The sequence below is a fragment of the Lipophrys pholis genome, assembly GCF_963383615.2.
Source record: "Lipophrys pholis genome assembly, chromosome: 1".
NCBI lineage: Eukaryota > Metazoa > Chordata > Actinopteri > Blenniiformes > Blenniidae > Lipophrys > Lipophrys pholis.
The window spans coordinates 38,099,366-38,234,220 of record NC_137635.1 but is presented as its reverse complement, the minus strand read 5'-3'; the positions used below and the strand labels follow the sequence as shown (position 1 = coordinate 38,234,220).

The following is a 134,855-nucleotide window of genomic DNA, read 5'->3' as shown; positions in this document are numbered from 1 at the left end:
CTGATACATTTTCTGTTGGACCATGACTTCTACTACTGCTCAGACTTTTTTGAACATTTTAGTCGGACTAGCTTGAAACTTGAAATAAACATTCATAATGGTCAGAAAATGAATATCACCGACCTTGGTGACAGACAAGTCATCAAGAAACAGTTTGTGTTGTATAACAGAGGATAATGAGAAAGTCGGCCCACAGCAGAGACACGTGAAAAGTCTCAAAACTTGTAGAAACTGAGGAGCTCTTTGTTGTGTTCGTGGTCATTTTGTATTTTGCATTTTGTTCCTATTCCCTTTTCACACTGGGAACTCCTCGAGGTCTGGAGCTCTTCTTCTTCTTTTTTTGCCATTTTGTGTCTCATTTGTGCCATTTTTTGTTTGCTAAATTTTACATTTATCTTCCTTTGTCTTTTGTCCTGCAGTCCTGTGTGTATCTATGGCTTCATTTTGTGATGTTTCTATGGTGATTTGGCTTCTGTCTGTGATGGGGTTTTTCTTTTCCCCATAGAAGTAATTCTTTGGCTTTTTGTGAGTATTTTCTTGTGATTGGGATTGAGGTCTGTGACCTGGTCAATTTTTTTGCAAGATGTCAGATTACAAATATTAATGATTAAAAGAATTATAAGAATCTTTGTCTTTTGACTCCTCCCATCGTGGATTGCCACAGCAGATCAAATTGCCTCTATCTCTCCTCTGCCTCCTCCACTGTTCCAACACCTTCTCCCTGTCCTCTTTCATCACATCCATGAATCTTCTCTGGAGTCTTCCTCTTCTCCTCCTGCTCCATCTCCAACATCCTGGCCTAATACATTCACTATATTTCCTTAACACATGTTCAAACCATCTACACCTGGCTTCTTTAGCTTCAGCTGTCCCTCTGATCGATTCCTGTTTAGTCCGGTACATCCTGGCCACTCCCACTGAAAATATCAGCATCTTCATCTCTGTCACCTCCAGCTCAGCCTCCTGTCTTTTTAAAACATTTCTCAGTGTGTGTTGTGAACCTCCCCTGTCAGTTTTTCACCTCTAGTTTATGCACTTTCCATTGCTTTGAATGGTTGAACTGAAGTGCTTGAACTCATTCACCTTTATGACATCTGCTCACTGCATCTTCACCTTCCTCTCTAACTATTATTACTACTGGAACTACTACCACTGTGGTGACTATTATGTTTACGACAACTGTTACCAGAGTCAGCTCATGTTGCAATATGTACAATACATGTGGAGGATTTCAATTCTATTAGACCTTTTTCAGTTTTAAGTCCTGGCAAATGTTAACAGTGCAACTGAATAATCAGTGATGCACATGGATAAAAACAGGGGTGCAACTGGCATGAGCTCCCTGCCTGGTGAGAGTCTTCAGTGTGTGTTCGGTTCCTGAAGGTGTCAGAGTTCAGCTTCCACTACTACTAACAGTGATGACAATCTATCTAATTGTTTATCCAGCAGAGGGTTGCAGGGAACTGGAGACAATGTCGTTCTTTTATACTGGTGTTTTTGTACCTGTGTGTGTTAATTTAGAATATATTCACAATATTGTTGTATGATTTGTGTCTCATTTGTGTAATTTCCTATCTATTTTTGTAGCTTTGTGTCTGTGTGGGTTGGTTTTTGTTTTGTTATTGTTTTTAGCTTTGTCTGGTAGCGTTGAGGCCTTGTGCATTTTGTGTCCATTAAGCATGTTTCATTGTTGTTTCGTGGTCAGTTTGTGTCTTTTTCTTATGATTACTTTGCGTCTTCTTGTGATGATTTACTGTTTTTTGGATTGTCATTGAGGTCTGTGCCCTCAATGTCAAGATTGTTATGACAATGATGCTGAGCAGCATTTCAGCAGCATTTAAAATAATTCTGTGCAATAGCTCAGGAACATGTGGAACAGACATGTTTAATTTGTGCATTGAAAATGAATGTCTTGGTCATTGGACATCAGTGTCATTGAAAATATCAATGTCACCACGGTAACTACAGAATCATTGGTACCTACATGGGTGGTATTAATATTTAAGCTCAGTCTGAAGAGATGTTGTGTCATGGCAGGTCGGTAGGTCAACCTGAGGCTCGGAGCTCGTTATGATACAGCTGATCCGAGCACGTTCAGCCTGGTTTCCTCGATCGCAAAGAAAAACGCACACAGATGTCCCCAACTGCTGCAAGCAGCCCATTAGCCGTGTTTAATTATTGATCTCTGTAGAGTCCAACAGCAGGCAGGCACACACACACACACACACACACACACACACACACACACACACACACACACACACACACCATAGTTGTACCATACACTTCTGGGATGTGACCAACCTCTTGGTGAGAGGACTGACCGTAAAGAGATATGAATACTGTCTGATATTTATGACCGACTACCCCAATCAAAAAGTTACAGCAGGGGAAAAACATGTATGCCAACAATAAATGGTTTTGTTTAAAGAAATACCTTCAAATTGAGCTTGTTATTTAGAGCTGTCAATCAACTTTACACTCTTTAATCCCATAGCTTGGATTAAAAGGAAGGTATGGTTTCATTTTGCTAGGCCCTCAAAACAATTTAATTACATTGATAAAATATTATCTTAATTTGTGTTTTTGTAATTAATTACAAGTTATATATTATCATGTTTATGATGATATGCCGAACCGAGCCGAGCCGAGCCGAGATACGATACGATACGATGATAATCTTTTATTTGTCTCACAATGGGGAAATTTTCATTTCTGCAGCAGTGAGTGGACAGTAATAGCAGCAAAAGAAATCGAACAATAATAATAGATATTAAAAACAATAACAACAGTAACAATGATAGAAAAACAAGATCATATTTGTGACAATGTTCTTATGGTAATGCTGATAGTGATAGTGGACTGAATACCTCAGATTGTAATGATTGCACCGAATAATGTGGATTATTGTGAAAACTGCCACTGTGGAGAAACATGTGTACATTTACATCTATTTTACACATTTATCTTTATTGTATTGTTGTCATTTAAAATGAAAACCTTCTCAGTTTTATTCAGAGCCACTTGCACAGAGTTTCTCTTGTCTCCTCCTTCAGTCTGAAAACATGTAATTGTCAATGTGAGTGTGTTGTCTGTCTGGACTGACCTGTCCAGGATGTATCTTGCGTTAACGCAGTCAGTCACCACTCGGGCTTGTACGTACAACCTGTATGTTTCAGCGCAGTCTCTCAGACGCGGTAAGTTTAAATGTCAGTCATTTGTGAGTCTCTGGCTCCATCTGCTGGCAGCACACATGCTGACAGCTCACTGAGGGAACAGCTGGCCAGCAGCTGTCCTGAGACATTCATTTATTATGCTCAAGTGTCCCCCATCTGGTTGAGCATTACTCTTTACTGATCACTTCAGTCACTTCACTGAAGACAGAAGACTGATCACTTTTTAAAAGCAGAATCAGTCATAGTATCTTTTGACGGTAAAAGGAAACCCCTAAACCATACGAACCTGTTTCACCACTGGAACACACATAATCAGATAATGATGTGAACTTATGTATAATCATTTTGAAAAAATCACGTTACTTTTTTTTTTGTTGTGCATTTTTACAGGGCAGCACTGTCTGTGTTTAGTTTGTCATTTCATCAATTAATGAAGCAACAAAACACTTCTGATATATACTTTTCATGAGGTTAACACAATGCAAATGAAACTGAGAAATACAGGACAAGAAAACATTAAACATTTATTCTAATGATGATTATTGGAATGAAATGAAATTAAATGCATCGTAAAACGGAATTAAGATATCTTTAGCAAGACAAAGGAAAACATAAAAAAAGACCATTTAAAGCTGACATAAGAACAGATACAACTGCACTTTAAACACAATAAGTAATAATCAAAAACTAAGAAAAAAACAGCAGAAGTTTTAAAAAGGAATAAGACAGATGAATAACTATTTTAAAAGAGAATGTACAATTTTTCCTCACCACACACACACACACACACACACACACACACACACACACACACACACACACACACACACACACACACACACACACACACACACACACACACACACAAATAATGTGTTCCATCTTTATCTGAATTTAAAGATGTTTTCAGCCGACTTAACTCTTAAACGATCATTTTAAGGACAAAATAGAGAACCTTACATGAGCCAATACATTTTACATTTTATAATGATGTGATGAGGATTTAATGATCTCATGTAGTAAAAGTATCAGTGCAGAGGGATTTCTTTGACTTCTTTCAGCGTGGTTTCTAGTTACTCTAGTGCCCTCTGGTGGTCAATCGCAGATTATCACTATTATTACTATTACAATGCTATAAACCACTGGTACACTGTACGTAATCGTGTTTGTACTAATCGTTGTTATGAAAGTGACTGGATCAATTGATGATTTGTGAAGAGGATAATCTCATTTATTCAATCTGCTCTCTATTTTGCTATATATTGGTGTTATGTTCAATTTATCTAATTTGACTTGTGCGTCTAATTTGTGTAATAAATTGTAGTAATTGTCTGTAAGTCACAGCATGTTAGGAATCTATTCGGCTGTTTTTAGAAAACAGAAATTTCATTTCATTTCCACCCATCCAGTAATCTCAAAATGGTAGTTCACTGTTCACATTCATGCACAAAGTAACTCGGCCTCCATTAGGATGTTCAGAGTCCGAACGGGGCTGCACAGGGGATTGAACCAACAACCTTTGGATTGGAAGGAAATCTCCTTTCTCGGGATATTGTCATTGTGAAAAGATTAAATTCAAGTACGGATGCTGTTGAGCACCTGCAAGCTGTTTTTTCAAAGAACTAGAACCCCAGCTTTTCTCTTTGAGACTCACATACTAAATGTAGATATATTAAAAATGATGATCTTTACTAAATCCAGAGGCACAACTGTATGTTCTTTACAAGGAACTCCAATTGAGATTGTTTCTCCCTCCAAATGCCTCGATATCACGCTCGGTGACAATTTGTCTTTTAAACACCAGATTGAAAACCTGCAAAGAAATTTAAAATGAGATTGGGCTTCTATTTCTATAACACATCTTGTTTTTCTTTTATTTCAAAGAAGACCTTTATTGCTGCTACATTTAGGCTAATAATAGATCATACTGAATGCCTGCTTAAGGTTCATTATCAGCTATAAGTCACTCACTCATCACTGCACTGTGTATACCAAGGTAAGTTGCTTGTCTTTGTCCTCTGGTGGGCTCCTGCACTGCCACACCTTCACTAATAAAGCAATTACTGGGCTGCTCCCATGATACCTCTATATATATACCTCACTTAAGATCAAATCCAACATGCAGGCTGTGCTCCTGGATCTTTGTATCTGCCTCGATCCCCAGAACCCGCAGTTTAGAAAAAGGTATTCATGTATTAATGATTTTAATATGTTACAGGCTTTTATTATGGCCAGTGTGTCGATGTGATATTGTATAGTACCTTCATCATGTGTGTTTTTGGTATTTTTGTGTGTGTTGTGGTCTTTCTTTCCCTCCTCAAGATTCTTCTCTGCTCCTTCCAGCCTGACTATGTAACACAACATATTTCTTCTTCTTGTAATTCCTGACTGTCCACAAAACCAGTGGACAATAATGTTTTTACTTTGAGACGTTCTTACTACTCAGGAAACATCGACTACAAGACGGATGGTCTATTCATCGTCTGAGGCAAGGCCATCAGAACGCAGGCTGAAAAGACCCCTGACATGAATTTATGACATCTATAAATAGAACTGACCGGACTTCGACTTCATGTTACACAGAAGTCACTAATCTCAAATTAAGCTTCCTCCAGGGCTCACCGAATTAAATTTTTAATACCATGTGAATCAAATTTATTGCTTTCGATATGGTCACAGTGTCTGCAAACGTGTAGGGACTAATGGGATAATGAAATTAAATTCCTATTATGCATGACCTTATGGTCTTTTATTTGTCACTTTAATCCTCAAAAAAATGTTTCACCAAGTATATAAAATGGAAAATGCCACGGCGAGTTCTTACAATGGGACATTGTGGATGATATCTAGTACAAATGTTCATGATCTGCAGAGGAGGGATTTCAATTTGCATTTCTTCATTTAAGAAACCCCAAAGTTCTGTGAAAATGTTCATGATCCACAAACCGTTAACTCTGATTTTATGAAGACCTGACTTTCCTCTGGCTTCATCTTAAAAAAAACAAAACAGATTACAACAATTACCTTTTGAAGCATATTTACGTGGGATTGCTTGGTGGTGCAGTTGGTTGGTGCACCCACCACACAGAGAGATTCTCCCCGGGGCCAAGTCAGGGCTTCAGGCCTACCTGTGTAGAGTTTGCATGTTCTCTTGGAGTATGTGTGGGTTTACTCAGGGTACTCAGAGTAAAAAAAAACAACCAAACATGCACTTTGGCCTAATTGGTGTATCTATCTGTGTGTGATTGTCTGTTTGTGTGTGTTAAACCTGTGCACCTTGCAGGGTGTGGATCGTGCCTTTGCTTAATGCAGCGCAGCAAAAAGATGAATAAAGAGTATATAACTTAGATAAATGGACCATCTCAGAATTCGTTCAGACAGCCACACACCAGCTGGGTAAAGTTTAACAATGAATTTAAGTCTGATGAGTATTTTAACTGGTTATATTTACACTGTGTGATTCAATGGTTTTGGTGTCTGAACCGTCAACTAAATATGTCCTAATGAGTTGATTACTACAGTGTTGGTACTGTTGTACAGTGTTGACCGCAGCCTCTTCAACTCACCACAAAGTGTTGTTTGGACCAACTAACCCGTCTCTCCGAGACGAACACAGAACCACTATATAGTTGTACTGATGCCACGTGGGTGTTCAGTCAAATGAACAGTGTTGTGAATTATATGTTACAGAGTGGAAAAGCTACTCCAAAGTAGTACTGTGAGGCCACTTCTTTTGGTAGTAGTGAGTTCGTAATCTTATAGGTTTTATAATTGGTCCCCTTACATCTGTCTTTCTTAAACAGTGTGTGTGTGTGTGTGTGTGTGTGTGTGTGTGTGTGTGTGTGTGTGTGTGTGTGTGTGTGTGTGTGTGTGTGTGTGTGTGTGTGTGTGTGTGTGTGTGTGTGTGTGTGGGCTGCATAGACCAGCGACACCAGTGTTTTCAGCAGGGTTTAGCTTAGAGCCGTCCGAGTGACCCACAGACGACTGACAGCTCAAATAATACGCCACAACTCCACAATAATACAACTATGTGGAGATAAATAGGACAAGAATAATTAAGGGAGGCAAGTAGGCAGTAAACCTTAATTTTTGGTCAATATAAAAATTCAATGCTTCCTTGAAAGAACCACTTCCAATCAATTATTTATTATGAGTAACAAACCTGTTAATGAGTAGTTCCTGGTGAACTGTAAAGTGTAAACAATGCAAACAAAAGCCTGAACCTCATAAACTGTGACGCACATAACAACTAAAAGACAAAGTCAAGATGTTTGACCCGAGTCTTTACAAAGGTCCTGTAAGCCAACTTATATTAATTATAAGCGGTCACACGTTCTGTAATTCTACACGATGTAACAGTGTAAGTAAAGATATATAAATCAAAATACTGATGACGGCGTCCCATCAAGCACTTCGACATCAAGCCTAAACCTGAACCAAACTCACAGTAATTATCACCCACCCTTAAAATATTTCCACTTCCATTATCAGCTCTAATTTAAGGTGAAAATTATGCATAAAAAACAACAACGTGCTAAAGCAAGTAACATCTGAAACAAAAAGAAAAAAAAGAAAAACTAAAACACTAAGAAATAAGGTTGTCTTCCTATCTGTCCTGAACTTTTACAGGATAAAATTAAGAGAAAACTTCAGACCCTCTTTATTAACTTAAGTCACAAATAAGCTGGTAAAAAGAAAAGATAGACCGTTTAGATCTTGAAGAATTTTTTTATTTAAGCTCTGTGATTTTTCTAAACGTTTCTTGAGAAAACTGAATGGAGCTTTATGTTTTGTTTTCTGATATCACGTTTTAATATCACAAATGTAAATACAGTAAGAGAAAAAGGAATGATGAGATGCGTCAACTATGATTACACAAACAAGCACTCACTTGATAAATCTTAAGTCCATGTATGATCAATGGCTGTAAGGATATCATAACAATAATCACTTTACAGTGAGACTATTTCTTCAAAGTTCACAGACCATGGCAGTGCCTTACCTGACCTGATGGAAGCCTCCAGTCTGAACAAACTGTGGAACGCTTCCCGTTAAACAGTTGACATTGTTGATTCATGCGCATAAACATGTTTGACCCCAAAATGACTTTTTTCCTCACGACAGGATGAATCCTGGATCAAGCTCTACTGTTGAAGCCATTCAACTCTTCTACGTTCAGAATCATTTCTGCATCTTTTACCAGTATTTACTGAAGGTATTTTAAGCCTTTTTAATTTATTGGTTGGTCAAAGAACTGCCTCAGCTTTGTTGTAAAGATAATTGGAGTCGAGCAGGGAGACTTCTGTTCCCGGTAAGAAAGGCGGGTGCTCCCAAAATCCCAGGGAATAGCTTTAATCTGGAAATACAACCTTTCCTCTGAATTGATTCTTATGCCCTCATGCCACCATTTTCTTATGACACCATTGAGTATATATACTATATACTATATAATACATACACTTTTTTTTTTTTAACATTTAGAAAGGCCTATTATTAGTTGTTTCTTTCACTTTTAGCACATTGAGGATTTTTGAATGTAAAGTGTATAATAAATAAAATGCATTATTATTATTATTATTATTATTATTATTCATCTTGTTAAGTCCTTCATTCTTTCAGCCATCAGGCTGTTGAATCTTGGGAGCTCTGCAGGAACAGATGAGATATATTTTGACCCCATGTGGTCTTGTGATATCATATCTTGGAAGCACTTTGATTGTTGATGGTATGTTGTCGTTTGCGGTAGACTGCTGAACCGAACTGCCCTGATTGGGATAAATATAACTGTCTGAGGTGTTGAATGAAGGTGCAGTGATTTGCCGTGGTGAGCCCAGTAATATGGAGCATCCTATTAAACAGTAGATAGCACGTTAATATCATAATGATGGAAGAATCATCTGTGTCTACATTATTTTAATAGGTTAATATGCCACTGCAGTCCCAGTTACTTACTCTATATAAAGACAAATAGAATGATTATGTAACTCATGAATTAAAAATCGAACCTTGCTGTTATTCCTGTTTAAGTCATTCTTTTAGCTGAAATGGATGTCTGGGCACTATTTAATTACACATGTTTGCATTTCTTTAAAAAACAATAAACCACACAGGGACAGGTTGTAGTTGTTAACTGACATTTAAAGCAGCAAATTGTGCAAATTCTTTGCGTTAAACCCCTCTTCTGTTCTTCATAAATGTTTTTATATTTGTCACCCTCAGATTATTTTGGTGAAATTTAGGAGCGTTGACTCCAACTTGTTGTGTGACACTTTATCTTAGTTGAGAACCTGGGATCCACTGAGTGCAAGTTCCAAAGTTCATACAGAAAGGGAATAAATCAAAGTAAAGAATACACGTCTCCTGGATTCTTCTTACCAGGGATTTTACTCAATCACAATATAGTCATACATGATTGAAATGAAGGAAATCTATTGATTATTTTTTTGGCTATTTGATTATGTATTTAATTAAATGGTGTGTGTGTTAAAGAGCAAACCAGTTACTGATAAGGTGCATCTTGTGCCTTCTGATTACTCCTTTATTAGTTTTAGGCTCCGAGACCTACATGTGCAGGTGGAGGAAAGAAACGGATTAGAGTGAAAGTACGCTCATGCTGCTCCCTGTGTTTGTTGAGACACTAACAATAATATAACATGTGATGAATGCAGGGACATGGTTGGGTTTTTTGTTTTGTTTTGTTTTGTTGTTAATTCAAGGATTTTTCAAACATAAAAAAGACTTTTACTGAACCCAAACAGCTGTAAAGCAGTTTACATGCTGGTAAAACTGCACACCAGTCTTCTGAGTGAAAGTGTTGGTATTTAAGATTATTATTATTATTATTATTATTATTATTTAAGATTCAGATTCTCCACAAAAAGTTAGTTGTCAATATGTTCACGAGGACTTAGAAGGAACAGTGGGATGTAGAGAGATGCTGGTTAATGTTAATAATATGATTTTAAACTGTAGTTCGTCGAGAGGTTGAAAACAAGAAGGCCTTTTTTGTTATTTGGGACTTTTAATGTAGCTTGAAGTTTGAAACAGACTGATAACCTTTGGTTCTTAACAATTTGGGGCTAAAAAAGGTTTATTGTAGTCTGCTGCTGTTTGCATGTTCCACATTTCTCCCAATGTCCAAACTGATGTTGATATAATCTGACTGCTGGTTTGATTGTGTGTTTGTCTCTAAATCTGCAGCATGATGAGTTGTTTTTCACTTGATGCCATCCTGTATAGATTCAAGCTTCTCTAATTATCCCTCAACATCAAGATCTAAATGTTTTTTATAAACAACAAAATGTCAGCTTGTTAGAATAGAGTGGCTTCAGGGTGCGATTTGCATCAGTGAAAACTGACAACGACCATCAACAATGTTTTTCTTGTTAAATTCATCCATTTGAAAATGTAGAGAAAGACTCCATTTGTTCCACGGCTTTGTAGAGGAGCTGACGCTCCACCACTGCTATTTCCTCTCATAATTTAGGACATCCACATCTGGTAATGTCACATCTGAAGAGGCTGCGGAGGATCATCTTGTCTGCTGACTTCTGTTCTGCACAAGCTGATTGGCTGAGGCGTCCGTCGGTGACATGAGAGGTCGAGGCGAGTCAAGGCAGCTTCATTTGTATCGCACATGTAAGCAGTAGTGTGCTGGAAATATATATGTGTTGCACATTTATGTTTTAATAATTTTTTTTATGCTCACCTATCTTACCTGCAGTTTTTTTTGTTTTCCTGTTTTCTAATTGACGTGTTATTGTTGTTTCTGTCGGTGTTGCGTTGCCTCTTGGAACCACAATTTCCCTGATGTATCCTACCAATGGGATTAACCCCTTGAGGATCGTCCTCCCTGAGGACGGTGTTGCTGAACCAGTGAGATTTATTTATATTTTTCACTATATACACTATAAAGCTTGTTAGGTTTTACTCACACACTTCTAATACACACCACCACAAACTAGAAGAGCTTAGCTTTATTTTCATCATGTATAGGACAGAGATGTAGGTGTTAAGCTCTGTACACAATAAGCTTTGGCAGTTGGGTTTGAATAGTGAACTCAAATAGTTGGTCCTTAAGAGGTTTGATCTAAAAGTCAAAGTACTTAGTTCAAGCAAACAAAAAAAAAAAACATTGTGACAAAGTACAAAAAAAGTTTTAGGTCCTGGATAAAACAGGATTCCAACAATAAGAACAGGAATAGGAGCTAAAAAGTGCTATAATAAAAGCAAAAGTAAAAGTTACTGTGGAACAAAAAAGTCGCTTTCTTTACTGAAATGCAAAAGGAAAAATAATGTAAATCAATTCACACAAAATATTTTAATAATGAAATCAGTTTATAAGAGACATCAAGTAAACTGTGACCTCCTCGAGATGCTTGGGGAATAAATAATCTGCTCTGTAATAAATGCATCGGCCTGCAGATGTCGCCAGCAGGACAGTAGTGTTTCTGTCTTTTGTTACGCACTCTTGACTGCATGTGTGGGTTAAAGTACACTGTCACCATTGAGCCTAATTCACCAGTGTAGGTTTGGTATTACTGCTGTTTACCATAAGCGTCCTCCTCCTCCTCTTCCTCCTCCTCCTCCTCTTCCTCCTCCTCCTCCTCATCTGTGTCCCCTCCCAACAACCCAACCCCCCCAAAACAACCACCACCATCACCAAACTGGCCCACACAGGCCCACTTCAAACACTCCTTTGATATGGGATGGCCTCTGTGTGTGTGTGTGTGTGTGTGTGTGTGTGTGTGTGTGTGTGTGTCTCTGTGTGTGTGTGTGTCTCTGTGTGTGTGTGTGTGTCTCTGTGTGTGTGTGTGTGTGTGTGTGTGTGTGTGTGTGTGTGTGTGTGTGTGTGTGTGTGTGTGTGTGTGTGTGTATTTCCATATCATAAAAGTAAATACCCTTTTCATGTTTTATTCCGGTGTGTACGTGTGATTTAGGTTGAGAAGTAGATTTGACATAAGCGACGGCTCCATGTTGCAGGGGTGAAAAAGGCCCAGATGGACTCTAAAGGAGTGTTGAGAAAGAAAAGAAAATTTTAAACGTCTGTGTCAATCTAAAGATTAACAGAAGCAATAATATTATTGCTGAAACACAATATCATTCACAGGACTTCCTGTAGTAATGTGTGACATTATTTGATGAGGAAAAGCAGAATTAGAAGTCCGGTCACATAACTGTATGGTAATCAGATGTTTTATGAAATTATGGAAGTATTGTTTTTTTTAAATGAAAGTCTACTAAAAAAAAAATGTTAAGATGTGACGCAGATGGGAAAAAGTGGGAAGACAAACATGTAAAACACACCTTCATTGTGTTTGTGTGTGTTTCCAGCTGACCTTTCCAGGACACATGATTCAGGTTTTTCTTTTTTCTTTTTTTTTTAATAATTTAGAAAGTGTGTCGCTGCTCAGCTGCTGCGCCTCTCTGGCTCCGTTACAGTTTGCAGATCAGGTGAGAAAGCAGTAAAACGTATACGCTGCATGTGAATGTGAGACTGCAGACAAAGACAGAGCTGCTTTTGTTCTTCCATGACAGAAAAGGCCTCTGCAGCTCCTGAAATGGCGGCCAGCTCCCAAACAGGCTGAGAAGACGGAGCGGAGTGACGGAAAGCCCGGAAAGGAATTCCAGCTCCGGCTGGATCTGGACTCAGATCTGCTCACTGGGTTTGTTTAACTGGGTTTAATGGCATCGTGCAATCCTTGAGAGGATGATAAATACATGTTGCACAAATTAATCTAATACGACCTATTTAAGCAGCTATAAAGGAGCAGTATGTAAATATTACTTCAGTGTTCAGTCACACTCAGATGACCCCACAATGAGGACACAACAAATATCTGCATGAAGTCAAACAGACGCATACACTCGGTTAACTATAGGGTAATAAGTTAGTATTTATAATCAATTTGATGTCACTTTAAATTGCCATCTTTTCAGCATTTACCTAAAACTAACAACCAAAACCATGTTTATTGTTACTTTCATGTTTCAGGGAGAGAATGAAGCCTTTTAATAGCAGTTCCAACTCACCACATGTTCCTTAATGTCACATTTACTCTCTTTTTACCTTTGAATTACTATGTACAGGCTAAAGGCTCCTGCTGGTGAAGGATTTGTATTATTTTAAGGGAATAGTTAATTTAGTGAGCTGGTTGTCAGTGAAATGGGCAGCGCTCTTGCCTCACAGCCTGAATATACCTGCTGTGCTTCCAAGCTTTTCTGTGAGGAGTTTGTATGTTCACTGGCTTTTCCTTTAAAGTCAATATGTGTCTCTGAATTTGGCATGTGGCCATAGCACTGCCCTGCAGGCTGATGAGGCCCGTCTGTGTCGACCTTGTACGTTTTCACTCTGCCTGTTTTCTATGAGTGTTCTATTTTCCTCCGATAATTAAAAACATGCTCACTTATCTCATTGGAGTCTCTAAGTTTGCATAAGTAAATAACTGTTGGTCCCGTGTATAGAGATCGGTCCATGTTATACATTGAAACTATTTCATCTGTTTGCCCATCCTTAGTCACTATAGAAAGTTTCATAATTGCTGAACACACAGCTCACCATCAGGGTGGAAATCAACCCATTCACACAGAAATACAGCAGAAAAGGTACAACATAAGGTGCATGCCAACTTCAATGAAAAGATTCAGTCAAGACTGAACCAACCAATTAGAGGAAAATCTTTTCTAGCACTTGAGTCCCCACCACTTGTTAATGTCTTGTCTTTAAACCCTCATTTAATCTGCTCCTCTACCACAGCAATCCTTTCAACACATTGTATTTTTCCTACAAACTAAACAATAGGAATGCATTCATCTACTTCTGCACATATACAGAGCCTTCGGAGGCACAGGTCGTGTATTACTGGTAATTTTCCAGCCTTTTAAAAAAAAAATGTAGTGGTATTGTGATGTTTCACTGACATACAGTTGATGAAAGAAAGTCAGAAAGAGTAAAAGTTCACAGAAAGAAGTTATCTGGAAAATATGCTGCTGCTTGATGTATATATATTTTCTGTATGTCGGTGAAAAAGACTTTCAAAGTTGAAAAACAATCTCCTGTTTGTGTGTGATATTGTGTTCTCATTGGATAAACAGATGAGCATTAATAATGCTATTCCTGCGATTTGTGACTTATAGACATGTTCTGGACAAATTCAAATTTTCTGAATCAAGAAACATCGAGCTGGATATCTTGTTTCTGAGGTATTCACGTCTGAGTGACCACAAAACAAAATGTGATTATTTTTCAGCAGGTTGGTTGATTTAACAGTGAAAAGGGGCTCTGTGGACAGGAAACAAAGCTGAAAATGTTCCACTGTTAGTTTTATATTATGATCTAAAGTGTTGACTTTGTGAAATTTGACAATTTGAATTTGTGTGTCATAGCGTGTAACAAACAAGCTATATGATCTTGTCTCACTGTGTGTGTTTAGAAAACATTCTCTTATTGATCCTGCAGTTGTTTTTGTGATGTTTCTGTCAAAATCTTGAATTTCCACGCTACAGTAACTATTATCAAGTAATTGTGTTGCATTTTAATTTGCTGGCAAATGACAGTCGTTTGCTTCGAAGTGAAAACGGCACAAACAGCTTTTGGTTCACGAGAATGTTGTTTAAATTGGAAATGGACACAAGATCACAAGTTTCCATTACAAGAGAAATTTTCCTTCAAAGAGACCACAGTAGTTGTGTTGGGTCTACTCAGCGGGCTTCGTAGGGCGGGATCAGAGGCTACCTCTACTTTAATTATCATTTTCTGTCATATCTGCAGGTATTTTAATAACTGTAATCCAAATGTTTGCCAGCTGTAGATCTAACGACAGCAAAGTAAGAGTCAACAAAAATAATAATGGTCGTTTTATGCGCATGAAACTACTCAAGGTGCACCAAATAGTGAAAAGCCAACGCCACCCAGTGTGTTGGACTATAGAGTGATGCAAACATGAACTTGTGGATTCTGCATCCATACAAGCGCTGGTGTTCTTAGACAGAAGCATGAACTTAACACAAATCAAAAGCATCTTGACCGACGAAACACTGAATATGAACGACGTCAGAAAAGTTGCTGCCACTGGTTTCTCTCCTGTAAAACCTTTTTGAACTTTTTATTTCTCTGTTAATAAAGAAAAAAAACCACCACCGTCGTTATCTCCAAGGGTGGATTAAATCAAAAAGCGTTTTAGAGGTTACGAAAGCTCGACAGCACTATGTATTTTGTAATGTAGTGTAGTTTTTTTTCTTTCTGCTTTGGTAAAGCAAACCGAGCCGAGGTATAGGACTCAAACAAAGAAAGTCAAAAACACACTAATAATCCCAGAAAAGAAAAAGAACATGTTAAAAAGCAGAACAAGACAGAGGTTTGGCATTTATGGTGAAGTTTCTGCTTGTATAAAAGATTCATAGAAATAAATCACAATAACAAAGCTACAAAACATTCTCATGCCTGTTCTGAACCAAGATAAACTGACATCCTGGACTCCGGACATTATTATATCCTCTTCTGTGGGTAAATATTTTTCTTATTGTTCTGTTCATTTGGCCTTTTTCTACCTTTTTCTGTTTAAAGGCTTCACCAAGGCTTCCTGAGTAACATCAACATTACCTTGCAGATAAGTGCAGCCAAAACATCCTTCGGTTGTCTCTGTTTTCTCTGTCTTTAGACTTTAATACACATCTTTATGTGCAGAGCTCATCTGCTAGTAGTTTTTTTTTTTTAATGTGGAAATGAAAGCAACATTTAAAAAACCCGCAGTGGCTAAAACATGTTTCACACTAATTTGCCAAATGACTGAACAACTAGTGGAAGAAGTTCTTTTATCCTTTGTTAAAGCTTGAGTATTTCATTACACACAGTCTGAGTTCACTTTTGATCACATGACTGTCTCCAGGAAAGCGCTCATACTTTCACAGGGCCTTTGTTTGCCTCCTATGTACTAGACTATACTATTGTTGGTCCCAGGGAAAACCTCATATCGCAAGCGTTGGGAATTTCCCTGCTGCTATATCAGTGAAAGACGACACGAGATGTTAAAGGGGAGAGAAAGGGATCACACCGAGTGTCAGCTACCATTGTTGAAATCTATAAAGTAAATGTTAGATTCAATGATCTGATGGGGAAAAGGACAAGATTTTAATGAGAATGAGTGCAGTAATGGCAGAAAAGGCTGTACTATCTCCTGACAGGATTTGTGTTACTTCCGGAGTCTGTTGGGAAAAGAAGAGTTTCTATGCCGTTTCCCTCAGTTTCAGCAGCTGATTCAGCCAACAACTGAAGCTCCAATGGACATGAAGAGACATGATGATCCATCTATCACTGTCAGGTTTTCCTCCCAGAGAGGGAAAAACACACACATACACACACACACGTACACACACATTCAGAAACACACACGCCCTCTTTTATAATAGCCAGTAAGTCGGCGCTTCTAAAAATACAGGACTCGCCCTCTGAGACCCTGGGGAAGCAGAGTCACTCCCCACTGGAGGCTTTTTGGTGGCTGGAGGTTTGAAAAGTTTCCCCTCAGACCATACATGGAGTCCTGACTGCAGGAGGAGGAGAAGCAGGAAGGGAGGAGGTGATGAAGGGCGAGGGAAGGGCCACAATCCTGAGAAACATGAATGCAAACATGAACACAACTCCATTAAAAAAATAAATTACATTTTATTACAACAACTGAAAAAATATTGGACGATGTTTACTTAGATTTTTATCCAACGTCTGTCCCAGCTCATTTCCTTTCAGCTGCTTTCCATTCATTCAACCATTAGCTGCTTTGCCTATCCCTAAGGGCTGGCGGGGCGGGGGGGGGGGGGGGGGGGGGGGGGGGGGCTGAAGTGCCTGCCATCTAATTAAAGAAAAACAACATGCTCCAAATATATAGTCTCACAAACATCAGACTCATTGGACAGCAACCAGTCCCCACGATATAAACCATTCTGGTAAGACCAAGCCACTGAAATGAAGGTGCTTTTAAAGCCGTACTTCACTTATGATATATTATATTACTGCTTGAGCAGTCGGAAAGCACTATACAGTCACATTCACACTCACACACCGGTTGTGACAGTGCTACCATGCAAGGTGTCCACCCTCCTCTGAGAGACACCTCAGCGTCCTGCCCACAGACACATGACGGCTAATGTTGCATCAAGGAGCCTACTGGCTCTCCCAGCTGCCTCCAGCATGAGCCAGTGGGCATGATGTGCTTGTAGGTGGTACCAGTCCCTTAGCTATGGTGTAGGAGGGCCCAACACCACAGTCTTGTGTTGGTTTTAAATCTTACTTTCTTTAAAACCCTCTTAGTTGGACTGCAATTCATAAGAATCAGCTGAATGCCAGTTGATTTTCCTGCTCAGATATGAATGCCTGTCTGCATTTATAAATCTGATGATTGTGTCAATAACACGTTATTATTGGGCCCTTCTGCCTTTTTTACTTGAAGATATTTCTAATAGAAACACAATGTTGAAGGTTTTCTGTGCTTTTGTTTTGTTGTTGTTTGTTTGTTTTTCTCTTAATCTTTATACTCAGGTATTGGCCCATGTGCCGGAGGAATAGCACTCACTAAAGAAATGTGCACATAAAGTTCAGAAACACTCTACTATTGCTTGCACAGTCACGTTAACACACTGTGAGCGTGAATCTGTAAAAACCATGCATACTGAAGGCTGCAGAAATTGTTGGTCAGGCTTTTGTCAACATTGACCTGAAGTGAAATCCAGTTGCAGAGAGGGTGTCAGATCTTTCAGCAGACTTGGTTTGCCAAAACCAATGACGGATGACAAATTCATGTGGTTTATTGCAACTTAAGTCGAAACTAAATCTGAAGAGAAAACACACACTGTGAGCAGGGCACATGGTTTCTGGTTGTTTGAGAGCATGTTGCACCAGGAGTAATTGTTCAGAATGGGATGATGTAGAAATTGTACTTATTTTTTGTAATGGATGTCAACTTTTTCAGGTCTTGTTTAAAGATGTAGTAAACGTTCATGGGCCTATTTGCATCGCTACTATAAGAGGAAGCAGGTTGTTTATCGCTCATTATGTGGCTGTTTTACTGATTTGGCCCACTCAAGATCCAGTTGAGTTGTATGTGGCCTCTGAATTATTGTCTTTAAAAAGTGAAGAAAATGATTCACTTGCTGTAATATAAAATAGGAAAGTTATTAATCATGAAATTTGACCATACCAAACATATATATGCTTTTGTTAAATATGCTCTCTCTTTAGAGGTTGATGGAGCAAAGTGTGAAGGAGAATTCATTTCCGTATTGTTCATATGTCATGTTGTGAGGATAGTGTTGATAGCTATCAGCTGCCGTTCATTAAGTCTCTGTTTCTGTGCAGGATATCTGCTTTTCAAAATAGAAAAGTACAAGAAGCTGTTTACCTTGAATAAGTAGCTGAAGCACGATGGATACCAGGATGTATTATGAAAATATTTGAACAAACAAAGAAAAAAAAAGAGTCAACGGTAACTGAACAAGTATCATAATTGTTCAGCATGATATTTTCAAAGGAGGCATCTGACTCATTGGTGCACTTGTTGTGAATTTCTTCCAAACCAGAAAGTTGGAGCCACCCTGTCCTCCAGCAGAAGCTATGCAGATGGTTTTCTGTAAGTGAACATACATGTTGTGGCTGCAGCAGCATTCAAGCCGCGCTCAGCGTCTCTATACTCAGGATGAAAACAAATATTTGCCATTCGCTGGCTCTGAGGCGGAAATGTGAAGAATGAGGAAGTGTGCGAGTGTGTTTGTGTGGAGCGAGGTGAGCTGCAGGAGACGGCCTGCAGGCTCTGAGACATGTCGGCTGGCTGAAATCACTCTGCACACTTCCTGTTTTTCTCTGCAGCTCCACATCAACTCCGAATACATGAAAATATGGTCTGTGACTGTAAATCAGTCCAGGGGAAAGTGGCATGGACCAGATCCAAAGATATCAGGATATTCATCATTACACATTTACATGACGTGAAAAATAGCCGCAACCTCAACAAGTGACACACATGGGTCTCAAACCAGCAGCTTAACATGCCCAGACAGATCGTGGATCAGCACGCAGGTTTTTCTTTCTCTTGTTTTTTTTAACTAAACATGGTATTCATACTGTTTCATGTTTCAGATGCTGTAGCTGTCTTTTTGTGAGTCCTCTCATTCAGCACATGGCTTATCCTCTGAGCATGATGGTTTTCATCTACGGACAGGTTTATGGTGGGTTTCATGTCTCCTCTATTAAACTTCTACCCTACAACTCCTTAAAAAAAAAAAACAACAACCTGAATTTACAAGACAAACGTATGAGTCAGAATAATTTCAACATAAATGAACAGATAACATTCATCTTCATCAAGTTAGTATTTGAAGCTTGAAGTTGTCTGACTACAGAGCAAAAACATGCTATTTCCATCTGTGATGGACTGGTGATGGGTCCAGGGTGTACTTTGCCTTCACCCATAGTTGGATATAGAAGATGGATATTTTGTTGTCAGGGTGTACTAATTGAACCAAATGGACAGAGTGTACTAAAACATTCTCATCGTTGCTTGAGTTAATCATCTTGGCCCATGTGGTCGCTTTCACGAGACTCCGTCCAATTCAAAAAGATTCATCCTCTGGTGAACATGAATACCAGGAGTCAGACCAAACTACATAAAAGGAGAATAGAAAGCACTGATCTGAAACCTTGCGGACGAAACTCAAGTGAAGTCATTTGAGTTTATCCTCTGAAGATTTTGAAATTTTGGCAGAGTTGTTGTGGGGATGCTTTCACACAGGACAGGGAGGTCCATTGCGGCTGCTTTTTCTCATGTTTCCATCAAGCTGTTAAAGACTGGAAGGTTTTTTTTTGGCTTCATCTGACTCAACAGCAACAACAACATCTGGGAGGTTGTAGTGATGAGGATGAACTGGGACATTGGAGGCTGTGTGGTGTGTCACAGTGTGTGAAGAAGCCCTTCTCCATGAAGCGCTTACCAAACATGGCTTACATGGCACAATTGTGTTGTGGACAGCTGCATAAATCATCTGCATTGTTTATTAGACTACGAGAGCCTTCCAAGCTCAAACGTATAGCAATCATTTCACATCCTGTTTAGGTTGCGCCATACTCAGACCAAAAACTAGTGAACCTCGATGCAGCTGGTGTCACACCACCCTCAGCTGAATGTAACAGACATTATGTTTCACAACTAAATGAAGAGATGTGTGGAGCATGAGTACAATCCAAACAATTTAAACAAATAATTGATGACTTAATATGAGTGAAAAATAGCATTTACAACTGTACCACACATATTAAGGTTTGTGCTGATGGCCCGAATTGACTGAAATCACTAAGTATTCATCCTCTGGAGAACAGAGGCCTTTGTACACAATTTCATGACAAACCATTCAATTGCTGCTGAACTACTTAAGTCTGAACCGAAGAGGTGGACTGACAGACCGGTGTTACCGTTACCCCAGTCCCATGTAAAGGTGCTAAAGGAAAGGTCACAGAGTCATCCTCTGGAGAGCAGGAATGAGATCAGGGCATTAAGTGACCAGCTCGATCAATAAAGTGACGTATTTAATTAAGTGCACAGGAACAAACTGCTGCTGCAGCTCGACCTCGCAAAGACTCAGCTTATCAATCGATTCGACCTCCCCTCCTCCACGTCTGACACGCAAGCACACACACACACGTTCATCTGTGTACTTCTATCTTTGTGAGGGCACGACACCGACTGAGGGTTTTTATCTGAATACTAGTCATCAGTGCATGGGTCAAAACGTAACTTCAGTTTCCGTGTAAACGAATAGTAGAGCGTCAAACTGGAGCAAACCTTCTTCTCACGCATCAAACTCAAGTTGGCCTTCACAAAGCCAGACATGCACGTGCACACACACAGTCCGGGTAATGGAGGGGGGTGGTCAAGAGGGGAAGAGAGGTAATTTGAGATGCATTTCCTGAGTCTCACAAAGCAGCAGACTAAGAACCAATGATTGTTTCTGCTGGGTCCTAATGTCCATTACAAACACAAGGGTGAAAAAGGTCCAAGTCTCACCTATGATAGCACACTACTGGAGTGTGAACTGCTGTGAACATCTTTGCTGGGGAGCAATGTATGCACACCACCATCCACTGTGAGCGTACGGACATCATGTTTACATGGCTGTAATTGTATTCACTATTTCTGCAAAGGAAGGGACTTTGGCAACATACATCAGCAACCAAAATCCAAAAATGTGTGGTCGGGGTCGGACAAATAGCATAAACTAATGTGGTGGGTTTATTTTAAATTTGACAAGTGAAGAGGCAAACAGCTCTGTGGTTTGGAAATAAGTCACATTGACACTACATGATTTCTGGTTGCATGACGTCCATCAGCAAGACAAGGCCACGAGATTGAGGACCTGTCAGTCTTGATTCAGCTCAGTGGCACAAACGTCAATAAGAGCAGCTCAGCTCAGCAACTCAGTTTTTTTCAACAAAGCAGGGTTTGCAACATGTGTAGCGGTCAGACACACACACACACACACACACACACACACACACACACACACACACACACACACACACACACACACACACACACACACACACACACACCACCACCACTCAAGCCTCACATGATTCCTCTCACATTAAGCAGTAACATTTTGTTGAATGCCAGACATTCTAATTTTATTACATATTATAATGTATTATTGTTTACAGCTGTTGAGATGCTTTGGCAATGAAAGAAAACTATCTAAGTTCTTGTGTAATGTCTGCAAGTGCTGTCACGTTTATATTTTTACCCTAAAGCCTGTTTTAAGATTTCATTTAGTCTTCATCACACTTACCTAATGTAAAGCCTGCTTCATCAAAGTCAGGGTGGCAGGTTCATCACAGAGCAATCAGAGAGGGTCAGACAATCAGGTACAATCACACCTATGTCCAATTCACAATCACCAACCCGTTCACTATCCAGGGTTCACGGGAACCAATCACAGTCATCTGATGAAGGCAGATTACTGGACAGGTCGCTGGGCAAACACTCAGAGGGAGACAGTCACGCGCACCCACACTCACAAGATAAGGGCCACCAATGAACCTCACATGCATGTTTTTGGACTGTAGGAAGAAGCACTGTGGAGACCCATTAAAAATATACTGCATTAACTATAATGTTAGGGTCAACACCAACCCGTCAAAAATTTTAAATGCATGAAAGTACTACACAAACTTTGTCAGGAACTTCTATTTAAACAACATTACATTTCAAAAAAATTTATTTTACTAAATTATGAAATACTATAATACTTTATATAGATTTCCATCTTCTCTGATATCTGATCAAATTATGCCTAAAGTGTGACTGTGTTTAGCATGTTGTTTATGGTCAGGGGAAGTCCACAATGGCGGGCCCAGTAGTACCGCTAGACCGCTGACATCATGTGAAAAGCCTCAATATAAGGCCAACCGAACCGTTTAGAGTTGGTGACCTGCAGAGTTTGTAGCATGCAGCAATGAGAAGAAGATTTACTGTAAGCCAAGCTTTGGATCATATCTTTGCTGACAATGAGGCAGGGGACACAAAGCAACATGATGATAAGGATGAGCAGGTTTCTGAGGAAGAAGAGGATGTGAAGTATCGACTGGAAGACACAGACACATCTGATCAGTCTGATGAGGAGGTCACCGGTGCTGAAGATGCTCCTGCTGATATATTCAAATCCAAAAGTGGCAACATTTGCTGTGACGAGATTAAGTGCCATCAAGACAAGAAGGACAAAAAGCAAAAAGTCCATGGCAACATGTTGAATGACATTGATGAAGAATACCTGGATGTTCTTCTTCTTGCTGGAGCGTACACATCCACTGACAGTCTCTGTGATGCGTCAAGAGGCAGGACTAGTTTCTGGGCAGCGCTGTCACTTCAGACCTTTCAAATGATGTCTTGGTGAGATGGATGCAGCGCCTTCCACTGACGTTCAACCCAGAGCCGGAGGTGACAGTAGAGGAACGTTTTCTTCCTTTCCGTGGAAAGTGCCCCCTCCAACAATACTTGCCCAGTAAGCCAGGCAAATGTGGCGTAAGAATCTGGGCAGCCTTCGATGCAAAAACCAGCTATGCATGGAATCTACAAATATACACAGACAAATCTGCAAGCATCCCGGAAAAAAGAAAACAAACAAAAAAACAAGGGAAATGTGTAGCATAGCCGGATATGACTACTGGACTGCAGGGTCGCAACATCACTTGTGACATTTCTACCGGCTATGACTTTGAAGAAGAACTTCTCAAGAGGAAACTCACCATGGTGGGCACAGTTAAAAAACAAACAAAGAAAAACCTGAGCTGCTCGCTGAATTATTGCAGGTGAAGGACAGGGCTCCACTTTCCCCAAGGTTTGTTTATACAGACACCACCGCTGCTGTTTCACTGCTGTGGTAGCGATGTCCACTCGCCACAAAGATGCAGCCGTGTCATGAGGAAGTGACAAGAAGCCCATAATGCTCCTGGACAATAACAAAAACAAAGATGGAGTGGACAACCTGGACAAGCTGACTGCCCTCTACACTTGCCAGCAAATGACCAGCAGATGACCAATGGTTGTGGTTTACATCCTCAATGTGTCTGCATACAAAACATTTGTGTTGTGGACCGACAGTTACCAAGGGTGGAACTCAACCCCCCCAAAAAACAAGAGGACAATGTTTCTTGAGGAGCGAGGAAGTTCCTCTGTCAAGGCACACATGGGGGTAAAGGAAACGGGTGCAGCGACACCCAGCCACCTTGGTCAGACAACTGCAGAGCTCACCAAGCACTCCGTCCAGCCCACAGCAACACAAAGAGCTTTAGCGCCGGCATCCTCCACAGCCAGGCCCGGCTTAACATCAACCACAACAGCCATAACCCTGGGTAGACCTTCTGATTCTACAAAAAGGTGGTGTCAAGTCTGCCCTGGCATTAAGGACAGAAAGACAAACACATTGTGCTTCACTTGACAAAAAATATCTCTGCAAAGAACACACTGAAAGTCTCACTTTTTGCCCCACATATATATAAACGCACACACACAAACTACAGGTAGGACTCTGTGTCTTCTTCTGCGTTTTTCGTGTATTTGGTGAGTCACAGCACCCCTAAAGGCCTGGCATATGTACTACTGCCCTTAGGCATCGTGTTGAGGCGCGTTCGTAGTGACGTATGGAGGGAATTTTCTTTGAGAACGCCAGGGAGAAAAAAGATTGTTTTGGCTCATGTGGACGGGGGCAAAAGCTGACCGCACAACTTGACCTGGGTTCTCAAGTGGGGGAACTGGGGAGGGGGATTCGTGAGCATGTCATGATGGTCTTTGAGGCCAACCAGGGTCCTTTCGCTTGATCCATATCCACCGGCTCCTTCTTTCTGCCACTTCAGAGGCTGATTTAATTGTCGGTCGCAGAGCCTGTGTGTTGGGGAAGTGGGATTACTTTGAAAACAGAGAACAAATAGGTACACTTGACTCTCAGAGAGAAGCAGTCTCTCTCTCTCCCTCTCTCTCTCTCTCTCTCTCTCTCTCTCTCTCTCTCTCTCTCTCTCTAGTAATTTGCTTGTGGGATTATTCTGAATCAGATGTAAAAAAGCTGCAGAATTTTAGTTTGTAAAGTTGGCGAAAAAAGGAAAAAGAAAAAGAACGTGGCTTAGGTCATGATCTATTTTCAGAGAGGAAATGCAGTGAGAGCATTCAGACGGAAAACCACTGAACCCACCCTGAAGCTTCCTGCTGGTTCCTGTCGCATCTGAAACTGTCGTCCCCAGCTCTCACCTGCTAACGGCCTCCGTCTCCACTCACAGGTGGAAATTACAATGGGAGAAAAACAAAAGCTACTACACCTCCATCTGACAAAGAGGGGAGAAGCATCAGGTTTTGCTGGTGGGGGTGAAGCTGGAGGGGATGGTTCCCACACTGACAGCGCTCTGAAAGTCTGAGTGCAACATGAAACCTCACAATGCTGAGATGTTTTGTGTTTCCAGAACAGCAGAAGGATTGTGTGTTCATGTGTGGATTCTCACCACACCACACCATGTGCTGACTTATCCACAACTGACTTAACAAACAGGAGCAAGGTCTGCATAAGCAGTTGAACACAGTGACAACTTAGGGCCTCACGACATCAGGCGTCTTGAATTAGAAAAGTGACAAATATTTACGAGTTAAAAAACTAAATGAATGTTTGTCACGCTAACTTTTCAGAAAAAGGTAGAAAATGTCCTAAATGTGATTTAAAATAGATTTAACACAATCAAATTGTGCCTAGAATGACTAAATTAGATGATAATATGTACTAAAAGCAAAATAAGATATGATTGAGCCACAAAAATTATATTTAAAACATAGATCATTTTCACAAAACTACCAAAACAATAGCTATAAACCAAAAAGAGACATAAAGAACCCTGGATATTTTAAATAAAAAGAATCAAATTAATGGGCTTGGGGCCTTGAGGCATCTTGAAGTGGCGGTCTTAGATTAGAGAAGTGATCAATATTTAAAAGAAAAATAAATCCACTTCAAGGTGACATACACACTTTACTAAAAGGTATAAAATGTTACCAAATTTGATGTGAAATTTTTACTCATTAATGCATAGAATCCCCAAATAACTACAAAGCATACAAATAAGACATTAAATAGGCAATAGGGCTACTCAGCATGTAAAAGGACTCCAATTAAACATAAAGTGGACAAAAAAGAACATCAAACCCAATAGTTAATGACTAAAAAAATGCAAATGGAAAGTAAAGGTTCTAAAAATAAAAAAAAAGTGACACAAAATATGCAGACACAAACCTCTCATGTCAGACACAAACAAGCTTGAACAAGCTGCTTCCTGTGGTGGACATGATGGCTTCGAGAATATCTCATCAGCAGCGTAGTTTCCCTCATGGCCTTTTTATTTTTCACACAGAGGAGCAAACCAAACCCAGAAAGGTCACAGGTTTAGCTGCAGCCACGTCAGTTTGCAGGTTGCTCTGTCAGCTAAAAAAAAACAAAACCTCCAAAACAAATGAAAAGTGAATTTGAGGCTCATCAGTTTCAGTTTGCAGAGTGCACAGACTCCCTGCTGATCAGAGATCAGATTCCCTCGCTTCCTGTCTGATATGACGGAGCTTCAGGGGCTAAATGTGAAGCTGCTTTCAGCTTCTCACACCTCATCTGCAACTTCACAAAAGAGAAAAAAACATTGAGTCAACACGTTCATAACATCGCCATTAGAGGTTGTTTTATGAAGATTTTTACAGAAATCTGTTTAACAGCAACTAATCACCAAGAAATATTGAGATCAGGCGCCGCCGCCACACACAGTTACTCGAGCGAGTTAACCCCGAAGGTTCGTCTCACTTTTTCATTTTGCTTTTGTTTGTGATAGCTTTGTACTGATCATTGCTGATTTGTTGATCTAAATTTTTAGTGGATTTAATCCATTTAGTTTTGTGTCTTTGTGAGTCATATATATTTCATTTTTCCCCCACAACATCTCACTTTGAGGTTGTTATACATTTTTCTTGTTGGCTGTCTTTTTATGTCTACCTTCCTTTGTGGTGTTTTGTGTTCTTCTTGGGACTGGTCTGAATGTTCTTTGGAATCTGATTAATTTGACTCAACTGTAATGGTGCTTTTAGATTTTTTTCTGTAAATTTCTTCACAATAATTTTGTGGATATTTTGTGTATTTGAAGTTTTTAATTTTTGATGATTTTCATTGTCATTTAGAGGTTGTCTTATATAATTATGTATTGTGTTTTTTTTTTTTATAATCCTTTGGTGTTGTTTTATAATGAATTAGTGTATTTTTGTACCTTGTGTTAGTGCTTCCACACCAGCCATATTTAGGTAAACGTGTTTCACTTCACAGTGTTTTTGTTTCTAATGAGATTTATGTATTACTCACTTGGCCTCTTTTTAAAATAATTCAGTTTTTTGTTTTTTTTGAAGGGGGCAATATGACACTTCACTACTTTCTAAAAGAACTTTCATTTGAGATTGTTTTGAGTAATTTTCCACCTCTTTAAAATTATTTAGTTTTTGTGTCTTTTGTCTGCAACTGTTTTTGTGATTATTATTTTTTTAAACTCACATTGGAAGGTTCTTGCACCACTTTGAGATTTAATTTTGCATTTTGTTCAGTTTTGTCGAAATCTGTAGTACATTTTTAAAATTGTTGCCATTTTGAGTCTCTCTATGTTCAACTGAATATAATGTGTTGATCAAACCCGCATAAAACCAGACTGACATCAGTTGTCTATTGTAAGCAGGTACTACTTTTAATGGGTGATGGAGGCATCAGACAAAGATCTAAAACAAACCCATCAGTGAGGCAATGCTGTGTGAGTAAAAGTCAACCACAGGGCTTGTTCAAGTGTCAAACGGACATAAATTCAGGGATCAAAATGGGGAGTCGACATATGTGATGAAGGCTGGTGTCCCTGAACTGGGACACCATCTCCTAATCGTCCCAGCTGACCTTCACTGCATGAGGGAGCAGGAGGAAGAAGCAGGTTAATTAGCTCGATCAGATCAGCAAATGAACAGCGGAGCTCCGATTCAACAGGAGGAGGGCAGATTGAAGCCGAGAGAGACACAGGAGGACAGAATGGGACTGACACAGCCTGATTGTGGTGAGTTTCAGGTCCCAGCAGGAGGTACAGAAGATATCGTCAGGGTGTGGTGACCTTTGACCCAACAACCAACCTCTTTATAGTTAAGTGCAATTTATATTAATAATTCTCATTTATTGTATTATTTGTTAGTAGAGACACTGTACGATTATTGGGCCACTTTTATCTCACAACTGGTGGTTTTATTGTTTGAACACATCTGACACTAGACTTCCAGATATGATGTCTTCATATACTTAATCTTTGTTAAGACTGGGTCAGGTTAGTTATCCGATATCTTTAATCACACACAGTATCAATGAGTCAAAATAGTCCATCAATACACTTTTTTCTATTTAAAAAAAAAGGGCGGGGAAACAAGGGGCTGGAAACCGCAAAGGCCTCTGGGAAGCTGGATCTCCTTCACGCTCAACAAACATCGCTGTCACCAGCACAATACATCCCGGCAGTTCATTGGGATATTTCCCCTGCGTTGCACATTAATCTGACTCAGTGAAGTGAAGAACTGGTTTTATTTGCTTACTCTTCCCAAGAAACATGCAAAATACCTTGAATGCAAAACGGTCACAGGGTTCTGTGGGAGTGAGAAAATTCACTCAGTTTGAGGTCAACACATACTATAGAGATTTTCAGTTTGGACTTGTTTTTTTTTTTTTTAATTTAAGGTAAGTAAGGTTTAGTCTCATTCACATATAAGGAAACAAAAAGAGCTTGATTACAGGTCGGTGCTGTTTCAGCTCATTCTACTTCCTCTAATGTCGCTCTGATGCTGATTCTGATTTGACCTTCTACATTTTGTCTGTCTTTGTTCAGTTGGTGAAGTTGTTGGCGGTAGAACACTTTTTCCGTCAGCAGGACTGCTTGCTTTAGCAAAGGCTTTGAAGAAAATAGTGAGCCTCTAAATGTTTTCTATCAGACATGTCATGGTATACATCCAATCAATTCTTGGCTTTAAGGCAACTGAACATTTATGTAATGTCTCCAATGCTCTACTTGAGTCAAGTTGCCTTAAAGGGAAGAACTGGATATTACTGCAGAGTGTGCAGATGGAGGCAGGTAGATTGGTAACAAAACTTTCAATAACCTTGTATTGCCAGAAGAATGTATCTGACTGATTGTGTTTACTATATAATGGCATTATCAAAAAATGAAAACATACTGTTGGATTGGTGCAGGGATACAAGCATGGGTCACAAATAGCCTTAGTTTAAAGTGTGTGTGTGTGTGTGTGTGTGTGTGTGTGTGTGTGTGTGTGTGTGTGTGTGTGTGTGTGTGTGTAGTGTGTGTGTGTGTGTGTGTGTGTGTGTGTGTGTGTGTGTGTGTGTGTGTGTGTGTGTGTGTGTGGTAACAGCATCGTGTCTCCAGAAGCCGATGCATTTATGATAAAGACAGAGTATCAAAGTGCAGGTTTGATACAAGTGTTGTTGGTCTTTTATGTCTCTTAAGAATAATTGAATGATAATAGTGATTTGAAGCCATCATTCCAATCTAAAAAATAATAGACGGTCTGTGTAGTGAAAAACTCTTCACTTGTAACACGTCAGAAACGTTCATGGCTGCCATTAATCTCCCCTCTCTGGAGTGGGCGCCCTCTGCTGGTTGTGGCGCTTTACTTCAGTCTGCTTACAGCACTGCAGAGAAAAGTGCAGCTCTCCTCTCCTCTCCTCTCCTCTCCTCTCCTCTCCTCTCCTCTCCGCCACCCAGCGGACCTGCTGTCTCCACCCAGCAGCGGCGCAGCACCGGCAGCGGGTCGTCATGGCGACCGGTCACCACAGTGTGAGGTCAGTGTTTCCATGGTGACGGAGCAGATGAACGGTAATCCGTCCTTGTTTTTGCACCGTGGAAACAGGATGGGTGGAGGGAGGAGGATGAGGAGAGAGAGAGAGAGAGAGAGAGAGGGAGAGGGAGAGAGAGAGAAGGGGGGGGGGGGGGGGGTTGGGGGGTCGTGAGCATGTGTTAGCATGTGTGTGTGATCTCTCTCGCTATAAAGCTGCAGCCTCACCCTCCCACTTCCCAAACTTCCCCCAACACCCCCACCCTACTAATAGCGAATTTGCAATCATGCACTGCAGATCAGGCAGGAGCCAGCGGAAGATTAAAAGGCGCTGATGATGATCTGGCACTAAAGAAAAAAGAAAGGAGGTCACTGCAAATATTAGCAGTGCTGCTGCAGGAGGGAGAGTAAGAGCTGCTGCCGCGCAGGACATGAAGGACACGAGAGGATACACAGTCGGTATATACACACTATAATACACTGTTCCTTCAGTTTAACAACCTGGACTTAACGTGTTTTTCTGGGGTTGTAAGTTAAATTGTCAATCAGATATTCCATTAAAATGAGCTTTTCAAATCAATAAAACTGCGAATGTCATGCAGAGGAAGTTGCAGTTCCCCACATTCTCCACTAGGTGTTACGAAAGGGTCATGTTTCCCGATACTTCCTTTAATTGATGACGCGATTGATGAGAAAATGTCCTAATCAGGTTGCAGGATGTATTCACAGCTCTTATAAATCAGGGCAACGGTCTGCGAAGATCAGCTGCAGTTCGATAACAAAAACAAAACAAAAAAAAAAAAAACGCCTTGAAGGTCATCTTAAAGTCAACAACTTGCAGCGAGCTGCAGCAGAGCTGGACATGAAAAAATAAAAAGCCTGATTAATCTGCTGCAGTGAGGTCATGCCTGGAAAGAGTGGACCATATGGCGGACACGGGAGCCAAATCTCTGCAGCATCCTCAAGGAGCCGCTTCGACAGGTTTTCCTGCATGAAAATAAACAAATTTACTATTTGTCTTGTTTCAAACTGCAGTCGCTGCACATCGACTCCGGCAGTACATTCATCATCTTCTCCGAACCCCCCTGTTTAAAAGTACCCTCATCTTCCTCCTCTTCATCTCTGTTCCTCTGGAGCATCTTTCAAATGCTGCACAGGCTGGTGATTGGCTGGCTGACAGGCTTGCTGTGAGGTGTGAGGGGGCGGGGAGCTGCAGCCAATCCCATCCTGCATCCATCTCCCAGCCCCTTCTTTTTTTTTTTTTTTTTCAAACCTGCATGAATATTCACCCATCTATAACACAACCTCCTCCTCCTTCTCCCTCCTCCCATGCTCACCAAATTAAAAAAAAAAAAAAAAAAAAAAAAAATCCCCTGTGAGATTTAAATCTGCGCCCTGCTTCCCTCTCCACCTCCTCCTTCCTCTTTCTTATGTAGAAGAACAGCAGCCTCTCACAACATGGAGGGACGGCAGCTTGCTTTGTGTCACTCACACACAATGGACTCCCAACACCCCCCCCGCAAACACACACACACCTCCTCCTCGTCCCTCCCCCCTCTGCAGAGTTTGGGTTGCAGTGCAGCAGTTGGACCTGAACTGCAGCCTCTCTTGCTCACAGTTTGGGCTATAAATAACTCGGCAGCCATCTTATCTCTTCTTTTCTGTTCAGTGTTTGTAGTGTGGCGACATAGAGGGAAAAAGAGGAGGGGAGGCACTGTGGGGATAGATATGATGCAGGCCGAGGGCCTCAAATCTTTACAGGCATTATTCCATTAAGAGGGTGAATGTTGGTTATTGAGTCAGTGTTGGTTGACGTTATTACAGACATGGTGATGATCCATTAAATCCACCACACCGGGTGCTACAGTCCGAGGCCTCTTGTGAATCGCTGGCCTCCATTTCACACCCTCCTCCAACACCTCTGCGGTCTGAGCTCTAGAGTTTTCATTCAAGAATTTGCAACACTCTCCACCTCAAGGCTGAGTTGATATTTTGTTCCTGCATCTGTGACCCTGGAATCGATCCCGGATCCTGCAGTCATTCACCACAGCGTTGGGGGACATTTGCATAAATTGGGGAGTCTTTCTCAACTTTCCCGCTGTAGTGCAGATGGTCAGGCTCGGCAGCCTCTTTCACAATGAGCAGCAGCTGTCGTTCTTCCAGCTTCAGAGTCTGGAAAGACGGTCAGCAATCAGAGGGCCACTTTTGAAAAGGCACCTTGTTTGTCCACTGCAGCCTTCTGTCCACATTCAGCTTCCAATTCTGTCAACACGACCCCCGGGCCTTTACAGTAAACATGAGCGCTTTTGTGTTTGTGTAGAAACTAAGCTCTATTAAATCCTCAAAAACATGAACAGGGGGAAAAAATAAACCAAAAGAAAAGAATGAGAGTTAAAGAGGGAGTTGGGATGAGACATGAATGTCTGGGAGTGAGGAGAACTGGTTGTACCGACTATCTGTTGCATCCAATACGACCTCAGGTCTCAAGGACTGTTTGCCCTCTGTAATGTACAAACATTAAGACCCTTAGATGTATTTTGAGTGAACTCTGTTGTCCCTGATCTAAAAAAAACCCCAAAAAGTAGCCAGTAAGTACATCAACTTTAATATTCAAAGGTTCAGAGACCTGCTTGTTTTTACTCAAATCTTTAACGCTTCAACCAATGCTGCACTGTTGCAGCACAGCAGTGTGTGGAAGCAGCAGCGTTGCTTCTCACGAGTCAGACATGTTCGTATGAATATTAATAAGGTGTCGTGTAGACTTCCAGATCAACCGGAAAATGTAGTCACACATTTATACGCAAGAACTGTCAAGGTCATGTGTAAAATGCAAATAATAAATTCAACATGTGGATGAATCCGACTATAATAGGACGGCACAATATTTACCCCGATATAAACAAGAAGCTGCACCCTGAAGATCACCGCCTCAATTCCTCACTTTGTTCCTTTTTTTTTTTCCCTAGCCGTTAAAAATAGTCAAATAACTTGAACACAGATAAATGAGCTATTCACTGATCAGGAAACGTGACGTTGAGACTCTGGGTTTACTGCTCCGCTTTGTTTTGTAGCCTGACTGCTAGTTTGGAAACTAGTTTAACAACGACCAGTGTCGTGTTTATAGAATTCACAAACCCCAGGACGAGGATCATACGGATACAGACATTCCTCAGGTACGGTCTTCAGGCCATCAAAATTTGTAGTTTAGAAGAAAATTGAGTTCAGACGCCGTTTCTCTCGGGTTTAACCAACATTAACTTTGCTGCGGCTTTTCAAGGTCGTCAGATAAACTCCACTGACTTCACTGGTTACAGTCACTTCCTCCCCTCAGCCAACTGAAGAGCGTGACCCATTTTAAAATGGGTCTTTTGCAGTAAAGCGAAATACAAATGACCAAATCAGTCAAGGGTGTTAGTTTATGAGTCTGCTCGTGTGAGTTTAAATAATTGTTTGGAGGTTCACATAGTATCACTGATCCGGTAAACGTTTTGATTAAGCGCCAACTCTTGAGGCGTAACTCCTGAAGTTAGTTTAGATTTAATGACGGGTTGCATACAGCAAACTTGTGTTGGCACATTAAGAAATCACATTTGGCACTTATCAAGTTTACTTTTCATTTGTCTGAAGCTGAAGGACAAAGTAAAAAAATGACAGACTTCAGGAATGAAACCCTTCATGTGTCCTGTTGCTTCCCACAAAATTCCAGGTTTGTATTTGATGTAACTTGTATTTTGCTCAGCGTCACACCAACATCCAAGCCGGTCATTTGCAATCAGCTGGGACTACAAAAAAAAAAAAACCCTAGTGGACCATAATGTGTTGTACAAAGAAATACTGACACACATACTAGCAGGCATTAACAAAAGGTGGCTCAAGGTTTTAAGGCTTTACTCCATGAAACGCTTACTGAAGAGTTACAGAACACAAAAGCTCTGCAACCTGCCGACAAGCCTGAACTCACTCAGGTCTTTGAACTCTGTGACCCAGACTCCCCAGAACTGACCTGTTCCGCCTCGAACGGGGCAAAGTGGAGTTACTCCAACTTCCCACGTTGATGGAGATAAACTTCAATCACTTCGGGGAGAAGGACTCAAACCAGGTTGACTGCCGACCTTGAAACTAGTTAATGACATTTCAACTTCAGCCAGTTAAGGCTTTTGAAAAATGGATTTAGGTAATTCCGACGAGCCAGCAAATAGTTTTTCAGCAGATAACATGCCAGATGAGACAGAACAAAGTCGTACAACAATGTGAGGAAATGTTTAATTCATTGATCTCATCCTTCATACAGTTTCTAGCCAGTCTTGCCTCAGATTCCTTCTTTAAATAGTTTTTACCATTTGAATTGGGGAAAGAAAATCTCAGTATATTGTAATCATGAACATATTTAAATCACATTCTTGTTCTGCTTAGAAAACGGCGACATGCTCTGTAAAATAAGATTCACAAACCAACATTTATAATGTATTCATAAAGTGTGATGCTGAGTTTAATACATGTGAACACAAAAAAGAAAAAAATCAAACATTGTCACGTCACTCGGCAGCTCCAACAAAGTTTATTTAGTTTGAGAAGCTACAGGCAGTGAACACGGTTCGTATTAATGTGAGCTTTGTGGATGTTTTGGAGGCGGATGACGGCAAATATTTCTTTGCTGTAAAGATGGCCACAATTCTGAAGAGTTTAACATTTTTGCAGCAGTAATGACTCATTGATAGAGTGAAACATCATCCCATTAGAATAAGCGGCCAGTGGCACAGACGGATGTCTCGGAGCAGGTCTGTAGCGTCTAATCCCACGTTAGGCACTGAAACATTGTCTAACAGAGTTTGACCTTTACCGCTCATTCAGATGGGAGGACGTTTAAACTGCGGTCAGATTATTGAAACGGTTAAATTTAATGGAAGTTATCTCAGAGGACCTACTTCATCACCACAATTTAAAAATCGAAGTAAAAAGGAAAAAGCTGCGGGTGTCCCCACAGCCGACGACTAAATTGCAGATTCAGACCGTCTTCCTATTCTACCAATTGCTCTGGAATCAGCTCGACGTTAAATGAACATTTTGAAGTCATTTTGGGTGGATTGTCAACTCTACTGATCCACACATGAACCTGGTGTGCGGAGCCGGTCGAAAGTTGAACAATGATCAGAGGAGGGTTTCTTTCTGCAGAAGGAATGACAACAGCTGGAAGGGGGGCAACTTCTTACTTCTTGAACGACATACTGAAAGGAAAACATTGAAGTATTACATAACTGCATTTAAGAGAGCGAGCTGCATTAAATCACCAAACTTTAACATGAGAGCGAGAGAGGGACAGACGGACTGACAAGCGAGAAGGAGACAAGCGGGCGAGAGAGAGAGAGAGAGAGACATCTAGTCCAGCTCCATCAAGAGGAATAACGTTTTTCAGTAACTGCTAATCATGAGGCGCAGATCAAGGAAAATGGAACCAAAATATTTCCTAAAATATCCCATCTGACCCCGTCAAGTTATTTCAGCTTTGCTTCACAGCAAAAACGACAGATGCCTCCAGCAAAAGGGAAACTTTGCCGAATAGAATACCTGCAATGTGCTGTACCAGTCTGAACATAACAGGTTTATTTTCCTGGAACTAGGTCTGGAGAAAAGTGGGTCGTCTTATCTTTGTCTAACATTCAGCTCCTGGCATTATGCCAAGTTCTACATATCAAGAGTATGGGGACCTGAGACGCCTCGCTGAGCAGATAACGGTGAGTAGGTGAACACGCCATGTGGTGACAAGTGGAGCTGGACGTTGTTGTTAAGCTGTTCAGAGGCTTTAAAATGCTGCATCTCAAATGCTCATGATGGCAGCGAGGACGATGTGTCTGGGAGGAAGCAGAACACTGGGGACTGTTTATAAAACTGCATGTAACAAGAAAAAAACCTCAGCAGACTATAATGGCGAAACATGCTCACGTGTATTTCCATGTTCAATTTTAATTACTTTATTTAAAATAAAAAATTCATGCATCATTTTTAAACCTACAGTATTTAGAGTTTAATTTCTATGCGTTGGACTAATCAAGGAGAGCCCTTTGAATCTGACCAAAAAAAAACAAGTCACCAAATTGTGTTCATCTTTTGGAGGCAAACAAAACCTCCGTTTGCTTTTCTTAAATATATACAATCGAATCAGCACCAACAGTTTGTATTCCATTTTCCAAAATTCCAAGACAATATATTTAGACTATTCCGAGCTCCTGTAAAATTGATGACGTCCGGGTTATCTGCACTGTTCATGTGATCATGCTTAATGTATTCTAAAGTCGATTGTTTTATATGACTAGAGTTTAATGTTTCATTACAGTAATTTATTAGTTACCGTTATCAACTGTGCTCTTGCTGCAGCTATCTTGGTCAGGCCTCCCGATGAGCGCAATGGGATTAACCTGATTAAATAATGGCTTTAAAAAAACAACCTAAGTGATCTGCAGCTACTGAGGCCTTGACGAGGCATTACAAGTATTTGCAGTTTCAGTAACAGCATCACTGATGTCAAACGGGAGAAAGCGGCTCAACCTTAAATCAAATTTATGTTTGCTTTTCCCGTCCATATCAAGTCAAGCGAGTAAGCGTAAATATCAGAACGAAGTATTCTTCCATATGTGTTCCTTGAGCAGGTAGTTTCTGCTCAAATTCAATAGCCTGACAGTTGTAAAATCCATTTGTGCAGGATTATCCTTACAGGCAGCACAGCGGCAGATTAATTATTTTCTGTACGTCCAATTAAATCATTAACTCATCATCTTGGATGAAATGTAATAGTCCAGATGAAACCCATGCTCTTAGAGAGATGGTAGTTCACTGGAAAACAAACAAACACAGAAATTAAGTAAACGAAAATATAACTAAGTTCCATAAGTCAGACCCTGGCTGAGGGATGATTGAGAGTGGGAGACGACTGTTTAATGGAAGCTATTTGTCTGTATTCTTGTCTGTCAGTGTTGTAAATAGGGAAATGAGGCTTCCTTTCCAGGTCCCAGCTCAGTTCTCAGCTGTATGAACACACGGCTACTTCTGGAGCTTGAAGTTTTAATAGAAAAGCTTTTTTTAAATGTCATGTTATTGTAATCTGTACAACGAAATTAGGTGAGCTTGCACTTGAGCTGCTGCGTCCGTGTTGCCACACCAATATGACGTTGCACACACGTGTTTTTGGACTTTGTCTTGTGACCTAGTTTAACACTGAACAAGGCGTGTTTTACTTTACAAGTGCAGGGAAATATTTCAGGGGGGGGGGGGGGGGGAGTCTCAACCCATTTGTCAGAAGTGACATAAATACTGCGTATGACTCACTTGAAGTTTTCACTGTCCTGCAGGTTGAGCATCAGGCTGTCGGCATTCAGGTAAACTTTGTTTTGGGACTGCGCCACCTGCAGGTCAAACGGAGACATTAAGTGGAGAGAAAACACAGGTGGAAAGTTTCTCGGCCTGCAGGGAGCCGTTGCCGCCGCCGCCGCCGTCGAGCACAATGAGGACATTGTCAGAGCTTCAACACTGAGCTGATTCACTGCGGGGCGAGAGCTGCTGAGGCCCGGTCAGCGTCCATGTAGGAAACGCACATCACCAGCAGAGCGCCTGGTTCCGATGACGTGACTGCAGCGTGAGGACAGAGAGCGCTGCACTCAGCTGCGAGGTCACGGCGTCATAAAGAAGGTGCTCAGAGCCCGTTAGTGAATGAATGTAATCAGTGATACTCCACTGCTGCCTGAAAACAAATGCATACATTCACATGGGCTCTTAGCTCAACCCCGTCTCAACAAACACTTACTGATGAGAATTACGATGAATTCAGTCCATTCCTACCTCTTTCTGCAAAGATTACCTATTTGAATGAGACACTTTGTTTTGTAAACATTTAAGATCTATACAGTTAATCTACACACAAGCAAACTGAGCAGGAACTGATCAATTTCATGGGGTCTCAAAGTTTTCAGGTGTGGATGGATTTCAACAAACTGCTGCAATACAATCAATGGAGTCATTCACTCAACTGGAATGTTGCATTCCAGTCGATCACATGACAGAGCTTTGAGCATGTCAAATTGAAGCAAGGGAATATGAGCTTCTTAGTGCCATAAAACCATTAAATAATAATTATACTAATGTGTCACAATGTACCCTGAAGTGTGCAACAGCTTCCACTTAAAATAACTATGCCGAATTCGTCGCCCGAACTGGACTGGGTTGTTTAGATCCATTGCTCCATTTGAATTTGACCAAAACACGTGAAACCTGTTTGTTGTGGATTGATTCATGAGATAAGGACATAAAAGATTTGCCCTCAAACAGTGTCCAGCGGTGGGTTAGCAGAGCAGAATCTGTTTTAGCCAGAGGAGAGAGACTCCAATGATGCTCCTGATGTGATTACAGAATAATATTGAGTGATGGCTGCAGCTTGCTGGTGACTCTTTAAAGGCAGCTTCAACCTTTTGGCTGCCTTTGTACAGAGTTTCTAGTGAGTGAGGTCTTGCACCACCAGCTTTAGAGCTCGGTTAAGCAATCATTGATAAATTTCGGGTTGTGCAATATTTAAACAGTGATAATATTCAGTAAAAGTTAGGTTGATGCAAATTTATAACGGTAAGGGTTTCTGCAGTGATAAACTTCTTCAGCAAATGTTTGTAACCATTCATGAGCAAACTTTGACACATAAGATGTTTTCTACAGCAGCTGTAGAAATGTTATTCTGACTTCAGATAAATTCAGCTTTGATATCTTCTAGTCCAGGGGTCTCCCACCTCCACCTCGGTCCTGGAGGGCCCCTGTCCTGCATGCTTTAGTTCTCTCCCGGTTGCAACACCCGGCTTTTTCACACATTAGATTAAAAAGCCCTGTAGAATATAAATTTTAGTTGGACTTTTTTCTCCAAATAGATTACATTTTGTGGAATCTCAAAGAACATTATGACTTTCATGAAATGTTTAACCAAGAAGGAAAACGGAGGGTGGATAACTCCTTTGATTCGACGCTATACAGTAATTCATGTTCCTTTGGCGCCATCAAGTGGACAGTCGTATTGTTTTTCTGTTGTCATGCAGGATTCACTTTCAAGAGTTTAAAATGGAGCATTGAAGATATTCTTGGACTTTCAGGCTAACGCTCAGTGTCGGATATTGTTAATGCCGTGCTTATGATTGATGTAGGGGTATAATCTCACCGATGACTCCTCAACATTTGAATCAACTAAGCTATAAATGTTTGATTCACATTTTACTCTTTGCCAAGTTTGTTCTTGATACAATCTGGCAGCACCTTTAGATTACATAACTGCACGACTGTGTGTGTTGAGGTTCCCAAATGATCAAAATTACAATTAATACGAGTAAAAGTAAATTGGATCACAAAGCACCATCATACAAGTGCTTGTATTCATGATTTGTTCTCAACTTTCCAAAGTTGCTTCAGTTTTTATGCAAAAAACATCAGCACCCAATTAAAAGGAATGTATCTTTGTAAGTTAATACAGGGTAATTGTATTTAGTAGATAATCAAGTTTATGTCCTGATCACAGGTAAGCCTATAAAGATGAACGCTTCTGCCAGGTCTTTCCTATCATGGCGTCACACTGATATTTCTATGAACTGAAGGAAAGTATTTGCTCACAACACACCCATCCTTCATGATTCATGTAGCACTATCTTTTGTGGCTCAGCCCCACCCCTCTTGGTTACTGTTGCCGACTCACAAGCCATCGCAGCTGACTGCATGTTACGTGGCAGCTGTCAGTGTAGAAATGACACCGCAATGGGCGATAGACAGCGCTTAGGGTTTAGCCACCTATGTTACTTGATTAGCCAGCATTGTTGACATTGTTTGACTAATTTTACGTCTTAAATGGCTTAAATACCCCAGAAAATAACAAAAGTGTCACCAACTCTAATGCATCTTTGAGCGGCAATGTTTGACCTTGTCCGGGGAGTTGGTAGTTGAATGCCATTGGTTCATTGGCCTTCAGGGGCGGGGCTTAGGGTCACATTTAGAATAAATCGAAAATTAAAATACAATGCTGAATATTTTGTTTCAAATTACTTTGAGCTCAGGACATGCTTGTAATCAACAGCAGCTCTTGTTGCCCTCATTTTGTGTCTGTCCTGCCCCAGTACTGGATAAAGGACAGCAACCTTTTATACATCCATTTCATAATTCCATGCTGAGCAGGTGCACTCATCTGTCATAGCTGCAAATGTAGGAAAACTAAGCCAATTCTTAACATCCCCAATTAATGTTTAAAAAAAACAAAAACATTAACAGAGTGTTCATGTTGGCGAGTCTTACACTCTTGGCGATGTTCTGAGCTGCTCGGATCTTCCTGAGTTTCAGGTAGCCTGGATTCTTCGTCACGGCCTCGCCCAACTGAAATAGACAGACACACAGTTAGTGTATTCACAGGAGAATACAGTTACACACCTGCAAAAGAGGAGAGTAAGTTGTTGGCCTGAGGCTGATGAGCAGCAGGCCGAGCCGGTCTCTCAAAAGAAGAAACAAAACTGATAGTCAGGAGGATCAAGGCTGCAGGCGTGTCACAGCCCAGCTCCGGCATTTCTCACACACATTGACATGCAGACAAAAATAATTACTGCATACTTGGATGAAGTGTTTGTTTAAGTAGTGTTTGTTTCTTGCCGCAATCATGAGGCAAGGCTGGGATAGCTCACATGTTGGGACAGGAATTTATCTGAGCGAATGCTCTGGGGTGGTTTTAAAGGTTAATTAAATTGATAACCAGATAGATCACAGCACCACCTTTAGGAAAAACAACATCCAAAAATATGTGATGAGTGCTCGGATCAGAAACGTCCAGTTTCAGGTTTGTCCTCGACAGAAAAGCTTCAGCAGGCTGATTATCAGAAATGTAAACTCTTGCTAAACAGGTGCAGCAACCCAGCAGGGATTACTACTTTGAAGCCGTCTCCACAGGCATCCACACCCAATACTTAAAAGTAAAGATAATGTTCTCCTTCACTTCACCTCCATTTAGAGTAGGTTTTTTTTTTTTTTTTAATCCGAAGGTGTTGTCTCAGGTCCACTTCTGTAAGGCAGGGGTTCTCTACTGGGCTCACTCTGGGATCCACATTTTCCCATGGTCATTAAGTCACGACTCACTTTTTTTTTTTTTTTTTTAGAAATCAACCAACAAAATACATTTTTCAAGAACATATGTTAAAAACACATCTTTTATAAATTTTTCTGTGCACCATGCCTTTCAGAGTAAAGTAAACTGACGACTACTACAACGGTATGTCCGTAAGTGAAATAAATAAAGTGTATAAGATGAGGCAAAACCCCCCCGAAATATTCACTGTGTTCTGAACACTGCACATTAATAAGAAACTAAGGAGGACCATGACAACTGCATGTACAAAAGTGATTAAAACAAATGTCAGACCTGCTCAAAATAAAGTTTTCACCTAACCAGATCATTTGTGGAAGTTAATGAGACAGTTGGACACGTGCTTCACTCTCGATAAAGTTTCAGAGTCTGGGGTGACAGTAGACAGCTACTCTCAGATCATGCTCAGTTTGAATAGTTCCACGCTCCAGCACTTCACTACAGACCACGCACTGGGGTTTCCTGTCCTTTTTTATCTTCAATTTACAAAAATCCACATTTTAAATACTCTGGGTCTTATTTATGTTTCGCAATCTTGCATCCAAATATCAACCGAATCTTGAGTTTATCAAATGGGTACCGCAAAAAACGTTTGGCATGCGTCAGATGTGCAGTAGTGACATCTCTGACGCATGCGTGTCAATAAAATAAAAAGTCCATCATAAGACACACATTACCGCTTTATTATATTTTTGACCAGCTATCCACGACCCACCCAGAACCGGCCCACCAGCTGAGAATCACTGCTGAAGGCGAGCATTCAGTTTCAAGACTGGCAAAATGGTTTCATTCATTACTAACCCTAACCCAGGAAGCGTTGTGTTAGAGTGACAGGAGCGATCCAAGATAATAGTTAGCCTTTCCTGTAATTGCTGGCATTGTGAAACTTTATGATTAGTTATTTACATTGAGCCACGTATGACAACATCTGGGGAAAACGGCTAAAAAGAACTGCTGACATCTAATGGCCCACTAGTTTACCGTTTTTATAACCTATTGAAGCGTTTAGAAAATCATTTATTTAAATATGACTATTTACCATTATGTATGTTTTTTTTTTGTTTTTTTTTTTTGAATTTTTAAATAAGGAAACCTCAACATTAAAACAAAAACAAAAAACCCAGAGCGTCAAATGTGAGCTGCCAGCATTGGTCTAGGAAGCAGAATAATACTGAGGATCCATCAGCTCACCATTTTTGCAGCCTCAGCTTCTCCTTCAGCCTGGATGATCTTCTGTCTCTGATCCTGTTTGGCTTTCTCCACATAAAACTGGGCTCGTTGCGCCTCCTGCTGGGCTGGAGAAACACAAACACAGAAAACACTGAAACAATGCCAATCTCTACACTCCCTATTATTCAATAAGATCTGACAGACTTTCAATATTGGTTTCTACGTGTTAGACATCGACACTAAAGAAAATGAGTGGTACCTTTAATTATTCACAGAAAAATCTTTTCATTTTCCTTTCTTTCCATTATTTTAACTGGTCAACGTGCCAGGGTGGCAACCATTTTAATTCTAACAAGATTATGTCACCATTTAAAGAACTGAATCAGATACAGAGCTCGACCAATCGATGGCTTAAAACATACACCTCAAATAGAAGTTAAATGTAAAGTTCCTAGAATTAGTAGAATTTAGATGATTCTAGAATTTTCTAGAAAGAAAACTAAATACTTTTTCAATGAAACTCTTCGGAACAAAATGATAGGGTGAATCTTATGAACAACATATCCATATTTTAACTTTCAAGAATAATGGGCTTGGCCTTCTACTCAACGGATAAGATATTCACCTGTAGAGCTCAACACAAGCAAAAGACACATTATACACAAGTTGTGATAAATATTCTGTCTTAATGGGTTTAATTATGGCCACAAAAGTATCGTGTACTGAGCTACTTTCAAGGCTCCTCCTGAATCTGTCACATGCTTAGTGCATTTATTGATTCTTGGCCAACATTCACACTTGAATTGGTTGAGATTTTTACGTAAATAAAAGGAGTCCTGCTTTTTAATATGGACAGTGTTAACATACACACACACACACCTATTGGACTACCGGGGTTGATAAATTCAGACCGAACAAATGTTAACATTGTTGTGAAATGAGCACCTTCATTATCAATGTATTATTTAAGTTACCCTAAATATGACACACTAGTTCATTGTTGCCATCAAAAATAACTCAAACTCTTAGAGAATAGAAAACACCTAAAAATAGTACATAACATCTTAAGTATTTCATACTTTATTCTAACCTTTCACAATGTGCTATTGGTGAAAAGTAAATTAAGTTTATGTCAACTAGTGAGAAGCTTTCTACATTGTAGATGCTTTGAGCAATAGTCCATTCAACGGAATTCTGCCCCCCCCAAACATTCATTTAACAATTGAGTCAAAGAACTGTAATCAGTCAAGTTTAATCCAATCTAGGAGGAACACATGCTTAATATTCATAATTTTCATTTTAACTAGCAGAATCAGCACGAGCATGCGCGTGTCTGGCTGAAGACTTCCATCAATTATTCAGTGTATTCTCTTATTTGAAATCTTCTTGAATATAGTTGATCATATGTGTAAAAGTTTGTGTATGATTATCTCTCTGCTATGTTTTGAGTAAAATTTTAAGCATTTATTTACTGGGTGTGAGCAAACATCCCCATTCATAACCAGTATTCAACTATAAATAATCTGAAGCACAACTCAGAAGCTCTGATATCCTCAAAATGCAGCATATTGATGCATTTAACTTTAAATCTATGTAATTAAATGTGTTTAATTCGTGGAGAGGCTGGGGAAGGTGCACTGAGATTTTGCTCAAGTTCCAACATCTTCGTCATCTGCTTCGTTTACATCAGACTAGATAGTCAAATTATTTTTGACTTCAGTGGACCAGTCAATGCACATTCATTAAATGTCTTAAAATCACAGCAATCACATCTCCCACACTTGGAGTGAAACTTAACACTGAACCCACACTCAAGCTGCAGTCGCACTCTTTGACTCAACAAGAAGTCTGTGTGGAATGTCTGATTTTCTGTATTTTCACAATAGAAGATCTATCTTAACGGTCGATAAAAGACAAAGCATGGTTTGTTTATGTGTACTAGTTGGAGGCAGTGATGTAGAAAGCAAAACCTCTAACCTGTGAACATAACATTTCAAATGGTATCTTCTAGCTTATTGCAAACAACCTTCATTTTTTATAATGATCCACTGTCAAGGTCACATATTACCAAGGTCTGGAGGTCTGATAAGTCGTTGACTGCAGGACCAGCAGCCTCACTTTGACGTACTCACCAACTTGTTTGGCCTCCACAGCGGCCGTGTACTCTCTGCTGAAGCTGAGCTCTGTGATAGCTACGTCGTCCAGGATGATGTTGAAGTCTTTGGCTCGCTCGAACAGCTCTCTGCGGATCAGCAGAGAAACCTGCAAACATATTCATGTCAGAGACTCCTCTTCAGGTGACTTTAAAGTATGCAGGTTTGTTTGTCCAGCGAGAGCCAGAGTTTGTACCTGTGCTCTCTGCGTGATGAGCTGCGAGGCGTTGAACTTGGCCACCACACTCTTCAGCACCTCGTTGACAATGGAGGGCAGCACACGCTCATCGTAGTCCTGTCCCAGCTGCTGGTAGAGGATGGGCAGGTTGGAGGCCAGGGGCCGAGAAAGAACTCGCAGCGTCAGGCTCACCATCTGAAGGTCTGTGCATGTTCATTTGATAAGTTAGAATTGCTCTCGTGACAAAACCCCTCCAATCTGCTGCATTGTGCCACTTAACCGACAGCATTAAACAAGCATCATTCATGCATGTACAGTGCATACATTTGGCAAAAAACATTTCTGCATGGAAGAGCTAGTTGGATTCAAGTCATGTAACAAATAGTATGTGCACAAACTTTGGTGTATGGGTTAAAAGGATTCTACTTAAAACCCTTAAAGGGTGTGTTCTTTGACAGTTTTTTGCTAAACTCAGCATCTACCTTTTCTGTTTAAGAGACAGCTGTATACCAATGCTCCTGACCACTCCACACTTTAGACCAACAGCTCAAGGCTGCGTAAATAAACACCAACACACTCATGGTAACAGTCCAAGACTAATCGGGTCAATTGTACTGCTGAACTTGGAAAAGCTTTGCAGAACATATAAGATAAACAGAAACAAAAATTAACGATTCACTGATGAAAGTGAGTGAAGAGCCTACAAATACTTAAAGAAAAGAAAAAGTCCCCTGAAAGCTTCTGGTTTTCTATTGATGGCGACTCAAAACAAAGAACCAAATGTTACGAGGGGTAAACAATGTTGAGAGATTCAAGGGGCATTGAGCAAGTGAGAAAGACATTCAGTAAAAGAAATGCAATTTTAGCATTTTCAGTAGAAGTAATGGAATTCCCATAGTCCTGAAAAAGATCCGATCTTCCAAATCAAATAACAGGTATAAAAGGTCTGGGATTGCAGGGCTTAAAATTAAAATGTTTTTATATGATCTGATGAAGTGTTTGATAAGTTAACTTTGAAAACAAAACCACTAATTAGCATAAACCATCTTCATTATTTTGCACTTTTTATCTTACTAAAACCTAAAATGAATGTCACACATATGCACACTCCATCAGGTTAACTTGTTTTGTTGTTGAATGGAAAATGATGTCTGACCCTTGCTTCCAGTCAGTGAGGAGATTTTCCGGGGTCTGGCTCGGATGTCGTAGATGACGGGATACTGGAACCACGGCATCCTAAAGCACAATACGCAGTTAGATAATCTGTAAAGTTCATCCAGTCACGGAAAATAATGAACTTGTGCTTTTACAATGTAGATGGAGAGGTGTGTAACCTCTTCAGTGTTGTGCAATAGAATACATACAAAATTAATATTTATAAATAAAAACAGTGTTCAAAAAGTTTAAAATATAAATATATACATAAAAAAAAATTTGCAGCCCACCACCGTGCAACATTCTGTTTTTAAAACTTAGGTAATGCAGAGGAGCCAACATGCATGCAGAGTAAAAACTCATTGAATATATCCAAAGAGCATGTGGAAGTTTGTACTAATAATGAAAAGCAACTCTCACCTGAAGTGGAGTCCCTCAGAGAGCACCGTGTCCATCTGCATCCCTCCGATCCTGTTGAAAATGATCGCTCTCTGTCCTCCTTCAACTGCACACAGGGGAGACGAGACAATATTAACGCCTACAAATATTTGACATTCAAACAGGAGACGAGACATTAAAGACCAGATATTTAATTATGGCTTACTCTTTTATAGCCACAACAGAAAACTGTTATAAAATGCTTTAAAATGTATTAGATTAAAGCAAAACAACCACAAACTTATTTATTCCACTTTTACAGACACAAAAATATGTCCATCAACTTCACTGTGCAACAGCAACATGTGAATATGAAGTTCCTCTTTGTACCCGTGCAGAAAGTGTCTTCTAAATGAGCACGTCGGAAATATGAAAGTACAGGTAGTGGATCACAGATGTGTCAAAGACCTCCACCCCAGATTCAAAGAAGAAAATATGAAAAGCATGAAGACATGTTTTGAGGTTATTTCATATCTCCATCCTGTTTGCATTGGATAATTTCGACACTAACAGTTTGTCACTGACCGTCTGGTACTGAGCTGAAGAACATCAAAAGAACTGAAATGACCCGTGAAAAGGGTGAAATTTAGAAATCAAGAAGGCCTACGAATACTTGAAGATGCCACTATGGTTACCAAACTCTGAAGAAAAACTAAGTTATGGTTTGTGTGATCAACCAAGTTCACAGTTCCAACTTCATTGAATCAGTTTAGGGAGATTGCAAAAATATGAAAATATTACTGTTGATCATTACTGATTAAATATAAGTCATAAAGGTTAATAAGTTCCCATAGCACTGGGACACCTGATTGAAGATGTGAAAGCTTATAACGGGTTGCTTCCTATAAAAGGACGGAACAGGATTATATCAAATAAAAGCCATCAATAGAAACAACCTACATCTTTTTGCAACAGTTCTACTGTTCCATCTGAAATTAATTACAAAGAGCGACTTTGACACACTTTTACATTTAGCGGCTGTGTGTTCCTACTCAAAACAGTCAACAGTTGCACACAATGAGCTTTATTTTAAGTTAATCCACAACTGATATGGGATAATTTCTTCAAGATTGTAAGACAAAAGGCAAAATGGAGCAAATTTAAAGGCCACAGAGCAAGCGCTCCAAGATGGAGAGCTTAACACTTGGTGTTGGTGAAATTTTATGCAGCGTTTAAGCATAATGCTCGTGTTACATCCTCTACAAGTTATGATGTTACAATGCTTAAACTGCACAATCTTTAGCTTTTGTTTTTTGCAAATCGACAATGGATTTTCTCTTATTGAGATACGACAAAGATCAACCCTGGGCTTTCTGTACGACGACGCTCATTCAATTACCAGGATCAATCACCCCGGTAACTTATGAGAAATATCTGACCTGCTCCTGAGCAGGTTATGTTCTCTATAAGCTCTGAGTCTAACAGCTCTGTCTGCTGACCAATCAGATCTCTTGGAAAATCACCTGCCCATTCTTGAATGATGGCGATTGCGCAGGTTCAGCACTGAGCTGGGAAAGTAATTTGGAGCAATCTTTTTGACATAACATAAATCCTCGTCACTGAGGCTTTGAATTAGGTTTTTGTTCTTGACTTGGTCCAAGCTCCATGAGGGTTGATCTGTAATGAGGTTAATAATAATGATAATGTCACGCCGACAGAACTGCAGAAACATGAATTTATAGAATGCAGAACTACTCCTGCCATCGTGGCAATGAATTGCTATTCCAACACAAAACACACACACTGGGGAAACAGCCTTAAAACAACGGATGTAAAATCTAAACTACAAGAAGCGTAGTGAGGAAGTTCTGCCAAACACGTTTCTGCTGTAATAAAGTGAAGTTGGGTGGTCACAGTGCCGTCAGTTTATAATGCCCAATGAATTAATGTACAGGGTTCCTCTACAATCATTTAGGAGAGGCGGGCCGCCATTCCTAAATCCTCGCCGCCACTCCTTCAAATTTCTCCTCTTTTTATTTTCATTTAATTGACAAGTACAGCACCGTCGCAAGTCTGCACCTTTACAGCAGAGTCCTGGACTGGGTCAGACACTCACAATCACGTCCTGCGATAGGGGGTCAGGGCGCTCGGTGGAACAGACTGAACACAGGCAGTATTTTGGCTGCTAAAGCCAGTTTAAAGGCCCCTGCATACTCCCTTTTTGAACCCATAAGAACAAGAAGAAAATTCGGCAGTGACGACAGCCAGTTGCCGAAAAAATAGCTTTTTCGGCAGGACTGTTCATACTCCGATAAGAAGCTGCCGAACTCACAGGCCACGCCCCCTCGCAGCAGCCACACGTCTGATGCGGCGTTTAAACTTTTCAACTGCACAGTTTATTTCTGGCCTCCAGTGCTTTCAGAAATACATTTCTCTGAACTGTTTCACTAATAAGAGAGTTTCTGTCCGAGCGCCATGTTGGTCCGGTTTTAACTGCAGGAGCTGACAGCTGTTCGTGTTGCGTTCAGGTGCATCATGTTAAAGCCTGCACTCCGACATTTTAACGAGCTGCGGCGCTCGTACAGTAGCGATGTTACAAGCTAAATATGATTAAAATATGACTGATAGCCATGAGCGAACTGGAACACGCATGCGCAGCACACGGCAGTGCAGAAGTTTCGGCAGTGTGGCACCCACATAGTTCGGCCAGGGCGGTTGGCACAGCCGAAACAAATGTCATTTTGTTCGGCAGGGACCTGCACTGCCGAACTTTCTTCTTGTTCTTATGGAGTATGAAGGGGCCGTTAGTGGTGGCAGCTACATTTCAGAGCACTGTTTAAGGCAGCGAGCCGTCCAGCCGTGATTTGGATAGTCAATTTTCGAAGAAGACAGCCGAAATAATAGTGCAAGGTTTGCTCAAAGCCGTCTAAAATGTGCACGGTCGAACCTCGGATGAGGCGACACGGTGAGAGCGGCTGGACATGTCGTGCATGGAGAGGTTTTAACCGTTAACACACCTCAACGAGCGGACAGCCTGCCCGCAGCGCGGAGCTGCGCTGTGAAGTTTATTTCAGTCAGACATCAGGCCCGTGGACCAAAACCGGCCACTGAAGACTCCAATCCGGCTCCACAAAGCACCAACCAAGGTGGTTATATAGGATTTAGAGGTGAGTTTTTTTTACATTTCACTGTATTTTGCAGCAGAATGTTTCAGTAAAATTGACTGTTGAGATTGTAGTAATTTTCTGATCTTGCAAAATTATAGTTTTATCAAGTACACTGTGCGCCAAAACAAAGCAAAACTTTGAAGTGAAAATTCAAAAGGTTAATATAGCAATACTTAGCATACCTCTTTGTGTGTATATATATATATATATATATATATATATATAAAATGCATTAGAATGCACCATTTAAGGTCTCTTTCCCAAATTTCTGGGTGGTTGCGGGGGGGCTAAAGCCATGTTTTGCTCCATTTATTTATTTTTAATTTAAATTTACAGGTGAAAGTAACACATTAAGACGGGAATGGTCTGGCTTTGGACACGGCAACAGTGTAGCTTTTCGCCTGGTGGATGCGTTTTAATTCTTCATATTCTCAGAGAATAACTGTTCCTTCAGTAATCTAGATTGCTCTGCAGGGTTTCTCAAAACTAGTAACTTTCCTCCATTTTTTGATTGATGCAATTTAGCACTTAGCACATGCGTACTTGAGATATGGTTGGTTAGTTAGAAGTTGTGCGAAAAGTCAACAGCAGTCTCAAAACCTGCTATAATTCAACTACTCAGTACAATTTTCAATCATTAATCCACACAAAAGGAGTAAACATGTCCTCTGTTAACTGTAATGGAATCTTACCCGATTAGCTACAGTGTGTCCAGGTCTGTCAAGGTGGTGATACTTTGAGGGCTCAATATTTTCTCAAGTGTTACTATGAAAAGTTTAAGAACCACTGCAAACTTTTTAACATGAACTATTTCATGTTGGTCTTTTCTTCGTGTTTTAGGAAGTGCCTGTGTTGCTTCACAGAATACTTTGAATGCCATTGAAATAAACAAACATTTAAAAGGTTTTACTTAATTACTGGTGCTTTCCTTTATATAGAAATGTCCACATCTTCCAAATTCTCCAAGGGTATATAAACTTGGGTATGTACTTGAAGGCTTTTAGTAATATTGAGTCTGATTTGTTGTTTTGTATCCAAGATAATTTTACCTCATTGGATTTGGCCCATAACTATTAATACATTCCAGTGATACGATTGACATCACACATAGAATACGTGTGCAACAACTGTGTCATATATGTGAATGAACAAACGGGAGTAAAAAACTAAACCTAAAAATGCTACCAGTTATCACCTCGACATGGTTTCTGGTTCATTTATATTGTCTTCGGTCTTGGCGTTTGTCCTCTGAATGACCAACACATCCGTGTAGGGAGAGGGGTTACATACATGGCTAACTGTACTCAGGTGACATTGACTTGAGCAGATTTGCAAATCATGCATAGTAGCATTCATAAAGCAAGCCATTGCCTTCAAGATGATTTGTCTTGTCATGCCGTTTTAACATATGCAAAGCAAATGCACTGCAAATACTGTCAAAGATGTGATTCCACATTTCTATTTGCAAAAGATTCCAACAAATACCCCTTTGAGGAAAAACTGTGGACTTGACCAACCTGTGTATGTTGCCTCCTTTACACCATAAGCCAAAGCTCCAGCACCAATCAGCAGTTTGAGACCAACACCAGCACCTCGGGGTCCTGATGACATCCGGCCAGCTATCTGGCGCAGCTGCTGCAGAAATCCCTGAAATACAAATAAGTTTTGATTGTTAATAGTGTTTAGATAACCATAACGTGACCTTCATGGTGGCAGGATGAAGGTTTCCAACAGCTTCATGTTAACAGTGTCCAGGTACAGGCATACCATATGTATAGAAAAGACTAGTAGCTCATTACATGTAATTGGCTGGATGTGTACATTACATCTGACATGATGCTGAAAGTTGTTTAATTTCAAATGAAAGAAAACTAACAAAGAATTTCAATTTATTGCAATTCCAGCATTGTGTCATTACAGGTCTTTTGTTCGTCTCATCCACGGTTTATTTGCACTTTGCCAGGACATAGCGAGGTGTTTTGTGAAAACCTGAAGGTGCTCAGTGTAACCAGACAATGCCAAATTGAAGAGAATATTCTGGAAGTCTATTTTCTTTCTGAATTAACGGAGGAGTGGATGTATTAGCAAATAGCTCATGACAGGGTCAATTAGAAGACGATATCTGATATGCTAGCGCAACACAGCAAGTTTATCTTTTAAGCAACGTTGTTGGTTAAATGTTTTTATACGTACACTTGCACAGCTAAATAACACCAAACATGCAGCTATGAGAGCCATCAATGACTTAAAGTTTATAAACTATGACTTTTGGGTGACATTCGTTACCTAGCCAACATCCCTCTACCGGCCTCACGTGCTAAACTTAACGCCTTATTAAACGTCACCCAGCGACGCTCGCGCGACATGAAACTCCGAGGCGAATAAACGAAACGGAGGACAGACAATGTCAAACACACTGAAACCACAGTCTGAAATGAGACGGTAAAGCCCTCACTTACTCCGGGATCTTTATTCGCCATGCTTGTCCTCAGCCGGGTTAGGAAAGCAAGTGAAGAAGAGACAAGGTCACGGGTGATGACGCACGTCCGTTTTCAAGGGGCATCATGGGAAATGTAGTTCAATTGTGGAACGTTCTGGTAACTGCATTTATGTCGTTTTAATGTAGATTGTTAAACATTAACAAAAATAGTATCAAGCTTGAATATTAGCAGAGGAGAAAAGTTACGTGTCAAGCAACGTTCTTCTGCTCCTTTCGTGGCTTTGCTCCTTTATACTTTTTGTCCCCTTTATCCCACTCTCCCTTTTTTTTTTTTTTTTTTTTCCACACAGACACTTTTCCACATATTGTCTTTTAATTCTGCTCCACTTTGCGTCCCGTCTTTTACTTCTGTGCCCGATATGAATCACTTCTATTACCATCATTTTTCTCTACCATACTCATCTTTGCTTTGAGCACCAGTTTTCAAGTCTTTAAACCAGTCTCCTTCCCCATGTTTGCTTCATCCTTTCATTGCTTCTATTGTTTGCCACACTTATTTCAGTTGTTTTCCTTTCTTAACCTACTTGCCAAGTTGCAAGGTCTTCCTCTTATCCACACTTTTCCTTCCCCATGTTTTCGTTTTTATTCCATCCATTTTCCATTTTATTCTTTAGCTTCTTAAAGAAACAGACCAATTCACCTCCTCCATTGCGGTTATTATCCTTACTACATTTTACTACTTTTTTCAGGATGTTTTCCTACTTGCTGGAGTCCATTTATTTCAGTTTTGTCTTTTTCCCTTCCAGGCCATTTGTCTTCTTCTTTCACCACCACCACCCCTGCCCATTAATTGCAGCTCTCTTGACCTCTTCAAAGTTCAAAGTTTTTTATTTGTCAGATGCAGCACATCTGACAAATAAAAAACTTTGAACTTTTTGAACTTTGAACTCTTGAATACATCTTTCATTTCTCCCCTATAAAACTTAAACCCCACCAGTCTCTCACCTTGATTAAGCAACGCTGCTCCTGTGCAGCAGGGAGCAGCAGAGATTTAGGCCTATAGTGGAAACACTGTAGTTTTCCAAGCAAGGTTTGATACAACAGTTTTCACTGACTTGTGTTGGTCAGTGAACCGAAAATAAAGCATTTCCTAACATCTATGATTCAACTATGAGCAACACAACTGATAGAAAAAGAATACAGTCATTTTATACCAGGTGTCACTGTAATCACACTAGTTTTTCAGTTAAAGTATCATGTCCTCCAATTCATTCAAGTCTTTGTATACATCATGCTGCATGTAGAAAATAAGGAACATGAGGTAGTTAGAATATATAGATATTAGAAGAAAATAAGTTGAATTGTATTTCCTTCTACTTCTCATGATCTAAACTTGGCAATGGTAAATTAGATGCATTAAATTGGCGGAATAGTTGTGATGGCCAAGGCCTCACAGTCTGAAGGTGATGCCATCCACACTTACTCACCTTGTTTGATTTACAGACAGCCACACCCCAAACATTTCATGTCCACACAACACAAATTCTTTGATTCATAATGCATTTTTCCTAGTCTTACACTGTGAAAATATGGTGCACACATTTTCACATCGGAAGACTATCATTACATTTTCTGTTGTATTAATCTAGGTTTTCATTTGAGTTACCAGTACAGGTGGAAGTCCCATCCTGGAGGAGCAATCAACGTGACAATGGGCTTGGTATGCATCAGAGACTTTTTTATACCTCCGCCCAAGCAATCAGCCGTACCAACTGTTGCCATGTGGGGGGTTCATTTTCCCCACCATAGTGTCTTAGGTGGTTTTACCCAGCCACTTTGGTAATGCTCCCTCATGGCTCATTCTGTTAGGTCAGTTTGTTGTGTTAACACCCCAGTTTGTTAGTTATTTGGGTTTGTTTTGGTGACCTCTTTTATCAAAGAAAGCTTAAGTTTGTATTTTCTTATATATTTTTGTAAATAAAATCCCCTTTTTCAATAACCTCCTGCTTTCCTTTTTGCTTAACTGTTTGGTCCCTGACAATAGTTCAGAATTTACACTTTTTGACTTTTAAAATTAATGATAATTAGCATTTATTTATATAGCATAATTCATGCACAAAGTGCAGTTCAAACAACACAACATAAATTAAAGGAAGTGATTCCTGTGTATTAGCAGAGACCAAGACACTGAAAAATAGGTTTAAAAAAACCAAACCAAAACCTAAAAAAAGCGACAATGACAAAATGAATTAAAATTCAAGATCAAAAAAGAAAATAGCCTTAATAATGAAGCTAATTATAAGAACTCTTTAGAGAGCCAATATTAAATGAGAGGTGATGGAAGTTCAGAAGATATCATTAATACTGGTAGGCTGATCATATCAATGAAATTGTTCACAATATTGTGACTTTTTGTATCAACATAGGTAACAGGATGTTTTTATATGAAGTTTAACTGATGGTTGAAATTTGTAACCAGCGTGAACTTAAAATATTTATTGAGATAAAAATTGTAAGATAGTTGTATTGACTTGTGAATTAAATATATATGAAACAAAACACACTGTTCAAAAGTCTCAATTATAAATTCAACATTTTAAGTAGCTATTGGCATATTTACCTGCAATTAATGGTATTCCGTAAGTTTTCAATAATTGATCATTTCCGTAAACACAAAGAGCTACTGACTGATGTTTGTCTTTTAACAATTAATAGACCTTAACTGTATGATACTATACAGCAAATGTATATGGTAGAAAACACAAAACTGACAAGACTACATTTTCCCATCTTGAGATACGATTAGATTTTATTCATTCCACATGGAGAAATTCAGTTATCACAGCAGCTCCACATTGCACAAAGATATGAAAACATAAAAAATTTAAGAATTATAGGTATTAAAATATTACATATTTGTCAAACATTCAGATATTAAATATTATGATCATATTATGATATTAAAGTATTCTGAATTATGAAGAAGAAAAAGATGCACACACACACACACACACACACACACCTAGCCTGCTAGGAAAAGGCTTTCCCCTGACCCCCCCATGTGCGGCCTGCTGCTCCTACAGCTCGCTGGCGCCCCCTGGGGGGCCACAAAGCCCACTTTCTCAGACAAAACTGCAGAATTTGTAGCCAGGACACAGCCAGGACAGAGGTTCACTAGAGAATCTTGTGATGTTCTTCATGAGGTTGATCTCAGGGTTACAGTGTCCATCCTCCAGGTTTCTCTCTCTCTCTGTTGACGGGTTGCAGTGGAGCGCAAGTCGGCCGACCTGTGAAGTTGCGCGTGCAGTTGCAGCCTGTCGGCTCGTTGATTGGCTCTGCGCTCAGTTCCTCCTGAGGAAATCACTCCTTTTATAGTTAACGGAGCGACGAGCGGCCGCTTTCCGGGTTGACGCTCACTCACCCGGCATGTAGAGGAGGCGGGCCTCCGGGAGACACCTGGACCGCCGCGGACATACCGGAGCCCCGGACCCTCGGAGAAGATCCGCTCTCATCAGACAGGTGAGGAGCGGGAGGGGAGGGGAGGGGAGGGGGGCTATGAGAGGAGAAGGGCGGTGTATTCAGGCCGGAGGAGGTGGGGGCTTCTGGGTTTGCAGGGAGGAGGGGGATCGGTCCTCTGGGTGGATCCTGGTCTCAGATTAGACATGTCAGGTCCTGCACAGCGCTGCTGCTTCACCAGGAAAACTGTAGTCCCACCTCAAGCTTCACACTTTAGGATCGTATTGTGAGCGCAGCTCCTGTCTGCTCTGAGGCCACTTTACTGAAGGTACGTGCACACACCGACACAACAGACCCAGTGTGTTTGTACTGAGGTATCGTGTATTTATTCCACAACAGCCAGGAGGCAGTGCTGCTGCAACCAGTGCAACATCCACTCACCGTTTTTCTGTCAAAGCTGCAGATGTCCACCAAACAAAGTTCTCACAATCTCAGTAACAAGTAGAGCTTCTGCATTGGCAATCGTTTTAATGGGGAAAGGTGGTTCCAGAACTGTCCCAAATGGTATCATGTGTGAAATTGAGGAGGGGTTTATTACTGCACCTCAATCTGACTGTCAAAAGTGCATGCTGACTTTAATCTTGTGAGTCAAACCCAAGCAAAATCATCTGCAGTTGCACATATTCAAGGCAGTGAGCAAGAATCCCACTCTGCATAGAAATAAAGCTGCAACATGAAAGTAAAGTTTGCTTGCACATAAGCAGTGATGGAGGAAGTACAAAATGCTTCGCTCAAGTATTATTAGAAACACCACAAAGTAAAATAACTCATTCCATAGTTAGTATTTGAGGCAATGCACACAGCTGAAATAGGTCACCGATCAGTTTGGTCAGGTTTCTTCTGTGTGACTATTTCTGCTTTTATTTCTGCCTTTGGTCATTTTGTATTTTATGTGCTTGTGTTTTCCACTAATAGGATCTTTAAATACATCATCTTCGACTCTGCAGCTATGTTTCTCAGCAGTTTATGTTTAATCATAAAACTAGTAACTTTGGTAATAATAGAGTACTCAAGATGAGAACTGTCAGTCTGCAGCATTGCATTGTGTTTTTTTAAGCTTTGCCTCATTTGAACATGAACAAGGATTCTCGAGACAAATGGGTTCAGACGTTAGTTTATTTTACGAGAAAGGACACTTTATGCCACTGCAATGTATACAAGACAAAAAAAGGACAGAAACCACTAAATTCTTTCATTGTTTTTGAGATAAATAATATCAGGTCGACTAAAACAACCATGAAATAAATAATTTGATATGTTGTATATGTTCTAACATTAAATAAAAGTACTATTACCCCTGATAAAAAATGCGCCAAGGCAAAATTTTCTTGAAGTATGCACATGTATGTAAGATGAATAACTTTTTTAGTTATTCAATTCAAAAGTTACATTTTCTTCAAGGTGCAGATGCATTTTGCATTGTTTCATGTGACTTTTCCAGGAAAATGTTCAATTTGGACGAATGGCCAAAATCCTTTTAAAGGTAATGACTTGGCTTCACATGATAGTAGTCCAGGTAAATACTGTAGCTACTGTCCATTCTTTACAGTCCCATAGATATTGAATACTCGAAGCAGTACCACCTTGTAGCAGGCTCAGAAGGCTGTTATCAACCACTGATTTCAGTATTGAGGACCACATGTGTACCAGACCTTCTTAATAATCACATAACATGCTTCTCTCTGAGTGGGGTCTAAAACTGCGCTTTCATTTTGCTGGTGGCAATTTTGTTCCCTGAACTATGAACCACTGGGTATTCTCTCATTGCATTCTCTAGTGTATGAACTCTGGTGTTTCTGTTGACGTAACAAATTTAGCTACAAGAGCCAATTGCAATTTCCAGCACACAAGTATAGAAAAACCCCAAAATGGAACGTGCTTTAAAAGACAATACTGCTTTACTAGATTACAATGTGTTGATATATCTATGCTTTTGCTTTTGCTTTTGCTCTCAACTTGTCCCAGCTCTCTATTGTTCCCTCATTATCCTACATCATTATTATTTTTGGCAGATCAAAAAAAGTGAGTTTTTCTATTTCTGTTATTCCAATAGAATCTCAGCATCTATAAATGTCAGGTTGATTGTCGACAAAACATACAACTGTAAGATATCCTAGTTGTGAGTTTGTTATTTGTTTGACATTTTATACAACAACCGATTCATTGGTCCATTGTGAAAGTGTTATTTAAATTCTTCTATAAAACACAACACATCCAAAACATATCCTTTTTGTATATTGACTCCAGATCATAACCGATTTTGTCGTGTTTTATTACTTGTTTCCCTTTGAAAAAGTAGTTTTACTTTCCCTCTAATAACTGATCGGTAAAAATAATGAACTGCATCTACTTGTGTGTTTGCGTTACACAGCTGTACTTTCTGTTGTTTGGTTTTGTGAACAGCAGCAAGTGTTTTACCTGATCTGAGTCTGCACGACTTCCTCAGTTTTAAATTTAGGCCAAACTTTCACAGCCTTCATAACTTCCTCGTTTTGCTGTTTTTAACAAGAAGGCGCCGCTTCCACTTCAGTCTGTGGCGCAGTAACTCGTCGAAGTTGTCTGGCACACATTATTTTACCTCATCGGTCCCGTTTCCAGTTTCATCCTGCAGCCTACCACGGCAAGAAAAATTGATCATGTCATGTCGGCATCATCAATACTTTCAAGGGCTAAAAAGATGTTTGTGGATATTAAGATAAAAATCCGCTATGTGTTTGTCTTGTTAGTTTCTTTAATCTTGTCATTTGTTGCACCTTCACCTGTCACAGCAGCAGGTTTGTTGTCATTATAATTTCTGAACTCTGATCTACATACATACAGTATGGCCACATGTTCAGTAAATATCAACATCCTGCAATTGAGGGCTGCGCTGTGGTACGGGGTTTAGCGCCTCACAGTGACAATGCCATGGGTTGAAATACTGGGTTGGTAGTTTCTGTGTGGAGTTCACGTGTTCTCCCCTTGTGTGCCTGGGTTTCCTCCAGGTTCCTTCCCACGGTCCACAAAAGATGCATGTGAGGTTAATTGGTGACTGTACATTGCCCCTATATGTGAAAGTGAGTGTGTGTGGTTGTTGCCTCTCTGTGTTGGCCCTGTGATGACAGGCAACCTGTCCAGGGTGTATCCTGCCCTCACCCATAGTTAGCTGGGATTAGCTCCAGCACCCCGCAACCGAAACAGGATAAGGTGGTATAAAAGGTGGATGGATGGATGGACAGTCTGACACTGACTGTCCTAAAGCACAACGTCATATTTTTGAATATGTGTTGCATCTGGAGGAATTATAGCATGAAGAAACAGGCATGTTGTCTCTCAGTTGGAGTGAGAACCTTCCCCAGGTGGACAAGTTCAAATATCTCCAGGACCTAATCTCGAGTGATGGTATGGGAGATTGTGGGAGCACCTGTAGTTATGGTCCCGCCACTTCAGTAATACCATCTCTTTCCCTGTCTGTGGCAGTGAAGATGGAGCTGAGCTGTAACGCAAAAAAAAACCCTCTCTGTTTACTGGTTGGTCTACGTTCCCACCTTTAGCTATGGTCACAAACATTTGGTCATGACCAAGTGAATGAGATTACATATGCAGGTGGTTGACGTGAGTTTTTTCAGCTGGGTGGCCATCCTCAAGCTTTGTGATGGAGTACTGAGAAGCCAGTTAAGGTTGTTGTTAAAGATCCCCCCTGGTTGACTTCCAGTGGAGGTGAAACAGACGGCACCAAAGAGGAGAAGATCCAGAGGTCGGCCTGGGACCGTCTAGAGACATTCTAACTCTCTGCTGTTCTGGGAGTGGCTCGGAGTCCATCTTGGGAATGTTATCGGGGACTAGGATGTCTGGGCTTCTTTTTTCCCCATACGGCCCCCAACGACCTCATGTGGACTAAGTGGAAAAATAATGGATGAATGAATACAAAGACGGCTACAACAATGGTATAATGGAAGATTGTCAAAATAATCAAATTCTATTTGAAATCTAATACCAAAGAGAGCTACTTTAAAAAAAAAAACCTGTATAAAAGATTCATTCAATCGCAGTGATAACAAGGTTGGAAATGTGTATGCTATGGTGTCCGTGTCAAGACTTTCCATCATGCAATGTAATAAGAAGGTTCCCCACACAGGACAATGTGGGATGGAAGGTGGATGGATGGAGCTTTCTAAACTATCAAAAAGGAAAACCTTTAGTTCACGCCCTCTGGGCACATAAAGCAGAATCCTCTGCATCTCCACGCCTCCACAAAACTTCAGTGCCTCGGGTAGATGTTTTACTTCAAGCTTCCGAGTGAGAACAAAGCTGGTAGATTAAGTAATGTGTTAAAAAAAAACATATTTTTCTTACTGTGCAACAGGGTATTCACTACCCATATGATAAAATCAGCAGACGTTGGACCTTGATATGATTCCTGTACTGTGGACCTTCACAGAGTGCCTTTCAACAGTTCTCTGTAATGAAAACACAAACATGAGTGTCAACCTAAGCCTAATGTTCCCGTTCCAAACTAAATGTGTCTTTAATGTGTTGACAGCATGGGGAATCTGATCAAGGTGTTGACGAGAGACATCGACAACAACGGTGGAAACTTCTTCCTCGACTTTGAGAGTAAGTGAAGGAAAACTGAGACACACACAATCTGTTTACACCTTAACTTTCCGGAATAGGTCCAAGTGGAAATGGACATAAATATTTAAAGAGTGCTTCACACTCCCCTTGTTAGATTTGTTTTTTCTTTATTTCACTGTGTATGCAGAGACTGGTGCAGTGATAAAAGTATGAACAATGCCCGAAGAAACACACCAGATGGGCACATGATCATTTAGAACAGTTTGAAGTTGAGGTTGCCTGAATAAGTCCACACGTTTCATTCAGCCCAGGGCGAAATATGTTTAGTATAGCACACCCTCAGCTCATATTGGTGCCATGCACATCAATAAAGTGATTTAAGAAGAGGTTTCATTTTATACGCGCTAGGCATGATTTATTTGGGTTCTGAATGGGAGAGAATTGAACAGGAGAGGATTTCTAGGAGGTTTTTGTAAAACACAGTCAGCTCACAGCAATACAATCCCCAGGTGGAGTCCAGTTTGTGGCTTTTCCTTGCAGAATCTGCGCCTCGCTTGTGTGGTAATTCACAGTCCAGATAGATGCATTTGAGTTTATTTTGGTATGAATATCAGCCTGTGTGACTGTCTCTCTGTTTGTGATGCGTTGGAGGCCTATCCAGTGTGTACCCCGCGTTCACCTTTGGTCTGCTCGGATTGGGTCCACACCCCTGCGCCCCTGAATTGGATAAGCAGTATAGAAGGTGGATGGATGTCGACGTTGGTCACTTGTGCGTTATATACTCAGTGATGTGTTGTCTGGAGGGTTTAACCGTAGTGACACTGTGTTTCCCAATACTTTAAACAACTAGATAAAATGTTTGAAGCCAACTACTGGAAACACACAAAAAACACGAGTTGGTTTTGAAAAAGTTCCTTAAATGTTGACCGAAGCTTGTAAAAGTTGTTTCCAAGTTAATTGTGTTGTAATTCATTGCCGTTTAAAATGTAACTAATTTAAAATCTAAACAAGCTTGAACTAAGTCTGCAAATATTGCGTTTCCTCCACCCTGTTTTTGTTACCAAAATGTTCAAAGTAACATCTTATTTCTAAAACAACAAAAAACATTATTCCTATGGAATTGTTGAAATAAAGTTTTCTTATATTATGTTGAAGAAATTCTGGAGAGGAGATGGAAGGAATTTTGTGGAATGGAGAACAGTACAGAAAGGTTATTACAGGTGAACTTAAGGTATATTTATCTAAGAGAATTCTACGCAGAGGACTCTCTCTCTCATTTCTGAGGAGCCGGCCTTCACCTTACCTGAGAGAATGTGTTTATTAGGAAAAGAGCAAAAGAAGGACCTTTGAGTGAAACAGGTGGGATAGAGGCGACATAGATGAGTGACATTAGTCAATTCTCTGTTATTTTACTGCTCATCTTCAGAGGTTGAATCATGATCTGTGAGCGTTAATGATAAAGCAGCTTTATCCACCCTGATGTAATAAGATAATAACAATAGTTATATTGTGCGTGTGCGTGCACGTAAATACATGCAAGTCCATAATGACACATCCACCCACCAAAGAAGATATTGTGATTTAAAAAAAAACAACTTGTCTTTTGTAGTTCAGTACATTTCAGAACAGCATTTCTTTCCTAATACTTTAAGTGGAACAAGTTGAATTGGTACGTTCACTGTTTTCACACAAGTACCTGCATTTGTACTTGAGTAGATCATGTCAGTATTTTTGCCAACTTGCGTAATTTGATTGTATTGTCTCTTAATTGTATTGCTGTGTAATCCTAGAACTTAATATGCTTATCGCTCCTCAGACGCTCAGCCCTCGCAGTCGGAGACTGCAGTGTGGGAGAAGGTGAACCAGGTGCTGACAGAGGCTCTGGTGGTCCTGGACGACCTGCAGGCATACAAAGGAGCAGGAGAGGAGATACGACAGGTACAAGAAGATGTATTAAAAGTAACAATAATGTGTTTGAACTTGTGTCGAAAGCAACTTTTCTTCTGTCAGTGGGCTGTAAAGTTTTGCTATGAAGGTTGTCATGCTTCTATGATTATGGCTATCAGTTCAAACTATGGCTCTAAGTCATCAAAAAACATGGGAAATATGTTTTCATGAGTCACAGACACAAATTGTTCATTTCAGTACGATCTGTATTTACCATCAGTATTCTTATTCCTGGTGTTCAGCTTTAATAGAAGTCCACACAGACGAGCCACGCTCCCCCCGGGTCACTAACCACTACACCTCCCTTCGTGTGGATGCTTTGGCTTCCTCTTGACACGTCAATGCTGTCTATGAAGAAGCATTACAGTTCATAACAAACCTTGTATGCTCAAGTTAACTGGCCGGCATTATGTATCTGTGGACTTAAACCCGGGTATATCTTCATCGACAAGTCCATTCCTGGACTGTTCCCGTCACGTCTCTCCTCATGCGTGTCAGAGCTTGCACCTCCGAGGCCTTGAGCTGCTCTACTGTCCCATTTGTATCTACACGTACAGAGGTTGGCAAAAAAGCATTTTCGTACTCGACTACTTCAGCTTGGAACTAGCGACATATCATTGCGTGATCTTAAAGTAATTTCAAAGAAGCATGAAGATAAATAATGTGAAACATGCTCTTGTTTGCAGTTTTTTACCACTTGTGTTTAAAATGTGATTTCGATCATTCTGGTCATTATATATGTAACTGACTAGTATTTATATGAGAGACATGAACCTTAAAAATGATAACCCAGGTGAATCAAGGTCAAATAATAAACAGGAAAAAAACATTTTTATTAAATGGTCTAAATGGTTCATAATCTGAACAAATGTAGGCTATTTTATTTAGTTAATTGCTGAAGTACTTTCTAAAAATCTGTCATCATTACATCAAGCAGAAGTCACAGGACCGTATATGATCTCTCCTAAGTATTTGTTGTGTCGAGAGGAGACGCCAGCATGTTGTTTTGTTTAGAACTGAATATCCACCGCAGTCTGAAATTGCATTTGACATTCAGTGTGTCCACAAGAGGGGAACCAAAGCACACACGTGTTCAGCATGTTGTCGACACATTGCGTTGTTTTGCTCTCTATGCTGGGATTGTAAAGTAAACCACTTTCCAAAAAAAATGTTTTCTTGTGTTTTCAGGCCATCCAGAGTCCAGGTGTGGACGGTGTGCAGGAGAAGGCCTGGGCCGCTGTGGTTCCGCTGGTTGCTAAACTCAAAAGTTTCTACGAGTTTTCCCAGAAGCTGGGTCAGTGCCTCAATTAAACCAGTCTCTCATTAAACCAGTCACTCAGAACATTAAAGAAGGAAGTTGAGGATACTGCGTGTTTAGGTTTAGCACCAGTTTGTTCTAAACTTTGCTGATTGTCTTGGAATATTTCACGTGAAATGATTACATTGAACTAGTAAAGTTCCATATTTTGTTTGTTTTTTTACCTTAAAAAAATATACAGACGGGAACCAGATCCACTTTATCACAGATGTGGAGAAATGATCCAAGATGACTTTTGAATCATTAATAAAAATACATGTGTAAACAGTGTTTTTAAGATGATTAAATACTGGTAAGAGGACATGAATGTAATAGCACGTACACACTTAAAACTTTGCCAAACCTCTCAGATGCATACAGATTGTTTTCAGTCTCTAGTATCCAGTACATATTCTACCTCGCTAGTTTCTTTTAAGATGTCGTCCCTCTCGTGCTCCGACTGTGCCTGCTCCTCCCGTAGTGCATTGCTCTGACATCTAAAAAGTTTGAGATGCAACATTTTGTCGTGGCAAATTATAGTTGGTTTGTCACCCGTTCCCTTCACCAGTTTAACCCACTGCATACATCTGATGTTTGACTTGCTCAGCAGGATCACATCCTCTTGTTTCTAAAGGCCTCCGCGCTGTTGTTATACAGAACCTGGCACGACACTGGGAGCTGAATACGAGACCCCAAATAAAACACAACTCCACTTTTTCAGGCCCATTACCATGAGCAAAAAAAAATATTGGTCTCATATTTTGACCAGTACAGTATTTACCAAACACACTAAATGCCCGTCTGAACTGGTATTTTATTAAGTACAATCTCGTTTGTTCATTGATGGGCTTCTTTAATTGTAAGTTTTTGAACTGTTCAATGCCAACAACATTTTTAAGTGTGTCTGTGTCCCACAGAGTCCAGTCTGCAGTGTCTCCTGAACGTCCTGACCAGCTCCGGCTCCACTCCCACTCAGCACCTGGAGCAGCAGCAGGCTCTGGCTCGTCAGTTCGCCCACATAATGCACTTCACTCTGCGCTTCGACGAACTCAAGGTTTGCGTGTGTTTTCTCCTCGAGTGCTTCTCAGTGCAGCGCCCCCTCCTCCCACTGATATCATCCTCTCATCCCTGACTGCTGTCATGTTTTCGAGTTTTTTTTGGTTTTTTCCTTTGGCTGCAGATGACGAACCCCGCCATTCAAAATGATTTCAGCTACTACCGCCGAACTATCAGCCGCATGCGAATCAACAATCTATCTGTAAGTTACTCTTCTGGTGAGATGAAACTGAAAACTGCAAATAGCTGCACTATTCAAAAAGACTTCATGGAATTAGATGTCATTTTAATAGCTGCACAGTTTAATCAGACAGGCCATGTGAACATGTGAACTAACAGATTTGAATGTGTCCTTGTAAAAATCATACCTTTAGTAAAATAAATGAAATGGATGAACGCCGATGGATATTATTTTTGTTGGTACCATGAACATTACCTCGCGACAGTATTTAGGTAAAAACATAAAATGTTTTGCCTCTTTCAGGCTGACGCAGGGAGTGAGGTCAACAACGAGCTGGCCAATCGGATGTCTCTGTTTTATGCCAGCGCCACACCGATGCTGAAGACGCTAAGTGACGCCACTTCAAAGTTTGTCTCAGATGTGAGTCTTTCCACAGCTTCAGAGATGCATCTTTTGATTGTTCTCCTTAATTTATTCAGTGATGAGAGAGACATTTTGAACTGAAAATGACAAATAATACTCAGCAAAAATGCTGAAAATGGCGCTAAGGAGAAAATTGAAATATTACAATTGATTAAAATCTTCAAACACAAAATAAATGTGCGTATGAATTGTAATCACTTTATGAAATTTGATCTTAATTCAGGTAAATATGTAGAGGGCCAATTATAAGACATCTAAATACGCATAATAATTTAATAAAAAGTTTATTAAAAAAGGCAATACAAATCAATGGTGGTGATAGTGGAAATAAAAAACTCAGTTTTAACACAACACATCATATAGAACCAGACTCGGAGGGGCCAACGACCTGTATCCTCCAGTTATAGTTAATGGATTGCAAATAAAGAAAAGAGAATGGTAGAAGATGACAATAAAAACAAATTAACATTTTACAAGCTGATGGGAGCTGAAATCTCAGATTGAATTTGGATTAATAACACATAGCAATGGTGTTTAGGTTAATTAGATACATTTTATTTATATTCTGCGTTACTAACACGCTGTATCAGCTCCTCTTCACGTTTCCTCTTCATAGGTTCACTCAAGTTATTCATGAAAAGCTGCAAATCACAACATTTGAGAAGAGAAGCAATTTATTTATTTAACGCTTATGATTTGTATATTGGAATATGCATCATAGACTTTTTATGCCACTGAAAAACTCAAAGACACCAGAAATGTAATCCTGATAGGAATTTGGAATGGTAATTGTGTTTCCCCATTGGCCACCAGCAGAGGTCACTGCAACTACTTCATGAATCATGTAAAACTATAGCAATTCAACAACTTCAGCATGGAGGCCGAGTTGTTTTTCTAATGTGAATATGATCACAGCATGTTGTGTTGTTTCAAACTTTATTGTCCCAATGTTGTTCAGAATCCAGATGTGCCGATTGAAAACACGACAGACTGCCTGAGCACGATGGCCAGTGTATGTAAAGTGATGCTGGAAACACCGTGAGTCCTGACCTGTCCTTGAATGAATCAGTCGTCATCATTATGGCCTGAGTCAGCATGATGACTGCAAGTGTGTGTGTGTGTGTGTGTGTGTGTGTGTGTGTGTGTGTGTGTGTGTGTGTGTGTGTGTGTGTGTGTGTGTGTGTGTGTGTGTGTGTGTGTGTGTGTGTGTGTGTGTGTGTGTGTGTGTGTGTGTGTGTGTGTGTGTGTGTGTGTGTGTGTGTGTGTGTGTGTGTGTGTGTGTGTTGGGATTGCAGGGAGTATCGCAGTCGTTTCACCAGCGAGGAGACGGTGCTGTTCTGCCTGCGTGTGATGGTGGGCGTCATCATCCTGTATGACCACGTTCACCCGGCTGGAGCCTTTGTCAAGACCTCCAATATAGATGTAAATCAGACACACACACACACACACACACACACACACAAAGAGTTTGTAGCGTCTCTCCTGTAAATCCTGTAAATCCATTCCTTTCTCCATCACCACAGGTGTGCCTCAGGGCTCTGTCCTGGTGCCCCTCCTCTTCATCATTTACATCCTTCCCCTCTGTAATATCTTTAGCAAACTTAAGATACATTTCTACTGTTATGCGGATGACACCCAGCTCTACCTCACCAGTAAACCCTCATCCACCCTCCCGCCCACCACCCTCACCGATTGCATCTCTAAAATAAAAACCTGGTTCACCCCTAACTTTCTTTGATTAAACAGCAAAAAAACAGAGATTCTCCTCATTGGCACCAAGTCCACTTCATCCAAAACCAACAGCTTCTCCATCAACATTGATAACTCCTCCGTTTCACCCTCCCCCCAGGTTAAGAGTCTGGGTGTCATCCTCGACAGCACTCGATCCTTTCAGTCTCACATCAATAACGTTGCCCTGTCTGCCTACTTCCACATACGAAACATCATTCTTCTCCGCCCCTCCCACCCCTCACACTGCTGCCATCCTTTTCCACAGCCTCGTCACTTCCTGTGTAGATTATCGTAGCTCTCTCCTCTTTGGCTTCCCTCACAAATCCCTCCATAAACTTCAATTGGTACAGAATTTGGCGACCCGCATCATCACTCACACTTCCTCCATCCACCACATCACTCCAGCCCTCCATCAGTGACATTGACTCCCGGTTCATGTCCGCATCCAATTCACAATCCTCCTCCTCACATTCAAGGCCATCATCCCCCCCCCCCCCCCCCCCCATATCTGTCTGACCTCCTCCATGTTTCCACTCCCCCCCCATTCCCTCAGATCCTCTTCCACCATTCACCTCTCTGTCCACTCCGCCCAGCTCACCACCATATATTATTATTTTTATTGAATAACTGTTGAGTAAATAATGCCTCATTCTGAATGTCAAAAATAAAGTGTTTATTATAAAGTTTACGGTAGAAACTCAGATCTTTACATCACAAAGTTACTTTTGTTCCAGGAAATGCAAGAAGTTATAATCCACTTCTTTTCCGAGGACCGGTTTTACACTAAGCTTGACTGAATTTTCATACTTTTTAGATGAAAGGCTGCATCAAACTGCTGAAGGAGCAGCCGCCCAGCCGAGTGGAGGGTTTACTCAACGCTCTCAGGTCCGTCAGCCTCCACACAGACCACAGACACACCAGAGAAGCAGATCTTTCAGCTCAATCTCTGCTTTCATTCTGCAGGTACACGACCAAACATCTGAATGATGAGACTACCTCCAAGCAGATTAAAAACATGCTGCAGCCAAATTAGCCCAGAGCTCCTCTTTAACTGGAAAGATACAGAGAGGGGAAGTGTTGTGGTCCAAATTTCAAAAGAACTACTGAACAAAGTTTTAGCTAATATTCTTATGATTGTGTGTTTTTTTTTTTTTACAGCTGTGTTTGTGTTTAATCTGCCACCTCAGTGGCAGCACGGTGAATTTTTATACATGTATATTTAACCTGCCTTTTACAACTTCTTATTTCCCACATGTGGCACACAAACAAACAAAAAAACACTGCAGCGAAATGACTGATACTGGTGGTACGCGTGTGCTTTGGGAAAATGTTTTGCTGTGCCAAACAAGACTTAAACTGACACACAACAATCACCAAGAAGCAAACATCTGCAAAACACTTCTATCTTCATCAGCAAGATCAAGGTTTTTTTTTAGTTTTTTTTTAAATAAACTCTTGGCTAACATGGGACCAGAACTAGTGAACCGCCTTACGTCATGACCATCCAGTTTTCCAAAGTGACACATGCTGATTACCAGGAAAACAGGTTTAGTGATTTTACAGTCTGATAAAACGTCACCTCCTTGTTTCGATGTCAGTCCCTGGCTTCAGATCCTACCTCAGAACTGCCCCTGTTGCCTTTTCACAGTCACTCAAACACAAACTCAGCGAGAATCTTAGAAAAAAAATAGTTTGTGAGACAACACAAAGTTGAAACAATCTTTACTTTCTATGATAGATTTCCTGTAAAATATATAGGAAATCTCTCAATCGGCCTTCTGCACTGAGCAACATGATCCTGCAAGAAAGTATTTTAGAAATCTTGATGACATGGACAGAATTTTATCACAAATCTAAAGTTGTAAGCTCTGATACCCAGCTTTACTCCTCAAGATCCATTGGATCATCCTCACCAATGATTTCGCCATGCAATTTGTTTGTTTTTTAGTTTGTTGATGATCCGATTATTAAGACAGATTCACTGCCAACTTTTCATTTTCACAGATATTGCCAGATGAGACATGAGGCTTACTGCATGCAATTCTCCCCTTCATCCACTTGATGGCAGTGATGTAATAAAACATTTTTTATGCAACATCATTTAAATCCATGCAACAACTCAAAAATTCTAATGAACTTATTCAAATGTGCAGGAAGCACCAATGAGGCATGAAAACTTTAATATTTCTTTCTGATGGTTTGAAAATTAATCCAGGTTTGAACAGAGACTGTAAAAGGAAATCTATTTGTCACAAATGAGTGAAACGTTTCCTTTAGTGGAGGCTTGAGGTTTGTTTCATGGGCGATTTCTTATCATTTTCTGGGGAGGACTAAAGCCAATTCAAGAATATTGTTAGTTACTTGAGCACCACGTCCATGCATACCAAATCAGCATCAACAGCTTTATGAGATAATATCCACTTTTTGATATAGGATGACTCTTCTTTCTATTTATGAACACGGAAAAGCAGGTACTTGTCAGTGATGATGCCTAAATCTGTAACATCACCTGTAATTCACCATGTCTGCAGAGTTCTTTCAACGCTGCTGGAAAGCAAATGAACTCAGAGACTTTTACATTTTGTCATATAGTTTTCTGGTATCCAAAGGTACGGATCAAAAAAAAAAAAAACTAAAAAAAGAACACAACAATAGTTAGCTGTTTGTACATAGTAGCCAAGTTAAATGGAGCACAATCATCTGGTAGTGTAGTTTTAGCAAGTAAAAACAATATAGAATGAAATGTGTACATTTACAATTTTCCTTCCAAGTGCATGTTTGTCTGCTGCAGCTTGCAAATGAATGTTTCTGCGTTTGCTTTTTATATGAGGTATCAGGAGTTTGGGAGGTTTTTGTCTCTCAGGGTCACTTGTGTTTCAGGTTCAGTCTGTTGGGGAAAACATGAATTAAGCTCATTTTTATGAGAGAGACCAGCTTCTTAAATCGAGCTATGTTGTAACTGTGCATTTCACCATCAGAAAAATATTTTAAAACAGCATACTTCTTATTTGAATGATGATTTGTAGACATTAAAGTATGCTGAGCTGCCAGATCAGACTTGTGATCAGAAAGAAAAGAATTTAAAATAAACGGAGAACGCCCGAAGAGAATGTAAATCAGCTAATGAATAAACCACTATGATGAGGAAGACCGCGGTACCGATCGGTGGGCAGTCTCGGACTGACGTGGTAATCAGCGGGACTGCCAACTGGAAACTTTCAGAAACTGGTTATATTTTTATATTTAGCTTTGTATGTTAACACAACAGTATCAGGAAATTTGTTGCATTAATTGTTCTAAATAGATGTCTCTGATGGCCCAAATTTTTTTTTGATTTTGTTTTTACAATTTTAGGAATTTCTTTTTGTGATTTCTTTGATAATAAAGTTTTGAATAAAAAAAGTTTGTTAGACGTGTCTTCACTACACTTCCCTGACAAGCTCATGTGCTTCATTAAACACATTTTACATATAAAGGTGATGCTCAGAGCCACACGGTGGTGGACCCGGTGGTGTAGTGGTTTGCACTTTGTAGTGAGAAAGTAAGTTCCAGCTTGGGCTGCAAAGCTTTTCTGTGTAGAGTTTGCTTGTTCGCCCTGTGTGTACAGGGGGGGGCTTCTCCTGGTACTAGTTTCACACACAATCTTGGTAAATTTGCGGCTGTGGTTGAAATGATGGAGAGATAGATGGATAGATACTTTATTAATCCCAAGGGAAATTTCTGTTTGTTATGAAAACTGGTTGAGGGGTTGTATCTTAGTTTAGCTTTAGACTCATAAGCTTCCTCTGGTGGAGTCAATCATTCAGTGATTCAGAGCTGGGGATTCTAGTGGTTTTGCATTTTACCCACAAGGCCGATCACTTCTCCATGGGTTAGCAGACTTCCTAGTCTGCATCAGTTTCCTGTGGACACACAAGATCTTTTTTGGGCTGTTTTACTCCACACGCTTTATGTTTCCGCTCACTTTATGTTCTACTGTGGAGCTACCTTTGTGTTTAGTTTAGAGTTGTTTTGTGATTTACCTGGCCCGATAGTCAAAACAATCCATCCATTTTGGACTTGGTGTCGGTGATTAGACTGATTTGTTGCATCACTGTCTCATTTCACATGCCTTACCTTGAGATGGAGGCAGAGGTTTAGTTTATCGAAAGGAAAAGGTGATGCAGTTTTTTATTCAATCTCAAAAAAAAGGAAATTCAGTGGATCAACAAACTCTCCTGTGAAACCTCTCCAGGGAACCTCAGGGACTGAATTTACGATAAATGAAGTGATCCATTGTGAAGAGCTGAGAATAGAGTCCAGTTAGTTGTCGCTTTGTTTCAAGCTCATGTGATGATAGTTTCTCTCGCCTTCTGGAATGTTTTCTGTTGAGTTTGTTTTGGCTGCCAGATGATACTGTAAAGTTCAAAACTAGATGGCTGCAGCAGCATTCCCTTTCAAACAGTCCTCTCTTGAGCTCCTACAATATTTCTGTGTTGGTTATTTATTCTTTATTGATGTTCATCCTAATCAGCTTCTTCATTCCCTAAATAAATTGTAGAACTAGTCACTTATTTCCTCAAAAATCGAGCTTGATTCATTATTTTTCTATTGTTGAGGGGGGAACACTGTCAGCTCTTCTTCTCTTCAGTATTTTTAAATCACCACTGAGACTCGTCTTAGTTCTGCTTCTTTTGTGACACAAATGCTCCTGTGACTCAGTGATTGTTTTTACTATGTCTCGTTCATTTCTGCTGACTGTACACATCATTTTAACATGTGTGTGTGAACTTTTTTTTTTTTTTTTTAATCTGCAAATTTAAACTTGAACCATAAACTTTAAACGTCTTTCCACAAAGGGCAGATCAACATTTCTTGTTTTAACATTATTCTTTCTATTTGTAATACCACAAAGCAGTGTAACCCGGAGGAATTCACCAGACATCGAGTGTGTTCCACTGTGATCCGGTAATATATGATGGCATTTATCATTCACACTGTTATCTGAGGTTACAGTTAGCTGAAAGTATTTGAGTGGGTAACACCCATCTCTCTCTCACACACACACACACACACACACACACACACACACACACGGAATGTGCTGCTTCCTGTCAGCTGCTTTTCCCGGGAATTACAAGCTTCTGAGTAATTCGCCGGAAGGACTACCCTTTAAATTCCATGATCGGTGGTTCAATTCCCCTTCTCGAGCCGAGGGGGGAATTCAACCACCAACCATGGAATCTGAAGGCAACTCTGTGAACATTGAAGATTTTTAATCCATCGTGTTCTACAATTGGAAAAAGATCCCAATGAGCCCTCCTCCAACTCTCCTCCCATCTTTATCTAAACCTTGTTTGATGGTATGTGTCAAAAGAAATAAATTATCTGATGTCGTTTTCCACCGATATATAAATACGTAGGATCGTGTAAAAAAAAAAATATATATATATTCTATATCAATTAACAGTATGTGCTGTAGTGTTACTAATCAATGTCCAATCATGATAGGTTTAGATGTCACTAAACAATACGTTTAGGGAGTTTGAATACTAATCTTTATGAGGATGGTTATATTTCCTTTATTTTTTTGTGACACTACAGTCAGTATCAGAGGAACCTATAGTGTTTTTTCAAATAATTATCTTCTGAAGTTATAGAAAAGTCAAGTTTAATTAACAAGACCTAAGGCTGCCATTGATGTCTAAAACAAGAAAATTTTACTTCCTGATATATGGACTCCTTTCTAATAAATGAAACTTATTGATGCAAAAGTAGCTTATATGAAACGTTTATACATGGTGGATGGTCAGAACTCACTTGTGCTATATTCTGTAAGTGGAGTCCTAATTTTGTGAATGTGAGAGGATATGGAAAGTTAGTCTAAAACCCAAAGAAATGAACAAATGTGTGAACACGAACACCATTACGACCACAACAGTTCATTTCTCAGTGAAAATGTGTCAATTTTTTGGGAGTATTACATTGAATTAACTTCCATCATGACGGTGTGCTGTTGTACAGTGCAGAGAAAATGACTTGACAATTTTAACGAAGAATCAATATTGCAGCAATTTGAAACGTAATAAAAAATATACCACAAGAGCCAGTGGAGTGCTGGAGCTGCGGGGGCAGTAATCTTCACTGGACTTCAGACATGATAACGTCTTCAGAGACAAAGACCAACACAGAGAGAGATTATGGTCGTCCTACATCAAAAGGTTTTAATACTATCTTATCTTTATAGCAAGTGTTTTGGAGATTACAGTTAACAAAGCGTGTATGTGCATGAGTACGTGCGTGCATGTTTGTTGTAGTGTGTGTTCCACCAGTTATTTCACTGTGAAATCTCAATTTACTGCATCCTTAAATCTACTCCCGTTGTGGTACTTCACATAGGAATACAAATATAATTGTTATTAGAAAATATAGGTGGTTTTCTTTTTTGCTTTCTTTTGTTCTAACTTCAGTCTTTATCTTAAAATCTAATTCCACCATCACTTTCAGGATTTTACCCCAATAAATGCCTGTTTTCTGTCATCTTTAAATGTTGTTGTACTAATGGCAATGTCACAAAGTGTTGGTCCAGTGGCTTCTAGGGATCAGCAATGTAGTACAGAGTCTCAGCATTAGTTGGAAACCATACCACACCAGTACACGATGCCCACCCAAAGCGAGATCCCCCCCACCTCAGTCCCACCCTCCCCATCCATCTCCAAGGAAGCCCCCTCATCACGAGAGTCTGCATTACAGCAGGGGTTTCACGGGACAGAAATGACAGGCTTCACAACATTGTACGGTTTTTCTGATGGTCCAACATCTATTAATCTGAACAAACCACTTTTCCCTCACTGCTGCTGCAACCTTGATGTGTGCAGTTCTCAGTCCTTGAATGAGGGCCGCCGCATCTTGGCCAATAAAGTTCTCAATGGTTTGCACATCTGAGTGTGTGTTTTTGAGACAGAAAGAGAGACAGCGATGTGAAAATCAAGTTTCAATCCTTATCATGGGAATTACCGTCCAGTGTGTTTTTGATGTCTCTGCTCGAACCGATCACAAATACCAGCTGGTGATATTTGAAGGTATTTAGTTTTAAGATTTCCTTCCTTACAGACTTATTGGTCTGGCAAGCAAGACAACATTGCAAATAAAAAAATAATAAAACATAATTAAAACTTAAAAAAAAAATTTTTTTTAATCTATTTCTTTAACGGATTTAAATGAATGGACAACAGAATGAGTTGAGGGAACAAAACGAGAGTAATTTCATTATATACTACTTGAGTAACATTAAAAAACTGACCAAAAAAGACAAATTTTTACCATTTTGAGCTTATATGCATGAACACAGTCAGAATAATGCAAAAAGAAAAATGCAAACACAAAAATGTGTATGAGAATGCAGTAAGTGTTAAATGGTAAACCCTCTCAGAGCTGCATATGCATAAAGATTTCTTTTGTTTGACCTTTTCTTGTTTGCAGTGGACCCGTTTTGCCCCGAATTGGCTCCTACAACCCTAAAGATAAAGTGCAATAAAAAGATGTGTGGAGCACTTCCTCTAAACTGTGAGATGTTTCACTTCAGTTAAAATGATGTGTGTGTCTTTTTGTTAATATTCTCATCAGATAATACAACACTCCTACAGGTGTATCCACTCTCACCTGCTGGCCATATAAGGAGTTTCCTTCCTCCTGGACACATTAAAGCTGAAGGGAAACAGGAAGCTGCTCCCCTGTTTGACTGATAACACCGCCTGGCATGACACACACACACACACACACACACACACACACACACACACACACACACACACACACACACACACACACACACACACACACACACACATACACCCACACACACACACACAAAGACTCTTATCAGCGGGCAGTTTGTAGTGTTATCAGCTCTGCAGCTTGAGCTGTCAGGTGTGGAGTTTTACTTTTAGTTTTTATTGGTTAACCAGGTTGCAGCTGTCTGATTAGATTACACAAAATCTAACATGACTGTTTTCTTTTTGTCTTAACGTCCTGCTGTTCTTTTCTGTCAGCACAGCCAACATTTACAGCAATTTACTGTTTGTTGCTGCCGATTGAGACACATTTATACACAAAGGCTGAGTTTGCTCTTCAGCTGCTTCAAGATATAATTACTGAAAATACTTAGTTGTCTCATGTTGTCTTTATGCATCATGACACACATTTTTATATTGGGCAGCGCACTTATATCCCCTAAGGAGCACAGTTACAGAATTATAGGTACAGGTCAAGCAAAAATTAAGACAATAGCTTAACAAGCTAAACAAAACTTCTCAAGATATCATGCAACAGTGTAAAACACCTTAAAGTATTTTTGTGTGTCTCTCTCAGTTTGGCTGTCGCTGTTCTATACTGAGAGAGAGTGTAACTTTTCCATATTTGTGCCGAGAACATGTTGTTTATGATCAGGCTAAAACTTTTAACACTTTATTGGAGAGTATAGAAGATTACTGGGAGAACAAGGAGAAGGTTCAGTGGGATGGTTGGTGTTACAAACTTTGACCTTGGATATTCATGTCCTCCATTCCACCTCAATAAACAACTCTATTTACATTAACAGCATTACTCTCCAGGGATAGTTAGATACTTTTAACTGTCATATGATTTTCACTTGTCTTGATTGTACCCATTGTGTCATGGGGAATTGCCCACATCACACTTTAGAAGAGCTGCTTTAGACTAGAGCTGCACACCTGAGCGGTGTGAAATGTGTGGGTGAGCTAAACATCACAGCATACGAAGCAGGGGAAGCTTCTTAAGAAGCATGTTTTGCATTTAAAGGTCGGGAAATGCAGCAGAATTTTAATTGCCTACATGTGTTTTTAATTGTGGGGTTTCCATATATGTTTTGTTTTCATTTCCATAAAACAGATGTACACAAATCATGAAACTGTGGGTGGGTTTCTGTCTGAGGACCTCGGTGAACATTCAGAATGTTTATGTGCAAAGCCATACCTGGTGTGCATGTAATTGTCCTCATTTAGAGCACTTTGTTCCCCTCACTTTACCATTTGTAATCCAGGTATAAAAGAGTTTAATTTACATTTTAGTGGTTTTGTGCATCTCAATGGTCCTTTCTTGTTTAATTAATTTTATAATGACATTTCTTGTTTTAAGGTAGGTCCGCTCTTTTTCTATCTTTTTGGGATCACTCAGCCACACAATGATTCTATTGCTGATGGAACCATTTTAAATGATCCTTTCATATATAAACTCAGTGTGAAAGCTCGCCCTCTGCGCCACAACACCTATCAAGGAAGAAGAATAAGTTACATTTTTGAGTAATGCAGTCTCTGTAGGACTTCAAACTGATTTAAATCAGATTAATCGAACAGCTGGATGCACCCGTCTCACTCCAGTTCAGGAAGACACTACTTCAGCCATAAACAGTTGATTGCATGTCAAAGGAGCGTATACTGAGATATTCAGCAAAACAAAGGATTTCTTGACTTGATTCAGTATCCAGTGGTTTTCTAAAAGAGAAGTTCCGGCCAGTTGCAACAATTTCTTTGTTGCTTTTCTGTATCGCTTTGTAGTTATTTTGTTTTTAATTCTTGTTGTGACTCACATTCACTTATTTTCGATCTCAAATAGTTTTACACATTCTCACACTCACATAGTCGCATTCTTGTTTCTTGCACCCCAAAATATTGAACTTTCTTGTGGTTGTATGAAATTATTTTGGTTCATTTGTTCGCCATCTTTCTTGTCCCAATTATGAGGAACTTTGTGTCTGTGTTGAGGTGATTACACTTTTTTTTTTGTTTTTCTTGACCACAACGATTGTTGTCTGGCCCCTGGTTATGTGTTTCTCGTTGAAAGACCTGTGGAGAGGGGGAGAGTTCTGCTTCAGCTCACTTTGGTTGTTGCAGAAGTCGTCTGGTTGAAAGTCGGTGCTGCGACGACCAGAACAAAGCGTTGAACCATGGAGAGCTGAGGGAGGTGAAAGGGAGACACTATTGACTCACAGTTTCACTCACATGCAGATTTCTGATTTTCCATTTTTGAAAACACCTTTCTTCATTTAGGCACATTCTTTACTGCTTTGGTTATAGCGTCAAAAGGAAAGTCCCCTTCAGATCCTTCGAGATCGTTTCACTGTGCTGGTTCCTCATTTACAATAGTTTGTTGTTTTTAAATAACTTTTCTATTCTATTCTATTCTATTCTATTCTGTTCTATTCTCGGGCCTTTATGTGTGGTGTTTGCATGTTTTCTTTGTGCTTTTTCTTTTCCAAAGACATGCTTTTGAGGGAAATGATGATTCTAAACTGGCTATACGTGTGAGAGTAAACATGACTGATTATCACAATCTTTCAGGGGATCGACTGACAAAAATGTTATGAGATTTATCAGTGCACAGTTTCCTGTTTTTCAGTAGTCTCCGATCATTCTTAGTGAGGGTGCAAGCTATTACCTACTAGTCCACTGTAGGTGGATGTTGGTTGTTGGTTCTATTATTGGATGAACTTTGAGATCCCACCAGCAGGTTCTCTCGCATTGATATGAAGCAGTATGTGATATGCAAGGGGAAAATTAAAATCAAGTCTGAAAACCATGAACGTGCAAGGAAACTGAAACCTTCTCTTCTCGTATTGGCGGTCTGCATTACAGAAAACAACTTGTGTCAGTTGAAAAAAAAAAGGTGGAAACACAGTGCTGTGCTGCGGTCGGTGGGCTGCAGAGAGAAATGGTTTCACTTTTCTCTCAGAGTGGCGTAGAATTATATGCTCTGGAAAATCCGCTGAGACACCGAGGAGGTGATACCGTCATGGCCTCCCATGAGACCTCCGCAGGATGGGTGGGGGTTTTTATTGGTAAAGTTAAAATTTGGTGTTTATTTATAGAGTTAAGACCCACATTTCTGCAGAAAGAGGATCTTGAACCACAAGATGCTTATAAAAGCTGATTTGATCTCACGATGGGGGTCACAGAAGTCTATTTAAAAATATTGCAATAATACTTGAGCAGGTGCAACAAAATACTAATCGTTGAGAAGGAAATGTCAATCAGTCGCCCACCAGAAAAGAAAAAAAGTAGGGGTGTGTTGTGGGTGTGTTGGAGGCCTTGAAACTGATGCACTGCACACATGTGAATACACAGCTGAAATGTGATTCGCAGTGCTGAAGTGAATAGATCTGAGGTGACCCAATTCATACTATACATCCATACATCTGTGGAAGTCAAAGGAACTAACAGTGACCAATGAAGTGAAAGCCCCTTTTCAAAGCCCCTCAATAAATTGTGTACGAAACAGTAATATGTTTTAACTTACAATCTCAGTGGCCTTTAGTGCTTGGTTTGAACGCATGTTGGTAAATGATGTAATATAATGGAAATATCAATTTGCATCATGTCTGTAAGCACTAAAGCTTTTTTAAATTATGAAACCTTTAAATTTGTTCTTCTTCGCTAGAATAGAATAGAATAGAATAGAATACTTTATTAATCCCAATTCCAAGTTATATGAGGTGACCAGCAGAGTTACTTTTGTTGAATGGAGTAAGACCTGTCCTGCTCCTAGTGAGGTTTTTGGTGTGTGAATTCGTTGCAGTCTGTGTGACTGCTCCTGTTCTGAAATGTTAATAAAGAAGCCCCTGTGGGCAGTTAGGTTGGCCTGGACACCGTGCTACCATGGTCATTGTGGAAACTTCATCTGCGCTCATTTGCATGCAAATGTTTTGCACAGGTAAAACAGCTTCAAAAGAGGCTTACAAAAACGGAGAAAAATACAACACATCAGCAGATTTGATCACACTCTTAATTAGATTTTTCCAAAATGTGCTATCGTCTATAAAAGGAATGTATCCCTTTGCTCTTCTACTATAGAGGTACAGATTATATTTCATCTGTAATCTGCACAAATGTAACATTGGATGAAGCCATATTTAGAGTTTCATGTCGGTTGAAAAGTGTTCAGTTGGAATTTTATGCATTTACTTTGCTGGGTTTGGAGACCATTCTGATCAAAGTTTGCATAGTCTATCTGTGTGTGGGTTTTCTGTCATTCCACAGTCTAAAAACATGCATTTGAGGTCCACTGGGGATCCTACAATCCCCTAAAGTGTAAAGTTTAATTTGATGTGCCCTCTTTGTTGCATCCTTCAAATATTAGAAATGTTTATGTCAAGTGAAGGAAATAGAATTAACCTATAGTTTAGCAGCTATACCCTCCTTCATCAAAACACTCATTTAGACCACGTAGTTGAGTTACTTGTGTATTAACATCATAAACAAAGTTATAGGAAATAATCTTTTTCTTTAGTCTTTTATTTGTTTTCTAAAGCTGATTTCTGAGAGCTGTTCTAATTGAATGTCTGGAAACTGTAGTCAAACAGTCAGCTTGTGTCCGCTTTCTGAGTGTCCCTGATTGGCCTCAGCCTGCTGTATCACTAAGCTGAAGTGGAAGGATAACAGATGGTTCCCATCAGAGCCGTAATAATGATGAAGCCATGTGTGCGATTATATCTTTAATAGCTTATTGGTTCTTTTTTCAAACTTCTCACCAAGTGTCCAAACCTAAAGATAAGCCACTTTTTGCTATTTGTAACAAAGGAAAATAAGGAAAACTGTCAGAAATGTTGAAACAATCAACTAATACTTTGTTCTTAACATGGCCAACTTCCAGATTTCAAACCTCCACTGTAAAAAACCTGATATCATGTAGTAATCGCTATTTTTAAGCCTTTTCCTCTGGATATGTGTAATGGAGCTTATCAGAATCTGTTATATGGTTCAGAAATTCATGATACTTAAATATTACCAGAAGAATTTCTCAGCAGCTTTGTGGAGTCGCTGTGTAGTTTACCTTATCGAAGGGTAGTAACCACACAGCAGGCTAATGATCAGCACCAATAGTGAGAAGGGTAACGTGGAAAAAATGGTTGCTTTGCTATTGTATAATTTTAGATTTATTGTTTGGCTTTTTTTTTTAAGAACGTAATCTTCGGAGTGTTTTAGGTGCAGTAATGAAGGCTGGTGTAATTATGACATCACCAAATTCAAATGGGATCGGGAGCAGATGTCGTAAAAAAGAAGCACTACTATTATTATTATTATTATAAGAATTGGATGAGAGCACAATTGCTCTCATCCATTAAACCTCCCGCCACCCCTCAGAAAGCCCAACATTTATCCTCCAGGGTAGAACATGGTCTTCCCGCCCTAAACCTTCCAAAAGGACGTGTAACTCTCTGATTGACCCACACCGCAGGAAGCTCAGTCTCATAAAGGCCAGGCTCAACAGTCTCCCCGTAACAACTGGTACCAAAAGGATTGTTAAAACACTCTGAAGAGTCCCTGACACATCCACTGCTGTGGCCCCTAAAAACTTCAGAAGTATTTCCCGACTCTGGACATCTGCTTGGAGAGCCGGCCCTGTCCCTCCGCCATGAGACCACCTGCCGGGTCAGAACAGCTGTCGGAGCATTTTTTTACCTCCTCACTCACACACACAACACTTACACTCACACTGACTCAGCAGAAATACTCACGTTCCTAAAATATGACTGAGTGATGCTTCATGAATACTGCAATGAGATAGAAGTGCGTCACCCACAATGAAATGAGGTGAAAATCGAGATTTAGTGGCTCACTTTTCCAAACAAATGAATCACATTACCAGAAACCTTCAAATGTCGTAGTTTGAGAGTTTTTTAGATAGTAAACTTTGACTAATGACCACAACTGATGTTTTTACTGGTTCATGTTTCGGATTAAAGACGAGAAGATGAACCTGCTCACATTTGTAAACGTAGGATATGAGTTGAAATATCTTTGTTGGTTGAGAGCAGACAAAAACCTTTTGTTTCATTTACCTTTTTGAGAGGCCAATGTCGTTCACCTTGACTTCTATGTGTAAAACGGAGATAAGAACATCTGTTTTTGCTCTATCCAGGTACCAGAAATCTACAGTGTTATTTTGAAGTGAGAGGAGATTTTTTTAAAGGGGCACTAGAGAGAGTCTTCCAGTCCCTACATGGTCATGTGGAAGTCACTTTCCTTCAGGGACATTTTCAAATCAGTTCTGTCCTCATGTTTGCATGTGAAGTTTGTTCATTGTAGTAGAACTGTGGGTAGGACCACAGTGTGATGTAGTGGTAAGCACTCCTCAGTCCCCAAGATACTCTATTTTCCTCCCAGTCCAAAAACAACTCTTAAGTTTGATCGGTAACTCAAATTTGCGTGTGTGTGTGCGTGTGTATGAGCCTTGGAAAGAAAAAATTTGGGACAAAAACTGTGTGTAGCGGAAACAGGAGCTGCTTTAGTCATCACTGACCATGTTGGATAATCTGCAGCATCCCTGCATGACTCAGCAGTCTGATTTGTTATGAGTCAGCACTACAAGACCAGGGTTCTCTACAAGTCTTTTTTTCCATTGTAATACTGCTGTGTTCATTCATTACTTGTCCATGTTACATATCGTTCCATGTCTTACGTTTTTGATGCTCGACGAGCAATTAAGTCATTTCATGTGTACCGAGATGAATTTACTCCTGTTTGCCATCATTGTCTTTGAGGAAAACACAAAAAAACAGCTTCTGCTGCGCTGACTTTGTTAGCTGGAGTACGGATGACACGACAAAAATGTTGATGGGTCTGTGAAACCATCACAGATCGATCCATTACATTACTATACCAGTTCAAATTTATCTTTAAAGGAAAGTCTACAACTAATTTTCTGCCTTCGGGTTTCACAATAAACTCGAGATGTTGAACGTCAAACATCCTCGCTTTTCATCCAATTCTACTACAACAGGATGAATTTGAGACGTTCTCAAGATGCAGATTACCAAACAAAAATATTTAAGAAATCATTTGGCCTGACTGCTATTAACATTAATAAAGGTTTGAGCAGCGATGGTGTTTCTGTGGCTTATGAAGATTTGTGGAGTTGGGATTTTCTTTAGAGCCATTATGATAAACTATTATCTGGCTTTGTTTTTTCTTCTACATGTGTAAAAGTGAAGACAAATTTCACAGAGACAATTCCATTACCTTAGCCATGTGAAGACTGTTTATATTGACAAGCTTTCACTTCTTCTCATCGTTTTCTACTCCAGCTGATTTCAGTTGGCGATATAAAAATAAACAATTTGATCATTTGGGACACCGTTTAAATAAACACAATATTACATGATTGTTATGAGCTGGAAATAAACATACAGATGCTGCCTTCAAAGACAGTTCTCCACAACTGACTTCTGAGCCAAATAAACTTTTAAAGAATGTGCACACGTTTTCAAACTAAATAAATACAAGCACTAAGATATCAGACCAGCTGACAGCCCTGCGGTGTTGAGTTCCACAGAGTGCTTCATCTATGTGAGGGTTTCACATGATCAGTCGTTGACCACTGTTCAGTTTGACATGAATAAAGTAAATTAACACAAACGATTGACGACAAAGTTAATGTAAAGTTCCGAGTTGCTCCAGTCTGCGCTTCAGCTCTCTGCTCCTCTTCCTCAGCGCATCCTTTGTGGTCAGCAGCTTCCTCTCATCCGCTCTGATCTCCCCGATAAACTCAGTCGCTTTCTTCAGAATCACCACTTTTGCCGCTTTGTCATTGTTGGCCACTGCCGGGACTTCATCCCTCAGGGCCAGGAAGCTAATCTTCAGCTCACTTCGTCGCTGCCTCTCCAACACGTTGTGAGTCCTGCGTTTGTCGTTGTCGTCGCTGTCTGACCGCGGGCTCCAGCACCTGCGGCCGCCACCCGGCCTGTGCGCCGGGCAAACGCCATCTGCCTTCAGCCGCTTCGCGGCAGGTTGCTGGGTGCTCGCCGATGGCTGCTGGGCAGCGTAGTTGTGCTGATGCATGTTGATTTGAGACCGTTTGAGGACCAGAGGAGAGGGGACCGACCTTCCAGACGCTTTTCGCCCATCCACAGTCACCACATCAATCTCTTCATCCTCCTCAGCATCCTCATCCATCTCTTCTTCTGAGAAAAGAGAAAAGTGGTATAAATGCAGATGATCACTGAACAGGCAGGTTAAAAAAAAATTAAATACAGAGTATTTTTACAAACAATGAAAGTTTATCATCAATATTTCTAAATCATTGCCCCGCCTTTGTGCATAGTCATTGGGATCAGCTATAGCCCCTTGTGACCTTATATGTGATATGGAAGATGAATGGATGGACTGATGAATGAATCCTGAAAGCGGCTTGCCTAATTTTGACTTTGTGATCCAGTAAGTTACCCACCATCGAGATTTACACAGTAGACGACCCCTTTTATCACAGTAAGATACATACATTTAATAGCCATCTTCATTAAATCTGACCAGTTGCTGATTCGGCCTTGGTCTGACCACGTTTTACTTTTATAGCACTTAAGATATCACTCTGCTTCTCCACGAAGTGAGAATCCAAACATGTACACTCCTGAATGATTCTCACCTGATTCACTGTCACTACTGCTGAGTGGTGGCGAGTCCAGACACACATCTGATCCCACCTCCATCTCTGCCTCATTGTTGTTCCGTTTCCCACCCAGTGCGGTGTATGGAAACACCGCAGCGGGGTCAATGCAGTCCGTGACTTCTGAGTTCAGATCCTGCAGGTAAGCCGTCGGTCCCTGAGACCTGCAAACCTGCTGATCTTCGGCTTGGTCAGAGATATCGTCAGTGTTGGGTGTGTTGTTGGAGTCTCGGCGGGCTTGGAGGGCAGCCAGCCGCTCAGACACCACCTTCTCCAGCTTAGTGGCAGCTGCAAAGCTGCTGCTCCACATGCAGTCGTGTATGATGAAGGACTGGAGAAAAGCTGCTGATGGGTTGCACTCCTCGTCGAGCAGGTCGGAGACCATCTCCAGGTGGTCAGCGGCAGATGGAGAGATATCGGGGGTTGAGGGTCTCCGGTAGGGGGACAATGGAGGTGTGTGCAGCAGCTCGAACTTCTTCCAGATGTCTTCACTGGGACCCGGGAGGACCTGGCTGCGTGGAGGAGCGTAGAAGTCTTCCTCCTCCCCATCCAGGAAGAAATATGACTGAATAGTGTCATAGTCATAATCGTAGTTTGTGCTGGACATGGTTAACACTGGTGGCATTATGGCTTCCTGTGGAAGAATTAAAACAAACCTTAGACTCGGTTTAACTGGATTATACATTTGATAATACAAACTTAAACATAGGGAGCATGAAACAAATCCGAAGGTCAGACATTATCAAATCACAGCAAATGCATTACAGCTAAAAAGTAAATTAAACTGGTCATTTAAAACTGAGTTCTCGACTCTGATCAATAATGACACCAAAGTCGATGTAACAAAGTAAGTAGGATCACTGTGGTTATTTTCTTATTCTGACTAAACAGAATTAGAGCAACCAAATATTGACATCTAATACACACTATCACATCACTTTGGACTCAAACATTTGAAAAAAAGACAAATGACATTTAAAAAAAAAAGTATTAAAGCTGTAATCATTCAAATTACACACCTTTGTAAACAACAGTAAACAAACCGCACAGAGAGTAAACAAACTGAGGCTACCTGCTGAGAGCTGAGCTGGTCTCAGGTGTTATTTGATAAAAAAATGTCAGTATTCAGATGCAATAATCAAAATGCAAGCTGGTAGACTTGATAAAGTAAACTTCGAGTGTAATTCTGAAGTGTTTTTTAAACTAATTTGGGGACAAGTAAAACTACAACCGAGTGGTCTTTAAAACTCACCGTTATTCTTCTGACTGATGTGAAAACTAAGAGAAATTCAAATGTCCAAAAATAGAAAGCTGATTCTTCCAAGTTAATCTTATCAAACAAGTCCGTATGAGGAAAAATAAAGCGTCTGTTGATAAAAAACAGATGACTGTGACCTATAAACGTGAACTCCACAGGGTAGGGAGTTCGCCTCCTCTCCTCCGCCTCAGTTGGAATAACTCCGACATCACAGCTCCCCAGCGTTTATATAGCAGACCGCTCTCGCTCCATCCGCAGAGACCACACATTTTCCCGCCAAACGTGACCTACGTAACAAACAAAAACACCATGTTACTGTATTTGACATGGCATGAAATATAATCTCGACTAGTTATTCATCAATATTATTCTAGTTTTACTACGCACTCCTTGTATAATGACCGAAACGAGGCAACAACTCTGGGAACTATCTGATTCCGCGGATGTGTACGAGAGTAGCGATGTAAGAGGCTGGTCAGTGCTGACTGTAAATGATGCAAAGGAACAAAGTTCCGGGAAACCAGCTCTCTGTCAGTGATGAAGTCACGAGAAATAAACAAATAAACAAGTAGATAAATAAAAACACGCGTAAAACTGTGGCGAACTGGATAGTTTTAGACTTTGATGTTAAAGCAAAAAAGGAAACAATACACATTATTTTGTAAATAAATGAATAAAGTGACAAATGTGACATTGATAATTACATGAAACGATATATTCAAAATCCAAATAGAGGAATACAGGATGAAAATAGAATACATTTTATGAACGAAAAGCAGATTGAAACCAAGCAATAATAAACAAAAATAGACCCCAAAAAATGTATGTATGCTATATATATATATATATAGAGAGAGAGAGAGAGAGAGAGAGAGAGAAATATAGATATACAGCAATTTAAAGTGTTCTTCTGTATTTTACAACTGTATTGGACAAATGGTCTGCTATCTATTGCTTCAATGATTTCCTGGGGCCACTTTAGTGATGTAGTGATTTCACTAAAGCCTGAGATCAGCTCCAGCACTCTGCAACCTCGACTTGGAAAAAAGTTGTATGGAATTGATGGATGGATGATTAAGTATGCAGATGTGCTTTAATTGTACTCCACGCTACTGTATTAATGTTGCATATCTATATTTCAATCGTCTCAAAATATTCGTTTTCAAAATTTCCTTTTTAATTCAAGTCTATGATAGAAATCCTACGCTTGTTTCTGTTTCCTGCTCTGAAGAAAACATTTACTCTGCTGTCATCTGGCGTTTAAACAACACACTGCTTCAATATAAAGATTCACTGTTTTGTTGTTTTTTTTGTTTCTATTTGTGTTTTTTGTAAAGAGTGATGTATTGAACAGAACATAGTAGGAATTTTGTTATATGATATTTCGAAATCCAACTGAATGAATTCTAGGTAACATTGGACACATCTCAAAACAAAAAGCTTAGTTCCCTGACCGGGAATCGAACCCGGGCCGCGGCGGTGAGAGCGCCGAATCCTAACCACTAGACCACCAGGGACTTACGCTGTCTCGGTTGAATTCAGGTAATATAAACATACTGAAAGGTATTCGTACGTTGTTATGACATAGTTTTTCCATGGTCAGGTCAGACTCAAACACTGACGGGCTCACGTTGAACTTTTTTACTCGTTTGTCATGTGACTCCATTTTATAGTACCGTTGAGTCCGTCGAGCCTTCGTTTGACAGCACGGCTCGACTCAAGGTCTTTTTTTCCCCTTCTTCTCCACGTGGTCATTGTGTGAAATCACCACTATTTTCTTTCACAGAGAACGACACAGTCCCATTGTTTTAAAGTTTCACAACCTTTCAGGTTTAGGAAGACCGTTTTGTTGTTCTAGTTTATCAATTTTCACAGATTCAAGCATGTGGATCAGAGGTTGAATACCAGTTTCCGGTATTCTACAGTCAGTTTTAATTCTTCGCCACTAGGGGGCGAGCGTCCTTTACACATATATACACACGCATACACAAACAAGCAGAGGCTCCAGTCGTCTGTCTCTCGGTTCAGTTGTACCTTATCCTTCAGTGCACGTTGCTTTTACATGCATATTGCATCTGGAATAAGCATATGAATGGCAATTTGTGCTTCCTGTTTGACGTTTTAATTTGGATGATCGCCTTCAAATCTACGTGTTTTGGTTCCGAACGACGATTTTTGAAATCGAAACAACCCTCCTGTCTTCAAAACTACCAGACAATCCTTCAAGTAAGACTTTACATTTCCATATTAAGAGTGATCCATGGCCTTCTCTAAAATAATCTCACTTCCTATCTGTTTCTTTTTCTCTGGCGCAGCATGTCCGCCAAAGAGACAATAAGACGAAAGAAAATACAGATTATTAACACTTTGTCTCGGTCAAGTAACCACAAGTTGATCCTCGACAAAGCCCATGAGAAAAAGCTGATAACTGATCGAGAGTGCGACATTCTTTCGAGCAACAAAGGAGATGTGGAAGAACAAGTCGTGATGTTCGTAGATAAGATTATGATGAAAGGAGAAAACACCTGCAAAGACTTCCTGGACCTCCTGGAGACCGACGACGCCTTTAAGGCCACTGCTCCTGCACTGGAGACCGTTAGCCTGAAGAATGCCTGTCCTTCACCACCTTCTGCTCACAGTGGTACAGTGATGCACAAGTCTGCTCTTTCACATCAAGTAAATATTGTTTAATGTTTGTATTAATTCTGTTTCACACTTTTACTCAGATATTCATCTACCAGAGAGCAAAAGGAAAAAGAAGGTGAGATCGTACTATATAAATAATGCCTTATTTAACATTTTTGAGATGTTTCAGTCATAAATACTTGTTATCGACAAATCCCTTTTTGTCATGTTACTCAGACTGATAATGCTGTGTTGTGATGAAATTATCATATTAGTCTGTAGTAACACAAACATCACTTTGTTGTTTGTCCTTAATCACAAATATTACTGTAATAGTTCATAAATTAACATTTGCTAAAGGTTGTAATTCATTAAGAAGGGTATTTACATTAACAAATTTGCTTTGGTCATTCTTAGGATGACTTTTATGAACTGAACAGCAAGCCCACCGGCCTCTGTGTCATCATAAATAATGAGGAATTCCAGGATGGCAGAAAGAGGAGTGGAACTGACAAAGATGCTGGTACATTCCAAAAGGAAAAATGGTAAAAAAAAAAGTCTTTGTTTGTTCATGCCTGCAGATTAATTATTTTTCCCTGTACATTTCTACAGAGAGTTTGGCTGAGGTCTTTACCTGGCTGGGGTTCAGGGTGCTGATGTGTCGAGAACAAACCATGGACCAAATGGAGCGAACACTGATGTGCTTTGCTTCTCTGAGTGACCTCGCTCAGCTGCAGCTGAAACTGGAGTTCAAGGTAGAGGAGTGGCTTGACTCCAAGTTCACTGATCTTGATCAGGACCTTCACCACGGTGATGCATTCATCTGCTGTATCCTGAGTCATGGAGAGAAGGGTACCGTGTTGGGGATTGACAATAAACCTCTTTCCATCAAAAGTATCACAACAATGTTCAAAACAACCGAGGAGTCGGCCCTGAAAGGCAAGCCCAAAGTCTTTGTGATCCAGGCCTGCCAAGGAAAGGGAATACAGCAAGGAGTCGTAGTGAATGAACTGGAGGCTGACGATAGTTCCTCACATTCCATCCCTGAGCAGGCCGATATTCTGATCGCTGTTGCCACTGTCGAAGATTATGAAGCAATAAGACACGTCATAAATGGGAGCTGGTTCATCCAGGCTTTGTGTGATCAGCTAAAGGATTGTTGTCCCCGGTAAGTTTAAAACTCCAAATATTTGCACTGTAACTTCCAAACAATAGCGATGTAACAACATGTGTTGATACACTATATGTTATTTTAGGGGGGAAGATATCACCAGAATCCTTCACCGTGTGAACAAAGACGTCAGCCTGAAAGAGGCTGCTCGCCGACCTGGCGCCGGGAAGCAGATGTCTGAGTTTACGTCCAGACTGACGAAGACACTTGTGCTGTCACCACATATCAAGTGAATCTTACAATAGTACAGAATATAATGTTTTTTTGTTGTAGTTTTTCAAAATATGAAGATAAAATATTGACTCTAAAAATAAGATTTTGTTGAAATGTTTTCTATCTTTTATATCATCTCAATTTTATCATTTCAAAATTGGCTTTGTTCGAGATCTTTGTCTTTCTTGACTGTCGCACATTTTCTGAAATAAATTCAACTTGAATGTACAACTCTTTTGTCTAAGTTTTAATTTAAAATTCCAACAAATTATCATTTGCAGTTAATGGGAACTTAGAGATGTCCTGTAAAGTTGTTTAAAAAATAATATCCAACATACCATAAGTGTGTATAATTGAGTTGGTCATTTAAAAAAAAGCATTAAATGAGAACGTTTTCACTATTTACTATTTACTAAGTTTTGCAGTCATTTACCTGCTTTGATCTGTTTGGCACCTCATGCGTTTCACACCCAGAACTAAACCTGTTGTTTAAATATTAAAGTAACATTTTCCATGATAATTACTCAACAAACATTGCACTGACTTATTTCACTACATTTTATGGAGAGCAAAGGCTTTTTTCTATGTTTATTTCTCCACAATAATGGACAGTCAGATTTTAAGATTATAATATGCTCATGTTTGCTTTTAAAATCATAAGGAAGGTATTTCATAGTCCTCATTATTTCAAAACACTCATAGACCCAATATATGTACTGACTTTATAGCAGCTACAGATTAATTCAGATGTGTCTGATTAATATGTACCTATGAATACTGTAGCACCAACATATACTGGATATTTTATCTTGTCGAAACATTTAAATGTATGTCTTACCAGGTTTATCACTAAATTCAGGAAGAGATAAAAGGTAGTTCCCTGACCGGGAATCGAACCCGGGCCGCGGCGGTGAGAGCGCCGAATCCTAACCACTAGACCACCAGGGAAGTGCTGAAGAATCCAACACGTGCATTATAAAACAAATATTGAGGATCATGACGCAAACAATCACAGGTAGTCTGTGAGCTACTCCTTCATGAAAGTGGGATTAACAGGTTTCTTATTTCCTGCACTCTGATTTTGCACACATTTAAATCCAAAGTGAAGCAGTGTGTGTACTCTGAAGTCGGAAGATGCTTATCCAATCAAGTTTAAATGAGAATGTTTCGGTTATTATAGTAATTTCCTCATACGGGTAGCAGTAGTAGAAATTTGATTTTTATTTTTCACTGCGCACGTATCTCTTGCTTTACGGTATTGTAGCTGCGTTTACGCGTTTACCTCCGTATCCGGTTCAGCTGTTGTGTTTTTTCGGGGCTGGTTTCCATGGAGATGGTTGTTTGTTTCTATCGCGAGATCTGGCAACGCTGCTCGGTACCTCTCGGAGAATCCGCCGTATTGACGCCGCAAATGGAAGACGCCCCTCTGGTGGACGACACTTCTGTGGGTGCCATGGCGATGACTGAAGGACCGGACCAGGGACAGGAGTTTACATCCTCCCCTGAAGCTCTCGCGCTTGAAAAACCCGACCAGGGAGAGAAGTTTACATCCTCCCCTGAAGCTCTCGCGTTCATGTCCAGCGTTGGTAAGCAGATAAACTCCTCTTACTGATGCGGTCGTGGTCAACAGAAATCCAGACCTGCGTGTGCTTGAGATCGCACCACCTGCTCTTGGCACATCTTGACTTCCTCCAGTGCCAAATAATGGTGAGCTGCCACGAGTAGAATTATGATCCCAGAAACATTCAAAGTCTTTCTCACACTTCTCACAGAGCCTGCAGAGCTGCAGAGGTGTGTGTTTTCAGACTCCCTGGGGACTGTGTCAGAGGGAGGCAGAAACCTGGGGGACTTCGAGGTGGTGGTGGAGTTTGCTCGGAGAGTTGAACAGCCCTGTGTGCTGGTGCATGCTCAAAGCCATGGAACCATTGATGACATCCCTTGTGGAACCACAGTGACAGGTGATGGAGGGAACAGTGACAGGTGCTGGAGGGAACAGGGAACCTGTGACAGAAGTAGAATTTCAGTCAAGGGGTGGTCTGTGGTCTGAGGTCGTAGACTTTCACAAAAGTTAACAGGTTACATTGGCATTGAGATCATCTCTGAGCATTCGTTGGAATTTATTTTGAGTCTCGTACAAATGAAGTTGATAATATATTTACTAACTTAAATGTACCCCACAAAATCCCATTAATCCAGTGCTGCATAGCTTCAGGCAAACACAAGCCAACTCACAAAACTATTGGAGACGAATTATTTTCTCTTCTACATGTGCAACTTATTGTCATTAGTTTAAATGAATTGTGAAACAACTTTAAAAATGACATCAGATTGTTGTATTCAAGTTGCATTAACTTGATCCACACAAGAGAGAAACTTGATAGCTGTTAATTATTATTCTTAATTTGCCTTTATCATTACTTTTTCAATATGTTTATCTGACATCAGTCACCTGAGGTAGCGGTTGAGATGTCCAGTCAGATTTCAGGGAAGGCCTTTGCCGACCCGGTCATAGCTTTGTCTCTGACAGGGACGCTGAGAGAAGACCATGTCCATTATATATATATATTTTTTTTTTCTTAATGCAATTTGATATGTCTTCCTTGACCACCTAAGCCTACCTAACCAGTGACCTGGAGGTTCTGGAGGAAGATTTCCACGAGTATGTCAAAGTGAGTAACTGTAGCAGCCATAACATACGTGGTTTTACTGAATGAAAATAACCCTCACCTGCTTCCCACTTTTTCAGCTTAAGGGCAGCAGCGTGGACAACAGGTGTCACATGGTGCAGTGTAATGGAGAGATGGTGATCAATAAAGTTACCAGAGTGGGAGAGGTAAGACAGGAAACAGCATAGTAAACGTTCATTTATTCAATCATACATCCATTTTCACGACCAACTAGACAAGACTAGACTTGAGTTGCAGGTTGCAAATTCTCACCAACATGGTCCTTTTGGCCAGCAGAGTTTACACCAACGCAAACACAATCTTGCTCACTGTTACACACTGAACCACAGTTCATCCAGCAAAGTAACTGTACGTGTGCATGTGTCTACAGGAGGTGACAAAAACCTGCATTTCATATCCCATTTCTGATCTTGGTGGGCTGGTAACAGAGGGCTCCAGCTTGCTGCTGATGCGTCTGATGGCTCTCAGAAAGAAAGTGCCAGAACACATATTTTTTGTCTCACTGGACCAACAGCTACACATCGTTCACACAATGTTTGTAAGTATTTAAACCAGAGAATTAAATTATTGGTTCATTAGTGACATATTGGACAAGTATACTAAGTTTTTTTCTGTCTGTGTGTGATCAGAGCGAGTTGGGTTTTAAGCAGCTTGAAGCTCGGGGTGAGCTCCTAAACGTTTTTGGTGTGGAGAGGATAGTTCACTCTGTGGAAGACGGTCCCACCACCTGGCAGAGCTACTTTCTAGATGATGGGTAAGCTCGACTATTGTGGTGACAACTAATTATGTAGATTTACTCAAGCACTTGACTCAATGTTTGTTTCTTTTTGATGTCGCTCCATACTTTCACAACACTACGTTTTAGAAAGAAATCTTGTACATTTGATTCAAATACATGATTGTGAGAGCTTTTCAGATGGAGATTTGGCACAGTGGATATTCAGATAAAATTTCACTAATTTTTAAAGGTTAAGATAGTATTTTCTAACGCATGTTGCTTCTGTTGGCTTACAAAACTAAATGAGTGATCACATTTCAAATATCGTTTACTTGTGAAGAACTCCACTAGACAGATTCATCTTCCTCTAAATGTCTAAGAGTTCATATCAGCATGTGATAAAACGATCCTACTGCATTGCCAAATATTGGAGACTCAAAGAAAAAATAAATCTATCCTCCAGATATGAGAGAAAAATCCATAAAAATATCCATTTAATAACTTGTAATTTGGAGCTACTTTGTGGCAAAAAACAGTCCGTCAAAGTCGTCATCACATCTGTAAACCCTTAGCGATGTACTTAAGTGATCTTAGGTGGTACTTCTGGGTTTTTCCCAACATGCCTCCATCAGCAGATTTATAACATTCAATTTAGTGAAATATAATACGCTTGAACTTGGAATTTTAATAAAGACATCAATACACTGTAAGTCATATTTAGTTAAAATTCACAACTTGATATTTCATTAAGTTGTATTGCTTATTTTCTGTCATCAGACACCTGGCCAGCAGAGTACAGGTGGGCTCTCCAGTGACCATGAGGCTTCTGCAGTTGCCATCAAAGACAGAAAAAGGTAACAATCCCCACATAAGCGGAAAAAAAAGTAATTAGTTAATTAAGTAGTTTTAAGAAAAATGTCTCCATGTTGATATCTATAATTACTTGGTATATTTCTCTGTATTGTTATATGCATGTAGATTTGCCCCCTGTAAGATTTACACTTGTGTTGTTCTGTCTATACTGTGTCTTTATGCTTTTTGAGTTTGTAATGAGGCTGAGTCTGAATTCTAATGTCGTGTGTTTGTAGCTGTGTTAGCGTTGGAAGAGGACATGGAGATGCATTCCAAGTTTCTGGACAGAAAGGTGACAAGTGATGTTCTCATGTGCTATAACAGTTTCTCAATACTTGGCTGTATTTAGATTGTGATGTCTTCTCTGACCCACATATCTTTCTCAACAAACTGTGTAAATCCTACAACAGCACAGGTTCTGAATGTTAATGTGTTTTTGTGGCAGGAAGAGATAAAGGCAAACCACGCCCTGTACCTCCAACAGCACCCAGAGATCCGAGCCCTGGTATCTGACTTCCTGCAATCCCTGTTACTGAGAAAACCAGACGATGTGGTCCAGTTTGCAGGAGAATACTTCCTTCCTTTCACCTCTCGTCGTCCTCCAGAGCCAAATACAGAAGCCCAGTCAATCTAAATGTACATACAGGACCATATTTCTCAACTTCTTAGTTATTTTTCACATCTTCCTCTACTTTTGTAATAAACTTAAAAATAAATTGTTTAGAAATTGTATTCCTGTTTTCTTCTGTGTGGTAAATGACTTGTAATTTATTAAAACACTTTGTGAACATTCTGAAACAACTGATAAAATCTGAATAAAGTCTTTTGAAACTTTTTGGGGGGAAATCATTTTTAGGCGTGTCTCCAAAGAAAAAGGACGCGTGTCAAATCAGCTGGAGGTGAACGGGGTTTCAAAATAATGTTGAAGAAAAAACAAACAAACGTGATACTCTGTCATAACTTCACAGAACCGCGTTGCAACTGAGCTGTGTGCGGTAGTGACTTTTTCTAACTTGAAGAAGCAATGAGTTGAGGAAATTACATTTCAAAACGTTCGATCTTAAAGACAGCTGGCTTTTACTTTGGTCTTCCTGTACTTCCTCTGAAAGCGAAACTTTATCAGTATCGGCGGTATCAAATGCTAGACTGAACTGAAAGACTTAACTTCACTCTATTGGGAAGAAATACTTTGACAACATCGCTGTGAAGTGGAAACATAAAGTTTGAGGGACGAACAAGCCAAACGCGGTAAGTTTAATTGTGGTTTTGTTTAGTTTTTTTACACATCAACAGACGGAGACTGAAACTCGGCGTTTGTTACCGAAGCCCGGCTGGGTTTTCATTCTCACTTCACGTTATATAATACAACATTTTAACCGCTCGTTGTGATATAATAACAACGATAAACGGTTTCAAGTCAACAGTTAATCTTGGTGTCGCTCAGCTTGAACAAAAGCTTTTCTAAATAAAGTCAAACAAACGTGATGACGTCACACACATCCGAATCAATTCAAAGTTAAAGAGTAAAATTTAAGTTAATATTGACAAAGTGACCAACACAAATACAATATTGTCTTAAGTAGCACATAGATTGGAACTCACTCTATATGTTAGACATGTCCTCAATTTAAAAAATGCCAGGAAAAAGTCGTAAAGAGCACTCTTTCAACAAAATATTCCAAAAGAGTGGATCTATTTGGGTTTACCCCAATAGTTGACAAGCAGCAGTCCAATGTATTCCTACCACTAATAAAATATGCAGTAACTTGTGCACAAATAGTCAGCTCACTGACACCCAGTGTTTATTGTTATTTGTTTGGTTTGCTTCAGTATCATGAGTGAGTGACTCATTTTCTGTAGGTAAGGAATATTTCCCGGATAAAGGCAGCTGGACAGATTGTTAATTGTGAAATATGTAAATGAATGAATAAGTTCTTGAAATCGAAATCAAAATTTAGATTTAAAAAAAGATTAACTGGATAAAAATATAGATTCCTTAATAAGAATGTATCAATACTAAAATTATATAAAACATGGGAAAATCATAAAAAAAATTCATATCTTATATGGGAAAGGTTTTAGTATACACAAATGTTGTGATTAAAAAAACTTATAATAAGTTTAAGTACAATCTAATCTTGATTAATAATTACAAACACTGTGATACTGGAGAACTGTTAACATTTTTGCTGCGAAGAGCAACTGCAGAATTTTGTTTGTGTTTATTTTTTTGTAAGGTCAAAACCAATTGTGATTGTCCTTAGACATGAAACCAGAAAGGCCACCTTTTGTTTAATTTAGTCATTTATCCAATTTATTTACAGGCGTACATAAAAGTAGATTTTCGGTTGTTCCATTTCCACAGACTGAAACACCACAATGATTGGCACAAGACTCTAACCCTAACTCAAACCTTAACCCTAGGATCTGTAGTGGCACCCCAGTCCCTGGTCAGGAGAATGTAAACCGATGCAAAGCAGACCGCCCCTTCATCAGCTGTTAATGTAAACAGAATTGGACAGGGACGATGAAGTAATGTAAACAGACTGCAGAGCCATGACAGATGCACTTAAATTTGAGTAAAGAGCTTCGTCATAGAGAGTGCATTCAGGCTTATGACCAAACACGTGTGTAAACACTAAGCATGTACTCTAATGTGTGTAATCATGTAACGTTGAATCTGTCAATAATGTGTAAACATAAACATGTATTCAGAAGGTAACAACAGTTGTCTGGTGGATGGTTGGCGGTCCTTCAGATTAAAAATAAAAAGCCATGACCCCCATACTGGGACATGGGTCAACCTGATTACGTAACATAATGGAGGAATGAGCTAATGTATATGACATAAGAGAAGGAGGATCGGGGGTGGAGTCTTCCCCTGGTCCGACAGTATGAATCGAGGGGACGAATGAGACGGTGTCAGTTCACTCCAGGGGTGGCCTCACTGGTGTTGGACTTGTTGGTATCTGCAATAAACACCTTGTCTGGCTTGGACATCTTTCAATTTTGACCATTTTTTGCCTCCGTGTGCGAGTTCCTCTTTTTACAACTGATTGACCTGAAGTTTTGAAGACCCAACTTCAACAGATCAATTTGGCATTAAAGGAAACAGCTTCTTTTTAAGCCATACAAAAAGTGAACAAAATGGGAAAACAAATTCTAAAGATATTTGAAAAATACTAAAATATCAATATAGAACATTAATCCCTACTTTAAATGTTTAGTAGTTTGAATAAAATTTGGCTTTCAAAAGCTGTTATAAGCAAAAACATTTGTTGGATATTTTTATTGGTGGAAATATAGTCTTTTAATTGCACAATATTACAGCTTTTTTGGTACTGATGCAATGGCGCGTTTATCAATATAATTATTTGTTTAGTAAAAAGGGAATAATGTTATAGTGGTTTTATGTTGAAAAGTCAAGTGGTTTTGGTTAAAGACTTCCTCTCCTCCTGTGTTTCACCTCTTCCAACAGGATTGTTGCGGCGAGCCTCGTTAGAGTACGATGGACAGATTGCTCCTGTCCCGCATAGATGAAGGTCTGGACTCCTCTGACGTGGCGGCGCTCTGCTTCCTGTGTTCGGACAATGTGAACAGGAAACGCCTGGAAGGGGTCAGCCTCATCAAATGCCTTTTTATTTGTCCTAAACAGAATGTTGACCAGCTGTGTTATAGAGTTTCTTATTTCACGATTGCTGGCAGAATTTGAGTCATTTGGTTGTTCTGCAGATCAAAGATGCAAAGAAACTCTTCCTGAGACTAGAGGAAAAAGGTCTTCTGGAGAACAATGTCTTCCTATCACAGTTGCTCCACACGCTCCGGCGAACAGATCTTCTCGACCTCCTGGTAACAGATGGCAGGCAACTAGAGGAAACAGATTCAAGTCCTGTTCTGTCAAACTACAGGTAAACAATGAAAGAAACTGATATTCAATTTACTTCGGCAATGTTACGAAAATACTGCAAGTGTGATTATCAACATTTCTATTTCCCTTTTCCTCTTTTTCTTTCTCACCTGGTTGTTCCTGCATCAGGGTGATGCTGTACAGAATATATGACAACATGACGCAGGAGAATTTTGACAAGATGAAGTTCTTATTGCATGACAAGCTGCCCAGGAGACAAATAGAATTGAGCAATGTGAGAACTCGACTACACACCTCTCTACTTCATGCACGATCCACCTGCAAACATTATTTTTGACCTAACACTGAGATGAACTTGCTTTACAACCAAAAATGCTGAGGCAAATCCATTGTTTTCTTTCTTCAAAATATTTGTGTGTGTGGACAAAGAAACAGGCTTTATTATATTGGAGTAAAATGCCTCTGTACTGTGCAGTCCAAAACTATATGTAACATGTGTAAAAACACATGTAAATATCAGCAATTATCAACTCAGATCATTTTAAGAACCACATTGGAGCCACTTCTACCACAGAGGTACAACAGCAAAGCTCTCAGTTTACCAGGCAGTCTACATCCCCACCCTCATCAATGGTCAGGAACTTTGGGTTATGGCGGAAAGAATGACATCACAGATACAAGCGGCCGAAAGGTGTTTTCTCCGCTGGGTGGTGGGTGTCACTCTTCTTGATGGAATGAGGAGCTCAGCCACCCGGGAGAGACTCACAGTCGAGCCGCTGCTCCTCCACATTGAGAGGAGCCAGTTGGAAGTGGTTCAGGCATCTGATTGGGATGCGTCATACAAAGTTCATTTTCAATTCATCATTTGCATACAGATTGTTGTTTACCAGAACCTTTTATTGTACCTCAAGTCATAAATAACTGCAAATTCTAAATTGATTGGATATTTTTTGATGTGTTCGTTCCAGACAGCGCTTGATGTGTTTGTTGAAATGGAAAAATTAGGTTTGATGTCAAATACGAATGTTGATGAGCTGCTCGGAGTATTACAGGATTTGGACTGGGAGCTGGCATTGATGGTGCAGAAGTACAAAGGTATGGTGTTTTCTTTAAAACATGTACATCTTGCATGTTTACAGTAAAGATTAAAAAAAATAATATGTCTTTGCAGATGCCACCCAGCCGCTTGTCCATGCTCATGTCAGCATGGATAATCAGGTGAGGGTTTGTATGTGTTTGAACTAATCAATCAATCATTTATCAGTAAAAAGTTGGATTAATGGCTGCTGTTTACTTTTTTCATGCAGCAAGTCAACAATGACACCCTCCCACAACGCCCTTCACGGCACATATCAGAGACTCAACTAAGCTGTAAGTGTCCTTTTTGAAATGTCATGTAAATCATAATGTCCTAACTATTCACACGTCGTCAATATTGTCGGCTATGACAAATATAAACATTGTTGGTTTTTGTCTTCAGTTGGAGAAGTGAATGTTTACTCTGATGCACAACAAAACATAAGGTCCCTCTCTCTTTCTGATCCGGTAAGCCCTCCAGGAAACACACAATGTTTCACATTAATTGATGGTTTATTTGTTTATCAAAGCATCAAGACTCATGTTTGTCTGCTTGTCCTGTAGGCAGAGTACTATCCTATGGTTCATGACCCTCGTGGGTTGTGTGTGATCATCAACAATGAGAAATTTATTGGATACGATTTGAAAAATCGAAAAGGAACTCAGGAGGACGAGAGTATGTATTGTCATCTTTGACGCCTCATGCTCTGATTTATATATGCACAGAACGTTCTGGACTACTAAGCCACGTTTTTTTCAGTTGTTTAGTTGGTCAGGCGAAACACATTTAGAAGTGAATCAAATATCAAATTATAAATCAAATCAGAAAAATAAGCTGGCTTCACAACAGTATGAGCTTGTAGTCTTTGGGAATCATGGTTACAGCAAATAGATATTTACCAATTGCAACATTTCTCATACAGATTAGGATGCACTGAGAGGAGATAGTTTCATGCACGGCTTCCACTTATCTCTTTTCTCTTTAACACAGAGGCTCTGAGGGCATTGTTCACCCGCCTCGGCTTTACAGTCAACGTACACAAGGACTTGACTGGAAAAAAAATCCTGCATGAAATTATGAACATTAGCAGGAGGGATTTTCGGAATGATGACGCCTTGGTGAGTCTTGTGACAAACTTTTAAAACTGTGTTTTACGTAAACACCCATAGCATTTATAGGTTAAACTTAGTCTGTGGTATTGTGAAGGTACAGTTATTTATTCATGACTGAGAGTGGATAAAAACGCCTCATGTATCTGTGCTTATTATGAAATCCATGACCCTCTATAACAAATAGTCCATCCTTGAACCTTCACGTATTTATCTGTGTCGCCTGTTACTTAAAATGTAAATTTCTATGATAAGTTCAGTAAAGAAATAATCCAGTTTGAAAATATATGTTGAATGAAACTATAAATAATAATAAACCACATGTCTGTGTTTGATTGAAGGTGATTTGTGTGCTCTCCCATGGAGAAATGGGTTGTGTCTTCGGTACCGACGAGAAGCAAGTGATGCTTCGAGACCTGACTTTCCCATTTACGAGTGATCGAGCTCCCACTTTAGCAGGAAAGCCCAAACTCTTCTTCATCCAGGCTTGTCAGGGCGGCAATTACCAGGCAGGAGCACTGCGGTTTCCCCCAATGCCAAAACGAGAGGAAACTGAACGAGAAACTCGTCTGGAGGAAGATGCAGGTCCCGTCCTTGGCGAGACGGTGCCGTCACACGCTGACTTCTTGCTCGGGATGGCCACTGTGCAGGAGTTCAGGTCGTTTCGACACACTACCACAGGCTCCATCTACATCCAGGAGCTTTGCAGGCAGCTGACCATGTCAGCAGAAAGGTGAGAGACGTCATGAGTGACATTGTAAAAAGCTTTAAAACTACAGATGACCTATGCTTAATCGCAGATTCATGAATGATTACCACTTACCAACCCTCCCAAAAAAAAACTTATTTGCTGTTTTTTTCTTCCTAATCAAATCGATTTTTTATTATATACAATTAAAAAAAAGAGGCTTATTTGTCCTGACATTTTATATATTCAAACCAGGCCATTGAAATGTACACTTTGTAATATAAAAGTTGTTTTTTTTTCCAGACAAAGAAGCACATAGGCTGTTCCCTCTCTTCCATATTAGGAAACACATTGAAATTCCACTGCATCTCTCTGTCTGTCTTTCTTGTTTCTCATGGACTGTGAATGTGGCCTACTGTATCAGAGAGGCAGGATGTGCTCCTGTATGTTATTTATACTGTTAACTATGTGATATGTGTGATTTAATGTAGACATTTTTTCTGATGCTTTCTCTGCAGAGACGAGCCGGATGACATTCTCTCCGTCCTGACGCGAGTGAACAGGGAGGTCAGCAGAGGAGATTATTTAAACCGCAAACAAATGCCAGAGCCGAAATACACTCTAACAAAGAAACTCGTCCTCAAATTTATCTCGGCTGACAGAAACCAGCACTGAATATCAGCTAGAATTTGTGGTTTACATGTTTCTTTGTTAATTGTGTGTGTTGAATATGAATTTTGCAGATGATAAGAAATTACAACGTGAACTATCCAGATCAGTCTTTTTTGTTATTTCGAATACAGAGAAAAGCCAAATTTATGTTTAGTGTCATTTGTCTTTTCAAAAACCATCCCACCTGTTTTTAAGCTGGTCAGTAAATCCACAAAGACATTGAAATTAAAAATATGATTGCATTATCAATGATATTTATACAAGTTCATTGAAGCATAAATGTGAATCAAATCTACTAAAAGCAATTTTCTGTTCTGAATGAGGACGATTCTATATAAACAGTGTTTTAAATGTTGAAGGGGCATATTATGGTGTGGGGCTGTCGTCAGCACTAATAAATATTGAATAACTAATTTGCAAAGTATACCGTAAGACAATGAGCAGGTCAGACATTTTTCATTACTCCTGCAAGTCAAAAATAATCTCAGGATTAAGCACACAGCAGTTTGTCATTTCCGTTCGCATCGTTCAATCTTGCATAAGTCAGTGGACGTTTTTGAAGTTGTATCAATAAAAAGTTTCTACTGAAGTCATCACCAAGTGCAATTTAATGTAGTTTCAGTCGCTCTGTAGTGGCTTCATGAAGCTTTCACAAAATAATGTATTGTAAAAGGTACTTCTCACATCCACAACTCAGGGTTGCAGAGTGCTGGATCCAGTCAATAGCTGCAGGTGAAGGCAGGTACACACCAGTGCATCACAGGGCAAACAGACAATCTTACAGTGATCAGTTCAACCCAAAGTTGTTTAGGGATGTGAGGAATCACTGCACTAGAGCATCAGGAGAAATCCCACACAATTGAAACCTGGGAATGTGCTGTAAGCGATGGCAAGCAATGTGTAAAGCTACTACCTAATTGTATTTTTAAAAAGGGTGAATTGGGAGTGAACAAAACCCCTTTTCTCTTTTGAGTAAATGTTTTTCACTGTAAAGCTGAATTGAATGTTACATAATGTAATAAATGAGAATGTGAAAAAGGTGTGGTCTTTCTTTTGCACAACAGTTGATGACTCCCATCAACCCCCTGTGATTGACTGTTCCGTCGGCTAATCACGCGCATAACATTTCAGTCAAAATCTCACATGTACTCTTGCGAGTGGAATTTTTGGGGAAAAAGGGTCAGAACGAGTTCTATATTTGATCTTTTTTTCTAATGAAGTTCAAGAATTGATTTAAAGAACATTTAAGGGAGATAAAATACGCGAGAATACCAGGTGACAACTCCTTTAACCTCACATGCTTGTTTTGGGACTGAGGGAGGAAACTCATGCAAGCAAAGGAAGAAGATGCAAACTTCACTGTGAGGGGAGGGCGGCACCAACCACAAAATCACTTTTCCTTAAATGTTGAAGAAACACACCTGTGTCAGCTTACATTTTCATCACTTTTGGGGTGCCCCCACCTCGCCCACCCTATAATTCTACAGTTCCGCCACTGCATGTTAAGTCTCTTCAGTTTCAGGATACGTACTGCTGCTGTGGGGATAGAAAACAAACAAAAAAAAAAACCTTCATTTGAGCTTCTCAGTGCGGCAGTAGGAAGAAGCAGGGCTGCGGTTGTAATGCTCCGGGACAGCTGCTTGTGTCGTGTCTGTCTGCTGAAATGAGTCAGCGCCGATCGGGCCTGGTTCAGTCGGTGGGTGTGCTGCTGGTGTGACAGATTCCTGCGGACTCCACCCTGTGCTGTATGTTTCCAGGAAAGCGCTCTCGTGCGCGCTCTCTCTCTCTCTATGTCTCTCTCTCTCTCTCCTGCAATTGACTGCTGCTTCACATCTGTGCAGTTGAGCTGAGAAGCAGGAGATCTGGAAAAGTTCCCCACAACCTGCTCACACGGGAGTTTTTACAGGACGAGGATCTTCCTGAGCTCCGTGGGAACCGACAGGACTGGGTGGAGATCTGCTTGAAGCGGTGAGTGGAGCCGGTCGGCCGTCAGCTTCCATGATTCATGATTCAGCTGCGTGTTTTTCAGAGCGCAGGCCGCCCGACTCTCACCTGAAAAGGCTTTTTGTGTGAAGCTCCTCCATCGGCTTTTCCAAACGCCCTGCCATGTTGTTTTTACCAGCTCTGGAACAAAAATACCCTAAAAGGCATGTTAAAGAAAAGAAAGAGAAAAATATGTATATTGCCGTGTCAGTATTGCACAGTGAATATGTGTAAATGCTATTATAGGATGATAAACATCTTATTGAACTTAACCCTGTACGTTTCCATCTTTTGGTCTGTGACGTATTTACACTTGAACCAGTCTGTGTGTTTTTAGGGCAGACATTTTAACTAGTCCAACCAGGAAAAGCACAACTGTTGACAGCAACTAGAACGATGGCTTCCTTCCAGTAGAGTCCCAGTCTGCTGGCCTGTACACACTTTCTGTTTTATACTTCTTTCCATAGGTATCTATAAGTTGTGGGCTGGTGTTCCACCAATCTCATGTGGTTCATTCATTCAGATGTCACAAAGCCTCCACAAGCACACGAACAGACTTTTAAGCTGTAAACATTCGTGGGGATGCTCTGCTATTAGGTCATAATGCTGAGAAAGTCAAGATAAACCTGCAGGTGTAACGTCTTCCTATTTTTTTGTAAGAGGAACAAATAGTATCAGAAAACTGGGGAAAAAAACTGTTTTGTTTTTATCTCTCTAGTAACACAGAACAATTTGAATTACTAATATAAGAAATTACGTTAAGTGTCTTAAGGCTGCCCTTTTCCACCATTTTGAAGAAGTTTTTAAATGGAAAGATGATATCCAGGTCATTTATAGGTCTACTTATATTGCTATCAAGTAAAAAAACAACAACAACAGATAAAAATATGTTTTACACCCTCCCTTCTATTTGCTATATGCATTTTAGCAGAATATCAGACAGACATTACAAAACAGCATTGCTTTTTGAAAGGATGACTTCTTCTCCTTTTTAATAATGGTTCTTAGTTTAGTGGTCAATCAGCTGTGCACACAGCGAAATGACAGGGTTCAGAAGGAAGAAGAGTAAAAACTCATCATCTCACAAAGGCTGAAAACACGTCATGGTATATTTTCTCAACAACAGCCTCAGATATTGTCCTGAGACAGGCTGAACATTAAGTACAGACCCTGTTTTTTTGTTTTTTTTAACAGTTTGTTGTCTTGTTTGTCATGGTGACAGTATAAATAGACATGACAGGGTCTTACTGTCGGCAGTATGTGTTTCAATGTTTGTAGTATGTATTAGATCGTATGGAGGTAAATAACCTTTTTACAGTGTTATTTCAGTTCCTATGTTTCAACACTGACTCAAAACGGCTGTATGACTTGCAGTTAGTGGTGTTGATGAGATAAATACTTGTGACAAGCACATGCAGGAACTCTTTGGCTTCTCTTGTACACCAGCCACAATGACATTGACACTTTTTGAAGCAGTTAAACTTGCTTAATGTTTCTCTTGCTGAGTGGTGACCAGCTTCTTCTTGTACTGTGACCGTTCGACTTAAGATGGGCTGATCACTTTTTCCACAGATTGTTTTCTGTCCCGTTGCTTGGTGCTTGGTGTGTGATGTAATGGCAGCTGGAGGTGGAGCCAGCACTTGAATTCCTTCACTATGTGTGTATTCCCCTAAAAGTCCCACTGAGAATAGAGCACTGCAACTTTCAAAATAACTCAGCAAATAGCCCACCCCACACCACCAAAAAAAAAAAAAAAAAAAAAAAAAGGAACACAGATCTGCTTGTTGATGTGTAGTTTGGGTAGATTAATATATGTCTTCTACAAAACTGCAAAATCCTTTTAGGAGATATGCTGAAATGTCAGTGAGTAACATTTCAAAGCTTGAATGTGTGCTGAAAAAGTATCAACGCCTTTCAGAAACACAAGCCCCCTCTCATTACACTGGGTGAATCGGTTGTGGTGTGGTTTATAATGAAACATTTCCCTCAGACATCTATGTGCTGGTCCATGACTGAGCCTGTTGGTGGCTTTGTGAAGCACACTGCTGAGTGAATCCACATGTTCACGTTAACCTGATACAACCCCACATGGATCCAAGCTCAGGTCGGACTATTGCTGAGCCAAAAGTCTACAGTGATAGACAAGTGTGTGCAAACATTCACAAACACCCGCATCATGATTATACGTACATTTGATATTGTAACATATTGAGAGTTCTTTCTCTATTTCAGGCATGTTTTATGCCAATATTTGTAAATATGTTACTGCATGCCAACTATAAATGGCTGAACTGTTTGTTGTTAAAATGTAACTGTGAAGTGAAGACTATGACAAAGGACATCTGTACTTTTTGTCAGTACTATGACTGTTTTGGATCTGTGAGAAAATCTTTTCAGCTGCCAAATGCTCAACTGTGTTCAACCAACAGCTGCTGACTTCCTCTGAATTCTGCTTGTCGTCCCCCCCCGATATGATACTGAACACCTATGCAAGTTTCTCAGCTGTAACTGTAAATCGTCCCAGTCAGACATGTGAAACTTAAAAGTCACCATTCACTTTAGAATAGATTTTTTTTCTGTGTGGATTTTAAAAATACAAGGTTGTTTTCACATCCATCTGTTGAAAGGGAAAGTTTCAGTATTCAGTAAGCAGTGAGGCCAAATGTTATGATTAGTGTCAGAAAAATCTTTGTTGATTGTGTTTACACAAAAACTGTGTCAAGATTTAAAGCCTGTTGTGTGCATACAAGGTGGACGGACGTCACAGGTTGAAGTGGTAAACATAAGAAATGAGCCGAATCTGCATTATTTGGGGACATTTTCACCATTTAAGTGATTTAAATATTACCACAAGATAACTGAACAATCACTGTGGAAAAGCCAGTACAACATTAAAAAGCTAAGATGAGTATGTGCAATAGCAGTATAAGATCAACTGGGTTAATGTTATTTTAATTACAGCTTTAATGTGACTTTCACTCTTCTCTCTCTGGCCTTTATGCTGCCTCATATTTGTCCATTAAAATGTGAGACCTAAAGTGTATCTTCTCCTTCTCTCCACACAGTTGTCATGTCCAGGTCAGACTACCCTCCAGGGTACGATGACTCCCATGGCTCCCTGTATGGGCCTCAGGGGGGCAACTACCCTCAGCCTCCTGCGTATGGCTTCCCCTCCTATGGCGATCCACAGCCGGGCCATCCCTCTGCCCCCTACCCCGCTGGTCCAAATGCCCCTCTGTACCCAGGCCAGCCAGGGGGCTATCCTCCTGGCCCTTACCCGGGACAGCCTCAACCCGGCGGGCATCCAAGATCAGGCTACCCCGCCCCACCTCCCATGCCGCCTATCATCCCTCCCACCATACCCTCAGATGTGCTGAGCTCCGGTAAGAGGCTGAAGTTTTTAATAAAAGGAAGTGCGTATTAAAATCCCAATAAGATAAAGTGTTGCATCTTGTGTGTCTCAACTCTTCAGATTTGTTGCTGCTCTTTGTGATCAGATTTCTGTTCAATTGATGCAGGTGATGAGTTTGCAGCAGCTGGCAGCAACTGGGACAGCCTGAGCATCCGACACGCCTTTATCAGAAAGGTAAAGTGCACAGATGCACCGAACTGGCTCCGGCTAGTTCACTTTGCATTTCACTATGTTTTTATTTTGATCTTACAAAGATTTGATCACAAGCATACTTCTCTAAAGTTGAGGCCAGCACTGTTCCTCCTCTTTCATAACAAAACGCTAGAAGCTGGCAGAAGTTGACATGTGACACAAGTGATAAAATTGGATGCAGAATTGCTGTTCCTGTTAAAGAAATGCATGAAAATTCTTAATCAAAATCATAATGTTTTATATATATATATATCTATATATATATATATAGATATATATATATATATAAATTAGTCCAGTTTTGTTTTGAAACCGAGCTCTTTACAAACATTTTACATTTGCTTAGTTGAATAGAGGTTAAATTAATTCTACTTTTACCAGTATCTTTTTCTATTTTTTCACACAAGGATCTGTATATACATTAGTAAAAAATGGTAAATAATTTCAACAACTTCTGAAATGGAAGCCTAAAAATGAGACTGAGGAAATAAAAAAAAAAACAACAGCATTGTCTATCATGTTAACACTGCTGTACAAAGCTCAGATTTAGTTGTTTTTCTTTATTTAAAGCCGTTTTTAGACAATAATCAGGCGGGTATTTGAATATGAAAAGTTATTTGTCAGTTACTGGACTGAAAGCTACAGTGATCCACTGCTTTAGCTGGAACTCTGGGTGTTTCCTTTTGTGCTTGTTGTGTCACGTTAGCTGGGCGGACTAATTAGTCATTATGGAAAATAACTGAATATGGACACTTTCTGACATTTGGTTGTGGCTGTCTATCGTTTAAAATTTTATTTAGATACATATGAAATCAAAGTAGGGCTCACCCACATCTGCCAACTATTTAGTTGTTTGGACTCCAGGTCTCTCGCTCATGACGCCAGTTAGTTTTTGATTTTTTTTTAGACACACTGTATATAACACCGCAATAAACGTCTGAATCATCCAGCCGTCTTCTATACGGCCTTCATCCGCGTGTCGGCTGGCAGTTATTTGCAGTTTGACGAATAACGCTACGTGCATTTAGCAGGGACTCTCGTCCATCTTCTTTTGTACCCGTTCAGGATTGCAGGGTGTTGAGTAAACTGGGCAAACTCTCACACACACAGTCGCAAACATATGGACAATTTCGCCTTCATTAATTGGACGGAATTAAATTGGCAAAAAAGGGGTATACTTGGAAAAAAGCTGATGCACATAATTAATCCCACGTGGGGAAATTCAGTCATCACAGCAGCTCAACGTTGCACAAATACTTAGAGACTGACAGGATAGTTGCACACAATAGAAAAGACTATCTATATATTAATAGATCATTAGATAAATATATATGCATATAGACCGATGGAAATTATTACATTCTAATTTCACCCAATAGCCCTGACTTGAATAAAGTGATAAGGATTGTTGGATGTCAGTTTACACAACGTTTCAAATGAACTTATTGTTGATCGAGAGTACCATTAGTGAGTACACAGACATTCGTATGGACAGGTGAAGAAGTTAGTTTGTTATTAGAGGTGACCGTCAACTATAAAACTACCAAGTCTCAGGAAAGTAACGACTGGGAGCCATGCCTCTCTGGAGGCCAGCATTGTTGTTATTGTCCATCTACTGGTGCATGTGCCGAAGAACTAGTTACTACATCTGTTGTTATGAGCATTTCAGATAATTTCGCCCCATTTTCACTGAGATGGGTTTGGAGCATTTTCGAAAAGTTCCGCCTTGGCAGCCATTCTCAAAAGGTTGCATTGTCACTGTCTCTGAGCACAGTTGTCTTATAAAGGGACACAAAATGCAAGAAAAGCTTTCCGTTTTCACTTGAAAACGTTGTGTAAATGGGGCCTCAGCTTAAGTGAGCTGGTGAGCTCTCACCATCACGACAATCCCTGGGTTTCAACACATTTTTGTATGTAATTTGCTTGTTCTACCTATGTATGCATGTGTTTTCTTTGGGAACTCTGGCTCTATTGCACAGTATCAGATGATTAAATTGGCAGAATGTGTGACTGTAACGTTTACCATGTAGGTATGAACGACGGATGGATGGATATCAGTTGAGTTGGCGGCCTTTCGGCTTGGACATTTGCTCAAACTTCACCAAAAAATTGCGGTCACAATCAAGACCATGGATGGACAGACAGATAGATGGATGGATGGATGGATCTTCCAACTCCTTCTCAAATCCAAAGACATAATGTTAGTTAAGGTTCATTTATCGCTGAACTGTGTTGGACTGAAGATCTGTCCTGGATCACCTTCTCAGCAGGGAAACTTTGGTTTTTTGCTCCAGGGGAAGCACAGGGAGCTGTAAGGTGGGATAGAAGCTGCTTTCACTTGGATTTGGTCCTGCTGGGCACATCACGTCAGGTCTCATGTTGGGTCTAAATAAGACACGCTGTGAAATATACCGTAAAGAAAATTTAAGTTCAAAGGGGGGGAGAGAAGCTAAATGTGGTTTTGGAGGAATGTACCAATAGCAGATTTGTAGTTTCTGAAATCTTGCTATATCCCAGAGGGATGCAGTTTAGTTTAAATTTACCCACAAATACCATGAATCAGTATGAAGGTTGGTAGCATGACAAAACGGTTTGATAAAATGAGAACTTGGAATGATACGCCTCCAAAACGGTTTGGAGTAATTACAAATCAAATTATAGACAAACCTGGAATCTGTAACCTGAATTAATAATACAATCCCACATATCAAATGCAATGCAGCTGTAATTTTTTTATATTGCATCTTATATAGAAATGTATTACCCACAGAGTACGGTTCACAATTGATGCTTAGAAAAAGTGTTTATATCCATTTATTCATTATTCACAACTCACGTTAGAGTTTCAGAAAGTTGTCGCCAGTCCCCCGACTGTGGATGAAAAGCAGATTTCACCCTAGACAGGCTACAGTTCGTCACACAGCTAATACAGACAGACGCAGATAAACACAGTCACACCTCTGTGCAATGGACTGTGGGAGGAAGACTGAGTACTTCGAGAAAACACTCATGAATACAGGGAGAACGTGCAAGCTCAAGGGGGGAAGAAAAAAAAAAGGGTGAGGGAGTGAGAGTGAATAGTAAATAAATATACACTGGGTGTAAAATGTAGTTCACGGAGACAATGGTGTTATAATGCCCGACGCCATACACGTCAGTTTATGTGTGCGTGATTGGTTCTAAGAGTGGCTCAAGTACGAATCAGTGTAGATTATTCATGCAGCACAATTGCTTTACTCTCATAATGAGATTCCATGATTAAGAATATAAAATTAATTTTTGAGGGCACCTTGGCCAGCAGGGCTAAAAGTTTATACCTTATATACTTATTGTTAAGAAATCTCCAAGTCATAGTGGATTGTGGCTTCCCGCTTTTATTCTGAAGTGGGCGCTTTTATTGTTAAAGGCCGAGTGGGCACGTCCTTCCTCCTGTGCACGTTCTGAAGCTAACACGTTTACGGTGATGGAGCAGTCACTGACAATGTGAGCTATGATAATATTGCTGTGAAAAGAATGTGTATATGTCTCCTACCGTTTGTAGTAGTGTTGAGTTCGTGGAGGGATTTGTGTTCGTTTTTGTGCGTTAGCATTATCGCGATTAGCATTGAGCTAACCAGGTTGATTTGATGACTGGATGTTTATGGGCATTACGTATTTATGGACATGATTCGATGTTATAGTGAATGTTGTTTACTGCATTTGTTTTACAGTGTGCATCATGGTAATTTACTTCTTTATTTCTCGTGTCTTTTCAGAAACTGCTAAACTGTAAACTCACCATGGCAAACTCTGTCTAGTTAAATACTCGAACTGTGTGCTCCGTTCTCTGCGTTGTATGCAGAATGCACCACCGTTCATATGATTTCCTCACTAAAGGACTGAAATTTCATCTGCTGTCTCGTGTGCTCTCTGACCGGAGCCCTGTAGTGGTCAGTTAGGCAAAATTAATCAGCAACAGAGGTCGTATTCCTCAACAAAGGGTCCTTCGAGCCGGATTATTGACAACTACAGAATATGGCATCAGAGGGCTATACAACGTCCCGCCCTCATAGGGACGCACAAGAGCGACAAGTGGGACAGCGTCGCACACCTGGACATCTGGAGGAGTACATCCTTGCCAACAATCCTCACCGGCCTGCCCCTTCCTCCCACTCTGACGATGATGAGCATGAGGAGCAGCGGCCACAGCAGCAGACAGCGGACAAGTAGATGCAGCTTTTCATCCTGGTGCAACTGGTTGAATCCCTCCGCAAGAGCGAAAAGGAGGAAAAGTCACTCACAAGCTGTGTCAATACGAACATCGACAACGTCGTCGTCAAGAGCTGCTAGAGCACATCACATCATTCCTGCAGGAAGAAGGGGATGAGGAGACCCCCACAATGCTAGAGTTACCATGCCCACTCAAGTACAAGGACAGTCTCCACTCTCAGACCATTGTTCATTCTCTGAGCCACTCCCCTTCAGCTGAGAAGCAAGTGCGTAACATGGAGTCTCACATTGAGAGACGCACAACAAGTGTGATCTTATCAAGAGAGGGAGAAACTGAACTGAGGGACCACCCGCCTGCTATTACAAGTGAAAGCAACGTCTGCATTCACACCAATACATCCAGTCCCTCAGATGCACCCCGACTCCCCCGATTCGATTATTTCCTCTGGGATGATGACGCCAACCTCCGTTCAGAGGCCTCTCTTAAGGTCAGTCCCCTTACAGCCCGAGAGGACAGAGGCGTATCGCTGTGAGGATGACGTTCCATACAGGTACCAGCCTCAGGTACAGCAGCCATCAGCCACTGCAGCCCTGCCGTCAGCTTCATATCAGACGCCGCAATCATCAACAAACTATCCTCCAGCTCAAGTCTTCACAACTCGTGGTCTACCTCAGTATGTACCCATGCCAGGGATGAGTAACACCACTGCAGCACCTCAGGCACGGTTCCCGACAAGTCAGACTACAGTCTCACACAATTTTGGTCCACGACCACACTCCACATATGGTGTGCCCAAACCCGAGATCCCAGATTTCACTGCGGATAGTGAAAGGGAATTTGCTAACCTGAAGTTAGCATTGGACAATCTGCTTGAACCCCATCTGGAACTGTCTGAAAAATTCAAATACCATGTGTTACTCAAACATCTTATGCTCCCTGAGGCGCAGATGATAGGTCAGTCATGTCGACATGATCCATTGTACGAATGGCAGGTGCTTCCCTTTGGTACGACAAGCACCCCATGCTGTTCCATCTTCGCACTTCAGCAACATGCTTGTAATCATCAGGACACCCATCCTGAAGTGCTACAGTCTGTTCAGCAGAGCTTTTATGTTGATAACTGTCTTGAGAGTCTTCCCACTGCAGCGATAGCTAAAGAGAGAGTCGACCAGTTGCGCACCCAACTAGCAGAGGGAGTGTTCGACCTGGTCTGACTCCACCACAGTTTTGGAATGGCTCCAATCTGACTCCTGTCGTTATAAGGTGTTTGTCGGAACTCAGGTATCAGAAATACAAGAACTGACTGACCGGCAGTCCTGGCGCTATGTCAACAGTCCAAGGAATCCAGCCGATGACATGACCATGGGAAAAGTCACTGCTAGATCTTGCAAAATCTGGTCGCTGGAGTCAAGGTCCACCATACCTCAAGCAAAGTGCAGAACATTGGCCGATGAAGCCAGAGCAAACTAAGACAGCGGACTCATCAGAACTTAAAGGAATCACCTTTTGTTGCTTCCCGGCTGTGGAGCCCTATAATGTTCCTGATACCAGTCAGTTTAGCTCATCGGAGGAGTTGGTAGAAGCAACACTGCAAGCTCACGGGGCGGCCACAGATGGACACGATCAGCTCCTCAGTCACAGAGATGCGGAACTCCTACTGCTGAGAGACTGTCAAGCTCGTAGCTTCTCTGAAGAAGTGGCAGCCCTTAAAGCACAGAAACCTGTCCCAAGTCACAGTCGTCTCCTCAATCTCGCTCCAGAGTGGGATGATGATACCTGTCTCATTCGTGTGGGGGGAAGGCTGCGAAGATTACAGAACCCAAGCATCGGAAAGATTCATCCAATCGTGCTGGATCCAAAACATCCTGCTGTGAAACTGCTCATTAAGAATATGGATGAACGTCTCTTACACCCAGGCACAGAACGAGTCTATGCAGAGTTGAGAAGACAATACTGGATCTTACAGGGACGTCAGGCTATCCGACATCACCAACTGAAATGTTTGACCTGTCAGCGCTGGAGAGCACAAGGAAGGTGCCGCAGATGGCGGACCTTCCTCCACTACGCCTCAGACTGCTCTGTCCACGCTTCTATTCGACTGGTGTCGATTGCTTCGGGCCTTACCTGGTGAAGGTGGGTGGGCGGACGGAGAAGCGCTGGGGTGTGATATTGAAGTGCCTCACAACTATTGCAGGGCACATTGAGATTCTGAACTCTATGGATGTCGACGCCTTCCTCCTGGCTTTGCGTCGATTCATTGCCCACCGGGGTCGTCCAAGGGAAGTGCTATCGGACTGTGGTACTAACTTCCATGGTGCAGAGAGAGAACTACAACAGCTGGCAGCATATCAGATTGAGTTCAAGTTCAATGAACAAACCTTTTGGCCTGGATCGAGCTCCACACTCCTGGACTCAAAAGCAAAAGTCCCAAGGTTTAAAAGATGGGAGGGATTTGGGTTTTTTTCATGAGTACCATCGCACTCCATATGTCCTCTTTTTCGACGCTCTTCCACCTCTTTCTGTATGTACTACTTTTTCTGTCCTTCCTGCCTCTCCCTCTTTTTCTCCTCCTTTCTGGCTTTCTTCTCCACTTTCTTCATCTTGGCTTTCGCTTTGTCCGTTATGGAGGCGAGCCTGTCCAGTTTGCTGATCCTCTCCAGAAGAAGCTGGATGTCCAGGTTTGCCCTGTATTTGTCCTCCATCCATTCGTCCTCATGGGCGATCCAGGCCTCCTCAGTCTGTCTGGACTTTGTCAGCAGCTCCTCTGTTGTCTCCTTTGCCCTGGTTTTACTTTCCAGCTGCTCTTTCAGAGCTCTGCATTCCAGCACTGGAAAAGGTAGCTAGTAAACGGTCAATGGACTTCACTTAAATAGCGCCTTAAAGCTGCGTGAGCAGCCCAAAAGAGCTTTACATGGTTCATCACATTCACACACCAATGGAGGCTGCAACCAGGCAATGCGCTGTCTCTCCAATGGGAGCAGTTTAGTCGTTGTTGAAAGTCATACTTGAGTAAAACGTACAGATACTTTGCTGGACATGTACTTGGGTAAAAGTGAAAGTCTCACCAAGGTCTTTGTCTTTATTAGCAGCCTGGGTCTGGAGTTGTGTGACCTCAGCCTCCCTGGTCTGCAGGGCCTGTTACAGGGTGGCGACCTCTGAACCCAGCAGGCTGAATTTCTGCTCGTGCTGATGTTGCATGGAGGCTTTCTCATTGGCTGCCTCCTGCAGCGTAGTGGCCAACACGTTCTCCAGTTGGCCTTGGAACTCTGCATGTGGCTCATGAGGGTGGTTGACTCTTCACAGACTTCATGGAGTTCCATCTTGAGACCTGCACACTCGGCTTCTTTAAGGTCCAGAGCGTTGGTGAGGTCCTTCACATTAACATTGAGGAGGCTGTTGTTGGCCTCACTTTTGGCCACTTGCTCTTCCAACTCCTCAAAACGTCTTCTCCAGACCTGCTGCAGCTCGCTGATTTGGTTGGTTGCCTCCTGCGACTTCCTGTCAGCATCTGCTTTTTGTTCTTGGAGGCGACTTTCGGGCACCTGGACCTCCTCCTCCTTGGCCTTCAGCCGCTGGTCCTTCTGTCAGAGCTCCAAGTTCAGCTGTTCTCTGTGGAGCTCTAGAGTGCTGATCTGGCTCGTCAAATACTCTCTCTCCTTCATCAGCTTCTTATTTTACTGGTCCATACTGCTGTGGTGCAGCTTGACCTCTGGCTTTTCCACAACCTGCCCTTCACCAATGTCAGGACGATTGCGAGTTCTATGCCGTCTCCTGAAGGATTAGTCATCAATTATTAGTGTATTGTTTGTGGAACTACAGAAAGGCGTGTTTGATGATCTGTGTTTGTTGATTGGTGTTTGATTATAGAGAGAAAAAAATAAACTGACAACACCCGTTTTTGAAATTCTCTATCTTCTTGTAACTACACCCGAGGGGTGAAGAGTAAAAGCTGAAGAGTTCATGCAATTCAGGTCAATAGTTTTAGCAAAAATTTGGTACACACACACAGGTCAGAGCTGAAGGTGATCTTCTTTCAGCAGATAATTGGTGGACAGCCATCGCTGTAGCTAATGCTAATGCTAACCACTGTTGCCTATGCCGATACAGCCAATGCAGCAGCAGCAGCACATTATGTCCTACAGTAAAAACACAAGGCTATGCGGAGATGAATGAACAGAGAAATATCGAGTTGGTCGAACCAAAACCTGACGTAATTTAATCTTGACGGCCGCCATGATTGTATGGGAAACACCACTTTACAATCAAAACCAGCACCAAATGCCAACAGCAACGCCCAACTAGTCCAGAGAAAGTAAAAAAATAAAAACTAGCACTCACCATCACTGGGAGCCGAAATCCATCCTGCGATCCATTTTGATGACTCGCTCCATGAGGCTGCTAAAAACACTGCTATTCCATGTTCCGGAGCTTGTACTGAAGAGTCAACATGGCCAGCAGAACAGCTTGTTGTGCTCCCAGCTAGCTGTCAGCCAGTCGCACTGTCGGTAGTTTCCAGCTGTAAAATTCTGCGCAAAGCCTTGTCTTCCTCTACTCACAATTTCCATTTCTTCTGCAAGCAGGCGCCATGAAAAAGGCACCCGAAGCAGGTCCGCTATCGTATCATCCGATCTTTCTGTTAAAGGAGACATATCATGCTTTTAAATCCTTCCTTTTTACATATAAATCATACAGTTGTGGTCTATACAACGCGAAACTGCAATGCTTGGGTCTAAATTCCTCATGATTAGAGCTCCACAGGCCCCTTTTCTACCCCTTTTCTGATGTGCTTCTGAGAGCAACTCGTTTTGGGGCGGTCTCTTCAAATGCAAATGAGACACTTCATACCCCTCCTCCTCTCCAGGTTGCAGAGGTGACACTCGGTTCAACGTCACCCTGTTCGGCCATCTTTGTAGTTTGATAGAACAGATACAATTATCTAGCGGCGCAGAAACTTTATATTCACACATTATTTACAAAATGTCAACAACGGAAGATTTGTCCATCCAGCCATACATGTTGGAGCCAGAGTCGGACCCGGCGGAGCGAGATGAAAATGACGATGATGCACCTACAGAACAACGTCTTCATATGGATGTAACGCAATGGTGTGTTACTATATTTACACTAACTTCTCCATCCATGCCCACTACTACAATACTGCCTGTATTACAACGACTATTTAACACAGAAGTTACATTATAATCTAAAACGAGCACACAGCGCTAACATATGAAGACGGTGCAACTGCTAATGCTAACAAAACAATGACAGGGACGTCTTATCACACTTTTTAGCGTTATATACAGCTTACCGAAGTGCTCTGTTCGTCGTCTCCATAGATAGAAGGAACAATCAGACGAAGTCTTTCGGCAAATCCTTCTTTATACTGGCGGAGGTTGTTGAAGCAGTCATCCTTAAAGTGCTTCGCGCACACAAAAATGACCTTACCCACAGATGTGGGTACATTTCTGTGAAAAATAAAACTCAACCAGGCACTTCGAAAAGGTTCTGATGCTGGGAGACGGTGTAACGAAGCTTGTGGGTTACTACATCCAACAACCGAACATTTCCACTTCTCCTCTCGTAACTTCGGTTGGACTACAAAATCGCAGCGAGAAACAAAAATGGCGGATTGCTCGAAATGTCGATGTCCTAATTTGGCAGTTCCGCTGAGAATACTGTGACGTCATTGTTCAAAAAACGTAATAGAGAATAGAAAAATCGAAACCGATCGCAAAATATGACCAAAACAGAATATAAAGATATCAACGGAGCACCTGAAGAGACTACTTTGAACTTTTCTGTACTTCTAAACACTCTAAATATACAACAAAATGCATTTAAGGGCTAAAAAAGTGGATTTAGCATGATATGTCCCCTTTAAATTAGCCGCCATCACCTCCAGAATAGCAGATAACTGCGTCATCACGCACCTGCCCATTGGCCAATCAGTCAAGCTCATTTCAATGAAACACCAATACTAGCACGAGAAACTCCATAGACATATATATATATATATATATAGAACATACAGCAGAAGATGATTTGTTGAAGTCTTCACAGCACAGCGGCACTTTCATTTTTTTGGTTCAGCCATCTTCAGGAGTTTACGAGAATCAGACGCAAATAACCTAGTGTTAGAGAGGAGCAACAACATCATATCCAATGTAGATCATTCAAAAGAACCTAAAAAAAAAAAATTGCACTGAGCTCCTCTTATAGATTGATTCCCCAATTACACTTTGTCAGATATTTTGTCACGTTTCAGGAAGTGCCATGTAATAGACAGCCATTGAAAATCCATCATACAGCAGTGTGTGTTTTTTTGTGTGTGCAAATGCGTTAATGGTGTGCATATGCACCCCCCAGGCATACACTGGAGGACTACGTGCGGAGCTTGTGTAATGTCATGGCCATGTTTGCTTTTCCTTTTTATTAATTAAACTTAAGTTTTTTTTTTCCTCTTCTTTTTCGAGCTGCGAGCTAATGACTGTAACTGGTAGTTTAAATTCCATTTCCACCAAATCCCACACCTCAGGAAGGACATCCAGTTTAAATCCGGTGTAGGTACCAGATCTGTCCGGGGCGGGGATTGCGCATGCGCTCAGGCTCCCGGATCGGTCCGGGGCGGAGTTCGTGCCTGCGCCTGTTTAATGACGTCACACACAATATGGTCTACGGCAACTCCATATAAACAAACTACATTACGGGCTGGATCGATAGATCGATAGATGGATAAACTTTTTCATAAGAATTCTACTTTTGTCGCTATGTCCAATATTATAATATTGTGTATGTATTTGGAAATATAATGAAAACAGTCACTTATCTCTATATTATATCTCTACATTCCTTCTCATTCATGTGGCCACATTATTTATCTTCAGTCTTGGAAAACACTCAGTTTATTGTTTCACCTGCTTGAGATATGAGAAACAGACTAAATGTCACTGTCACCCATCACAGGTCATTACAGCATTAAGTGGGCAAAACAAGGACACTTCATAAAATCAGACGAAGCACCACCAGACACGTTCTGCCTCTAAACTCTCCTGAAGTTAAACCAGACAGATCACTGCTGCTTCGGGACATTCTGAGGCATAAAACCACTCGTAGCGTCCGGTTCACCTCACACAGCCTTGTTAGAGGCTGCTTCTGGAAATGTGACGGCTCGTACCACCTTGCTGGGTGAAAGCGGAAAAAGAAAAGAGATGTAGAGAATAGCTCCAGAATAAATCACCTGCTGCATCTCAGTGTGTGCATTAAGAAGACTACTGCCTTTATTTATGTCCGTTTGACCAATGATGTGTTTGATGTGTTTGTTACGACCTCATCATACTTCTGGAAGTAGGCCTGCCCTGACATTGGGTTGGTCTTATTGCCAGTCAGAAAAGACGTCCCATTAGTTCACATGTGAAAATATTATGTGAAGGATTGTTTGTCTCGTTAACTTGTGGCCTTGACTGTATCACACCATCCCAGCAGATTCAGCGTTTATTGATGAATGGTTTTGTTTTATTGTTCTGATAAGACACAGATGGCCAGACGCTGCCTCAGCATCTTTGAACGAAGGCTCTCTATTTTACTGTTTTTGGTCATAGTAGCATAATTATTAGTATAAGATTATGGTATTTAGTGTTATTCAGTGTAATGTTCTTCAAGGGATAAAATTTGTTTTTGCTTTTAACATAATTTACATGTCATATTGTGCATTCGCACATTTATGCGTGAATGGGAACTTTAAATGCATCCACTCACCTTGAAGGTAATTAGAATGACACAAAAATCACAAAGTAAAATACAAACTAAGCTGATTTTATGTAGTTTTTTTGTTGTTGCTGTGATTACCATATCTGTATATGTGTTTTTCAGGTTTATTTGATTTTGGCATCCCAGCTCATCGTCACCACAGCCATCGTGGCCGTATTCACATTTGTGTAAGTGTGTTTGTGGGTGGGTGTGCGTGTGCGTGTGGGTGGGTGGGTGCGTGCGCGTGTGCGTGTGCATGCTTTAAATCTTCCTCTGTTTCTTATAGCCAACCTGTGAGAACATTTGTGCAGAGAAACCAAGCTGTGTACTGGGCATCCTAGTAAGTGGTGTGCCTTCTAAAAGTGACATGTTTACGGAGGGATCTCTGCAGAGTGTTAATACAGTAATCTCTCCATGTTGATATCCCAGTGCAGTGTACATCGTCACCCATCTTGTGCTGGTCTGCTGTAAGGGTCCCCGGTGAGTGCAGCTGCTTTGGTTTCACAAAAACACAAAAAGAAATATTTTGTGCAAAACAATTTTGGTATTTTTTAGTCTCACTGAAAAGTTTTTTTTTTTTTGTTTTGTTTTTTTAATGCAGGAGGAAGTTTCCGTGGAACGTCATTCTGCTGTTCATCTTCGTAAGTTGATAAAGATGTTGATTTTCAGACTAAGTTTATATTTTATTTGTGAATAGTCTAGAACAATGAAAGAAGCTCACCCAGTTTAAAAATCATTCTCTCCTTTTTAACTCTGCTAAACATTGTAAACACATACATGCTGAACACACTGGAGAGAACAAGGTTCACCTTTCAACTTTGATTTTTAATCCTTTTTTTTGTCTATCTATATACTTTAAGCAGTGTTTTATGTCTGAAATGACTAACATAACTGCATTTGATATTGAGGGTATTATTATTGCAAGAAAAACTACAAAGGTATTTGGTAAACGTATCAATCTGCAAATTAATTCTTGGAGACACTGGACACATATATTGAAAATAATCTATTAACAGTTTTTCAAAGCACACTGATTAAATTTTTTAATATATTAATTTGTCCATAAAAATAAGTCAATAAATTACAGAGAATTGGAGCCTACCCTTTTAAAGATGTTTATGTCGGTTAAAAACAAATACATTAAATGTTTGTTGCCATTAAACTCTAGATTATTGTGAATGTCTCAGATTTGTTTTTAATATGATTGTGGATTTTTTTTTTTTTTTACAGACTCTGGCTTTGTCCTACATGACAGGATCCATATCCAGGTACATCAAAGAAATGAGTTCTGTCTGCTCATCAGGATATACACATAAACAGGGTTACCTCAGTATTAAATGAGAGTTATCTTTTGCTTTCAGTTATTACGACACAAAAGCAGTGTTTCTCGCTCTGGCGATCACTGCCGTTGTCTGCATCGCCGTCACCGTCTTCTGCTTCCAGACAAAGGTGGGTGTCCTCGCCACTGCCAGCCGGCTTGTAAGGCCCACAGCGTATTCATTCACATGTTGTAACACGTCAGCTGGTGATGTTTGTGTCCAGGTCGATTTCACCAAGTGCCGGGGTTTTTTCTGCGTCCTCGGGATCGTCATGCTTGTGACGGGCATCATTACAACCATCGTGCTCTCCTTCAAATATGTGAGTTTGAGCTGATGTGAATGACAAATTAATGTTCCTTGACTGATTTCCAGGTTTTCATTTTACTCTAATGGCTGCTTGTCATTGCAGATCCCATGGCTTCACATGCTTTATGCAGCTTTGGGAGCCATCGCCTTCACTTTGGTGAGTATTTGACTTTGATGCTGATCGGAGAGTTTGGAAAACAAAAGGCTTTCATCATAACTTGGTTCTACTTCACAACAAATATGTGACTGAAATAAACTCTAATCATATCAGTTTACTAAACCTTCTGCACACACACATCCAACAGGCCTGTTGTGCCTTTTGTTTTGGTAATGACAGATCTTATTTCTCACATGCTCCATCACTGCTTGCATGACTGATTTTGATACCTGACATGGAAATGATCCAAATTCTGTTTGTGTTTGTCTTGTACTGCTACAGTAGACCCTTAACTTTCTTCATGGAGTCCTGACACATCCCATCTCTGATTAAATTAAAGCAGTTATCTGTTGTGCAATTGCAGACAATTCTACTAAACTCTGCCATGTTGATGCAAGCTGAACTGATTAGAAATGACTAAACATGGAGATATTCTATTTTTAAAATGTAAACATATTTGGTCGCTATCTCTGTGTATTGAAACATTTTTTTGTATTATATAATTAGAAAATAAACTTTAACGCATTTCCTAATATTACAGTAGTGTAATATAACTGTAGTAATTTCTAATATGTCAAATTGAAAACGGTACTTGGTCACATTAAATTGGATTTTCCGTCACAGAAATCAACTTACTCCAGGATTTGGAGGAAAAGAAAACTGAGTTCCAAAAAGAGGCGATGCTGTAACTTTTCTTAATTTTAAGTCGTGTTTACACTTGTAAGACTTGGTCAGGTTAAAACAAGCACAGGTACAATTGAAGTGATCGTTTGCTCCAACTGAAAACCAAATCCCATCGTGTTTAATGGGCAGGTCTTGGTTCTCATTTGAACAAACTGAGGTGATGTTCAGTCGGATGTCGTTTGAAGTCAATCCAACCCCTTTAGTCCAGACGAGAAGTGCAAATCATAATTGATGCGCACATTGTAGGACTTCCTGGTGCTGTTTTGTCAGCTTGATACACTTTATAGGCTCTTGTGAGCTCTTAACTCTCGTAACTCCACCACAATAATCCAATGTGCTTTGTGTTGCTTTTAGCCCAGCAGATAACACATATTCTAAGAGTTCCGTTGCTGAAAAAACATTGCAACTGTCCTGCGTGTTTTTTGTTGAACATTTTCCTCAAGTTTCAATGTTGAATCAACCCAGGTTTTCACGCTCTGTTTTCAATGCTATCTTTGTGTCTTGTAGTTTCTGGCGTATCACACCCAGCTGCTAATAGGAAACAGGAAGCACTCCATCAGTCCAGAGGAGTACGTGTTCGCCGCGCTTTCCATTTACACAGACATCATCCAGATCTTCCTCTTCCTGCTCCAAATAATTGGCGCCTCAACAAAATAAGTCTGCAGGGATACAACTTGGATCGGCTCGGTCCGGAAAAGAATTGAGCACCAAAACCATTCCAAGCTTTTACAATCCTTTTGCTTCAGTCGTTACAAAATGAGCAATTATGCTTAGAGAAATCACAACACACTCCAGGGAAAACGTATAAGGGCTGAATTTGACATTTTGTTACCATGTAGGTCAAACCTATGCACAAAAATGCACTTTTTCTGATTATCTATAGCTGTCTATTTCTCTTTTTTAAAGGTACAATCGGTAAGAAATTTTCCAATCTTGTTGGAACACTTTTTAAAGCCAGTAGATTTGAGCTTTCAGTTCCTCTATCAGAGTCCACCATGGGTTGACTGGGCTGCGCAGCGGGTTAGTGGTTGGCACTCTTGCCTCAGTGTACATGGCCCTGGTTTAAATTCAGGTTGGGCCTTTCTGTGATCAAAAACATGAGTTTGATGCTAATTGGTGACTCAAAATTGTGTGTACCCTCGCCAAGATGGAATACGAGAACCTCCAGAGACTCCTTTTCTCCTCTTGTTGCAGGGTAGTAGATATTGGGATGGGATCATTGGAAATAGCTGGTTCACTTCAGAATTGTGGATTTCAGTAGATGTTTGGCTGTTTTCAAAAGAAATCTTACATATTGTACCTTTTTAATCATCTTAATAGTAGTTAAATAATATATAGACACTGATTCAGCGACACCATTTATATTCCTCTTGCTGCATTTCACTTTGTTTGCATGTAGACATATTTCCTCAACTCAATATACTTCTGATGTGATCTCTAGTACAGTAGGTGGTGGTTCACTGTGACATTTTATCCTTAATCGCTTCAGTCCGAGTTGATACCGACGCACAGCTCGGTCCCTTTAATGGGAACCTCAGATCCTTTCTTTTGAGTTCATGCTCAACTTTGCTAATGACCTTTAAATATCTATTATCACATAGTTGCCCTTCATATCACTACAGTGCCTTCGCCATGACAATGTCTCTCAGATGACTTTTTTTTTTACTTTTCAGTACAGGGTTATCAAGAAGCTCTTATTCATATTGTTACATGTGTATTCTGGATCAAGTGCTCAGTTACAGTCACATTTGAGTCAAATGGGGAGTGCCAGCAGGGCAGGATTTTTCACAAAGGTCGATTCAGTCGGTGCCAAGGTGTAAAATGACTGTAACATTTGTAAAGGTCAGTGAGTTGCAGCCATTGTAGCAGTGGTGATTCATTGTTGAGATGATCTCTGCAGCACTCAGCTGGTTCCCTGAACTCCACTGATCATAAAGTCAGACCAAAGTTACACAAATAAACTTTATTCCAAAAAAAAAAAAAAAAGAACAAAGCAAAAATTCTGAATGTAATTCACAGGTAGACTGTTGTGTAGATTTATGGGTTGTAAATATATATATATATATATCAATGCTGAAGAAGAATCTGCCTTTTCATATGAAATAAAGATTTTTTTTTCGTTGCGAGTTTGAATGCAGTTGTAATGATCAGTATGTTTAAATAATCATAGATCTTTTCCATTAAGTCGACATTTGTGTTTTAATCAAGGTGCAGGGAAATATTTGCAGTTGTAAACTATCGCTCCAGTTTAACATCGTCTGTGTTGTGGCGATAGCGGCTTCCTTCATAATGTCCTTCATTTGTTTGTCGCATCCTTTGTCTGATCTTCAGCTGCTTCAGTCGGTTTTTGTCCACTTGTCTCTTGGCCAGGAGAAAGCCGATGATACCTGTAGGAAGGCCGATCATCCTAGCCAGAGAGGGCAGAACAAACAAACATTTTCCATGGTTAACAGTTTGTTATATGGTACAAAGGGTGAGATTTGACAGGTGGATTAAGGTTTGAGAGCAAATATTGTTGCACAAAGAGCAAAGCTTAATGTTACCCTCCTAAAAGATCTACTGTAATTTCTGAACTACTGACCTGCACGCAACAAATAAAAAAAAGTCGGAGTTACGTGATGCACCTGAACGCATCACCATGCTCATTAACTCATAAAAATCCATAAATTAGCTGCAACATTGTTTTAAGCCGCAGGGTTCAAAGCGTGTGAAAAAAGTAACATCTTATAGTCTAAAAACTACAGTACTCTGTAAGAAGACAGTTTTAGCCACAAGATTGCAAAAACTGCTAGAGTATCCCATTTCCAAAAGAACATGTATCTAACCCGCTGCATCATGTTTCACAAATCTAACTTACAGTTGTGTTCAAAATAATAGCAGTCCAACAGGACTCAATCAAATAAATCACTGTTTTGGGTAGAAATGGTATTACTCCATGGCAAATATTTTACCAGGAGGTGTAGTAGTAGTAGTAGAGTCATAGAAAACGGTCTGCGGAACTGAATAAATTATTTGAAAGGGTCGCGTTCAACATAATAGCAGTGTGGAGTTCAATTTGAGAAGTAAAATAACAAAAATAACAGTTGTCAATTAGGTGAACCTTATTCAAGGATGAAACCAGGACAAGTTGTTCATTTTTCTCTGAAAACCTGAGAAACATTGATTGTTGCTGGCGTGGTTCAGAAGAACAGCGTACTTGGATGTTTCTTTTCTCCAATCAACATTTACATCAATCAAGAAGTTCAGAAAATGACTGCTTGGCGACACTGATCGCTTCAAAACAGACAGCAAAACCAGAGAGACATGGAAGAAAACAGAAGACTACCATTTGAATAGATAGAAGACTAATCAAAGAACACAGACAGTTTTCAGACAATCCCTAAAGTCTGAATTGAAGCCATGGTACACTCTAACGCACACGTGTCGAACTCCAGGCCTCGAGGGCCGCAGCCCTGCACGTTTTGCATGTCTCCCAGCTTCAACACAGCTGATTGCAATGAGCAGCTCGTTATCTGGCTTTGTGCTGAATGTGATGATGAACCATCAGGACATTCAGGGGAGGGAGACATTGAAAACGTGCAGGGCTGCGGCCCACGAGGATCTGAGTTTGACACCCCTGCTCTAATGTCAGTGAAGTATGATGGTGGAACTGTCATGATATGGGGACGTTTCTCTTACTTTGGTGTCTGGCCTTTTTTTCCACATACCAGGGATCATGGATCACTTCATATATATATATATATATATATATATATATAAAGCAGCATCTGGGTTCAAGGCCAACAAAATGAAAACTATGGAGTGGCCAACCCAATCCCAGGAGCATAATCCAACAGAAACTCAAAAACGCTTTTTTGTTTCTGAGGCAAAACCAAGAAGTGCAGAGGAACTGTGGAATGTTGTTAAATCATCCTGGACTGGATTATCTCTTCACCTGGTGCCAGAAGTTGAGCCAAGCCATGCAACACAGATGTGAAGCAGTTCTTATGAACAGCGGTTATACAACTAAATATAAGTTATGTGATTCGTGGGAACGGTAATTCCTAAAGATTAAGTTTGGTGTAAATGTTTGAGTTTATGAAAAAAATAAGACAATGCAATTATTTGAACACAGATCTTTCCTTTATTTTTTGTATAGTACTTTTAAGAAATGATACATTCTTCTTCCTGGTTTGATTTAGAATATAATGTGCGGTGTTCCCAAAGCATGGAAATGAAGTATAAGGATTTTTAAGCCTTACTTAAGTTTTTTTTTTTAACACTATTATTTTGAACAGAACTGTATAATTCCATGTTTGGTTGGTACTTTGAATTTTGCACACACAATAACATGCATTAACATTGGCATTATGGACTCCCCAAATAACTCAAGAGACATGTTTTGGGATTGTTGGCGGAAGTAGTCTGATCCAGAGAACATAAAGCACAGGGTGAACCTGCAAACTGTCCTGAGATGTGAACGTTTGCTGGTGAGAGATTGTCTTTCCAGCTTTGTGTCAAATGGTGGTGGTGGTGGTGTGGTCTATTCTCAAATTTTAAATATAGAGTTGAGATCAGGGTGAGGTAAACTGATTTTACCCAAGGGTCCTCATGCAGCCCGATTTGATCTCGATTAGACCAAACCAATAAAATTAAACCGCAATAACTCAGATTTAACAGCAGTTTGGTTGTTATTTATACAGTGTACATTCAGATGATGCCTACATCCCTGAACAAGTAAAGTCTCGAAAGAAAGATAAGTGCAATTTTAACATTAGGCCATTTTCACTCTTCACTCATTTGGTTTGGATCATTGCCTTCTGGTTATGCTTACAAAAGTTCAACTATCACAGTAACTTGCATTGTAGAAATAGTTTCTATAATGTTTATTTCCTGAAACTGTTGTCAAAACATGACTTATAGCTTTGTAATCATCTGCACTTATGTCTTTATGAGAACTTTGTTTACTGCTATGTTTATGTACAAGTTAGTATAAAGTGCACACTGACCAGGCATATCCGATCTTCATCATGGGGTTTTTTGCTTTTCTCGTGGGGATGTACTCTGGTCCCTCATCCTCCTCCTCCTCCGGCTTCTCTTCCTCCTTCCTCTGGCCTGCGGAGCTCCGGGCCTCCGTCTTGGAGCTGCTCATCGGGGCAGCGGAGGACACATGAAGCCGCACCCGGTGACACACTGCCGGGCTGGGACTGCTCTGTGTGAGGAGCCACCGGCCGGAGACGAGGTGCACTCCTTTGGAACACATAGACCAGATGTTTCACATTCACCTGTCCTCCGCAGAGAGAACAACGCTAACTTTGTGTAAAAACGAAAACTCCACCTGCTACTTTATCAGACGCCACAACCTTTCTAGCGCAAATGAATCCGCAACAACCACTGACACCGATAAGGCGATGTTGAATCAACCTATTTTTGCATGGCATTTTTTAACGACAAATGTTAAGGATTAAAAATGTTCGTTTACCTTTCAGTGTAGTCCTGAGAGCTGTCACACAGGGCGCAGCCATGTTGGTTGAGTAACAGAATTCACGCATGCGCAGTGGCGTTTTGATCTTCCGCCCCCCAGTGGATGAGACTCTCAACCCAATTCAAAATATATATTTTTTCTTTTAAATGAAAACAGGGCCAGAAAACAAGATTAGATTTTAGTCATTTTATTTTGTTTCCAGCCACATGACATCATACTTATTCAAAAAGCCTTACACAATAACCTTTATTATATTTGTATGAAAAACAGCAGAGGCACAGTACAGAAGGTTCCAGGAACAATCCGACAAACTGCAGTAAACAGAGCAACATATTTACAACATTCATTTTAAAGAGTCACACAACTTAGTCTTTTTACAGTCGAGAAAAACGCCAAACACCATCTCCAAGGCTTCCATTATGTTTCTGGTACTTATGCATACAAGCAGAAAAACTACTTTGAACGTCGGGTGTAGGTCTGCAGGAGAGGAAAGCCGTCAAACCAATGACGGGAGGGGTGAAGTTCAGTCTTCTAGCATGTAGTTGGGGTTGACGACCAGAACGGCTTCTTCCGAGCTTGCGGACTCTGAACCCTTCAGTCCTGCCTGAGACAGCTCGATGAGGATGTGATCCTGTGGAAGGACATTCATTAGTAGATGGACAGCTCCACGTTGGAAGGATTTTTAATTCAATGCACTTTATTTGGAAAAAAGGTGAACTCACATAGTGTACCAGCCTGTGGATGACCTTCTCTATCAGAGCCTTCCTGTTGATGAGCTCCTCCTCCGACTCGATCTCCGATTCAATCTCCTTCAGATACCAGTTTACCACAGCGGTTTTCTTAAGCTCCTCCTCTTCCTCAGCTGGAGCACAGGCAAAATAAAAATCAAAAAACACAACAAAGGCTAATTAGCAAATTAAATTGGCAAAATTCTTGCATACATAACGTTGATCTATTGGGAAAAACTTCATACCATCTTCAGCTCTCCGAAGGTGCAGAACCAGCAGGTTGGAGATCCGTTTATACTCGGGGAAAGAAAGGCGAAGGGACGGTTTGGGCTGGCTGCCGTTCTCATTGTGGCCATTTACACCATTGACATCATCCACATGGCCATTCACACCATTAAGTCCGTTCACTCCATTTGGTACATCGTTTCCTACAAAGACAGATTTACATTTAACAAAGATTCCCATTGACAGAGGATTAAAAGTTTATTGGTAGGTACAACCATATATGGGGTCATTACCATCTTCCTGCAGCGCCTCCTCTTCCTCCAGTTCGTCCTCCTGATCCAGGTTGATGTCAGGCGTCTCCACTCTGATGATAGATTTGTTCAGAAGACGGAAAGCTTCCTTCACATGTTTGGGTTGAACCTGAAGAAAAAACAAAAGAGCAGAACGGTTACTTTCTGGATCATCTAACAAGCCTTAAAGTAGCCATAATTATTTTTCCAGACATCATAAACTGCTTAAGAGTTAGAATTCAGCATTCGTATTTCCTCAAAACTGACAGTGAGTTCAAGTGTTTGTCTTCAATGCTGCCTTCAGTGAATCACACTCATGTGATCGAAGGGCAACGGAAAGCCTTAAAGTAGCCATAATTATTTTTCCAGACATCATAAACTGCTTAAGAGTTAGAATTCAGCATTCGTATTTCCTCAAAACTGACAGTGAGTTCAAGTGTTTGTCTTCAATGCTGCCTTCAGTGAATCACACTCATGTGATCGAAGGGCAACGGAAAGCCTCAATGGCCGTACCTCATCACAGCAGTGCATACGAGCCATGGCCTCCGAAAGGCGGATCATGCTCTCCAGCTGTCGAACCGTTATTCTCCAGGCAGACTTGGACACGCCCCCAGACCCGTCACGCTGGCGGAGACGTTTGTACTGCTCAACGATGAACTCTTCTGATTCACTGGAGATCTACACATGCAAATTACACCGGTTGATATGCGGTAAATGACAAGTGCACATAGACCACCTCCAAACGAACGAAAAAACAAAATGCACACCTTGGGTTTAAACTGCCTGGCAAAAAGAAGATATCTGCGGATCTCATCCAAAGAGTAGAGGCGGTCAACCGATTCCTCCACACGGGAGTGTAGGTCCACGATGCGTCTGGCGATGGCATAATCTGTAACCTAACAAACAGGAGGACACGACATTTAAAATTATTTGGGAGTTCCACAATTAACATAAAGAATCATTTCTTGGAATGAAAACACTGAAGAGGTTTATCTCACACCTCATTGCAGTCGTCCACCAGGATGAAGAAGAGGTCGAAGCGGCTCATGATGGGTGGGCTCAGGTTGACGTTCTGCTTCAGACTCTTGCTGCGGTCGTAGCGTCCGCCCACAGGGTTAGCAGCAGCCAGGATGGAGGTGCGAGCATTCAGGGTAGCCTGGAGAGGACAAAGAAACTGTTAATTGTTTTACAGAAGACCGCTGACGATCTGTGCAGAGCGAGACCGACTCATCAGCTATACTGTTTGATCTGTGTGCTCTTTCTCCAGCAGGTGCACTTGTTTCTTCCTCATTCATAAAAAGATGCATTCAAAGTCAATTGATGTCTCTAAATTGCTCTTAGATGTGACCGAGTGTGACTGTCTCAGACTGACAGCCTCCTGCTTCTCAAAGCATCATAATGGATGATGTGGTGTAGAAGACCGACAGTTTATAGTTTCCCTCTGGATGAGCAAATCTGATGGTAATCTAAACTTCATCTGCAAGGACTTGTTTTTAACGACAGATCAAAAACTGTCCTCCATCTACTGCATGTAATACACCAGCCACTGAGTTGATATGCATCACAATTACTTCCACTGTGTTGAAAGGCCATATAATTAACCTTTTGGAAAAACATCATGCAGGTTTACTGGGTTCGTATGAACAAAGATGATGTGGTTTTTGCTGGCTGAGGCTCCTGTGTGTCACCTTGACTCCAGCCTTGGTGATGCTGATGGTCTGCTGCTCCATCGCTTCGTGGATGGCCACTTGGTCCTTAAGGTCCATCTTATCAAATTCATCAATGCAGCACACACCCTGAAAGCAATTATGAGTATTAACGGCACTGAATACACCGGGATCTACTCCCTATAGCTACACTTGTATAGCACTCACATTGTCCGCGAGCATCAGCGCTCCGGCCTCGATGACAAACTCGTGGGACTCCTCATCTCGGACCACCGCTGCAGTCAGACCTGCAGCACTGCTGGCTTTGCCGCTGGTGTACACGGCTCTGGGACTGAACTCCTCCACATGCCTAAACACAAGGTGTGTTTATTAATAGGTCTGTGCACAGGGGCAGGTCAGATTTTCAGCTCTGCTTAGTCCCAATGGAGTACTATCCAACTGTCCCCTAACGTTACACACTTGAGGAACTGGCTCTTTGCGGTACTCGGATCTCCGACGACGCAGACGTTAACGTCTCCTCTCAGAGAGGTTCTCTCCATGGTCGTCTTCGGGACGCCTCCAAACAGCATCAGCAGGATGCCACGCTTAACCTCGTCGTTCCCTGCAGCGTCACAGAAAGTACTATTTAACCGAACTGGACGATTAAAAGGAAAAATAAAGATGCCACATGGGGTTGGACCACTCACCGTGGATGGTGGGGAATAGGCTGGTGCACAAGTTGTGGTACAAATTCTTGTCCTGACTCATCTCAAACACCTTCTCCCATTCTTTCTCGGTCATCTGGCTTTTGATGCTCTCAGCAGTTTGTTCCTCCTCTCGCAGCTCTTTACCACCAAACTACAATGAAGAAGTTTTCTAATTTATGCACAGGACATGTTTTGAAATGTGGTAGATCTTTAATTTAGTGAGAAAATTTCTTACTCGTGGATTGGTTGGAGCCACGTTACAGGCCAGAAAGGCCAGTCTGTATGACAGCTCTCTGACTCCCAGAGCTTTCAGTCCTCTCAGACCGTCAGATTCAAAACCCTGCGGACCTCCAGCAACACGGGTGCTGGTCTCTGCTCGCACACCTGGAAGAAAACATTTATACAGGCAGGCATAAAAAAAGTGTAGAAGACACAAAAATACAAAACACAACTGTTAGAGCTTCAAACTAAAAAAATAAAAATACCGGGGGTGTTGAGCTGGGAGACATCAGGCACCACAATGAGGGTCCCAGTAAAGTCGCAGCGGTCTCCGGCCTGAGCCGTCTCCACAGCCTCTGCCCTCAGGACAACCTCCAGGGAACGTGGGATCGAACCACGAGGCAGCTCAGCCTGTGTCTCTTGAATCCGAACCTGAAAACAAATCGACAAGAGGTGTCATCTGTAAGTCTTGTCATCCTTTGCACGGACAAGCTCAAAGTCCTGTCTGATATTTACCTTCTGGAAGTCAATAAACTTGGATTTGTGTGTGTCAAGATGGAAGCGGGCGCGGTTGTTGCAGACTGGGTTCCTGCAGATGGTCGGTGGCGAGTATTTGAACTGCTGTGGGACATCTTTGATCACCGACTGGCAGTCCATGCACAGGAATGTACCACTAACCTGGAACCACAAAGCACATTACAATAAGCGACCTCAACAAAATAAAGCTCAGTGAAGCTGCACTGAAGTGTGGCTTTTACTGATCCTGTTGATAGTACAAAGTGTCTCACCAGCTCAGGATGGACTGGGTGCGTCCTCACCACCTGACCACTGATCCTCACCAGGGTGCCGATGCGCATCGAGGACAGCTCACGAATCCTGGAATAAAATAAAGTCAAGATGATGCAATAGTTAAATTACAAAAAAAGATGCAGTGACAGCGTGTCCTGACATAATTCCACCAGGTCAGGCATGATGTAGGGACCGGCACTGAGGTGGAGGGTGCAGGGTTTGAGAAGAGCACTTCCTTAGATGATGGTCTGGCCTTAACTGAACCTGACAAATCACTGGGGTAAAGATGAATCTACTTCACATCCCCAGTGGGTCTGAACACCCTCACCTACGTCAACTTTCAAGATCAGGCTATTGTTCAGTAATAACATTCGTCTTTGGCGGTACAGAGAAGCTCATGTCTGAATCTGTCCTGCAAAGGCTTATTTCTGTGTTTTCTTTTCATTTTAGAATTTTCCTGATTCTATAAAGATCAACAAGGACTCTCAAACTGTGGTGCTCCCTCTGGTGGTAAAAAAAAACATGGATTTCAAATAAGTAATATCTTTTGATTTATGTTTGTCTCAAAATCAACCTTATATATCTGTTTATTGACTCAAGAGTGTGCACGTTAAACTATGTGTCAAATTATCTCCGGAAATACTTTTGTTTTTAAACTGAATACTACCGACTCAGTCAGTTTACAGGATAAATAAAAAACAGCGAGTATTCTTCTTGTTCTGGCTTGCTGTGTTCATGAAACCGAAAGATCCGCTGCATCAGCTCCTCTCACATGCACATCCTCACGCTTTTTGTTTGTCACTGGTCAGGATGTCAGATCATAGTGTGGCCTTTAGTGGTAAATAAATAAAGTAAAAACCCTGCAGGATCACATGTGCATGTTAAATCTCTGTGGCTCTTCTACAGCCTGTTGACGGTCTTACTTGTGTCTGGTGGGCAGATCCTCAATGGCAACGTAGAACTCTTTGTTGAGAGGAACATTTCCATGGTCCCGAGCAAAGTTTCGCACTGCCCGACAAAGGTAGGGATACACTCTGAAAGCACAGAGACCTTCATGGTGATGCACAGCAAGGAAACTCAGAAGTCCAAGTCACAGGAGGGCAGATCCTCACATCCTCAGTGCTGCACAGACTTCCTGCCTTCAGCTTGAACTCACCTGTAGTACATCTCCTGGATGGTGGTGGCCAGCTCCTGGTTGAAGCCCTCGAGGTCTGTGAAGCTCACCAGCAGGGTGTTTCGTTCCGGCCTGATCAGCTCCTCGGCCTCCTGGACATACTTCACCTCTCCATCTGCGGTTTGAAACCTGCGCGAAGACACAACGCCAGGAGGAGAACATGAGATGTCAGAGACGAATCCGTCAACGTCGGCTAAATAAATAAGTTGTACTATTCTCTCTGAACGACATTAAAGCACGATGCTGCGGGTTGACTCACTCCTCGAGGAAAGCCTGGAATAACTTCTGGCATTTCTCAGCCAAGTCGTCTTTCACCATCGCCCCGGCATTCTCCACGTTTGCTGTGGCAACATCCATGCTGCGACACTGTGAGTCTGCAGGAAACTCTCCGACAAGTTGAGTAGATTTACCGTGCCGGACTCTTCCTTCTTCACACAGACGAAGACAACCCCGCAGCAGCTTCGCGCGAAAAGTGACACCACGTGACGTTTGGCGCGCCGATTTCTTCCAATCCGGGAACGCTCGGAAATGACTTCTATATTGTAGCCAATCGGAGGTTAGAAGGTAATATGACGGCCTCCGTTTTCCCGCGAATGGTTTAGTGTTTCGAGCTCAGTGTGGAGAACTGCAGTATAATAAGTCAGTTAAAGTTCTCTTTGTGTGCGTGGATTTGAAGACCACGTGGGTGTTATGGTCACAAATTAAACGCAATCTGGACGAAACCTCAAATTTAAAACAATGATAGGTTAAAGGAGACATATCATGCTTTTAAATCCTTCCTTTTTACATATAAATCATACAGTTGTGGTCTATACAACGCGAAACTGCAATGCTTGGGTCTGAATTCCTCATTATTATAGCTCCACAGGCCCCTTTTCAACCCCTTTTCTGATGCGCTTCTGAGAGCAACTCGTTTTGGGGCGGTCTCTTCAAATGCAAATGAGACACTTCATACCCCTCCTCCTCTCCAGGTTGCAGAGGTGACACTCGGTTCAACGTCACCCTGTTCGGCCATCTTTGTAGTTTGATAGAACAGATACAATTATCTAGCGGCGCAGAAACTTTATATTCACACATTATTTACAAAATGTCAACAACGGAAGATTTGTCCATCCAGCCATACATGTTGGAGCCAGAGTCGGACCCGGCGGAGCGAGATGAAAATGACGATGATGCACCTGAAGAACAACGTCTTCATATGGATGTAACGCAATGGTGTGTTACTATATTTACACTAACTTCTCCATCCATGCCCACTACTACAATACTGCCTGTATTACAACGACTATTTAACACAGAAGTTACATTATAATCTAAAACGAGCACACAGCGCTAACATATGAAGACGGTGCAACTGCTAATGCTAACAAAGCAATGACAGGGACGTCTTATCATCACACTTTTTAGCGTTATATACAGCTTACCGAAGTGCTCTGTTCGTCGTCTCCATAGATAGAAGGAACTGACCGCTCAATCAGACCAAGTCTTTCGGCAAATCCTTCTTTATACTGGCGGAGGTTGCTGAAGCAGTCGTCCTTAAAGTGATTCGCGCACACAAAAATGACCTTACCCACAGATGTGGGTACATTTCTGTGAAAAATAAAACTCAACCAGGCACTTCGAAAAGGTTCTGATGCTGGGAGACGGTGTAACGAAGCTTGTGGGTTACTACATCCAACAACCGAACATTTCGACTTATCCTCTCGTAACTTCGGTTGGACTACAAAATCGCAGCGAGAAACAAAAATGGCGGATTGCTCGAAATGTCGATGTCCTAATTTGGCAGTTCCGCTGAGAATACTGTGACGTCATTGTTCAAAAAACGTAATAGAGAATAGAAAAATCGAAACCGATCGCAAAATATGACCAAAACAGAATATAAAGATATCAACGGAGCACCTGAAGAGACTACTTTGAACTTTTCTGTACTTCTAAACACTCTAAATATACAACAAAATGCATTTAAGGGCTAAAAAAGTGGATTTAGCATGATATGTCCCCTTTAAAGGAAACTGCTGCAGTATAATAATATAATAGTATGAAGATAATACTACAAAGTCCAAACTAAAAACATTGAATTTACAGTGATGCATGAACTCCGGCTGTCTAAAAGACTGAAGGCTGACCTGGAGGTGACAGAGGTGAAGATGCTCAGACATAAACAGAACAGAGGGTTAGATAAAGTTGGACAGTTTGGAGTGGCCTGTTTGAGATGATCTGGACATGTGCTGGGGATATATTGGACAAAGGTTGTTGAATATGTATCCTTATAGGCAGAAAGAGAAAAAGAAGACCTCGGAGAAGATTCATGATGAAAGAGGCCTTGGAGATGGTTGATGTAACAGCAGAGGGGGCAGATGATGGTAACACCTTAAGGGATCGGCCTAGATAGGAGGAAAAATATAAAATATTTGAACAGTTTATTGTTTATATAGATGTATCCAACATGTTTAAAAAAGGAAACTGCCTGTTTTAAATAATTGGGTATTTATAATCATATCTTGGATAATTTCTATGAAGCTGAATCAAAAAAAATCATTAAATAAAAAAAATTGATATACATTTAAGTTTACAGTGTCATAATTTGCTGTTTCGATTAATATGGATCATAAAATACAACATTCTTCTTATTTTTTTAAATGTGTTAAACAATGGCTATTGCCAGTAATGTGATGACACTGCATGAACATTTTATGGCCATTGTAATAAAGTTATCTCAGCATTCCCAAAGCTCTTATTTGTGCATAACTTGAACTATAACTTCCACCTGCAGTGTGACCGCATGGCCACTGTGTGGCAGTAAAGACTAATGTTTGTTTGTCATAACGCACTATACCCTAATAAGAGCGACTCAATAACCGATTGTTAATCTAAAATTGGAATTAAACAGTTAAACATTTATCACACCACACATCCATCACACACATGAACTAAACGTGTATTTCTATGTATTTTTTTATCATTGCTGACCCCCAAGCATCATCAAAAGTGTTTTGCAAATTAAAACAGTGAGAAACAGTTTACCGAGCCAGCCAAGCCCTGTTAGTAGAGGAGTCCGTTTTTACTTGGTTAGTTTAGTTTTTCATTTTTGCAAAGTGGTCCTGCAGTTTTGATGTACCGTAGACAGCAGACTCTCAGCACAGTGATGATTTGAGGATGTCAACCCAGTCCTCTACCAGGAGATTATGAAGACATTGACAATGACCTCTGTCCCTTGGGAGGTTTATTTGAGATGCATGTAGTGGACTTGGAATTGGGAGTTTGGAGGTTTGATGTGCGGACAGGTCACCACTGTGTCCCTGAACAAGAACTTTCTTATTGTGGAAGCCGTAGAGACAAAAATACAATGATAGTATTATGAAATACTTACAAAATAATGGAAATGCATAAAAATGGACATTTTGATATCCAAAAAAATAACAAAATATCAAAATCCACACAAAAACATAAATAAGATGAAAACAGACGTGAGGAGAGATATACGTCTGATGCTTGAACACACATAGAATCTTTACATAGAGAGGCCTGAGTATGGAAACAGACCTGACACTCTTCACTGTGACTAAAGTGTCCTTGCCACTGCACTTCTGTGCCACTCCAAAGCATAACTACATTTATTTATGACAACTATTATAACAGTAGCTACTTTTTCAACGTGTGTCTATTGGACATCGCTTGGAGCTCAGAAGAAACCACAGCTGAACAACTTGACACAAGAAGTCCTCACTCTGCTTCTGCAGGACTCGGTCCAGGGCCCACCTGTGATTGTAAACACTGACTCCTACTCTATTATTCCATTAATTTATATTTCTGTTCCCACATCTTTCTCACGTCTCCACCTGCTGGGGTCAATACAAACACTCCCAGCAGGCTATTGGTTTCACCTGTCACATTGTATTACTCCACCAGGAACAAACCAGGAAGTCATCGCCGGCCATTTGGATGTAACCCAGTCTCTCACCGCTTCTTTATTTCTCCTTTTGTCTTGACCTCTGGCTTTCCCACGATTGTTCAGCAGCAGGAAGCTCAGTCTGTCTGAATATGAGGGAACCCGACCATCTGCAGGCAAACACACACACACACACACACACACACACACACACACACACACACACACACACACACACACACACACACACACACACACACACACACACA

The 134,855-nt window shown here is 40.6% G+C and overlaps 9 protein-coding genes across 11 annotated transcripts; 5 read left to right on the top strand and 4 right to left on the bottom strand.

Moving 5' to 3' along the window:
• Window positions 1-33,822: 33,822 nt before the first annotated feature.
• LOC308110134 (prohibitin-2-like) lies at window positions 33,823-51,453 on the bottom strand. The gene is made up of 10 exons (XM_080464242.1): window positions 51,379-51,453; window positions 50,437-50,566; window positions 45,795-45,879; window positions 45,376-45,455; window positions 44,238-44,422; window positions 44,021-44,150; window positions 41,910-42,013; window positions 39,884-39,961; window positions 36,902-36,978; window positions 33,823-34,806 (listed from the first exon to the last, which is right to left on the bottom strand). Exons 1-10 carry the CDS (start codon window positions 51,397-51,399, stop codon window positions 34,788-34,790), a joined length of 909 nt encoding a protein of 302 aa, XP_080320368.1. The 5' UTR covers window positions 51,400-51,453; the 3' UTR covers window positions 33,823-34,787.
• A 3,268-nt stretch (window positions 51,454-54,721) lies between these two features.
• Window positions 54,722-69,459, top strand: LOC308110117 (CYFIP-related Rac1 interactor B-like). Of its 2 annotated transcripts, none has more exons than XM_080464210.1 (11): window positions 54,722-54,878; window positions 59,398-59,471; window positions 61,249-61,370; window positions 62,568-62,673; window positions 63,594-63,730; window positions 63,857-63,934; window positions 64,217-64,333; window positions 65,295-65,374; window positions 65,632-65,758; window positions 66,882-66,952; window positions 67,031-69,459. In XM_080464210.1, the coding sequence occupies exons 2-11, from the start codon at window positions 59,399-59,401 to the stop codon at window positions 67,098-67,100; spliced, it is 981 nt and encodes a 326-aa protein (XP_080320336.1). In that variant the 5' UTR covers window positions 54,722-54,878; window position 59,398; the 3' UTR covers window positions 67,101-69,459. The 2 variants fall into 2 exon arrangements, with proteins under 2 accessions (XP_080320336.1, XP_080320337.1); XM_080464211.1 differs by having other exon boundaries at window positions 54,873-55,143.
• An 11,615-nt stretch (window positions 69,460-81,074) lies between these two features.
• Window positions 81,075-89,772, bottom strand: LOC308110046 (transcriptional regulator Myc-B-like). Its single transcript, XM_080464070.1, has 5 exons — window positions 89,054-89,772; window positions 87,022-87,220; window positions 83,757-84,049; window positions 82,484-83,138; window positions 81,075-82,022 (listed from the first exon to the last, which is right to left on the bottom strand). The coding sequence occupies exons 4-5, from the start codon at window positions 83,127-83,129 to the stop codon at window positions 81,493-81,495; spliced, it is 1,176 nt and encodes a 391-aa protein (XP_080320196.1). The 5' UTR covers window positions 83,130-83,138; window positions 83,757-84,049; window positions 87,022-87,220; window positions 89,054-89,772; the 3' UTR covers window positions 81,075-81,492.
• On the top strand, window positions 85,736-88,297 carry LOC308110109 (caspase-3-like). Its single transcript, XM_080464198.1, has 6 exons — window positions 85,736-85,988; window positions 86,078-86,403; window positions 86,489-86,523; window positions 86,805-86,910; window positions 87,000-87,555; window positions 87,644-88,297. The coding sequence occupies exons 2-6, from the start codon at window positions 86,079-86,081 to the stop codon at window positions 87,789-87,791; spliced, it is 1,170 nt and encodes a 389-aa protein (XP_080320324.1). The 5' UTR covers window positions 85,736-85,988; window position 86,078; the 3' UTR covers window positions 87,792-88,297.
• On the top strand, window positions 89,127-92,862 carry catip (ciliogenesis associated TTC17 interacting protein). The gene is made up of 9 exons (XM_080464085.1): window positions 89,127-89,357; window positions 89,544-89,729; window positions 90,385-90,440; window positions 90,518-90,604; window positions 90,829-90,996; window positions 91,088-91,212; window positions 91,954-92,030; window positions 92,265-92,320; window positions 92,474-92,862. The coding sequence occupies exons 1-9, from the start codon at window positions 89,183-89,185 to the stop codon at window positions 92,660-92,662; spliced, it is 1,119 nt and encodes a 372-aa protein (XP_080320211.1). The 5' UTR covers window positions 89,127-89,182; the 3' UTR covers window positions 92,663-92,862.
• A 261-nt stretch (window positions 92,863-93,123) lies between these two features.
• casp8 (caspase 8, apoptosis-related cysteine peptidase) lies at window positions 93,124-100,476 on the top strand. The gene is made up of 12 exons (XM_080464029.1): window positions 93,124-93,276; window positions 95,507-95,644; window positions 95,761-95,936; window positions 96,065-96,170; window positions 96,865-96,991; window positions 97,068-97,114; window positions 97,204-97,267; window positions 97,377-97,441; window positions 97,538-97,649; window positions 97,965-98,092; window positions 98,425-98,816; window positions 99,290-100,476. Exons 2-12 carry the CDS (start codon window positions 95,537-95,539, stop codon window positions 99,444-99,446), a joined length of 1,482 nt encoding a protein of 493 aa, XP_080320155.1. The 5' UTR covers window positions 93,124-93,276; window positions 95,507-95,536; the 3' UTR covers window positions 99,447-100,476.
• A 546-nt stretch (window positions 100,477-101,022) lies between these two features.
• On the top strand, window positions 101,023-121,581 carry LOC308110097 (protein lifeguard 3-like). 2 transcript variants are annotated; one of them, XM_080464177.1, is made up of 13 exons: window positions 101,023-101,188; window positions 101,285-101,411; window positions 104,492-104,809; window positions 104,945-105,012; window positions 117,113-117,177; window positions 117,276-117,329; window positions 117,419-117,469; window positions 117,591-117,630; window positions 118,220-118,257; window positions 118,351-118,438; window positions 118,532-118,627; window positions 118,718-118,771; window positions 119,963-121,581. In XM_080464177.1, the coding sequence occupies exons 3-13, from the start codon at window positions 104,497-104,499 to the stop codon at window positions 120,110-120,112; spliced, it is 1,017 nt and encodes a 338-aa protein (XP_080320303.1). In that variant the 5' UTR covers window positions 101,023-101,188; window positions 101,285-101,411; window positions 104,492-104,496; the 3' UTR covers window positions 120,113-121,581. The 2 variants fall into 2 exon arrangements, with proteins under 2 accessions (XP_080320303.1, XP_080320302.1); XM_080464176.1 differs by lacking the exon at window positions 101,023-101,188 and having other exon boundaries at window positions 101,204-101,411.
• LOC308110152 (uncharacterized protein) lies at window positions 121,557-124,987 on the bottom strand. The gene is made up of 3 exons (XM_080464275.1): window positions 124,917-124,987; window positions 124,444-124,684; window positions 121,557-121,862 (listed from the first exon to the last, which is right to left on the bottom strand). The coding sequence occupies exons 1-3, from the start codon at window positions 124,984-124,986 to the stop codon at window positions 121,691-121,693; spliced, it is 483 nt and encodes a 160-aa protein (XP_080320401.1). The 5' UTR covers window position 124,987; the 3' UTR covers window positions 121,557-121,690.
• Window positions 124,988-125,085: 98 nt separating this feature from the next.
• On the bottom strand, window positions 125,086-131,168 carry mcm6 (minichromosome maintenance complex component 6). Its single transcript, XM_080463899.1, has 18 exons — window positions 130,957-131,168; window positions 130,680-130,826; window positions 130,447-130,557; window positions 129,523-129,610; window positions 129,251-129,412; window positions 129,001-129,166; window positions 128,751-128,899; window positions 128,516-128,666; window positions 128,289-128,430; window positions 128,037-128,178; window positions 127,851-127,958; window positions 127,163-127,318; window positions 126,930-127,058; window positions 126,676-126,840; window positions 126,166-126,292; window positions 125,893-126,075; window positions 125,642-125,781; window positions 125,086-125,550 (listed from the first exon to the last, which is right to left on the bottom strand). The coding sequence occupies exons 1-18, from the start codon at window positions 131,052-131,054 to the stop codon at window positions 125,443-125,445; spliced, it is 2,472 nt and encodes an 823-aa protein (XP_080320025.1). The 5' UTR covers window positions 131,055-131,168; the 3' UTR covers window positions 125,086-125,442.
• Between the last annotated feature and the right edge of the window lie 3,687 nt (window positions 131,169-134,855).

Coding starts and splice junctions, on each gene's coding strand:
- mcm6 (XM_080463899.1), bottom strand. CDS start 131,054: ATGGATGTTGCCACAGCAAACGTGGAGAATGCCGGGGCGATGGTGAAA. Junction 127,319..127,850: donor TCACCAAGGCTGGAGTCAAG/GTGACACACAGG, acceptor TGTCCTCTCCAG/GCTACCCTGAATGCTCGCAC. Junction 126,841..126,929: donor CCAGGCAGTTTAAACCCAAG/GTGTGCATTTTG, acceptor TTGCATGTGTAG/ATCTCCAGTGAATCAGAAGA.
- LOC308110046 (XM_080464070.1), bottom strand. CDS start 83,129: ATGCCACCAGTGTTAACCATGTCCAGCACAAACTACGATTATGACTAT. Junction 82,023..82,483: donor CAGTAGTGACAGTGAATCAG/GTGAGAATCATT, acceptor CTCTTTTCTCAG/AAGAAGAGATGGATGAGGAT.
- casp8 (XM_080464029.1), top strand. CDS start 95,537: ATGGACAGATTGCTCCTGTCCCGCATAGATGAAGGTCTGGACTCCTCT. Junction 97,115..97,203: donor ATGTCAGCATGGATAATCAG/GTGAGGGTTTGT, acceptor TTTTTCATGCAG/CAAGTCAACAATGACACCCT. Junction 97,442..97,537: donor CCCTCTCTCTTTCTGATCCG/GTAAGCCCTCCA, acceptor CTTGTCCTGTAG/GCAGAGTACTATCCTATGGT.
- LOC308110152 (XM_080464275.1), bottom strand. CDS start 124,986: ATGCGTGAATTCTGTTACTCAACCAACATGGCTGCGCCCTGTGTGACA. Junction 124,685..124,916: donor TCTCAGGACTACACTGAAAG/GTAAACGAACAT, acceptor TGTGTTCCAAAG/GAGTGCACCTCGTCTCCGGC. Junction 121,863..124,443: donor ATGAAGATCGGATATGCCTG/GTCAGTGTGCAC, acceptor CTCTCTGGCTAG/GATGATCGGCCTTCCTACAG.
- LOC308110117 (XM_080464210.1), top strand. CDS start 59,399: ATGGGGAATCTGATCAAGGTGTTGACGAGAGACATCGACAACAACGGT. Junction 62,674..63,593: donor CGAGTTTTCCCAGAAGCTGG/GTCAGTGCCTCA, acceptor TGTGTCCCACAG/AGTCCAGTCTGCAGTGTCTC. Junction 63,935..64,216: donor TGCGAATCAACAATCTATCT/GTAAGTTACTCT, acceptor TGCCTCTTTCAG/GCTGACGCAGGGAGTGAGGT.
- LOC308110109 (XM_080464198.1), top strand. CDS start 86,079: ATGTCCGCCAAAGAGACAATAAGACGAAAGAAAATACAGATTATTAAC. Junction 86,404..86,488: donor ACCACCTTCTGCTCACAGTG/GTACAGTGATGC, acceptor ACTTTTACTCAG/ATATTCATCTACCAGAGAGC. Junction 86,911..86,999: donor TGGAACTGACAAAGATGCTG/GTACATTCCAAA, acceptor ACATTTCTACAG/AGAGTTTGGCTGAGGTCTTT.
- LOC308110134 (XM_080464242.1), bottom strand. CDS start 51,399: ATGGCGAATAAAGATCCCGGA. Junction 44,151..44,237: donor TCATCACGCAGAGAGCACAG/GTACAAACTCTG, acceptor ATATGTTTGCAG/GTTTCTCTGCTGATCCGCAG. Junction 42,014..44,020: donor TGTGGAGGCCAAACAAGTTG/GTGAGTACGTCA, acceptor GTGTTTCTCCAG/CCCAGCAGGAGGCGCAACGA.
- LOC308110097 (XM_080464177.1), top strand. CDS start 104,497: ATGTCCAGGTCAGACTACCCTCCAGGGTACGATGACTCCCATGGCTCC. Junction 118,258..118,350: donor ATGACAGGATCCATATCCAG/GTACATCAAAGA, acceptor TTTTGCTTTCAG/TTATTACGACACAAAAGCAG. Junction 118,628..118,717: donor TCGTGCTCTCCTTCAAATAT/GTGAGTTTGAGC, acceptor TTGTCATTGCAG/ATCCCATGGCTTCACATGCT.
- catip (XM_080464085.1), top strand. CDS start 89,183: ATGGAAGACGCCCCTCTGGTGGACGACACTTCTGTGGGTGCCATGGCG. Junction 89,358..89,543: donor CGCGTTCATGTCCAGCGTTG/GTAAGCAGATAA, acceptor CACTTCTCACAG/AGCCTGCAGAGCTGCAGAGG. Junction 90,997..91,087: donor ACATCGTTCACACAATGTTT/GTAAGTATTTAA, acceptor GTGTGTGATCAG/AGCGAGTTGGGTTTTAAGCA.